This window comes from Tachypleus tridentatus, chromosome 12 (assembly GCF_004210375.1).
Source record: "Tachypleus tridentatus isolate NWPU-2018 chromosome 12, ASM421037v1, whole genome shotgun sequence".
In the NCBI taxonomy this organism is placed as follows: domain Eukaryota; kingdom Metazoa; phylum Arthropoda; class Merostomata; order Xiphosura; family Limulidae; genus Tachypleus; species Tachypleus tridentatus.
Window position 1 is genome coordinate 6,291,373 of NC_134836.1, and position 107,258 is coordinate 6,398,630.

The 107,258-nt window shown below is 33.4% G+C and overlaps 1 protein-coding gene across 3 annotated transcripts; it reads right to left on the reverse strand.

The window, feature by feature from the left end:
• Positions 1–340: 340 nt before the first annotated feature.
• On the reverse strand, positions 341–49,957 carry LOC143234137 (uncharacterized). Of its 3 annotated transcripts, none has more exons than XM_076471236.1 (2): positions 49,643–49,957; positions 341–8,679 (listed from the first exon to the last, which is right to left on the reverse strand). In XM_076471236.1, exon 2 carries the CDS (start codon positions 8,662–8,664, stop codon positions 6,199–6,201), a length of 2,466 nt encoding a protein of 821 aa, XP_076327351.1. In that variant the 5' UTR covers positions 8,665–8,679; positions 49,643–49,957; the 3' UTR covers positions 341–6,198. The 3 variants fall into 3 exon arrangements, 2 of the variants coding, with proteins under 2 accessions (XP_076327351.1, XP_076327352.1); XM_076471237.1 differs by lacking the exon at positions 49,643–49,957 and adding an exon at positions 12,727–12,946; XR_013018524.1 differs by lacking the exon at positions 341–8,679 and adding an exon at positions 16,247–17,939.
• Positions 49,958–107,258: the final 57,301 nt, after the last annotated feature.

Here is a 107,258-nt window from a genome sequence, read left to right on the forward strand (position 1 = left end):
GACAATGATTCTAAGTTCTTCACCTTGCACTCGCCAAACGGGCAATCACACAGAGAAAGGGAGAGACGTTACGCTTGAACTAGTAGTAGAATATAAATTGCATATTACCATAACTTTGAGACTTGAAGGACATTATACTCACTGTGAAAAATTGGGTTGTTTATAATACCTGCGTGTAAAGCTGCATAATTCGTTTCAATCCTAATTTTTGATAATAAATAAATTCGTTTTCTAATTTGCTTAGTAATAGTAGTTTTGTTGTCGTGGAAACTGAATTAAACAGACACGTTGATTGTTTATACTAACAAAGGTTTTACTCAGTGAAGACGAGTAGCTTTAACTTACAACAAATAAATACATTATTATACTTACACACGATGTGCTATCATTTGAAATTACATACTTTTCTGTGCATACCTGATATATTTATACTAAAATCAAACATTGTTTTCTTATTAACATCGAACTTACTTTACACATAGATTAAACGTATATTACATAGCTTTCATACTGTCAAGATAAGGTAGAAAAGGAAGCTTCTGATTTTAATAGAAACGTCAATATAAGAATTACATGATTAAACTTAGTACACGTAAAAACTATTTACGTGCAATATGCAAGCCCAAAATGATCATTTTTAAAGGTTTTTCTCGTTGGTATGGAAACATATTCTACCTCATTTTGCTACACCTTAAATAATAATTTAACCTTTAAGTTTTTGTCTTTCCACTTCTTCCTAAAATATCTAGTACGTTTTAAATTTTGATCTTAATATCACAAAAACACGAGATATGTTGTAAAGGAGCTTAATTCGTTTCAGTTTTTATAAAATAAAACGTTTTGAATTTGTTGCTGTTCTGTAAAATCATTATAAAATTGTGATACTTTTAATGGATATTTAAAGACTCGTTTTCTTCACCTACTCCAAATTTTATTACACACACACACAACACATACATATATATATATTTATGTATTTAATCAATTTAATTTTAAATTATGAGATAATTCCCCAATGGCACAACGGCATGTCTGCGAACCTACAATACTAGAAACCGGTTTTCGATACTTATAGGGGCAGAGAATAAATAGCCCATCGTGTAGCTTTGTACTTCAAAGAAACATTATGAGATAAAGAAAACAACAATTAATTAAAGATTATTACTGGCCTACAATGTTGAGTTGCAAAGAAGATTGCAACCAAACAAAGAAAGGCATATATATATATATACGCTAGCAACAGAAGTAAGATGAAATAACTGGAAGAATAACAAATTAAATAAATACTTGTTTTCGTACTAAGTATAAATTTCATTGTTTCTTAATGATCAATGGTGAGTTTCTTATTAGGCCAGAAATTCATGTTCGACCGCCTTAGAATCAGTACGAAAATAAATGAACCGTATTTCTAAAGAAAATATTAAATTCAACAAAAACTCCGATCTTCATAGACGTTTTTTGCAGAAAGTACGTCGACGTGAACTGTAACTTGTGTGAATAGGTTCTACGTTAGCGGAAATTTGGTGTGAAAGGTTGTAAAAAAGTATGTATTCTTGTTTTCATAAATGTTTAGTTTAATATAAATTATTCATTGTTCATCGAATTTCATGAGTAAACTTCTAAACTGATAAAAAAGACTAAAATTAAAACATCCAATTTTAAATTGTGTTAACTAGAGAAAAGAAATTATGTTTCTGGAATGAAGTGAAAGAACTTATACTGATGTTTCTGGGAGGCAGTGAAACAAGTTATACTAATGTTTCTGGGAAATGTAAAAAAAAAATTCATATGTTTTTGGGAGACACTGAAACCAATTATCTGAATGTTTTTATAAGACTACAATCTCATATTTCAGTCCCCAGTGGTACAGTGGTATGTCTAGGGACTCATCCCGCTAGAAACCGGGTTTCGACACCCGTAGTGGGCAGAGCACAGACAGCCCATTGTGTAATTTTGTGCTTAACAAACAAACAAACTGATATTTTAAATTAAATTCACCAGTCCTTCGAGACCTTCCTTCTTGAATAATTGTCAAGAATCAATGTGCACTGTTACATTAGATAAAAATATGTGATGCTAGGACTAGGAGAACAAAGGTGAATGTGTACACAAGAAAATATGCACTACACTGGTCATGGAACATCTGGACAAGAATTAACAGAGAATGTGAATTATTATGTTTATTATTTTGTGTTGAGGCCGCACTGTAGCGTCTTGTGAAAGCCAACATTGCTTGAGAAAAACAAATATGAAAAATGAATATAGAAGCTTTATAAATATATTTGAGTTTGGATATATTTTTAACTGAAGTGAAAGCTAAGGGCATCACTATATCCGGTGGGCCCAACATGGCCAGGTAGTTAGGACGTTCAACTTGCAATCTGAGGGTCGCTGGTTCGAATCCCCGTTATACAAAACATGCTCACCCTTTTAGCTGTGAGGGAATTATAATGTGACTGCCAATTCGACTATTCGTTAGTAAAGGAGTAGCCTAAGAGTTAGCGGTGTGTGGTGACGTCTAGCTGCCTTCCTTCTAATCTTTCACTGCTAAATTATGGTCGGCTAGCGTAGGTAACCCTAGTGTAGCTTTGCGTGAAATTCAAAACAAACAAACACTATATCCTCTTTTCTTTGAATATGACATAATAAATCACAATAAAATATTGGGTTATGATATAAAAGTTAAGCGTTAAAGAGAATAATTAACAACTATAATAACCTGAGTTTATGACTAACGCGGCTGTTGATATTATCGTGTACCGTAAGCTGAATTGATACCGTAACTCATATTATTGCAATTTATCTTCCAACGTAGGCCTTTCTGCCATAATAATAAATTGAATAAATATATTCTTTGTATAACTTCGTATGTGACACGCAGCTACTTCAGGACTGTGTTGTCGTGCAGTGTTGCGTACAGGAAGAAAAATACGTGTACACATGTATGTTATATCAATACGTAAGCTTTCCTATCATTAGACCATCAGTTCAGTAAATTACCGTGGAAACCTACAAGCGATGCATTTAGTCAATAAGGACTTGTTTTGGTGATGATTGTAAAAGAAATGTAAGATTATAAATTCTAATAATGTTTTAAGTGTATTTTCTGTATATAAATATAACAGCATATAAGCACTGTAAAAGTTATAAACCTCCACAATGGATTTCTGTTGTTCCTCTAGCAATGGAAGTGATTGACATGAGTGAGATAAACAGTTGAAGTATGGAGTGTTTGGAGACAATTAATGGTATTTAATACTCAGTGATTTTCTATTATTAGTTAGCAAGTAAGACTCTTTCTTCACAAAAGTGATTGTCCTTAGATATGTCTTTTCTGTTTGTGAAAAGATTGTCTCATAAATCAGAATATTTACCACAAAATTACATGTGTGATTTGGCTACGTTTAAATCATAACTTTAAAGACTTGCACGATAATGTAACTTGGATGTTGATCTTAATTTAATTTCAAACGTTTTATGTTTGTAATGATGCATTATGGGATATGTTTATTTGGTTTAAAGAGTAGTGAAAGTGTATATAATTCTTGAGACAAGAAATGCTTTAAACTATTTTAGTATTAAAGTTGAGTTTTACTGAGTATTTAAAAACAGAAGCCGTAACATCATCAATATATTGGAATATAAATAGTTCATTCATTTTGTTTCTAAGTGTATATATAAACATAGCTTATGGTCGACAAACAACTTTACTCGTCTTGATTAACTAAAAGATCTATCAGATGCCCTACGAAGCGCCACCTCATGTAAGTTTGGAAAACCTATAATATCGTTATAGTTTCTGCTATTCGATAAATCACGTGTATAAGATAACGAGTTGTTTTAATAGCATGTAGAAACCAGATAGTAGTTATAACAAACTAAGTATTTACTTCGCACAGAACATCTTTTGCACAGTTGTTGTCCTCTTAGATTATTGCTTATATCTGACGAATTATTTAGCTTCAAAAATTGAATGTTAATAAACGGCCAGTTCTGGATAACGTACTTTCAAGAGTAAGAAATAACCGATCCAAACTATAACTAACATGAGTTTTGTCTTTTTTTTATCAAGTTTTTAAAATTATTATAGTGCTTTCGAAGTAGTTTTTAAACTGTATTAATTAACCTTGTTATGATCTCTTTCACAGAAAAAAAGCAAAGGAAAATAACCACACGAACGTACGTTAAATGTTTTTGTTTAATCTTCTGATACTAACTTCAAGTTTATAATTAAGTTTGATTTTATTACTGGCATGCTAGAATTATTAAAAAAAGCTGTAATACGTCGGATGTAGTTTTTATAAAGATGAATTTTTTAAGTGTTTCATTCTTCGCGATTTATGAGTATGGGCAGTTGTAACAATATTGTTATTTTACGAATCATCGGTCATAAGAACATACCAAGTCTGTGCCAGATGGGCTAAGATACAATCTCACGATTCTGATGAATTTGTTCAGGCTTCACATTAGCAAATAATCGTAGTAAAAACTCCTACATCATGTATTATTATTTTTTTAAAGCGTCTAAGTTTCTAAATTTCGCATACTTTTAATATGTCTTATTATCTCCATGTTAAACATCTAATCTTCCAAATTGTTTAAACCAAAATAATAACACAACTATTATTTTTTACGACATAGGTTATGTACGTTTCTACATAAAACAGCTTATTGCAATGCTTAAACAAAATGGAGTAATTTTACATTAAACATTAAAAACAATGTTTCTCTCAGATATTCTAACATCTTTGAAACTAATTAAGTAAACTAATGAACTTAACGTCATATATATATATAAAAGGAATCAATGAATTTCAACAGGTTTGACGTATTAGCTTCAACGCGAATAAAATAATTTATCAATGCGACAACCTTGAGTACTCAAAATCGATTTGTCTTCAGCTTGCATTTGGTTGTTATGGAAACGAGTTACGTCATCTAGAATAAGGGTTTAAAAAATAATTGCATGAAAGGGCATGATGCACTAAATCTAATCCTATTATCGTAATATAAAGAGAACATGTGAACTTTACTCAAAAATTCGTCGAACGCTAAATTTGTTACTTAAAAATGTTTGAATCCCAGATAAAACAGTTTTACGAATTACAAATGTAATGACACCGAGAACAACAAGAAAATTGCAAAACCAGCACAACAGTTAATCCAAACTCAAAAAAATATTGAAGCTTGGCTCAAAAACTAAAGTAGGCTAATAACATTAACATTCATTTCAAGTCCTAAATTAATCTCAGTTTGATATAACAATCAGTACTGCACATGGAATTATACATATATATATTTATATCTGTGTAACTTACGTAAACATTCAAAACATGTTTTTTTTTTATTATTACATTTCAAATATATTAATTAAAATAATGAATTCCAGACTACTGAAATATGGGAAGAAACACCAAAAAGATACCAGCTTTCCCATGTGGGTTCGTCTGTTCAGTCTTGCGTGTGTCCTTTGAAATATTATAAAATTTAATATGATGTACTCTTGTTTGATAAACATACAAAATTACATACTGGAATTTGCAATACTAACTTTAAATCTCGTGACAAATTGAAACAACTATTAATTAAGTCATAACGAAAGACTTTGTAATTAACCTAAAAAGTCGTTAAGGTGTCTTAAATCCTTTTTTTTTTTAAATTATTTTGTGCATTTTAGTTGTTTTTCTTCAGTTTTTGTTGGTCAAACGGTAGTAACTCTATTTAATGATTTAGTGCACAAGAAGTCCATTAAGTCTTATACCGTGTTTGTCAAACATGTTTCCAATGATCAATATTCCACATTCAGTTTAGTAACACATTCCTAAATGAAAGCTAAAAATATCTATAAGTAGAATCACTTACTTAAACTTTATGGTCTCTATGTCTAAGGTTTGATTTTTATACGTACAGTTAAACATGAAAATATTATGTATAAATATATAGATATGTATATAAATTCATGTGTATTATTCAAGAAAAGAGCTAGCAAAGAGTGAAGGTTAATTTTGAAAAGTCAGTAGATTTTCAGGAGCGACTACATTATAGCAGAAGGGACGAATATAGCATCACCATCACAGAGATATCGGGCCTATCAAATGCGGTTGAGCAAGGTCACGTGATTCGCTTGAGCAGTATAAGGTGTTGAAAATTAAAAACAACTTTAAACGAATATCAGCTGGTTTTCTTTCTCATTCTACTTCAGTGTGTATTTAGGTTTTCTTTACTTTCACTTTCACTGTATGTATCCAGCGCTCTCTGTCGGAGGAGTGGGTGTCGCTTAGCTGGAGCTGTTTCCGTACGAAGTAGGTCACGTGCTTGGGTACGTCCCTGTTTAAAGTCTGTCTTCCTCTCGTTGGAAGCTGGCGCTGTTGTTTGGCGATGTATGAGTCGAGGGGAGTGAAAGATAGGTTTGTGCAGTCTGTCAGTGGAAGTAGCAGTTATTGTACTTTCAATACTAGGACATCGAGAACTCCCTGCTGAATGCGACAAAAATACTTCACCAGATGACATACAAGATTCTGGAACCTGTAAACTCTCACTAGAGACACTGTCAGAGAATCCTCTCTGGTGGACACTAGTAGTTAAAAACGTTGGACTAGTAATAGGTATTCCAAGTGATTGTCCCGTTAAGTTTCGGAAGCTCCCTGCAGATGACGCTCTCTGGTGGTGGCTTTCCATGTAAGGAGAATTCCTTACAGGGAGACGATCTCTGGAGTCCATACTGTGACTTTTAAAGCTATCTTCAAATGTGAGTTTTCTGGAAGATAATCTATTTCTTGGTTTCTGTCCTTTAGATTCATCACAAACCTTGAGCTTTACTGATTTGTTAGGCAAGTATAAATCCATGGACATGGAGTCACTTGATTCATTATGCTTTCCTTTTGGGTCAAGGACTACTGCACAAGGGGTCTCTTCAAAGGAAACAGTTTCTTTGAAACTGGGAGAATGTGCTGTGTTTTCTACTGCCCTCACATCATGAGACACATGTCTCTTTAGTATTGGTCTCGGACAGTCCATAGAAATTGCTTGACGATAAAGATGTGAAGCAGCAGTCAGGGGGCGTGGTTTAACACCTGCGACCATCATACTTCTAGAAGACATGTCTCCTGGTGAATGACCTGATTTGGGCACAGTAAGGGTGTCACGATCTTTCAGAAGGGCTTCGTGCTCTTGACCTTGGGCAGTATTTGGATGACTGTACAGCTTCGGAAAAGAAGGTTCAGAAGGACATTTGTGAATTCCAGACTTGCCTTCTCCGAGAAGCTTGGAGGAGTCAACGCTGGTTTGGAGATACTTACTGAAATTGATTAACGCTCTAGTCACGACAGAACGATCGTTGTTGTCATTATTTCTAATCGCAGTAGGTTGAGCTAAGAATCGTTCCCATGATGTCTCGCTTGAGCAGCCTGATGCTACTCGACTGTCTCCCTTGGCAGCATGTACCCTTGTCTTACGAAACCAAACAGGCACAATCTTAGCAGCTGTATCACGAGCCTCAAAAGTCATGACGCAAGCAGCAACAATGATAAAACCTCCTATTCCCATAACGATAGGACCCAGGTATGTAAGACTCGTCAAGTGGTAATTTCGACTTTTATTAGTGACTAGAATCGTCGTATTTCCCCTTTTTTCTTCCATCTTGGAAAGGTGATCAGAGTAGAAGCCTATTGTAGCCATTCCAGAACCAACTAATATAAGAACCAATCCCGAGGTTAGTGCTTTGCATGCTGCCCACAAACACCTCTCTGTCACTTTTCCTCGTACTGCTGTGATACTCCAGGTCGTCCGTGCATCTGGCCGGAGATGTTTAATTCGACTTCTTTTTTTTTCTTTTTCCGACTTTACCTGTGCACAGCTGGCATTTGAGCTCCGAATCTCTTTATCGGGCTTTTTAGAAACATCAGTTAGGTTATTTTGAAGACCCTCACTATTACTAGTTATTTTTACTTCCTCACTTTTTCTCTCGCTGTTTTGAGACTCGATATTAGCCTTCTCAGCACAGTCCACATTCACAGTTTGAGGTATGTCGTTAGGGGGATCAATAACATTTGTTACATTAGTTTCAGATAAAAGAGAATCTACTGGTTCATTAGGAGAATCAACTATATGCTCCATATCGTAATTATGTTCCTCATTTTTATCATCTATCAGACATTCAAGAAGTTTATCAGAAGAATCATGGTTGTATTTCAAATCATTATTGTCCATAAACGCCTCATTGGTCTCAGGAAGAAAACCAACCTCACATCCCAGTTTGTTGTCTGTTCTAAAGAGTTCGTTAAAGCCAACAGGAGAATCAGAATTGTTAATCTGTGGGTGAATAACAGTTTCATCGTGGGGGTGAAATATATCCTTCGTAGAACTAGTTGTTATTGAAAAGTCATTTTCTCCTTTAGATGTCGCTAAACTGTAGCTCTCTGTAATATTTGAAGTTTTGGCACTTTGATCCATAACTCGATCACTGACTTGTTGTTTATGTTGGTTATTTTCCTCAGCTGTTTTTGGATAAGTCAAATCACAGTATGATTTACCTTTACAACTAGCACCAAGGTCCGGAGATGTCTTGTCAAGTGTATTTGAAAATGTTGTATTCTTTTGTCTCTCGGTCTTGGGAGTTGTATTTGTTTCCGTTCGGAATAAATCGATATGTTCACCAGCTTCCATGATAGAGGGTGAATCCTGAAAGAAAGAGAAGACTTAATGTCACTCTATGTCCAAGACAGTTAACAAATAAAACACCAAACGTCTGCTTGTACTTCAAACCCCTTTCTTACCATTGGATACCCTGTAGAAAAAGTTCCCAATGTGATAAGAACTGTTTAAATAACAGGATGCGTCAGCGAATACGAATGATTGATTTTAAATTTGGTCGTTTAAAAGGTATTTTATTATATTCCAGGTGATTTGCATTTTTGCAACTTGATATGGGTATCTTCTAGATTACCTGATATTTCTGTCTCTTATTTCTTTGACAGATAAATATAAATAAACTTGTATACCGCTGGAGAGTAGAATTATCGTGTATGCGTTCTTACGTTTCTGATAGATAAACATAGGTAACATTGGATAGTAGGATTGTCGAGTCTGGGATGTTGTGATAAAAAAATAAGAAACGCTATTGTGGCAAACATAACTTATTGCATATATCTTTAGCGACCGTAACACAGTGGACGATCGATAGCTGAATGGCGTTTCTTTCGTTTGTTTGGCTGAACCTATTTATTTGCAAAGAAAATATGGAAGTTTTTTTATAGTGCCCATTTCATTCACGCTATTCAAGCCTCGGCTTGTATGGCTGTGAAGAATGTTTTCTGCTTTCCAACCAACCATAAAACCTATTAAAGAAAGGCAGGTATGAAATGATTTACTCTTACAAAAGTTGATTTAATTCATTAAAAAGGACTATCTATATATGTTTATAACAGTTAACGACCAATCATAACCGTGAATATTCAAATAAGAGGCATGTTACAATTCTTATGATTAACAGCGCTTAATAATACTTCAAAATATATTTTACTTTTCTTGTAATTTAACCAATAGACGGAAATAAACGAAAAGGAAAACAATTGTCTTCTGGCCAGAAAAAAAAAATGCAGGAGCGATTCAGAAAATTTTAGAAAAGCATTTATTTCCTTCAAAACATGAAATGAAGAAAAAAGGAAACACTTTGGATAGTCCTCATAAACAAATCTGCCCCAGTTCACTAAATCCACAAAAAGTGGCTGGGAAACTTATTAAAAACATTGATATAGTTTATTAATTAAACCTAGTGAAGTAAAGAACTTGACGTTCTTTTAGAATACTCATCTCTGATGAGACACCAAAATAAAAAAATGGAATCTTGAGTCAAACAATACTCTTATGTTTAATACATGAAATTCACTAAAATAAGAGCATCGGGTAGCGGGTTCGAATCCCAGTCACACCAAACATGCCCGCTCTTTCAGCCTTGGGGGTTTAATAATGTTACGGTCAATTTCACTATTCGTTGGTAAAAGAGTAGACCAAGAATTGGCGGTTGGTGGTGATGACTAGCCGCCTTCTCGCTAGTCTTACACTGCTAAATTAGGGACGGTTAGCGCAGATAGCCCTCGTGTAGTTTTGCGCGAAATTCAAAAACCAACAAACAAGCTAAAATGAGATACGAGACGACCGTCTTCTCTATTACATGAACACGGGCTAGTTTATCCTAACAAATCTGATATTGTTTAGTACACTAAAGTTAATACAGGTGATAGTCAGAAAGGTTTAGAAACCTCTCATATTCTTCAATAAACCAAAATAAAGAACTTCAACGTTATTTTTGAAAGCACTCATTTTATTTAATACAAATAGTATGCCTGCATGACTTGTGCACAATGGGCAGGTAAAGCATCATAAGAAGAAATCAAGGTATTCGTTGAGTGCATGACGTCACTGTATTGGCGTTCGTTCTCAATGCTGATACCAGAGGACAAATATTTCCAAATAGCGCCGTCCGGAGTGTATTGCTCTATAAAGAACACTATGTACGAATAGTTCCCAAAAATATGGGAGCCGATGATGAAGATATGTCCTATGATTAAATGTAATGTCTTAGTGAATAACTGTGGTATGATTTCAGTTACGACTAATTCATACACAATCATTACGATATTGTGGTCAGCTTTAAGTTGTAAATTCATATTCTAGACATGGACTGGTGGTTAGGGCGCTCGACTTGCAATATAACGGTCGCGGCTTTGAAACACCGTTCCACCAAACCTGCTTGCCCTTTCAGTCATGGGGTGTATATGCGACGATTAATTTCATTGTTCGTTGTTAAAAGAATAGCCCAAGAGTTGGTGGTAGGTTATAATAACTATTAGGTTGAGGAATAATTCGTGAGCGTTTTTAAATAATTTCATTCAAGCATTACATGCAAGACTATACAATACTTCAATGCATGAACACATTACACCCAAAACATTTATTATGATACTTTATTTCATGTAATACCTAGGTATATAGTATGCATTGTTGTAAACGAAATTGCAAGAAATTAAATGCGAAAAGCAGATGGTGTCGAAAACGCTCGATTTTGTCCACTTGACATTCCATTTAATGAGCTGAAAATGAAAGCAAAAATTAAAGACATATGAAAATCAAACACACCATCTATTAGAGCAAAAAATTATCTACCAAATGACATGAAATATTTTGCGAAAGCGTTTCATTTATGAATATATTTTTTTAACTTGAAAAAACGCTCACGAATTATTTCTCTACCCAATAGTTTTCTTCCCTCTAGTCATTCACTGCTAAATTAGGGACAGCTAGTGCAGATAGTCTTCGTGTATCTTTGCGTTAAATAAAAAAACACCAGAAAAAACAGCAACAACAATAACAAAAGGATTGTTACAACACATACATTTAGTGATGGTTACACCAAACTAATCCTTCGAGATCACTATACTTTGATTGTTAACTGTCTTATCTCGTAGTTTAACTTACAGTCTAAGTTATAGTTGAATTTATAATTCACATAATAATTTACATAAATTGTGCAAACTTTAGAGATTTATACGGTATGCATCATGATAACTAACTAGAGATAACTTCTTTTTTTATACAGATGACTTTAAATTGCGCTCAATTTGACATTACTCGTATAGTCTTCAGTTATGGCTGTTTTTCTTTCTTAAACCATATAAGTTTTACTAAGCAGATATAAAACTCCTGTACGAATCAGTTTACTCTAATTAATGGCGGTAATATGAAGGTTGTAAAAATGAGAAAAATAAAGTAAAGCTTCAAATATCCAACAAACGTTTAATGAAAGGTTCAATGTACACTAAACATAAAGTAAACCAGGATTAAACTGATTTTTTAAAATTGATTAGTATAAAGCTGTTCTTTTTTAATTGGTTAGTAAGCTGATTTTTAAATTGATCGGTATAACTAAAATCAGGGGTTCGATTCCTCTCGTTGGACTCAGAAGATAGCCCAGTGTTGCTTTGCTATAAGAAAAACGCATACACACAATTGATTAGTATAAAGCTGATTTTTTTTAAATCGAGTAGTATCAAGCTGATATTTTTTAAATTGATAAATAAGCTGATTTTTTTAAATTGATAAATAAGCTGATTTTTTTTAAATTGATTAATAAGCTGATGTTTTTAAATTGATTAATATAAAGCTGATTTTAAAAAAATGATTAGTAATCTGATTTTTTAAAATTGATTAGCATAAAACTGATTTTCTTAAATCGATTAGTATCAAGTTGATTTTTTTTTTAAATTGGTGAGTAAGCTGATCTTTTAAATTGATCAGTATAACTAAAATCATGGGTTCGATTCCTCTCGGTGGACTCAGAAGATAGCCCAGTGTGGCTTTGCTATAAGAAAAACACATACACACAATTGATTAGTTTCAAGCTGATATTTTTTAAATTGATTAATATAAAGCTGATTTTTTTATAAATTGATTAGTATAAAGCTGATTTTTTTTAATTGGTTAGTATAGCATATCTTTTTCAATCATTCTTCAGGTGTTATCTATGTTTCATTATACTTCAACACTTAAGCACATTTTAAAAAACAAATACACATACATTTAGCCATTTAAAAATTAATATATCACATGCCATATTGCGCCAGAAATGAGACGTTCACAACAGTACACAATGAAATAAACAATTTTCGGAAAACCGGATGACCCCCAGATGTCACTAAACACCCTATATATATATAAATACAGTATTACCTGTTCAATCACACTGCAACTTTCTGTTTGCTCCTGAAGAAGAAAGGTCCACCTTTCAAAAGCGCTCGGGTTACAAGGTTTCTATTTCATTTTTATCAAGCATAAATTGAATATGTTCAATATTTACACACAAAAAAGTCCCCCGCTAGTACAGCGGTAAGTCTACGGATTTACAATGCTAAAATCAGAGGTTCGATTTCCCTCGGTAGACTCAGGAGACAGCCCCATGTGGCTTTGCTATAAGAAAAACACACACACAAAAGAACCACGAAAATTATTTAATATCAGTGCATGGTGCGAAATAACTTAATGTTTTTGAATTTGTTACTAAGTTTAAGTTTAGAACATTTTAATTGCTTTATATCAAGAAACTTCTGCTAGAAAATCTCGTAGTCTTGTAAACTTTAAATACTTGATATAAGTGTTTATATCTAAATACAAAAGGGATACTAGGGGCTTCAACGATCTTTTAGAGTGAATCGAAATGATCTTCAGAAAAAAAAAATCAATATTTTGTAAACATAAAAGTTGTGATATCCAATACGATGTTAGATTGACAACACATAAAATCATAAGTTTTGCGGGTTTTTTTCTTTTGTTTATATAAGAAAGAAATCTGTTTTGAAAAGCGTTGCATATGTGAGTTGGAGAATTGTTCTATGTAAAATTAGAGTTTTGTACACATAAAATACAAGTTATTCCATATGATAGTATACAAGAAGGCAAATTTTACATCTTTTTTAATGTTTTAAAGTTTAAAAACCGTTCTGTAAACACTTTAATTTATATTTTTTACTTGAGAACGTTCGTATTATGAACATTATTTAGAGTAATATATTCCGTATAGATATACAAAATTTAATAACTGCTGGGTAAAAATTAGATGTAACAGGATTTAATAATAAAAACAGGGCTATATAGGTAATGACAATCGTTTTGCATGTTTAAATCCGTTTTCGTTTCGGTGTATTATATTTCCTTTTGTTAATATGATTTACAAGATATGTGTCCAAATAGTTAATGCTCTATGTTTAAGTATATACTCTGCTGGCCAAAATCTTAAGGCCAATGAACATAAAGAAAAATTATGCATTTTGCGTTGTTAGACTCAACTACTTATTCGAGTAGAGCTTCGAAAAATGAAAATAAGAAAAGGGAAAAACAAAATAAAAAACTTTTTTAGCATTTAATAGGGAAAATGTGAACACTATGAAATTAGTCTAAATATTAGCTGGTCAAAAGTTTAAGACCATACCAAAAAGAAATCCTAAACAGGGTAGGAAATGCCCAGCAAGAGGTCTCAGTAGTGAGTTGCACGGCCGTCATTGCGAATAACTGCAAACATTCGCTTTGGCATGGTCGATATAAGCGTTTTTAGAAGGCTGGCTGGAATGTTATTCCAAATGGTGAAGATGGCTTCACGAAGATCATGCACTGTTTGGAATTGACGTCCATTTCTATGGACTTCCCTTGCCATATACCCCCAAGCATTTTCAATGGGGTTCAGATCGGGCGAATAACGTGATTCTTTTGGACCATCCAACGTGTTCGCCCGATCTGAACCCCATTGAAAATGCTTGGGAGTATCAATGCTTGTACTTTGTCATGCGGCCATTGTGGATTCCAGCGTTGTCCTGCTGAAAGATCCAGTCATTTCCACACAAGCGAGGGCCTTCAGTCAAAAGGATGCTCTCTCCAACATGCCAATGTAACCAGCTGCTGTTTGACGCCCCTGTATAACCTGAAACTCCATTGGTTCATGGAAGGAGTAAGCACCCCAGATAATGATGGAATCTCCTCCACTGTGTCGTATAGAAAATGTCTCCAGTGGGATATCCTTATCGTGCCAGTAACGTTGGAAGCCATCTAAACCATCCAGGTTAATTTTTTTCTCATCAGAAATCAAAACCTTCGTCCACTTTTCTACGTCCCATGTTTGGTGCTTCTCAGCAAAGTTTAACCGAGCTATTTCGTGGTGTAGAAGGAGGCGAGGCCTTTGAAGACGTTTAAGGTTTTTAAAGCCTTTTTCTCGTAGATGCCGTCTTATTTTTCTTGAGTTGCATTATGCGTCCGTAAGGGCTTTAATCTGGTTCGACGATCGGTTGGTATCTTGCCGGACAACCCGTCGAATCCTCCTGCTCAACGCCGGCGAAATTTTCTTGGGCCAACCACTTGAAATTCTTGTTCCGTATCCCTCAGGGTCTTTTAAGAGATTTGCAACAGCAGTTTTACTACGCCCAATCTCACCAGCGATGGCACGTTGAGAGAGACCAAGCTTTTGCAGCTCGACAATTCTGCCACGTTCAAACTCTGTCAATTTTTTAGCCTTTGCCATGTTTTTACCCAATGTAACACAGAAGATGTTGACAACGCTAATGCTTGAAAACAAATGACTAAATTTTGTTACTTGCTTACTGATTAACGCTTCGTTTCAGCCTGGTCTTAAACTTTTGACCAGCTAGTATTTAGGCTAATTTTATAGTGTTCACATTTTCCCTATTAAATGTTAAAATGTTTTTTATTTTTATTTTCTCTTTTCTTATTTTCATCTTTCGAAGCTCTACTCAAATAAGTGGTTGAGTCTAACAACGCAAAATGCATAATTTTTCTTTATGTTCATTGGCCTTAAGATTTTGGCCAGCAATGTATATGAAAAACTGTTATTGTTACTACAAATATCATAGGCTAAACCAATACACAATTATCATACGAGTAAATTATGAAGCACGCTATATGAATAATCAAGCTGCACTGTATTACTTTCAGTTACTTTGATCAGTATGACATAGATCTATAACACGAATGGTTTACGTATCCGTTATAACGTGAAGTACAGTCACTTACGGCACTAATACGTTGTAAGTTAAATGCATGGAAAATGTCATATTCAATTCGGATATTAAAATTATATGCTTAAAAAATAAGATTTTCTAGCAAGTAAACTATAGTGTAGTGAAGCTCATATCCAAAATATATTTGGAATCGAGGTACAAAAAGTATTTTAATAAATTATGCTTTCGCAATCGCAGTTTGAGACACCCCTGCACTAGTCATTCTAACGTATTAAGAGCATTAAAAACCTCTCTGGAGACACTCGGTGGGTCTGTGTAACTTTTGTTAAAACTCTGTGGAACTATTCGCTCTCTAGTAGCAGTATATTGAATTTATGCCTACGATATCACGAGTCTTTTTATATCACATTCAGAGAATGCTCTTTAATGGCCGTAATCCTTTGATCACCAATACCAGATATCTATATATTAAAAAGGCTCTTTCAGTGAAAGTTGTCTAGGCCTTCTACTATCACGTCAGTTTGAACTGAGAATGGAGTCGAGAAATTCTTATAAAATATTTGGAAGTAATCTTGTTTAAAAAACGAAAGTCACTAATCAGGGGTTTGAGAAGCCTTACAAACACATTTACTTTGTTTAATGCACAAACATATCAAATGAATACATTCGGAAAATATTTCCAAAACAATTACTTTAATATACGAAAATCAATAAAGAAGGGACTTGCGAAAACGTTACGAAACTCTTGTTTAATACACTGCAGTCGATAATTGAAGAATTCAAAAAGTCGTTCACAAAACACACGTTTCTTAATGCCTCAAAGTTATTAAAAAAGAGAGAGCTTGTTAATTCCTATCCAACACTTATTATGTTTAAGACACGAATACATACAATAAACGTTGATTTTAAGAACTTTCAAAACCCTTTTCAGTTCAGTACATCAGAATAACTTATAAGAAGCCCTTGAAAAATACACACACATCATAATGTAACTAAATCAACTAAAAGAATAAACTCAAGAAGTTATTACAAAATATTAATCTTGTTTAATGCATCAAAATGTATTAATGATTAGTAAGCGGTTCGGTGTATTCTTATAAAACACACAAGTTGTTTAATAAATCACATCCATGAAATGTAGGACACAAGAAGTCCTTAGAAAATATACACATTTTTGGTTCCAGTGTTCTATAGCTCTCAACAATTTGCTGTAAATAAAATAGAAATAAAACAGAACTCTGAGGCCTTTGATGCATTATATGTGTGATTGCTAAATACAACTATATTCTTAGAATATCATAATAGTTTACCTGGTGGCTCAGAGCAATATTTTGAGGTTACCTTTACTGAATAAATACAAGCACTAAATTTGGAATGAACTTCCTTTGGGAAACACTTATCAAATTTTTCCTAGGAGGTCACTTGATATATCAAAATCTAACATGGCTATCGCCCGCCATTTATATGTTGTTCCAATTGTCAGAATAGCAATTAATTATGAAATTTTAAAATGACTGAGTATTCTATCAATATCTGTTTACTGTCATGGTACTATAGCCAATTATTCATGCTCCTGAAACGTATTGCGGTTACCTTACTTAAAAATTATTACGGTGCTTCCACATCCTACTGTTTTGTGCCTCTGGGAAATGTTCCGATAGTTGTTTTTTCAACCTGTTCTTGTTAATTGATTTATTAATACTAAAATTTTCCAAACGAGTTACTTATAGTGCCTGGAGTTTAGACAACTTGAAGATGAAGGTTCCATGGTCAAGAGTTTTTAGTCTAGTTCATTATCTCTATAAATACTCGACCCTCATTCACTTTGTCATTTGTGTTTTCTGGTTCCTGGTTTAATTTTCTGACAAGGCTACAATATCAATTTCTCAAATTGACCAGGCATTTGAGACGATACTTTGTTTCGGTTGCAATGATATCTCCCTCAGTAAGCTTTAAAAGAACTAAGTTTTTTACAGTTCAGTTATCATGGTATGAATATGACCATTTGCATCAAAAGTTGAAAGGTGACATAACTCGCCTTCACAAAAGAAGCACATTTCAACATCCAGTGCCTTACGCTTGTTAGATCTCATCTCTTCAAACTCTGTGCTGCTTTTTCGTTTCTTCCTTGATTTCATCAACTTAGAGTTGTTAAATTTCATATGGCAGGATTTGCGCCAAGAAGCAAAGTAAGCTGAAATATTGTCAGCACTCTCACTAGTTCTAAAGTAGAGTTTGATTTGAAACAAGTCAATTTGTCTATACTGTTGCACATTTCCTGGAAATGATTTGTAGGCGCCTGTTTTGTCTCAACTAGTGTCGGGACTCTGCAATGGATATTTAAGTGGCTCTGATGTAGCTTGCTGGCAGACAATGTATCGAGTTCAATCTATCTTCATCTTGTGTGCAGACGTATATAAGCTGCAAACGTAAGGAAATAACTTTTAGCATCTTGAAAATAAAAGCCTATTTTGCATTATCATTTCACTGTGAATATTTATCTACATAAATTATGCAGACTGCAACAAATTCTCTTAGCCTAGTTGTGAAATCGTTGTTGCATTAATACAATTTGTTGTCTAACTCGCAAAAGATTTTTATCACTATTACTATGCTTCTACATATATATATAATTTGTTACAAACAAGCCCAAACAAAATTATAGAAGATAAAAAACGCTGTCCTAATAAAAAAAGATCCCCATGGTAAAGGCTATAATGCGGGATATAAAATGTACCCTAAGTTTTGGAGGTGACTAAAAAAGTGGGACCCACATTGCAGGGGGGATACATTGTTTATCAGTCTTAAATTCCGTTCGCCAGTCTCACACAAAGACTAATTAAATAATAAAATAATCAAGAAAATAGAGATAGAAATTAGGAGACCGAGATGTGGGTGCTCAAGCTTACAACTTCCCACATATATCACCCTTCACTGCCTGCAGAAATTTGTTAAAAGGTGACTGCTTTTTAAAGTAAAGAAAAAAGAAAATAAAAAACATAATAAAGAAAAATACAATAAGGTAATACCATTTGTGGGTAAGTAAGTTAAATAAGTCTACCTCCAGAAGTTTGTGATAAGGAAATAATTAGTAGGCCAGTAGGCAAATTATGCTTGTATAAAGAGTTCCAACCAGTCACCTAAACTAACTAAGTTAAGTTCCAACCATCACTCCTTAGGTCCACTGTAACTACAAATGTTCATACTCTAAACAAGCCTATATATGCGATAAGGTGTTCATCTGCTCGTTTAAAGTGTGAAAATTGGTAGTTTGTAACAAATTATCATTAGTCAGAGGTTTGTATTTGCTGTTTTTAACGCAGCCCTTCCTTTTGATTTTGTTTTATTTCACTTGACTTTTAGTATTAATATTCTTTCCATATACCAATACGATAATAGCAAAAATACATGGCTATACTACCCTGGCGATAACAAAAGTTAACAGAATGTTGACTGATTGCAGACATGTATGAGGAATTGATATTCTAACATAATATAATTGTTGGATAGCGACAGTTTCGGATTTTGATGTATTATACAGACATTTTTAATATTACAAGAGAGCTTCTAGCCAACATTTCATTAGTGTTACATAATTTGATTTGATGCTTGTGTCTGTTGAGTAACAGTATAGTCGCTAAGCTACACGATTTTTAGTTGCTTTATCTCTGTTCTGTCAGATCATAGTTGGGGATGAGGATAGTGTATATAGCAGTGGCATTACTTGCCAATGCTGGATAGTTGTTCTTTAAAACAAGAAGTTTTTCTTTAGACATAAAAAATGCCCCATTTTTTTGCCTCTCTCATCAACAGTTGAGAATATTCAAGTCGTACAATTCTTGTTGTGAATTAGAAAACAAAACAAAATTGGGGCAGTGAAGTCCCTTCATATTTGAAAATGATTGAATAACGACACTATCCAATTATGTAATTGGCAAACTCGTGAATGACATTTAAGATATTTTGCTATTCAGAGAAAGTATGTTTCTTTGAGCGCCATAGAAGCCACTGTGAAAAAAATACATTGAGCTACCTCTTTTTGATGGGCAGTTGTAATAATAATTTTAAATTCAAGAATGATTTTGCATTGCTTTGTATTTCAGATGACTTTGTAAACTATCACAGAACAATGAACAAGAACACTCATTGTGTATAACTTGCAAATACCTTTCTTGTCCAGTTAGAAGTATCACTTTCTTGTGTGGTCTAAATTATGAAGGAACCGAGGCTATTTTGAGTTACTGTTCGGAGAAACTGAAAATGTTTACAGTGAATTTACCTCAAACTACAAACCAGTAAATGCAATTCAAGATTCCTATGATGAACTGAAAGATCCTTACACAGATATAACTGACATATCAATTGCTGCGATGGGTTTTAAAATATAGTTTGAAGTCTCATGTTTTCGGAGGAAAGCTATCAAAGAGCTACGAGGAAAGAAGGAAGAACAAACATGATGCTGAAGTGATGTAGCACACTTGGGATGGAGAATTGGTGAAGCAATATGAAACAAAGTGCATTTTGAAAACCTAGTTTAAATAAACAGAAAAATGGATGGAAAAACTATACTGTCTCACTGGCTCTGATTTTCATGTGCATTAAAAGTGATATTTCATTAGTTGAACAAATGATTTTGAGGAGTAACAGCGTCACAACATTAATGTGGCGCTTTAACTGTGAAACAATAAGCAATTCATTTCAGATTCTATTTTGTTTACTAACCATTTGTTGTGTTCTTTGTGGATATTTAAACCTAGTTTATTAATACATTATAAGCATTAAAAGTTTTTGCTTGATTGTTGTAGATTTGTTGAAGAAATGAGGCTAGACAATGACAATATATTTTAATTGTAATGTTTTTATATATTTACATCTTAAATTTCATTATTTCGTAAAAAGCCAAGTCATACAGTTGTAGCCTACACAAACAACTAGGTTTTAGCCCATATCCACTTCGGAAATTTCAGAAAAGATATTTTTTGTAGCTCTTTCATTTAGATAAATAAAATCAAGTAATTTTATCACTATATTCCTTGCACTTCAATACGGCACTGAAAGTACGGACGTATTCACATCCAAGTTCTGGCATCAAAAGCAGGGATAAATTAAAATTGCAGTAAATGATTGCCTGTATGAAATGTAGTAAGAACTGCCCATAATAACATACGCAGGTCGTCGTGTATATATATATTCATATAGCATCCACACTGATGAACATGTTCTGGTCCAAACTATAAAGTTCCAAGGTTTGAATCTTGGTCTGTAGCTCAAAATTTTGATACAATTTCTCTTTCAAAACAAAAATTGAGACTCGCTTCTTTCTCAGCTGTACACCAGTTGTATATAAGTTTAGTACTTTTTCTTTCATTTTTTACCACACTTTTGTTAGGTACAATAGGATTATATTCACAACTAATAGCAATGGTTTCTAATAATTCCCTATTGTTTGTGTAATTTATAAAAATACTTCACTCTGACTCGAAGACTTGTAAAAGGTCTTAAGCATAAAGTATATTACGGAGCAAGCTACAGGATTCTGGATTTGTAGCCTGTTAAAAAAACACGTCTCATAATATTTGAGTCTGGATGTGCTATAAATGTGACAGCCAGATTACACAATTTAGACAAGAGTAATTCAAAAATTAGTGAGAGTGCTTTAAGTAGATTCATTCTCACTAGACTATAAGCTCAAACATCAGGAATGGCTTTGCACAACCCTTTTGTAGTTTTGTGCAGAAACACCAATAAACAAGTCTGTTACAGAGATTTATTATGCTTTATTAAAACAACTTGTATGTGGTAATTCATTAGCAGGCTGCTTCAGATGTATTACTCACTCAGAATCAATCACAGCTACTCGAGGTTCGGCATAGCCAGGTGGTTTGGAAGCTCGACTCCCAAAACGATGGTTGCGGGTTTGTATCCCCTTCCCATAAAGCATGCTTGCCTTCGCAGCCATAGACGCATTATAATGTGATAGTTAATCCCACTTTTCATTGGTAAAAAAGTAGCCAATGAGTTGGAGAGTGTGGTAACAACTAGCTAAATTAGGGACGGTTAATAGCTGTCTTACAGTTTTACGAGAAATTCAAAATAAACACAACCATTCGAGAAGCAATGTTCCATCATCTATTTTTCTAGAACATAACGTTGCAGTGCTCTCAATTTTCTTACTAGGAGACTGTTAATTTGAAACACGCTTCATAGAAGTGTAAGAACTGAAACAGCAGATTATTTACGAAAACTATGGGCTACAAAACTATAAACAAACAAACTTGGAATAACTTCTTTGCAGAATTTAGGATGTTAATATTATTAAAATTTTATTATTATTAATAAAAAATACAATAGAGCTGAATATATCTCTCAGTACTCGTAACCAGATAATTAAACAAGAATCTGAACATGGCAAAGATCACGAGCTTTGAGTAACACTCCTAAACCAGCAGCTGTTTTCTTATTAGAATGATGATCGAAGGATTTGAAAGAAACCATATAATTGTCAAATAGCCCAATACAGCTACAAGGAACTTTTGTATTTGATTTGCATAAAAGTAGTTTTGTAAGTCGGATTATGTCACATCTCTGAAAGCAAGACTATTCGAGAGTTTTGTTCCTGGTCTGGTCAGTTATGAGACAGAAACTGTTATCGTTACACAGGTTTCATTTATTTTATAACAATGATTTAATAGAGTTTGCTTCCAGGTTAGGAACAATAAACGTCTCCACAAACTTCAATATCATTCCTTTATCTTGCTCTTTAGCCTTGTAGATTGTGAAATTTCATCAGCCACTTCATGATGCATGATTTGTCTATAGTGTAAACGTTGTTCCTCTAGGTAATGTTAGAAAAGATTCAGGATTCTAACAGCACTTAGTGATTCTTTTTTAAGATGTACAATACGTGATTTAATAAACTTGCAAAATTAAGCAAACACAGCTACGTTGTAATTCTGTATTTGTGATAGCATTAATTAAATTACGAAGTCATTTGAATCTGTATCTCTTATAAGTAGATCTTCAAAACTTTAATTCTTCTAGTGAGTTTTGTATAAGAGAAGAAAATACAAAGAATGATTTTTTTTACAAAGCATTGGTAAAAGGCACACAAAGCAAGAAATCCTCTTTCCTCAAATCTTTGTTGGGTCTGTAGACACTCCATCTCCACTAATTAAATGTGTCAGGAAACTCATCTGTTAATAGAACAATATATATATTTTTATGATTCAACTTAAGATTACTTTTGTACACTGATCCACTACTTTTTTCAGTTCATTATAAGTGTCACTGAAGGTCATTATGTCATATAAAATCCATTAGTATAATATTTCAGTGTAGTCCAGAGAAACACATGTAATTAATAATTCAAAATTAACAGGTTCATTACATAAACAAAATAGTGTCACAATAAATCGTTATAACATTTTTTTCTGAATTAAAGTCTGTTTCTTCTCAGCTAGCTTCTCTACCTATCCATGCTGGAATCTGCAAATTCAACATCTGAAACGACTTTAACCCAGAAAAATTACTATATATAGAGTCAATCATATAGATTCAATCCTTAGAAGTGGATACACTTCCTTTTTTGTGACTTCTATATAGATCATAAACGATCCATTCTTATTTCGGTAAAGTCAGTGACACTTATGTTCTATCCCTCGGTTTGTTACTCCTTGTTGTTTCATGACTTCTGTTTCTTTGACAACTTCAGTTGGGGTATTCATCTTTAGTATTGACCTTATAAGATATTTTACTTGTCTAACTTAGATAATTATATCCGATGGAGAGGTATTTTGGTAATCTATGAGCAAGTTAAGTAATTTATAGAGTTGATGAGTTGTGAAACAGTTACTGTTCAAGTTATACAGCTCCAGAAAATGAGGTTGTAAGCTTTTTGTCTCATGCGAATCCCTACACATTGTGTTTAAGGTAACTACTTCTTATGTTTCTTAGTGTGGTTTAATACTCGTACAACTTGTGATGTTCTGTCCAGAAATGACTCAGGTTCCAAGGCTTATTTTCTTCATGGTTTTTAGTTATAACATTCTTTAGAACCACAGTAGTTTTTTTCAACCAGTAACCCTTCAGAACAAGTTAGGGAGTTTAGTTCTATAACACAACGGTCAGGATATCTAAAATGTTGTTACTAATAAATCACGGTAAGAGTATTTCGTTTCTTCTCGGTAGAATAATTGCCTTTCTTATTTTCACTCGCAGCTAAATATCTGGTTGTGTTTTGTAAAGAGCTTTCCTAGTCATGGAAGGCGTAGCTATAAGTGTTTGTTTGTTTGTTTTTGAATTTCGCGCAAAGCTACATTAGGGATATAAACTTAATTAAGTTTATCACTTAATACTTTATACGTCAAAGCTTGTGTTTAATGTTATTTTTTTTCTTTCAGATCTTATTTGTTTTCAACAATGAGTACAAGACAGTGCAAAATGATCCAAACAGATTCTGTTACATGTGTGGGGAATTAACTTTTGCAAAAGAAAAGCGCAGTATTACAGCCATATCAAGAAAATGTACAAGGCGTACTTCGTTTGTGACTTAGGAGACCAGGACAAGTCATGGGCTTCTCATGTGTGTTGCCTTACATGTGTGAAGACATTGAGTGCCTGGTATGCAAAAAAATGTTCACATGAAGTTTGGTGTGCCAATGATTTGGCGTGAGCAGAAAGATCACTCTAATGATTGCTATTTCTGTCAGCAAGACTTTACAGGCTGTACTACAGCAAAGAAAAAGAAACACATTGTTTACCCAAATTTGCAATCAGCAATGCGCCCAGTAGAGCACTCAGAAAATTTACCTGTGCCCAAACCTCCAGATCAAGAAATGCAGAGTTCCAGCAGTGCAGATGAACATTCCAGTGGTGAATATGTGGAGCCCAATCATCCAGAAAGCGAGAATAAACCAATACCATTTTCTCAAGAGGCTCTAAATGACTTGTGCAGGGATCTCTATTTAACCAAAGACAAAAGTGAGTTTCTGGCATCAAGGCTTCAAGAACGTAATCTTCTTGAGAAAGGAGTGAAGATAACACTGTACAGGAAACGTACAGAGGATCTGCTTGCATTATTCACCATGAAGATGACTTATGCTTTTGTAATGACATCACTGAACTTTTTGAGCAACTGGAAATACCATATGATAACACCAACTGGCGACTTTGCATAGATGCATCCAAGAACAGCATCAAAGCTGTTCTGCTACACAATAGTAACACTCTGCCTTCTGTTCCCATAGCTTATAGCACAACCATGAAAGAATCATATGAAAATCTGAAAGCAATTCTAACAAGCATACAGTATGATGACCATAACTGGCATATTTGTGCAGATTTCAAGGTTGTGGCCATGCTTACTGGCCTTCAGCTTGGCTATACTAAATTTTGCTGCTTCCTGTGCTTATGGAACTCCAGAACAAGAACTAAACATTATGTACGCAAGGATTGGCCGATCCGAGATGAAATTGAGCAAGGAAAACACAACATCATGCACAAACCACTTGTGAAAGGTGATAGAATTCTTTTACCACCTTTGCATATTAAACTTGGTTTGTTTAAGCAATTTGTGAAAGCCTTGGATAAGGAATTCTCCACATTTGCATATCTTGCAGAGAAGTTCCCTTCCCTGAGTCAAGCTAAAATTAAAGAAGGTATCTTCATAGGTCCCCAAATTCGAAAAATTGTACTTGATGAAACCTTCATCACACATCTCAAGAGAAAAGAGAAACTTGTCTTTGAGTCATTCAAGAAAGTTTGTGATAACTTCCTGGGGAACCATCGTTCAGAAGACTATGTGCAAGTTGTGAATGATCTGCTGAGTCATTATCATGATATTGGATGTAACATGTCTCTAAAAGTTCATGTGCTCCACTCTCATTTGGATTTCTTTGCGGAAAATCTTGGTGATGTGAGTGATGAACATGGCGAGAGATTCCATCAGGATATTTCAGTGATGGAGCGACGATTTAAAGGAAAATGGAACCCTGGCATGTTGGCAGACTACTGCTGGGGTAAAGAAAAAGAAGATCACACTCCACACAAGAGGCTTAGAAGAACAAAAGTTGTTTAAACTGACAGGTGTGTGTTTTTAATTCATAACCAATAAATGTTTTGTTATACCAACTAAATTTTTGTTTTGTTTTTTGTAACTTTCAGTATTTGCAATGTTGTGTTCAATACGCGATATTTTGCAGTATATTATAAAACATATGGTTCATGGTACAGGAAAACGGTGCCTAATCTGGAGGAATAAAGGTCAGATTCAGAATCAGGACAATGTTTTGACCCAGAAACAAGTCTTACTTAACTTGTACTTTTTTTGAACCTGAAATTTATTGCACAGTGTAATTATTTTACATAATTAAGACTATTGTCTCATTGTACATACTTAATATTTTTTCAGTATATTTTAATCAGTCTGTTTCGTTTATTTGTTTAAAAAATGATTTGTTCCTTATTCTATACCTGTTACTGTTTATAAAATCACATTATTGTTGGTTTGGAACCAAGCATTTATTTTACCGGTGATATTCTCATGAGCAGAGGAAACAATCTGATGTTATTTCACTTGTGTTCTACAAATTAGTGTGAATCAAGGTCTAGACATTTTATCGCCTATAGTTTGTTATTCAAGTCAACGTTAATACCATCCACACTAAAATATCATATCACCAAGTTTATTATCACTATACAAATATCTGATTTTACTATTAAGATTACTTATTTTGTGGATGAAATTACCGCGTAGGCAACTTCTGACTCAACTAAATATCTAACATTGATATTTGACAATACCGTGTCCATGTATAGGCATTTTCTGACTCAACTAAATGATAAGAAAAAAATATTCGTATCATAAGCGGCAGAGTGAGTCAGGATTAACCATGTGTAATAAACTTCAAAAATATTATCTTTGTAAGAATGACTCACAAATGTCAAACAAACGATTACAACAGTAAAAAAAAAAAAATGTAAGAGAACATCGGCTTTGAACAACACTCAAGAACTGACTGAGGACAGAGTACAGAAGAGGGCAATTCCAGCTGACTTGGAATATTGACTTGGATCATTCTGACATCACTTTACCAGTTATTTTTCTATATTTATGTTTTTATATGGTTCGTAATTTTTTCGGTTTGAAATATTATATGACGAAATTATGGTAATAAGAGAGGGAAACGAATTTGATTTTCGTTTTTCATTTCAATATATCTAGAGTATTTGGAAGTTTAGTGATTTCATGAAGCATAGTTGTTTTTTAGGTAGCAAAATCTTTTGTATTATAATATAACCAAAAATATATTAGCTTAACATATATATTTATGATGCACGAGGCAGTTACTTGTGACTTAGTTGTGGTGATTAGTGTTGATCAAGCACAGACGGAGTTCACGTCTAATGTCAGCCTAATGCGTTTCATAATACAGTCAACAAAACCAAAATGTTAAAAAAAAATGAATGTTGGGTAGAGTTGAAAGGCTGGTCGACCTCAGGTAGTGTTTCTGTAGTTTTTCCTACACGGTGGTTATAAAAAGAAATGCTGCGTCGCACAGCTTATAAGCACGTTTCAATAAAGAAGCCATTAAAATTGAGCCTACAAGAAAAGTATAAGTTAAAGAGCATTTGCGACATATACTAGCGACATGTCTTATACATTGTAAAATAAACTCTTGAGTAAATTGTAAAGTACAAAACGTGCAATATGTTATAATTTCACATATAAATCATATTCTGTTGTGACACATAATTCATTATATGTTGTTTGTTTTTTGGCTTATCTGTGCCTGGCATGGCCTAGCGCGAAGGCGTGCGCTTCGTAATCTGAGGGTCGCGGGTTCGCGCCCGAGTCGCGCCAAAACATGCTCGCCCTCCCAGTAGTGGGGGCGTTATAATGTTACGATCAATCCCACTATTCGTTGGTAAAAGAGTAGCCCAAGAGTTGGCGGTGGGTGGTGATGACTAGCTGCCTTCCCTCTAGTCTTACACTGCTAAATTAGGGACGGCTAGCACAGATAGCCCTCGAGTAGCTTTGTGCGAAATTCCAAAACAAACAAACAAAAGGCTTATCTGCTGTGTCTACCGCGATGATTCATATTCTGGATATAGCGTTGTAAGTCCATAGGCCTAATGTTGTCCCACCGAAGGACTTAATTATTTAGATGTATTATTAATATTATTTATATAAAAACAACATATTTATTAATAGGTTGTGTAATTTATCGGCTGAAAAACAACAAGTGGACGTAAGCAAGCAGAAAGACTGGTTACTGTTTTTAATTTTTAGCAAGTTAGTCATTTTTTACAATTCCTTGGTTTAAAACTAAATGTCACTGAACTAAGTAGAAGAAATTACGTGCTTCCAAAATATCACCAAATGGTTTTCAAGAATTATTGAAAACGTAACCACTAACCAACAGTGTTACGTGATCTAATATATTTTCAAACCTACACTGCAGTCTTACTAGTGCAAGGTATAATGATCATAATGGATTACGTTTGCATAAATTTAAGAAACAATAAAAAAGTCTACACATTACATACTCTTACAAATCACAAGTAGGCTTAAGAATGTATAGTGTAGTAACTAACGAGTCTGTACAGTTTAGAATAAAGTTACGTCTACACTATAATATGCAATGCAAACCTGATTATCTTATTTGGACGTCGAATGAGCAAGCATTATAAACCTAAACTTATGTAATTTTGGGGAAAAAATCTGCACAAGAGCACAATGCCCCACTACACTACACTTTGATTTTTGTGGTGTAATGTCAAGTGGTGAACAAATCTTTCATATCTCGAAACTATCAACAATAGCTCTTGAATATAATATACTTACAGTTTTGAAGCATTCTTAAAGTAATCATTATAATTATTTCAATTTACAGATTTTTGTAACTTAGAAAAGAAAAAAACGACTGTTTACTATAGATAATAGGAAAACTCATTTCCTTCTGTTTTTTTGCCGTTATAACTTCACCTGGTCTAGAAAAACAGTTTCTGTACACAAATATGCAAAAGGTGATAGAAAAATATTTCTAAAATTAATATTTGATTCCACCTTTCTTTGTTAACTGCAAATAATTAAGTATTTTTTCAATCAAGAGGAACTAATTTTGATTAGCTGGACGTTGTTCAATTTTTTATTTGTTTCCTGGAAATAGATTTATTAGCAAAAGTAGTTTATCAAAATGTGTTAGAAACTCTGCTCCCAATAAAACTCGGTATACATTGTTGCCAATGTTATAGTAAATTGTTCTTTTATGTTTGTATTTTCTTTATTGTTGTTTATTTGTTTTAAGACTCGGGTTTTAATGCTATTGTTTGATGTACACGACTGTTTAAATTAATGCAAGTGTCAGGTGATTTAAATATAGTACGAGTGATAAATTTAGTTATATTCAGCAAGTGATAGTTTATCACAGGCTTGTTTACATAACCATGTACGAATCATACCTTGTGTAGTTTAGTTGTTGTGAATTGGTGATTGTCTTATTATTGCATCATGCTAATAGAAGCTTCTAAGTTTTACTCTAAATTGAGTATTGTTAAATTATAATATCTCGTAATATGTGGAATGTTCTAGGCTTTGTAGTGAGATAAGATAGATAAATTTACACTGTGTAATTGTATTACCATAAATGGAGAAAATGGCGATTTCTAAAGTGAAATTATCGCATACTGTATTGTATTAATAGAGTAGAGTTGTGTTCTAAAGTTACAGGATCAGACTGTGCAGTATATCAGAAAAGAGAGACAGTTATTTAAACCTCTGGATACAATTGTGATAACCAACAATGTAATGAACATTTGTATATATGCTTTAAATACTCTAATATATTATTCTAAGACAAATTCTGATTGTTTATTGTTTAAATTTATTACCAAAATGTGACAAACACGTACTTAAAAAAATTCATACTATGATTAAAGGAAATAGTGCAGTGTATATTTGCACTTAATGAAGAGAGTATACAGAGTAATTAATCAATAAATAGTTCATTTAGAGAAGTGTATAATTAAAAAAACGTAATGAATATATTTATATTTTATATTACAATTACAACAAATTCTGTAAAGAATCCATCCCATCCATACATAAAAAACCTGAAATTGGCCAGCCATCAAGGATCTTTAATGATGAACTGTACTTGACGTAAAACAGCAGGCAAAGGAGGCTTATACACACACACCTGAAGCGATGGCGAAATTATTGTAGAAAATACAGCCACACCATACAACTATGTCACATGACTTTTATAAGTGAGTAGAGAGAGGCGAGTGACTTAGACTCAAAGATGATGATTCTACGACAGTTTGTTTAACAACAACAAGACCTAGAGAGAGAGAAGAACGTCAATAAAGAAAGGAAGAAAAATGAAAGATAGGCAGAAGAATAGGAGTTAAAGGAGAGACTGGAAGTAGAGAGAATAAACAAAAGAAGATAAAATAGAGACTATAAACTGAGAAAGAATAATAACAAAAATTTAGAAAGAAGAAGAGGAGAGCTGAAAATGAAAGAATAAAACGCAGAATAAGATTATAAAGCTTATCCATCAGAAAGATGGAGAATCTAAGAATGAAAAAGGGACCAGGAGCCGCCTATGCAATTCTTCCAAAATTTGATGAACAGGAAACGGACATAGATGCTTTCAAGAAGAAATAAATAAAATTCCTATAACTCGAATGCTTTCGAAAGCACTTGGGTTATAGGGATTTTATTCATTTTTATCAAGATTTCTTAAATCTACGTGTTTTTCTAACATCGTAATATTTTCTCTGGAGATATGACAGATTTAGCCAAATTCAGAATTGGGACAAACTGTCTACAACTTTATGTTGGCATGATGTCAGAAGATGCTATGGACTGTAATAAGTTAAAAGTGGTCTTGCTAAAGTGCTATGATGGTACTGATGAAGGTATTTGCTGGATGTTCAAAAAATTAAACTTCACACAGGAAAAACTGTATTTCAGTTTCTGGTACGTCAACAGCAACACTTCACCAGATGGACTGACATGGCAAAGTGTAGAGATAATTTTGAAGGGCTAGCAGATCTACTAATATGTGAACAGTTCATGATTATAGGCTCCATTAACATGTCAATATTCCTAAAGAAGAGAACACTGAAGGATGTGGATGAGATGATCAAGTTGTTAGAATAGTATATGAAATCCCATGGAGAGAGTATAAGGGGTAACACCAATAATAACCAGAAAATTCAAACACAGTGGTAGCTGACCAGAAGCAGAATGCCACCAAATGTTACAAAAAGTCAAAACAGAAAAAGAAGAAGATATGTGATGCTTGTTATAAAATGTGGCATATTGCCAATGAGATCAAGTATGCCACAAACAAGCAATTGTAGAAAACACAACATAAAGCAGACTGAGCTACCTACAAAGTCACTGTCACGATGGATGCTGCTATCAGAAGAAACAGAATAGAGACAACCCGTTACATTCACCAGAACATGGAAGTGATATCACCATGATTAAACAGTACTCGACTGATGGTCTGCCCAAGTTAGCAAACTATTTAATAATGTCACAGGTGATCGTAGCATGTGACAGTCATTTAGATGCCAACAAACTACAATATGCCAGTTGGCGAAGGCTATGTTGAATAGAAGAAAGTTAAAATCCTATGAGATGGTGGATGCAGCAGTGAGAACCAGCATAGTATCTGTAAGGGCTGATTAATGAGAAAGTGAAAAAGTTTCCCATAGCAAGAATAAAGATAAACACTCCATAATATGAAGAATACCTTGAGGCAATGTCTATGAAAGCACTCATTTATGACTTCGTGATTGACAATCTACCACTAAGTGGTAGAAATTTGGAGGCTGATGAAGCATGTTCAATCACAACAAGAGCTTAAGAAAACCAAGCAAGACATTAAGCCCCTGCAACTATCGAAAGGGGATATCCCTAATGTTGGTCTACAGAAACTGTAAGAAGCATAGAAGAAGGATTCTTAACTGCAGAAACATTGGAACAGTGCCAAGGAAAAAGTCAAGTACAACTAAAAGGGAAGCGGAACGTACAGAATAGAGATCAAGAGCAAATTGTGTACTAGATTTATCAAGGCAGTTTTACTGGAAAAGTTAATTAGATCATTGTGCCAATAGAATAACGGACTCGAGTAATGAAGTTAGCTAACGATTCAATTGTGGAAGGACACCTAGGAGTAAAATAAATGTCAAATAAACTTCCATTGGCTATGTGGTCATTCGAGATGTGACCAGTTTCTGAAAATCATGTGCCATCTGTCAGAGGAAAACACCTAAAGGGAAGGTATCCAATGTGTCATTGTGGAGATGCTTCTCATAAAATCCATTAAGTATAGTAGCTGTGAACGTGAAGTATAGTAGCTGTGAACGTGATCAGACCACTGGCATCTGTATCCAAAAAGAGCAACTTGTACGTGGTAAAAGTAGTTGGCTATGTAACAGGGTAATCAGAATCCATAGCATTACTTAATATATAAATGGGAAGAGTAGCAGAAACTATTTTGGAACTGTTCTGCAGAATAGGCTTTCCAACAGAAGGCTTGAGTTACAAATTGACTCAAGTTACCCTATAACTGATGCAATAGGTGGGCTCACTCATCAGCACTAGGCAGCTTTATACCGCTTATTTAATCCCACATGTAATGGAATTTATTTTCAATAATATGCTATAGATGTATTAAGAAAGTCCACATGACTGAGACAGGTTCTTGCAGATAGTATTATTTGCATACCAATAAGCTCCATAAGCGAGCACAAGATTTTCACCCTTAAGTTATTGTAAGGAAGAAAAGTATGAGGTCCCATGCAGAAACTGATATAACTGTGGACAGGAGAAGCATCAGAAGCAGGGAACCCATACCAGTACATGTTAGACTTTAGAAACCGACTGGAGGAGACAACTCAACACATTCAAGAAAGTTTGTGTGCAGTCCAGGGTAGTCAGTAGCATTCTTTGACAAAAAGGCTAAGGATCGATGTTTCAGGGTCGGACAGAAGGTATTAGTTCTGCTATTCACAGAAACCAAACTTACCGTGCAGTGGAATGGATCTTTTGATATGCAGGATATGGTTAAAAGAATGGACTCTGACAACTAAGCTGAAGTTAGCAAGATATTATAGAAGTTGACCACAAACTACACTGACGTCACTGTACCACTGTCGGACGTGACCAAGAAAGGTTAACGCAACAAGATGAAGGGGGAACAGCCACAGAATTATGTCATTACAGAAGTTGAAGAACATATTAAGAAGCTTGCCAATCCTTAGAAAGACAGAATTAATCAAACTGCTCATCATTCAGGCCAATTAACCAGAGGTTGTATTTGGAACGTATTGTTTACGTATTTTCTGCAAGAGCATGAAGACAGAATGTTTCCTATAATGTACATCAGTAAGAGACTATTGAGTAGTGTGAAGAACAACTCTGTGATAAAATGAGAGTGATGGAGGTTACCATAAGCAATGCTGCCAATATTTTACTGATACTTTAAAACAGAAGCGTGCATTTGTTTTAAAGGAGAAAGGGTGAAAGAAGAAACTGAAGATAAGTTGAAATTCATTAAAGTTATAAATTTAACTTTATACCTGGTAACATATTTGATCACTAAGTTTACAAGATTAGACTAGACCGCCCGCCAAGACTACAATACTAATTTGGCCTTACCTTGTCGCTTAGTTCAGGCCATATATATTCTATGTAGGCTAGACCTTACCCATTAAGTAATATTTTACAGCAAGCTAGACTGTAGTAACTACAAAACAATCGAGGAAGAGGGAACAAAAAGAAGAGGAAAACTCCAGCTAGGTCTGTTTATGTTGTGAATATAATTTAAGTTCGTTAAATTATTCTCACGTTAAATTCGTGAGAAACCCGTTAAACTGGGTATTTAGGTTTCATAAATTTCCCTATGATGATTTATATGAAACTGGGTTTAAAGACTTAATTTAGAAGTAATGTACTAGTAACTTCTCCCCGTGAGTATTGTATCACTGCCCCAATCATCATGTGTGTCGTGTACTCTAGTTTCACTTTACGCTGCATATGTGATGTAGTATTTACTGCACTTGCCAGTGAACAAAAAGTACCTCAATCAACTTTCACGGCTTTCCAGTTCTATTTCCTTCAAAAATCTGAAAGATACATACATAATCAAACATTTCAAAAGTTCTAAATAGTTTTCACTATTCATCATTGACAATCAAGCGTTTTTACATGAAAGAATGATAGACAAAATGTATAGTTTGGTGCCTAATCTCACTAACTGGGAGTCACTTGTAGGGACAGTATTGTCAAAAGATCTAAACTGATAGCAGTAGTTTAAGATGTTATTAACTATCACTTTGTGGATGGAGGCACATGTTAGGGGTAGGTTAAGAATGTTTTAGGTGCCACCCATTAAAAATCCTTTGTGGAGAACACTGAGAATGAAATGACTTTTTCCTGATAAATAACGCAGATGAATTAATGAGAATCTGAGAAGGTTTGTAGGTTATATTTTTCCAAACAAAGTTAATAAAGAAATTATTTGTTTAAAAAGTGCTCATGATATCTATTCCAACTTTACTGTAGGGAAGAAGTTAGGACAGGATTAATAATTGTCTGTTGATCAACAGAGATAACACAATTAAAACATTACTCACAATAAGCAGAGGTATCTTATCCCCTCCCCTACTTTCAGATATCCTTGTTGAATTAAGGCCCTTTTCCATGCTGCTTTTTTATGGAGCATGTCATATAAGTAGTGATATTATTCAGAAAAAAAAGATGATGTAAATATTATTGGACTCACATGTGTCCCAGTTTTTCCTATACATTCAAACACTCTATACACCCTCTCCCTAATACTTTTAAAACCATACAGTAACATAAATGAGATAGTAGTAAGCAGTTTGTTATGGTGTTACAATAACCTCTCTATCATATTACATTCTGTATTGAGTTTAACACTGTATTGCGTATATACCCCACACTAACGTACAATAGGCTGTTTGCTCAAGTCGCTTAAATTATAAATGATCATATTTCATTAATATGCAACATTTGAATATGGTATCAGCCGAATATTTTCAAAGATATACTTCGCTCCCATTATGTGCGAATTTCAGGTCTTCCCTTTCCCGAGATGGATTCTAAGTGTCAAGATTTCAAACAATTTTGGCTCTATGCTTCAAAGCCTGTTGTGATTTAAATGGTTTTATTATAGGACAAGTGTTATATTCATAACTTTTAGAAAGAATAATTTATTGCAGGTTTATTTACATAAATGTATAAGAATCATACGTTGTGCTACTCAGTTGTTGTGAACTTGTGATTGTAGTATTATTGTGAAATGTTACTGGAAGCTTCTACGTTTTCTCGTTGTTTTAATTGAGCATTATTGTAGTATAATATCTCGTAGTGTATGGAATATTCTAGGTATGGTCAGGCTGTGAATATATGTCCAAAATGTCGTTCGAGTGAAGACATAGTAAGATAGATAGGTTTTTATTTAGTGATTGTGAGTATAGCCTAAATGGCATATAGTGACGTTTTCTAAAGTAAAATTATCACAGTTGTACTGTAATAACATAGTAAAGAAGAAATAATTTCTCTTGACATTTGTATTTTAAAGTAACTGAATTTTTTAAAACTCCGGCTACATCTATGATAATCAACAGTGTAACGAATATTTGTGCCTATGTTTGACTTGTTTCAATACATTATTTGAAAAAAAAAATGGACTGTGTACTGTTTTTATTGACGAAATTTAATATCAACAAGTTAAAAATATTTATTGTAAAAAATCCTCCCCATCCATACATAAAATCTAACAGTTATACTTTTAATAATTCTAACTTGTTCTAGCTTGACACTCCTCTATTTTTGAATTCACAATTGACAAATTAAAGAACATTTTTTAAAATCTGCAATTATCTTGATTTTATCACAATTATTTCAGCATATTGACTTTAATGCTTTTGGCTTTTAAACCACAACTTTGGAAAAAACAATTTTGAATTTTTTAGAGACGCAGCACCGTTAATTTTATTATTTTTTCACAAAATTCAGTTTAGAAACCTTTAAAGTAAGCTTTTATAAACAAATTAGCTGTTATTTGACAGCTTTATAAGCCTAAATACTTTTCGAAACATAAATTATAGTGTAAACTTTTTTTCTAGACTGGTAGGCCGGGCTTAGTCAGGTGGGTTAAGGCGTTCGACTCGTAATCTGAGGGTCGCGGGTTCGAATCCCCGTCACACCAAACATGCTCGCCCTTTCAGCCATGGGTGCGTTATAAAGTGACGGTCGATCCCGCTATTCGTTGGTAAGAGGGTAGCCCAAGAGTTGGCAGTGGGTGGTGATGAATAGCTACCTTCCCTCTAGTTTTACACCACAAAATTAGGGACGGTTAGCACAGATAGCCCTTTAGTAGCTTTGCGCGAAATTTTAAAACAGAAAAACAAACTTAATCTAGTAAAGCAACATTATAACGAATTATTATCGTCATAAGACATTAGCATTAGACTCATTATAACTTTTGAATACTGCATTGATTGCTCAGTGGTTTATGATCTTTCGATAAAAAGAAGAGCGCTTAGTGACAGTCAGTCTCTATATATGCCACATCTTCATGGAAAAACAACCAAGGGTGTACATAAAAAATACAGTGTTAAAAGTTGTGATAGGCTAATTGTCTTATGATATGTATAATTATTTTTCATCATAATTATTCGTAGCCACATCAACAAAGTCGGTAATTATTATTTTTCTATTTAACAAAGTGTTGGTTTTGTTTGTTTTGGAATTTCGCACAAAGATACTCGAGGGCTATCTGTGCTAGCCGTCCCTAATTTAGCAGTGTAAGACTAGAGGGAAGGCAGTCCTCTAGTCATCACCACCCACCGCCAACTCTTGGGCTACTCTTTTACCAACGAATAGTGGGATTGACCGTCACATTATACACCCCCACGGCTGGGAGGGCGAGCATATTTAGCACTACGCGGGCTCGAACCCGCGACCCTCGGATTACGAGTCGCACGCCTTACGCGCTTGGCCAAAGTGTTGGTAACTATACAGCTCGTGAGTGCATGGTTTTAACCGTTTCATGTCTCATTCATTGCATTCCCTTGTTTTCATCTGTTTGATTATTGATAATATTTTATTAGAATCTTTATTTTGACATGTTTTTTTTTATTCAACTTTTTACTCTTTTCTATTGTATTAAACCATCAGTACATTCTGCTAACTTCTTTCGTTAATCATTACATTGAAAAGTGTGTTCTCGTATTTTTATGTCCAATGTGTCAGCTGTGTAAAACGAGCTATGGATTTAATAATAACTGTTGTTGTCAATCGTTATTATGTTAAAGAACTGTCAATCGTTATTATGTTAAAGAACTGCACAGTCACTGGAATTTTGGTTTAGTTAGATCATGATAAAATTAGCTAACTAATTAGTCTTCAATGAACTTTAAATCGACCAATTATTTAGATCTAACTATTATTGAAAGCACTGCAGACCTAATTATTATATAACATATCTAAATGTTCTCCTACTTAACCTTAATAAATTATCGAAGAATACCCCTACTTAATTATCCCATATTGTAATTAAAATCACTTCTACTTGATTCTCATATATTGTGGTAAAAATCACCATTACTCAACTATTGTGCACCGTAATCAACATTACTTCTTCATCCTCATATATTGTGGTAAAATATCTATTAACGACCATATGTTGTAATTAAAATTACTTCTTTGTGAAATAAGCATCATAGTTATAATTAGTTTTGCGCGGTTTTCTTACCATAAGTACAGTAGATGCTTCTAGTAGGAATGGGCCAGATGTTCAATATGTTAAATAGAAATTAAACTCTCAAACACACTGCAAACAAAATGTAAATAAATATTAATAAGCACTTTACATACACTGTTTACAGAATAGTAAATAAACCACTACAGAGTAACAAGCCACCAAAGTACTTGGAAAAAGTCGTAAGAGTAAATAAAAAATTTCACAAAACCACAAAAGTTTCAAGTTGACTGACTGACTCTCTAACGTTATTAGAAAGATATAGCTCTCTCCTAAATGTACATGACTGAATTACGCTAACTTGGCTAAAAGCGTTTTCTTTCAGTCTGACTTTTAGATTTTGTAATAGCAATGATCATTTTACAACATTACTAACGAGTTAACAAGTAATTTTTTTAATATGCTTTTCAAGGAAACAAAACGAGATAAAAAAAACAAAATTTTATATTGAGAACCTTGAAAAGCCATTGTCCTAGCTAAGAGACCATTACTGCAAGAATAGAGATAAGGATACAAACAGTAATGGTGTTTACGCGAAACGAGCCAAAGCCATTAGTCGAACCAAAGCAAAGGTTGCCATTCTGTCTAGATGGTAGAAACATTATAACAGAGATATCAGCAAAAGCCAGAAAATTTCAAAAGATAACTTTAAGAAAATTTATGAGAAGAATAGGCCTAAATTCTCGAAACATAACACCAAGGAAAGCTATGATACAAGTGTAAAACATTTTTCAATAAAAAAAGTTTGGAAAATAGGATATATATACCATATAACAATAGTTGATGGTTTTTAATACATTTCAATCTCAAAGTGAGTGTAGCCATTGTTCTGCTACTTTGTGTTTTACTTTGAACTTTGATCCAATTAGATGTAAATTGAGTTTTACTAGTAGATAATCATTTCTAAATAGTAAGTAAATTTTGAAAAAATTCAAAAATCACTGATTTTGATACCAGTCAGATGGATATAATGTCTTACATAAGCAAAGTATGACTATTGGAGCTTCCTGTTTCACTTCCGACGTTAAGTGACCCCCTTCTGATGTCATGCAATTCGTTAGGGTCACGTTATTTATATTTCATTAGTTACAACATGTTTTTCGTTTGGAATTAAGCACAACGCTACACAAAGGACCATCTCTGCCATGCCCATCAAGAGTATTGAAATCCAGTTTTTAGGGTTGTGAGTCCGCAGACATGTCTCTGCGCCACTTGCAACATGTGTATGTACTTGTATTTTTTTTCATACCTTAATTAAATTCGGTATTACTTTATTTTAACTAAATTAATTTTAATTCTTTAAATTCTTTGGTTAAATTCTTTCTGCTTTAATTCATGTATCGTAATTAAAGCTCCCTTTTACTTTATTTTCATATATACATTGTTGTAATCGCTTTTTAGAAATTATATATATTTAAGTTAAGTTCCTCTTTTAATTTGATTCACATGTTCTGTTTAAAATTCCTTGTTTCCCAACTTGATGTGAATTGCTTAAAATCTCTAGTATCAATTTTTCTTGAATCAATTTTAGTTTAAAATCTCTTTCAAATGGCTTTTCAATGTTTCAGTTTCTTTTAGATGAGTTATTGATAGAGGTTCGATTCTATGACATTTAATTTTCTTATATTATTATAAAAAATCTCTCTTACTTGACTTTCATATATAGTGAAAATGTTTTCATTTCCTTGATTAGAAGCTGGAATTTGTTTAACATTCTTTTATTATAATAACCACTTTGTACGTGAAATGAATATGGTAGTTAAAAACCTTTTATTTTCTTGAGTATGTGTGTCTGTGTTTTTCGTATAGCAAAGCCACAAAGGGCTATCTGTTCAGCCCACCGAGGTGAATCGAACCCATGATTTTAGCGTTGTAACTCCGAAGACATACCGCTGTATTAGCGGGGGGCTTTTCTTGAGTAACAAATAAACTCCTTTTATAATTTCGTTTGATGTTTATAAAACTGTCGCTAATTTAAAACCTGCCATGGCGATCATTACAAACTGTTATCGTAAATTTCATCGAAAAGTTATAACTTGATAATTACACGTAACTATAAAAGGTAGTTGGGAATGACCAGATGAAGACTTATTATTACATGTGAAGTTGTGGTTCGTTCCAATCCAATATTTTAAACCGTAGCACATAAACTGTTCATCTGTGCAGGTGTGCCTGAGCAACGCCCTGCATTAAACTTCACTTCCGAGTCGCGTCACTTTCACGTATTTTGCTTCCAATCTCCTGGTTCGATTGAGCTTCCTTCCATTCAGGGTATTAAGACGGTAAAAATGAAATAGCTTTCAATTGATTTTTTACTTGTTTTAAACCTAATTTGTTTTAGGAAGGGGGGAGGCAACTCAGTTCCTGTATCAATAGATAGTTCATCTATTTTTTCATAACAATCTGTCACAACAAATGAATAAACGGACAACTCTGCTATGAATAGATAGATAGAGACGAAGGTTGGCAAACATCACTTCTAGTACACTTATGTACTGAGTAGGACCGGTCACAACCAATATTAGTTCACTGTAAATTCTTAGGTTCATTTTTCGCGTTTAGTTTAGTGTGGATACTTCGGTGTCATGAGTGGACTATAAAATTGACGTTCAAGTCCCACCACTCGTGCAGAGTTATCCAATATTTGGCGGTGGGTGTTGTTTACTAACTACCTTGTTTTTAGTCTGTCAGTTCCAAATCAAGGACGGCTAATGAAGTAGTCCTGACATGGATTTGTTCAAATACCCACAACAACAAACCAACCAGTTCTGAATACCACATATTCATGATTAGACACAAGAAGCACAGAAAGTTCGCTAAATTGTACGTTCTCGACCATTAAAAAGAAAGTATTTCAAAAACTTTTTAGCAATTGTCTTTAATAAATTAACAGAAGGAAACAGCTTCATACGGTCTGACTAATAGTAATAAACTACTTTTGTGCATGCGTTTCAGGTTTAATTTTTTATTTTATTTTAGGTGAAAGTAGATGCCAACTTCACTAACTATTACTAGTTCTTGGTATCGTTAGCCACCTAATGTTTTGCATTTCGTCTTGAAGTAAATCATATTTCACTTTTTTAATTCTTGGTAATCGCTGGAGAACTTAATCACATTACCAATTGACTATCACGAACATTATTTTTATTTGCTAGTTATACTGTGTCTTAAAAATATTTTATTCCCTGAAGCACTTACGTTAATTGACAACATCTTAAAGTTATCTAAAAGACATATTGTACAGATATTAGACCTCGTTGTTTCCGAGAACATTTTACAGTTCAATTTGTTTCACCTATACTGCCAAAGATTTGTATTGATTTTTTATAGCCTCTCTCTCTCAGCCAATGCTGCTGGTATCACGTTGACCTATTCCTTAAGTCCCGAAGTGAAAGACGCAATGTTTATCGTTGTTTTTAGTTCTACGATTAGTTGTCAGGTTTAAAATGTGTAAAGGAAGATAATTTTTCACTAGAGCGTGACGAGTCAGGTACCCCTGTGTCCCGGTTGTTGTTTTTTGCAAAGTGAGCATTCAGAATTACCGCTGAGCCACTGGGAAAAGTGGAGTCGGAAAGTGTTTATGTCCTCCACACACATACATATATATATATATATTCGTATTCACTAAGCGAATTGACTTATAGGCAAGATGGTTTGTTTGATTTGAATTTCGCGCAAAGCTACACAAGGGTTATCTGCGCTAGCCGTCCCTAATTTTGTAGGTAAGACTAAAGGGAAGGCAGTGTCACCAACCGCCAACTCTTGGGCTACTCTTTTACCAACGAATAGTTGGATTTGGTGTGAAGGGAATTCGATTTGTTTGTTTGTTTGTTTGTTTTATAATTTCCCGCAAAGCTACTCGAGGGCTATCTGTGCTAGCCGTCCATAATTTAGCAGTGTAAGACTAGAGGGAAGGCAGCTAGTCATCACCACCCACCGCCAACTCTTGGGCTACTATTTTAGCAATGAATAGTGGGATTGACCGTAACATTATAACGCCCCCACGGCTGAAAGGGCGAGCATGTTTGGCGCGACAGAGATGCGAACTTGCGACCCTCAGATTACGAGTCGCACGCCTTAACACGCTTGGCCATGACGGGCCAAAGAAGGGGATTCGAACCGGCGACTTTCAGATTAGGAGTCTAAAAGCCAAAACCCACCTGGCCATGACGGACCAGGTAAGACGGCAATAGAATGATGACATTTTTAATTACCTATTGTTAATGAAAGTTGGGATAAAATAGACTCATCTGGCATTATGTCTCTTATATGCATTGATAGATATTGGGACTGGAAATGTAATATTGAAGGATTTTTCTAAAATAAATTCAAATGAAAGATCAAAACCTTTATGCACATTTTAAATATGTTTGATGATATATTACGTAAATCATCTGTTGAATAACAAATGTCAAGTCTACAGCTAAAGTAGGTGGTCTTTATGAGAAAAATATAAACTGTAAGCACGTCATCGGGATATATAAAATAGTTATTTAGAGTCAAAATTACCTGTTCGGTTATAGAATATCAAATATTTCATACAATGTTAAACTATTCATTTTACAAAGAAATCTTAACATTATATTCAGTATTGAAACAGTAAGAGTATTATAATCACGTTCTTCATTAGCATAGACACTGGAAAAGTAATGTAAACACATGGACTTCCGTAAGATAAGTACAGAATACGTAATAAAAATTAATTCCAGGAATATAAAAAGAAATACCAGTGGTAAAACAATGGAACATTTATTTGCCTATTTCTAATAAAAACTGAAATGAATGGACAATAATATATAATTGTTTGTTGGCTTTGTCGTAGTTAAACTAATATGGATATACAATTTCGTGTCGTTAGCATGAATGAATGGACTTTGTAACTTAACTTACTGGCGTTTTTATATATCAGATTTTCTAATAGTAAAATAACATTGCGGAAGAACAAGTTGTATTTTGTCATTAGGTTTCGTTCATATTTCATCCCCACAAATATCGAGAAAGAGAAACAAGTAAAGTGTTCTAATTGACACACGTTTCTGAAGTGAAGCAGAATGAGATATTATTGAAACTTATGATTATTCGAACTATTACAAGAACCAGTTTCAACTGTTTGTTATCACATTAGCACGGGTGTTGCAAGTTATTGGCATTTCTGGGTTTTAAATATGAGGTTTTACGGTTCCCACTCATATGCCGGAAAACTTGCTTTACATATTACTGACAATTGAAGCTGTGAGCTAATAACAAGCCTTATAGTTTATAAGTTGAAAATTAGGGACGACTAAGTACGGAAAGCACTTGTATAGTTTCACGCAAATATTCTAAAACAAAACTCACAAATTGTTATTATAGAAGACTTAGGTTGTGATAAGTTACACTCAAATGGTCCACCTCATCAAGTAAAACTAATAAAAAATAATTCTTACAAATATGAACACAAGTTATCAACTAAGTTATATGTATAATAATGTCTAGATGGATGGCAACTAGTCATCACCATTCACCGCCAACGCTTGGGCTACTCTTTTACCAACGAATACTGGGATTGACCGTCACATTATAACGCCCCCACAGCTGAAAGGACGAGCGTGTTTGGTGTGACGGGGATTCGAATTCGAGACCTTCGAATTACGAGTCGAGTGCCCTAACCAGCTGGCCATGCCGGGCCCAGTGGCCTTTCGAAGAACAACGATGGTCTTTGATGGATCGGCGTTTTTAATATCAGCGATATTGATCAGAAGCTGCTGCTGGTCTTATGGACAGGAAACTTCACGTTTACTGAGTGCTTCACAATACAAGGATACGTCATAGGATAATCTTTATCAAGCACGTGCACAAATAGCAGATATTTGATATGCAGTGCTTTCAAACGGAATCAGCAACAAAGAAAAATCGCGAAAAACATATTTTTTAACCACAAAAACTATCTATAAAAAGAGACTTTCTCCTACATTTAAATTCAATAATTATTCCCACCTCAACAATTTCTGTCTTTGTCAGTGTGGACATAATGTCAGCCTTTTTTTAGCGATTGTTTCATTTCTCCATTTTTTTTTCAACTAAGTCTGAATCACAACCTTTATATGTGAATGATTAATTTCTAGGAAATAGCCCGGCACAGACATTAGTGTGTCGGACTGTCCATCCGAAGGTTAATGCGGTTGTTGGTATGTTATAAGTATGATGTTCGACTCCCATTATTCGTTGGTAAAAATTAGTCGTGTGTGTTTCGGACTAGCTTGTTTTTCTTTATTTGTTATTTCAAATTTAAGAACTCCGAATGCAAATATCTCTCGAGTAGCTTTGCGCGAAATTGAACAAACAGTTTAAAATATTTAAGCTTAAATATGTTTTTCGTTCATAAACGAGCATGGGTTTAATGAAGCGATGATAATTTAATGTAACCTTTTCAGTTTAGTGCTTTGAATAAGCTCCTCACGACTTAGGTCATATGATCAAGTGTTATAGAAGTAGTAATTCACCTTATGTATTTAGTTTAAGGTACAAAAGCATATTTAAGTCTGGATTATTACCAATGGTTATTATATCAGGTAGAATTCAAAACTACTGAAGATCCTAAATTTTGTAATGGATAGATTTAATGAATCCTTAGTTTGATACATGTACTTCTACCGAGATCTATAAATATTTACGGTAAACATCTTTACTGTGTGGTAATTGTATAAGTAACGACTATAAACGTTTTGTCACCTCAGTAAGTAAAGCGCGTGGTTGCCAGATTGGCATTCTTAGCCAGTGAATAGGTAGAGGAAGCACTAGTAGGTTTGCTTCTCTACTAGTGCTTTCTCTACCCATACCAACCGTTTCTAAATACATAATTTTCTCTACAAGTGGGTTTTCTTGTCATAACGGATTAAATTATTGCTAAGTTGATATTCTTAGTTATGTCAAAATGTAATATCTATAATTAATTTACACGGAGTATAAAATACAATATCAATTTGACAATGAAACGTACCAGTGAACTATCATTACTCTGTCCTCCGAGGGCATCCAAACCAGAATATTAATATTATAAGCCTCAGAACTGCTGTAAAACGTATTTTTAGAGTGCTTAACTCCAAGTAAAGTTCCATGTTTTGTGTAGTGAATGAACAGTTTTGAAAACATTGGATGACACAATAGGTTTAGCGGTATTAACGTAATTTGGGTGAATTTCATATCGAAAGTCTATCTATGTTAAAGAGCTAGCTCACTCTTAAGTTGTTTGTGGACTTGAAAATTCTGAAAAGTGAAAGAGGTCAAACATGAGAAATCTGTTAGGATTAGTTTTCCTCATTTTTAAGTGAAGCCTGTTAGGGAAGGACAAAACGATGCATAATATAAATAATTAATTATATTTTGAAACGTGATTTGTAACAAAAGTTTAGATATAGACCAATTTAACCAAAACCTTAACAATGAATTGTGGATAAATACTCAGTTGATTACAATGAAATAGCCCAGCAACTATTTTCAACAACATATTTTTCATTAACACTGAAAAGTAGTAGCTTCATTTAAAAAAAATAACCTTGAATAACTAATTACTCTGTAACTAAGAAGGTTAAAACGTCTGTAATTAATTTCGATGTCAGTACACTTGGTATAGTTTCTGTCATAGTTAATCAAATGATTCTCACACATTAGTACTTAAGCTACTTAAACAAGAGGATGATTTCCACTCATTAATTTCTTATTAACCCATAGAACTGAAACAGATATGAACTACGATATACAATATGGTTATAATTGGTAATAATAAGACAAATTTCAACATTTATTTGAAAACTGACTAATGTTTTCGTCTATAATCCTAACGAACTCGACTAGCCTAGAAGCTTTAAGATAGGCACGATTATCATTATTAAGTTAATAAAGTACGTTTTATTTCTATTTTGTCTGCGAAACAAACCTTTACATTGGTAAAAAACTGCCAATGACAATAAAAGTACGTTTAGTAAATATGCAAGTACGGTGTATTAGCATTATAAAATTTAACGCATATAACCAACAGAAATAGATAGGAATAGTTTTAGTTTTTGGAATGAACTTTGTGACAACATATTTCGGACAATTAATTTTTCTATTCTTCAGGTACGGTGTGTTTAATTTTATAAAAGTATTTCGGTCTATTTGAGATATAATAATAAAAAATATAAGTTGGTGCTGTTTTTTAATCATGCTTTCATTCTCTCAAAAGTATTTATTAACCTTGATGGAAGTTAAGAACAAAGCTACACCATGGGCCACCACGGATATCAAAACCCGGTTTATAGCTTTGTAAGTCCGCAGACATACCACTGTGCTACTAGGAAGCATACTTATTAAAAACCCTTATTAACAGTAAACTAACTATAGAAGTAAAGAAACTGAAAACGTATTTTAGGAATTAATGAAAGAAAACCTATAGAAACTGACTGAAAAGTAATGTCATAAGTCAATATTCAAAAACAGAAACTGTATAAAGATTAGATTCAATGTATACGTTATTAAATATATTTGGTGAGGAACCCAATAATACATAATGAGCTTAAGAGATGCCCTAAAATAAAAATGCATGATGATTTTAACACATTAAGAAAATTACTTGAAACATAAGATCTATGGGGTTTGGAATCCGTTTGACTTCATAATATAGTGACCAAAATTAACTTAAACAAGTGAATAATTAATATTTACTGAAAGTAAGTATAATAAAAGAAGTGAATTATGGCATGTTGTTTGCTATCTATATCGCGTTATTTATTATTCGCTGAAAACAAAAATTTGATCCTATTTGCGAATCTGTGTTACGTGTATGATTATGGAGTGTGTGTTAGAGGTTCTCACCAAACTGAAGTTTAAAATTAATTAAACCGGGTGTACAAACGGAAATACACTTTGAATATTTCATCAAAATGACGCACGAAAACACCAAAATAGTTGAGGTTAAAGCATGTAAGCCACACAAAATTATTAAACAAACGTAAAAAAAAATAACAAAAATCATTTCAAAATGTATGGTGTCTTTAAACTTGTGAACATGGACGTGGTGAGAAGAATTAACCTTTATTAAAGGTACGAAATAATTTGTTAAAGTTAGTTAACCATAAATTACCATTACCTTTTATTAAAAGATACTTTTATCTTTACCTTCAGTAAATGTAGGGGGCTACGTTGAGACTTAATTGATTCTATGTAACTCAAAGATATTCTACTTACACTATTTGAAATAGTCCTGAGTACCGGCTTCAAATCTAGTGATTGTTACTCTCACTAGAAGTGAATTAACTCTGTCAGTACCACGAGCAATTCAAAGAAGTTTTACCTTAACAAGTAATATAGTATAAAGTTGAAGCTAAATTAAGTCTTGTGAGTTGCAATTAAGGAGAAGGCGGTGGAAGATTATTTTTAAGTTTAATTGATCTTGTAATCACGAAGTACAACCAAAGATGTTTTAATTATACTTGTGATATATGCATCAGTGTTAGGCCTATTATATTCTTAAACTTTACGTTATTTATCTTTTACTTTAGGGATTTTAAAGAATAGGAAGGATGTGTAATAACAGTATTAAAACATCACCATATGTGCTATATCCATTGTCTACGACGCGTTTCGCTAAACCTAGAGCTCATCAAGCCAGCTGACATACATACAGCAAACATGGTATTGAATGGAACATTATACTGGGTGTTCGGAAAGTCACTGTGCAGTTTTGTAATCATATTTTATTCAGTATATTTCAAGCCAGCAACTGATAGCTGTGTTTAGAAACAAAATAAGAAGAATCCAAGCCTCTATTGATGCCAACGGGGGTCACTTTCAACATTGTTTATAATTGTCATTCATATTTATTTCCTGTATTCTATATTGAAACATGTCTGTTAATAAATATATAAGTGCACAGTGACTTTCCGAACACCCTGTATAAACTATTTGTTACAACACTAATAATTACCCTTGAAATGAAACCTATAATTAACAGGTATAATAGAACTCAGATTTTACCTTCACTAAGTGTAAAAATTTATCTCTGAGTTTATTTACTTTGTAATACTCGAGTACAACTCATTCACTTTACTGTATAGAGATAGATGATTAACTTTGCAATTGTTAAAAACGAATTAGCGTTTCTTAACTAGAAGCAACAAGTTATGTTTACACCTGTATAATTCTGTAATTTTGAAGTTCAACTAAAAACATCTTATCTTCACTAATACAAACTTTTGAGGTTTAAAGTTAAACTATTAGTTCTAATTAATCCTGTACTCACATTAGTTCTAATTAACCCTGTACTCACATTATATTTAATTAGTCATGTACTCACATCAGTTCTAATTTATCCTATACTTACATTCGTTTTGATTAATCCTGTACTCAATTTAATTCTAATTAATCCTGTACTCATAGTACTCACGGTGATTCTAAGTAATCCTGTACTTATAGTACTCACATTAATTCTAATTAATCGTGTACTCATAGTACTCACAGTGATTCTAAGTAATCCAGTTCTTATAGTACTCACATTAATTCTAATTAATCGTGTACTCATAGTATTCACAGTGATTATAAGTAATCCTGTATTTACGTTATTTCTAATTAATTCTGTATTCACTGTATCTCAAGATGAACAACATATTTTTACTTATGGAAATTCGTTTTGGTTGAATGTGTTTTTAAGTTCTATGATCAGTTTATGCATTGAAAACATTTTTATCATTATAAATCTCGAAAACGTAGAACTGTATTTAATTTTAAGTAACCATTTATCTAATATTTATCTTCTAAAAATATTATGTGCTCTGAAAGAGGACTTTTTCGTTAAAAGATGATGTCTTATTTTAAATATTCTGTCGTGATATCGTATGAACAATAGATGTTTTACTGAAATTGTTTCAGATGTGTTTGTTAATAGTTAAGCACAAAGCTACACAAGGGGCTATCTGTGCTCTGCCCACCATGAGTATCGAAATCCGTTTCCTAGCGCTGTAAATCAGTAGACATACCGCTATGCTACTGGAGGACCTTTTGAATGTGATCGACTTGTGAACTCGACAAATCTAATTTTAAGTTTAAATAGCGTTGTTGTTGTGTTTTATAATGATGATATTTGTTACCTGACTGTGGTGTTGAAATATATATATATACAATATTTTAATATCCAGGTGATCTGCAGTAAGTATGAGTACTTATAATACTAAAGTTCGGGGTTCGAGCCAATCTGTTAACACGCAATAACTATTCTATCCTCCAGCTTTGCTCTTATATAAAAAATAAATACAATCTATAATATAACTATGTCATTTGAAAGCACAATTTTTAGACCTGTTACATTTTACTTACGTAATTTTTACAGTTGTGGGATTCTTAGTTACTAAACACCTTTGTGATAATCTTACCTCCGTCGGAATATATCGAGTCGTAAATAATCGTATTATGTTTGTTAAGACTTATACGCAATTTGTACATTTTTACTCGTAGTTTTACATAGCGCAATGATAAACGTTAATAATTTCTCTCTTGACGCTACTAACGATCCTTCTCTTTTACACCTGGTCGGTTGCCTATCTAGTGACGATAGAACACTGCAGTGAAAGTAGTCTTACAAGGACTTTGTTTGACTAACAATGAAAAATCTGATATCCCCTTACAGAGTTGGTTTCGTTGTTACAAGTTCAAGTTTTAATACAATGTTATACGATAGGTAGGTATGTTTTAGAAATATCTGTTCCTTCAAAGCCATCTTTGTCGAACTTTGAACAACAGGTCTCTTGTTGCTATGGTAACGATTGGATTGGAGCACCCAGGTAAAATACCTTATCTTCACTACTATGGGTGTGTTCTGATACTTACAGTTTGTTTGTAATACTATGCACTTAATGACTTATTTATAAACAATTAATAATGTTTTCACAGTTATACGCATATCTTACGACTAATTACAGCGTACAACGGAATACAACTTAAACACATTGCAGACACGGAACGAAATGGATAAAGAAATTTTTTTTCATAAATAAACATATAGCGAGTATATGGTTTGAAATAATATGAAATATTGCTGAAGTAACTATAACCTAACTCATGAAAAATATTTGGAAATGCTAAGTGTAGTTAAGACATAATTAAAATACACGTTAATTAGAAAACGTACTTTTTGAATGAAGAAATGTGAAGTAACAAAAACCTCGAATCCATGATCACTGTTTGGTGTGAAAACAGTGGTTTACTTTGAACGGAATAAAAACAGTTTGGCAAAATCACTAACAACATGGAAGTGTAGGAAGATAATATAACTTGTATTTTGTTTCAACACAGAACTATTACCTGAAGCAGACACCGTCTTCTTTCTTTCTTCCTTTTCTATACCCTCCACGCAAAGTGGTTGTTGTACTCCTGGCCGTTTACCAGTTATGATTCAGAATGGTTTTTCATTTATAGGGATCAAGACATCAACTTTTTGTTACTAATTCTCAGTCTTTGGTCTTCCATCTCGCTTAGTTTTCTGAATACCCATTCCGGCTCCTAACTGATATAAACAACTATACTTTATGCTAGGTTGGCTGGGCATGGTTCTAAGGGCGAAGAAGCTTTCGGCGCGTGCGTCACTACCTGATCAATAGCCAAGGTGCCTATCTGCACTGTCTCTCAACTTCCGTTGCTCCAGGCATAGCACTGTGTGACGTAGTTCTAGTTAGTATAGCAGGTAGAAGAGAGAGAGAGCAGGCTAACTATGTTAACATGATCAGCAGGAGGCAATCCAGTTAGCTAATAAGCTTTTCGTAATGTCGGACAAATAGATATGCAGTTTTTGTTGAGAATTATTGTCAGTTAATTTAAATAGACATGCAGTTTTTGTTGAGAATTACTGTCATTTAATTTAAATAGACATGCAGTTTCTGTTGAGAATTACTGTCAGTTAATTTAAATAGACATATAGTTCTTGTCGAAAATTACTGTCAGTTAATTTAAATAGATGTGCAGTTTTTGTTGAGAATTACTGTCATTTAATTTAAATAGACATGCAGTTTCTGTTGAGAATTACTGTCAGTTAATTTAAATAGACATATAGTTCTTGTCGAAAATTACTGTCAGTTAATTTAAATAGACATGCAGTTTTTGTTGAGAATTACTGTCATTTAATTTAAATAGATATATAGTTCTTGTCGAAAATTACTGTCAGTTAATTTAAATAGATGTGCACTTTTTGTTGAGAATTACTGTCATTTAATTTAAATGAAATAAATTAAGAACAAAAAAGTGAATGGCTTAAAAGAAAAGTGTTATGAATAATAAAAAAACGAATTTATCTGTATCCATAAAATATGAGAATATATGAAAAAATTACAGTAGTATGTTGCATATTATTCTCCGAAGCAAAAACAGCCAATATCGATGTTTTGTTGGAAATCTCACTTATGGAGTCGAATCAAAAAATAGTCTTCTAATTTCATCTGTGCACAATATGATCAAACAAGTGAAATATAAATTTAAGAATATTGTTTTATTTATCCTTTTGTAGTTTCAGCGTAAATGCTACACAACGATTTATCTGTTTCTCACCGCTGGTAATCTAACCTCAGATTTTAGTGTTGAAAGAGTTTACCGTTGACCTACCGAGGGACAAATACAACGAACACGAGGAAGTAGTTCCATGCACTTGTTCAAAAAATATTCTTTAAAACCCATGTTTAGTCTAAAAAGGGACTGATCTACAACAGGTCGTGATGAAAGGTACTTCAAGTTATCACTATTCATACAGCTTCTACCGACTTCCAAATAGTTCTTATTTTGAAGAGAAATCAACCATAGTTCAAATGATTTAAGGCATGTCAAGTAATGGAAATAATAGCAATCCTAACTAGTATTTTCATTATAGTTGGTGTAGAAACAGAGTTGTCATAAATAAATTTATTCTTCAAAATTAATGAATGGCATTGCCAGTGTGAAATATTTTTATAAGTACAATAATCTGTAAGATATGGATTTCTCTCTAGATTGTTTATTTTTTATTGAGAATATCAAAGTAATATAAGAAATCTGATTTGCTCAGAATCATTGGACCTCTTCTGTTAATAATATTTATATCTTATTCGTCAACCTTATAACTATTAAACCAAAATAACGTCCACTTTTTACAGTCTTAACTGATTAATTTTGTCATCTAATGTATACATATTTGCTTTCTCTAATGAGCCCAAACATTCTTAGATACGCATCTTCTATCTCTTACCACGCCCATCTAAACGTCACTGATCTCTATTTGGTGAACCACGAACGAAAACACTTTTGTAATTAATAGTGTTCTAAAATTCACTCGCTGTAACACTGATAACATTTAGGCACATCTTAACTAAAATGTCTCTAAATAAATGACAAAGTATGTACCATATCGTTAGTCATAACACATCTACATATTGAACAATGCTTTTGTTGTCTAGAGACATGACAACATGCATAAAGAAGAAAATTAGTAAACTGACACACCATAATTTATAAACATAATACAAGTTGTTCCGTTATAGAACATGTATGTTTCAGAGCAGCAGTCTACCTTCTTTAGGTAAAATACACAGCTAAGTATATAAAGTTTATATACAAAATTAATGTATACAAAGATAAACGACGCAAAGATTTACAAGAAACAAAAATGTTTTCACATATCAGAAATGAAATATATTAAACCGGGTCATGACTTAAAGAAAACAGGTTAAACTAGTCAAGAGTGGGAATGATAGCTACATAAACAAATCTGGACACATTTTTCTGATGTTACTAGGACAACTGTCATGGTTTGGTGAAATTACCTGCATTAACTAAGTTTAATCATTTCTAAACAATCTCTTTGTTTTTTGGACGATGTGAAGAAAACTTTCATTCTGACACGAATAGATGACACGTGAAAGCTGACATCCATGCGTAAGAGTTTGGTGTTCTTGACGTACGATTTCCAAAGAATTCAAGATTTGTCATGTATATCCATTAGTGCACTCTTATGAGAAGTTATATACACCTTGACTTTTGTTTGTTCAACAAAATTTAGTTCAAGTTAGATATTAATCTAGTGTGAAGGTTTACACATTAGTTTTTTAGGTTACTAAATAAACCACTAATTTCATTGGTAATTACTGGTATAAAAAGGGAATAAAACAAATTTATACATCGTTCCTGCAGAAGCCAAATCAAAGATCTGTTGAAACATGTTGAACCAAGCACTGTTCAGAGGTGCAAGTAATCTTTGTTTAGTGGCTCAGTAAAGCACGTAAATGAATGATATAACTTGAGTGGTATGAACAGGTGCTTGTGATCTATGTTTAGTGTTTTAATTAATGATGTAATTTAGTGGTAACAGCAGGTGATTGTGATCTATGTTTAGTGTTTTAATTAGTGATGTAATTTTGTGGTAACAGCAGGTGATTGCGATCTATGTTTAGTGTTTTAATTAATGATGTAATTTAGTTGTAACAACAGGTGCTTGTGAACTATGTTTAGTGTTTTAATGAGTGGTGTGACTTAAGCGGTATCAGCAGGTGCGTGCGATTTATGTGCTTTTAATTTTCAATAAGTAATGTATCTCAAGCGACCATATATTATTGCATTTTCTGTTTCAGAACATCCAGCTATAAATAAATGTTTCATTGTAAAAATTATACATTCACAAGTTTTGGATGCTGTTACTATGCTTTAGGGACAACGTTATAATACAGACAGAGCAGTTAGTAATCTGGTTCAAATTCTGTCCACCTGTAAGTTATAACGGCTGACAACGTTCACATTTTCGTTATGAGCTTACACGAGACGTTCGTCTCCTGATTTAAAGAAGTTTAGTCTTTAGGTAAAGATGTGGAAGCTTAAGAATCATTTTTCTCTTTAAAGTATGATTTTCTGCCGACTTACAACACTATAAACCGAGTTTCGACGCTCGTAGTGAGCATAGCTCCTTGTGTTATGCTCAATTCAGACAAAAACAAAACAAAATATCATTTGTTCATAACACCTACGAATAAAGAAAGAAAAGTGAAAAACTGAAAATGAAGAAGGAAATGAAAAATTAACAAAATTTGAAAAGATTCGTAACAAAATTCAAATGTTTTTTGAATATAAAACCAGCGGATCGTCGTTGACGAAAATCATTAAAATATACAAAGAAAACTAAAAGAAACGGAAACAAGTTTATTAGTGAATATGGTGAGAAAAATAGGAAGCATTAAGTACATCTATATAAGTTAACATTAAGAGAGCAACACTTAATTAATTAATTAATTAGGCATAGTGAACACAGTTTTATGTTTATTCCTAAGAAGTTTCACCTAAGTATTCGATTAGCTAACTAAAAGTTAAGTTACCTTTAGAGAGATTCTCAGACTTAAATCAAGTGAAACATGTACATTGTCTCCAAAGTAACTTTTGTTTATATATATATATATGTGTGTGTTAGTGGCAGAACAAGATGCGCTCATGTGTATCACAACTGTACACATCCAAGTGTAGATGAAGTATGTATAGCTGCATAATTATAATACTACCTGTAATTTGAGTGTACACAAAGCGTCACAAAAAGATTGATTTCACTCTGTCTTTAGCCATACTGCTAGGTGTTACTCTGTCTTTGATACTTATGTTTGATTTTATGCATTAAGTTGTCAATAAACTGTTGTCTTATGTGGTACATGAACTAATATATATATAGATCTTCTGCGGCTAAGTGCATTGTAACTAAAACGAGCCTAAATTCACACATCAAGATGTAATAAAAGTGTGTCATAAAATAACATATTAGCCTGCATATAAGATATTTCAAATAGTTTATTCAGTTGTAAGACATGCCTTAACTGGAAAATCAATTGTAGCTAAATATTTCTTAAATTGGATATTAAGCTGTAATTAAAATGTCTTTGGTAGGATATTTAATTATAAAGAAACACGGCTTAAATGTAACATTAAATTGTAGCTAAAACATATTTAAGTGGCGCTTAAATTATAACTATTATGTGCTAAGTAGAATATTAGGTACTTAAAGATACATTTCATGGTCAAAAGTATGTGGACACCCGACCATCACACCCATGTGTGCTTGTTGAACATCTCATTCCAAAACCATAGGCATTAATATGGAGTTAGTCCCCCCTTTGGTGCGACAGCAGCCTTCACTCTTCTAGGAAGGCTTTTCACTAAATTTTAGAAAATGGCTGCGGGGTTCGCTCCTATTCAGCCACAAGAGCATTAGTGAGGTCGGGCACTGATGTCGGGCGAGAAAGCTTGGCTCGCAGTCGGCGTTCCAATTCATCCCAAAGTGTTCGATTGGGATGACGTCAGGGCTCTGTGCAGGCCAGTCAAGTTCTTCCACACCAACCTCGGCAAACTATTTCTTTATGGACCTCGCTTTGTGTACAGGAGCATCGTCATGATGAAACAAGAAAGGACCTTTCCGAAACTGTTGCCACGAAGTCGGAAACGCACAATTCTCTAGTATGTTACCGTATGCTGCAGCATTAAGATTTCCCTTCACTGGACTAAAAATCCTAGCCTAAACCATGAAAAACAGCCCCAGACCATTATTCCTCCTCCACTATACATTCAGGCAAGTAGCATTCTCCTGGCATCTGCGAAACCTAGATTCGTCTGTCAGACTACCAAATAGTTAAGCGTGATTCATCACTCCAGAGAAGGCGTTTACACTACTCCAGAGTCCAATGGCGGTGTGCCTTACATCACTCCAGCCGATGCTTGGCATTGTGTATGGTGATTTTAGACTTGTGTGCGGCTGCTCGACCATGGAAACTCATTTCATGAAGCTCCCGACGAACAGTTGTTGTGCTGATGTTGCTTACAGAGGCAGTTTGGAACTCAGTAGTGAGTGTTGCAACTGTGGGCAGACGATTTTACGCGCTACGCGTTTTAGCGCTCGGTGGTCCCGTTTTCTGAGTTTGTGTGGCCTACCGCTTCGTGGCTGAGCTGTTGTTGCTCTTAGACGTTTCCACTTCAGAATAACAGCACTTACAGTTGACCGAGGCAGCTCTAGCACGGCAGAAATTTGACGAAATGACTTGTTGGAAAGGTGGCATCCTATGACAGTGCCACGATGAAAGTCACTGAGCTCTTCAGTACGACCCCTTCTACTGCCACTTAGAACATATAAGTATGGAGATTGCATGGCTGTTTGCTTGATTTTATGCACCTGTTAGCAATGGGTGTGACTGAAATAGCCTAACACCCTAATTAGAAGGGTGTCAACATACTTTTAGCCATGTAGTGTGTGTATCAAACGATACATTAATATATGGCTCAAATGCTTCTTAATTGGTGCATAAAGTTATAAACAAAACTGGTCTTAAATGGCACATTGCATTTTAAGTCAAATATGTTTTAAGTGACATAATAAGTTAGAATTAATGTGTTTTTAAAGTCAAACACATTAAGTTGTAGTTTAAAATATGTCTTAACTAGCACATTAAGTTCCATTCACGGCATCTTGGATCGCACGTTAAGCTATTACTATCAAAATTTCTTAAATGATAAGTTAAATGGAAAAGGCTAAACGTTACACATTTATGTTGTAACAAAAATATATTTCAAGTGGCACTTTAGGTGAAACTAACCATTTGTAACTTAAGTAGTTTTATCTTGCACAATATGTTTCAATTAATATAGACTAACTTTCGTAATAAACTGTGATAAAACATGTTTTAACTAGCCCCTTACGTTGTAACTGAAGTATGTCTGAGTTCTTATATCAAGTTGTAAGTAAAAGCTGTCTTTAATGGCACAGTAGGTTGTAAATAAAATATATCTTAATAAGATGGCTCGTTAACTAGTACGTAAAGTATGTTTTAAATAAATAAGTGTGTAGTAGGCATATTATGTTATAACTAAGATATAAGTATTTGCCCATTATGTTGTAAATAAAACGTCTTAAATGGTACTTAATTAAGTTACGTCTTAAGTAGCACATGAAGCTGTAAATAAGGTGTTGAAAATGACAAATTAAATTTTAAGTAAAATATGTCTTCTGTGGCACATTAAGTTATAACTACCATGTGGCTTAAGTTGGACATTAGGCTTTAATTAACATACCTTATGTAACAATAATTTCTTACTAAAATTAGTCTTAAGAGGAACACTAAGTTGTAGCTAAAACATATACCCGACACATGCTGCTCTTCAATTGAGGTGAATGTTAATCAATGTGTGACTAAAACATGTTTTAATTGGACGTTAGTTTGTAAACTATACCTTGGACAACAAATAGTTAGAACTAAAAACATGTTTTAATTGGAATGTTAGTTTGTAAACTATACCTTGGACAACAAATAGTTAGAACTAAAAACATGTTTTAATTGGAATGTTAGTTTATAAACTATACCTTGGACAACAAATAGTTAGAACTAAAAACATGTTTTAATTGGAATGTTAGTTTATAAACTATACCTTGGACAACAAATAGTTAGAACTAAAAACATGTTTTAATTGGAATGTTAGTTTATAAACTATACCTTGGACAACAAATAGTTAGAACTAAAAACATGTTTTAATTGAAATGTTAGTTTATAAACTATACCTTGGACAACAAATAGTTAGAACTAAAAACATGTTTTAATTGTCTAATTAAATTGTAACTAAATTATGTCATAAAAGACATATGGAGTTGATATATTTAGTTATAACTGGAATATGTATTAAGTTGCCTTCTAATTGAAACTTTTCATAACTGGCTTCTTAAGCTACAATTAAAATATGTGTTAAAGACACTAAGATATATTTTATGTATTAGAATAAGACAAAACTAAAATATCTGGGTGTCCGACACTTTGAGATTCTTCTAATGTACATTTTAAGTGGCGCCATAAAATCTGAGCAGTCTACATATCTTAATTTCAAAATTCGTGTTTTATTTGGAAAATTAGAAAGTAGTTAATGTTTAGTATTAAAAATAATTATGAAATCACCGACTACTGTTGATATAAAACACTAATATTACTACGCGTCCTCTGTGTGAAAGTGGTATATAGTCATGTGTCGTTAATTTACACTGATTACCCGATCAGATAGTGTCACAGTAAATGTATATTCCCAACACTAGTGTAACGAAAGCAGCCATGGCTCTCAAGACAGAGATTTCAAATGATAAACGCCTAAAAATAAACGTTTTGACTTGTTAAAGCTACCCAGTGTGAAGAGTTGAGGTGAAATTTCATATTTCATTAGATGAGTGTGCGAAAACTATAAAGATGATATAAGAAACTGTTCGTTTTTATACTGCAAGTGATGGAGGTATAAAGTGAAAATTGCTCAAAAGTGATAAGACAACTCAGGGTACATAATAAAGGGCAAGATCGTAAAGAAACCTGCTGACCAGTAAGATTTCTCAACAACCTGTATTTGAAAGAGATAACGAAATCGAAAGGGTTAAAAAAGCTTAATCCTTAAAAATATTGTGAAAAGATTTGGAGAATATTACTAGTTATAGATAAATCACAGAAATCACTGGATAATGATTAACAATAATCGTTAGAAGACAGAGAGGCAAATGGTATTGGTGTCAACATATAAAATGAAATACGTATGTTGAAAGACTAATAAAAGTTTAGGCTGCATCTTAGCCAATATGGTTGGAGTTCTGTACAGAATTGATGGTACCTTAACAGCTGGTCGTTAAAGACAGAATCTTATCCCTAATGCTATTCCCTCAGATCGTTTGCACAGGGACTCATCTTTCATAAAACCCGTAAGCCCAAGCATGCAGGAAGTGTGGTGATATGGTACCTGGAATATAAAAAAGTCGATGGAGACTTGAAACTATGTCTTACCTTACCTAAAGTACCGATTAAACTTGCTAAAGATTGATGGATTTAATAATGTGAAACAACAAGCAAACAACTTTAATCGGAGCAATAATTGGATAAAAATAAAGTAACACAATGTCTCCGATACGTTTAAACATAATACTTGCAAGTAAGTGATTTACATTTTATGGTATTACTCGATATTTCTGACATGTTTCAGTGAATCTTGATGCAAGTAAACACCGAGAGCAAACGATTTTGATAATACTAGAGTTTAAATATACCACAAGCTGTTACTTTTGTCATAGTTCAAAGATAAGCTTAATACAACATCAAATGGCATCATGCCCTAAGTAACACTATTAACATTTCTGTTGTACATACCAAAAGTATAATTACAAATGTGCCGTATGGACACCCAGTCTAACGTAAAGGTAACTTAACAGCAGAAATGTGACTTACCATTTTGCAGTAAAATTTTATAGCTGCTTAAACATAAAGATGTATAATACAACATCTTAAACACATAATATTGATGCCTTTTCGCAGTGAAAAATTTAATCAAATATATACACGTGACAGTGAGTTCTTGTCTAAACTAACTGTAGTTTAAAATACACACATTTTATATTGATACTTAACCCAATGCAATAGTTGTTTAAAACTAAACAAATGATATTAATATTGCCTAAAATAATAATAATGTAACTATAAAAATACGAACTGAAAAGTTTCCCCAGTTTAAAGACAAACATATAGTACTTATAGTTTGCCAAATCAATTGTTTAAAGTACAGTGTAATAGTTTTAACAAAAATGTGATACTCATATCTTGTATATTATGAAAATACATTAAACAGAAGCATGATTTAAAACGATAACCTGTACAATGTAAATGTGGTTTAAATATAAGCATGTGGTATTGGTATCTTGCCCAAGGTATTTCTCGTTTAAGCACAAATATGTGGCACTTATACCTTACCCAATGTAGCAGTAGTGTGAAAAAATAACTAGTTTCTTATCGAAATGACAACGGAAACTAAACACATTGATCTTGATTTGTTTGTTTGTTTTGAATTTCGCACAAAGCTACTCGAGGGCTATCTGTGCTAGCCGTCCCTAATGTAGTAGTGTAAGACTAGAGGGAAGGCAGCTAGTCATCACCACCCACCGCCAACTCTTGGGCTACTCTTTTACCAACGAATAGTGGGATTGACCGTCACGTTATAACGCCCCCACGGCTGGGAGGGAGAGCATGTTTGGCGCGACGGGGACGTTGATCTTGAGGCTAAATTTAAATATCAACAAACTCTTCCTTATTGGAAGGCTCTGTTCACCATTGGTCGTAGCCAGGATATTAAACTAGAATGGACAGGAACGTTACATTCACCTGGGATATGTATAAGCATATTGTATTTAACCTATGGTCTTAGATTGGCATGTTCTTTTATAAGTGTTAATAATTTTCTTTTGGTAAGACCAAAGTAACTTTGTTGAAAGCAGAGACAAGTGAATTTATAACAATAAAATAATGTTATAAACATGGCATTTGGTCCTTAAATTTAAAAAAGAATTCGGTTGATTATTAGGTTAATAAATCCATCTCAGCTTAAACCACTTTACAATCGCAGGTATGTTGATGATACGTAGCATTGTCACTTACAAAAGTTCTGATAAGGTCTTTCAACTTCTGCAATATTTGAACAGAAGACAGCAGTATAAAAATTACTGTCGAAAATTTGAAAGATCACAGATTCCATTCATGAACATTTGACAAATAATAACGTTAATTTTAAATGTCAAGTTTATCATAACAAGAATTCTAGAAGATTATATTAACGTTAATTTTAAATGTCAAGTTTATCATAATAAGAATTCTAGAAGATTATATTAACGTAAATTTTAAATGTGAAGTTTATCATAACAAGACTTCTAGAGAATTATGTTAACATGAACTTTAAATGTGAAGTTTATCATAACAAGACTTCTAGAGAATTATGTCAACGTGAACTTTAAATGTGAAGTTTATCATAGCAAGACTTCTAGAGAATTATGTTAACATGAACTTTAAATGTGAAGTTTATCATAACAAGACTTCTAGAGAATTATGTTAACGTGAACTTTAAATGTGAAGTTTATCATAGCAAGACTTCTAGAGAATTATGTTAACATGAACTTTAAATGTGAAGTTTATCATAACAAGACTTCTAGAGAATTATGTTAACGTGAACTTTAAATGTTAAGTTTATCATAACAAGACTTCTAGAGGACTATATTTTGATTTTGTAAATTTATTTTCTGCCACTATTAACTAAAATGTAGTTCCAACAGTGCTCATGAGATATCTAGTACATATAATGGTTAACATAGAGAATTTATGTACATCAAAGAATATACATGTATAATCGAATTTCCAAGAGATTTCATCAATAGAATACTTGGTAGAATATTTAACTAAGCGGAATGTTGTTACATTCTGTATTAACGATGTACCCAAAAATTGTCTTTAATTATTAAGAATCAGCTAAAAATATAATCTGCGGATATATCCTGTGATATTTTTTAGATATTTAAAATCTAATTTTCGCATACTTCTTTTATTATTGTTGTTTTTAAAATTTAAGGACCATGTTCTAACCTTATTATATTCTCTTGTCATTTATAAATTCATTTGTCACTCCTGTCAGCAAGATCAAATTGGTTCTACGTAAAGAAAATTACTAATAGTTACAAAAGAACACGCATGTGTTTTCTTATAGCAAAGATAGATCGGGGTTATCTGCTGACACCACGGAAGGGAATCGAACCCCTGATTTTAGCGTTGTAAATCCGAAGACATACCGCTGCACTAGCGGGAGGTTAAAGAACACCCCCAACCTATAATTACCAGGTATTTCCTATACGTTTACACAGTCCCTTGATGAATATAACGTTCTTGCCAATTTTAATTTGTCTAAGACCTTGGTTAGGACCAATGATAAACAGAGCCTCCGAATAAAGGATAGTTTGCTGGTATATAAACTGAAGCTCGAAATAAACATTCTCAGATTCGTTAGTATTCTACTGTTAAACTCACTGATACGTAAGAATGTTATTCTATTACATTATGAAATATGATAGTAGTTTAACAGTAAATATGAAAGAAGACGTTGCCTTGTCTGATATAATAGTAGTGTAGTTTAAGCATACACATCTGACACAAACACATTGCTCATTCTAACTGTAGTTTAAACGATAAAAATGTAAATAATGTCTTGACCAATGTAATAGTAACTTAAAGAAAAATAAGTTACAATGATATTTTCCCAAATACAACAGATAATAAATAATACTGATATGATACAGATACCTTATCCAACGTAATTGTACTTTGAATATAAGCCTGCCAAAAGAAACTGTAGATAAAACATAAGTGTATCATACTGGTATCTTAACTAGTGTTAATACAACTTTAACCATCTAACATCAACATGTGATATTGATATTTTTATCCATGTAGTAATAGGTTCAGTACATACATGTCAAACTGATGATACCTTATATAATTTAACAGTTAATTAAACATATACACATAATACTGACACGCTTCCAACTTTAACAGTTAATTATACATATACAGGTGATACTGATACCTTCCCTACTTTGACAGTTAATCAAACATATACAGGTGATACTGATACCTTCCCTACTTTGACAGTTAATCAAACATATACAGGTGATACTGATACCTTCCCTACTTTGACAGTTAATCAAACATATACAGGTGATACTGATACCTTCCCTACTTTGACAGTTAATCAAACATATACAGGTGATACTGATACCTTCCCTACTTTGACAGTTAATCAAACATATACAGGTGATACTGATACCTTCCCTACTTTGACAGTTAATCAAACATATAGAGGTGATAATGATACCCTCCTAACTTTAACAGTACTTTAAGCCAACTTTAACAGTACTTTAAGCCCAAATATCTGATATGGATACCTTATTCAGTATAGTAGTAGTTTTACCATAAAAGTATGATATGAATAGTTTCCCAAATGTAATCTTCGTTTATGTGATATTCGAACCTTAATCAATGTAATAGCAGTTTAAATATAAACAACTGATACTAACACCTTACTCAAGGAAACAGTAGTTTAATTACTAACAAGATATTCAAACGTTGCACAATGTTAGACATAACAATGTGATACTGATACGTTGATCACTGTAATGCTAATATAATCTTATACAAGTGATGTTGATACCTTGCATAATATAATAATAGTTTAAACAATAATTGTGATAGTGATACCTTGTCATCTTCCAAAGACCTTTTAACAGAAATATGTGATGCTGGTTTAACATCGAAGAGTATAGTTTGAACATAAACATGTGGTACACATCCATTTATCACTGTTGTAGTAGCTTAAACATAAAAATGAAAGATTTATACGTTGCATAAATTAATAATAATTCGAAATAAACATGTGGTTCTTATAATAAACCCACTGTAATAGTAGTTTAAACAAAGTAACGAGGTACTGATACCTTGACCAATATAATATTAGTTGAAATACAATCATGTGATACTTTTTCTTGCCGTCAGTAACTGTGGTTTACGCATTTGCATGTTATATTAACTCACAAAAATGTAACAGCTGTTTAAACAATAACATATGACAGTGACACTTTCATCGATGCAACATTTAATTCAAAATAAACAAAAAAACATACACATAAACATAACTAACAGCAGATTAAACACAAATCTGTGATATTGGTTCCTAGTTCAATCTACTAAGAGTTTAAAACAAGCAAATATGTATTTATAACTTGTCAAAGTAATAGAAACTTAAACATAACTATGATACATTGATACCTTTCCCAATGGAACAGTAGCTTGAACATAAGCGCGTGATAATCTTACCATGCGTATTATAATAAACATGTGATACTGATATATTACAACACAGAAACAAATAGTGATGTAAATAAAAACATGTAATATTGATATCTAGCCCAATGTCATGGTTTTTAGTTCTTGCTAAGTATTTTCTTAATGTAAGTCTGTTCCCATTTATGCAGCAATCATGATAAAGATATTGATTTTGTTAAAAACTGCTAGTCAGTTCTTATTGGTTGAACTATCAGGTTAAACGTATTATTCTTGTTAAAAGCCTATTTGTCTCTAAATCTGTCCTATTTATCGATCTTCTAGCCTAAATTTATTATACACGTTAAAAAAAACTCTCATTTCCATAATTCTCTCCCTATTTATAGAGATACTAGCAAAAAATGTATTGCTCTTACTAAAACATTGTTTGGTTGTAAGCCTATTGCTATTGAAGTAGCTGCCACGATAAGTTTTTTAGTATTGCTAAAATCTTAATTTAAATTACTTCCGTCATTCTTGATGGAGCTGCTAGTTGAATGTAGTAGTCCTGCTACAAATTTGAGTGTAAGTCTGTCTCTATTTATGGAGATGCCATGCGAAATGTATTATTGTTGTTAAAATCTTGATTATAAGTCTCTAACTACTGATGGATCTGCAAAGCTAAATGTATTATTTTTATTATGAAAAAATTTGCTTAACTCTAAATCTATCCGTTGTACCTGATTTCCTGTTATACATTTGCTTTAATATCAATAATTGTTTCAGTTTAATATATATTTAGAAATTCGTGTAACATATATTGTTAAATGTGTAATGCGAAATACCCGCCTGTTCTCTAAATGTGTAGAAAACTCTCCAGCATAAGAATCAACAATGTAGGATATATATAAAATAATAGCGATTATTAGTATTGTTGGGCCAACTGAACTTTCGAAAACTTCGCCTAAAAATTATAAATCGACGCGCCATGAGACAGAAAACTGTTGATCTGTTGCAGTCAGTATGCTATGAATCTTGAAAGCTATAATTGTGATAAACGCTTATTAATCGGAAAAATACAGATACTTGGCCAGGAACGTTTATAGATTACGAACCGTTCAACTTTAGAGAATTAACTTCAGACGTTAGTATTTCTTCGATGACTGTGAAAAATAAGATTATAAACCGCGTTAGGCCAAAACAAGAATAGAGCTAGCTGGCATTCCCGTCAAGTGAAGCGTATCTGTGTATCAACATGAAATTGATTCACTCATCGTGGACCTGGACAGTCGGAAAAATATTCAATTCTAGATCAGGCAGAAGACTAAATGTTGTTTTTGAGTTTGTAATTTTTATATACATATATAATTATTTGTAACGATCGGTATAATAAATTGTATTATGTTTTCTGAAATTAATATATGTTTATGGTAAGAAAAAAATGTGTGTATCAATCTTGTTGGCAAATATTATACATTTGATACGTACTGACTTTCAGTTAACTTCTAAATTAAAATTAAAATTTTCGTCCGTTTGAAATCTTAATACATAGTGTACATAACGTAATAAATTGGAGACTCGTTCGAGATACATTATAGTATGTAACACCGTATTGAGAGAGCTGTCAGATTAAATTTATTTTATTTAAACTTGTTTTACTACAAGTTTATCTATATTGATGAATCTGCCAGCCTAAATGTGTTATTCTTATTAAAAATCTTTTCACTGAAAATTTTTTCCACTTTAATGAACTTTAAAGTCAAATGCATTATTCTAAATCAAAATTTGTTTGATTGTAAGTCTGTCAATGGTTGTCTGAGCTACCAAACAATACATATTTTTGTTAAAGGTGAACTTTACAGAAAAAAGAAAACTTTGCAGTCAGAAGAACTACTCATACTGATTAATTTTGCAGGTTCACATTTTTTATAAAAATATGTGTTAATAAATGAAACATAGAACTTGGTGCAGAAAGAGCCCTTTCCGAGCGGCAATCAAATGTTTTAGTGGCCTGGCATGGCCAAGCGCGTTAAGGCGTGCGACTCGTAATCCGAGGGTCGCGGGTTCGCATCCCCATCGCGCCAAACATGCTCGCCATTTCAGCCGTGGGGGCGTTATAATGTACGATCAATCCCACTATTCGTTGGTAAAAGGAGTAGGCGGTGGGTGGTGATGACTAGCTGCCTTCCCTCTAGTCTTACACAGCAAAATTAGGGACGGCTAGCACAAATAGCCCTCGAGTAGCTTTGTGCGAAATTCAAAAACAAACAAACAAAACGTTTTAGTTTTTACGTTTGGCGCTAGTGAAAGTACTGTCACGTAATAGTTGCCAAACAAACCGCCACCAGTGCGTTCAATGTAAATAAACATGGCCAGTGCATACGGAAAAACAGAGGCGGAGTCTGTTTTGACTTTGTGTTCTGAATAGCGTCGAGTAGTGTCATATCAATTCGAACCCAGAACAGTTACTTTTAACACAGATCTGACAAGTTCTGGTGATGAGGACAGTTCCACGAGTGTGAGTTGCGGAATTGTGAGTAATACTGATAGTGCCCAGGCCGGTTGCGAGTCGGTCATATCTCAAGTGGAAGAATGGTAAGCCTTAGTAATGACAACAAATATGGTCTGTAATATTTCACGTGCAGTTTTAAGCATCTCAAAACCTGTTTGGTGTTTATAAATTATTGGTATCACAGACTGGGTATTATTTGTTTATACTTTGCCGACTATGGTAACTAATATTCGGCCCTTCCACAATCATTGTACCGGGTATTTATGACTCGTAACAAAATGAATTTTAATTATACGTCGTAATTCTGTTTATAAAATCAAACTAGATGCAGCAGTTTGAATAGTTAACTTAAAATTTACCATAAATGTGTAATTTATGTGACATATTCCGTATGTTTGTGCAAGGTGTAGGTGTGGTTTATATGAACAGATGCCAACCAGAAGAGATGCGTTTGTTGTCGCTCATACGACAAGATGTCAAACCGATTAAAAGATGAAGAGTACATTACCAAGACTCGAAGCTTTGATGGAAATTGCCTGAATATCGATGTCTTGGAAGCATCATACTGTGAATTTGTTGACTTGAATGATGAGAAGCCAAGTCACGAGTGTATATTTTTCAAGATGCAGTTAAACCTAAAATAGTATATTTTAGTTCAACCTACAATTAAAGATACTGTTTATCGAGAACTATGAACCTACTTAGTCATCTCAAGTCATCCAAAACAGTGGGATCCGACATAAAACATGAGCGTTCAAAATGATCTTGACAAAGCTTTGCATGGTGTGAAGGAGTCCAGTTCTTCCTATTAACCATCCGCACCCACTGTCGCCACCTTGCCGGTTCCTTCTCCTTGCACGGAAACGAAAAGAAGCTTTTGCCCGATGCCGAACCGTTTATACAACCATAAGCAACGCAGTGAATAATATTATCATAAAACAAACATAAAGTAGCAATATCAACACAAAAAATAGTCTCACAAAGTATGTAATCCGAAAAAAAGCATCGCTAGATTTACATAAAACACCGGCACTGAAAGGAAAAAAATGGTCGGCGCGCAATGAAGCGTGTTTGGCAACTATTACGTCATAGTTGTAAAACGTCACGGAAACAGCTGAACGACCGAGAGGAACTTGAGTTCGAGAACCCGCATATTTTGTTTCATTTTTTACTCAAAAACTAAAGTGTTTAAAAATATGGCAACCACACACGAATTATACGTAACCAAAGTACAGTTTCTAAGGCAATTATTAGATTTGTTGAAATTCACCTTTAAGACTGTTTCTATTGAGATACCAGGTTAAATATATTATTATTGTTAAAACTTACTTGTTTGTAAATCAGTTCGTTATTGATTGAGCTACCAGGATAAAATAATATTTGTATTTGCAACGTATTATAATATATCTCGGACGAGTATTAGAAATATTATATTATGTATTATGTATTATGATTTCAAATAGTCAGAAATTTTAACGTAGAAGTTAATTGAACGTCAATATGTATCACATCTATAATATTTGTCACATAGTTTGTTTTCTTTCTTAACACAAATAAATTTAATATACAAACAACAATACAATTTATAATAATGGTTATTACAAATATTGGTTTATCTACAACAGTTTTACAAACTTACAAACTATACTGAGTCTTCTATCTAATCTAGAACTGAATATTTTATCGAAAGTCCAGGTTTATGACGAGCAAATTAATTCTGAGCTGATACACAGAGGACAATATCTATGTTCTCCAAGAAATACTAACGTCCGAAGTTAATTCTCTGAAATGAAAGCCCCCCGCTAGTACAGCGGTATGTCTTCGGATTTACAACGCAAAATCAGCGGTTCGATTCCCCTGGGTGGGCTCAGCAGATAGCCCAACGTGGCTTTTCTATAAGAAAACACACTGAAATGAACGGTTCGTTCGTGATGTTCAAAACCTCTAAACGTTCCTCATCGAATGTCTGTGGTTTTCCGGTTAATTAACGTTGATCACAATTATAGTTTCCGATGCTTATGGTATGCTGGCTGTAGCAAACCAACAATATTCTATTCTGTTGTCTCTTGGCGCGTCAATTTATAATATTTAAGCGAAATATTCGAAAGTTTTCTTGGTAACAATGTAAAACATATATTAATGATATTTACACTCGAGAATCTTCTAGAAATTTATAGAACGGGCGATGCCTGCGCAATACATATTTAATAATATACGTTACACTCATTAAAATTAATTCAACATAGATATTAAAATAAATGCAGAGCGCTAAATCCGTTCCATATTAAAAACTTGCTCGAATATAACTATCCCTAACAATGCCGGTATTAAGCGATGTGTATTAAACTCGTCCAGATAGACAGATTGAACGAATAGATATGATATAAAATTACAAGACCAACTAAACGAGGAGACTAGTAAAGTGTACGTAAAAGGTAATAAAGGTTATTGGTATGTACATATGTTGTGATGACGGTAAGTGAAGTGTACATACATTATGATAGAGAAAGGCTAGTAAAGTGTACATATATGTTGTGTTACAGAAAGGTTAATAAAGTATACATGAGTTGTGGCACAGAAAAGCTACTAAGACATACTCAAGTTGTGTTATATAAAAAGTTAATACCACGAGCATAGATTGTGAAGCAGAAATGTTAGTAAAGCGTAGACAATCTGTGACGCAGAAAGATTAGTAAAGTGTAAATATGTTGTGACGCAGAAAGATTAGTAAAGTGTGAATATGTTGTGACACAGAAAAATTAGTAAAGTGTGAATATGTTGTGACACAGAAAGGTTATAAAGTGTACGTAAGCTGTCACACAGAAAGATTAGTAAGTATGAATAAGTTGTGACACAGAAAAGATAGTACAGTCCACATAAGTTGTGGTAAAGAAAGGTTAATAAAGCATACATAGCTTGAGACACAGATATATCAGTAAAGCATGTAGAAGCTGGGGAAAGAAAGCCAGATAAAGCTGTGGTATTAACAGGTTAATAAAATATACTAACGTTGTGCTACAGAAATGTTAGTAAAGTGTATATAAGTTGTGGAACAGAAATGTTAGTAAAGTGTATATAAGTTGTGGTACAGAAATGTTAGTAAAGTGTATATAAGTTGTGGTACAGAAATGTTAGTAAAGTGTATATAAGTTGTGGAACAGAAATGTTAGTAAAGTGTATATAAGTTGTGGTACAGAAAGGTTAGTAAAGTGTATATAAGTTGTGGAACAGAAATGTTAGTAAAGTGTATATAAGTTGTGGAACAGAAATGTTAGTAAAGTGTATATAAGTTGTGGAACAGAAATGTTAGTAAAGTGTATATAAGTTGTGGTACAGAAATGTTAGTAAAGTGTATATAAGTTGTGGAACAGAAAGGTTAGTAAAGTGTATATAAGTTGTGGTACAGAAATGTTAGTAAAGTTAATATAAATTGTGGAACAGAAATGTTAGTAAAGTGTATATAAGTTGAAGTATAGAAATGTTGTCGGGTTTTCGCTCACATTTACTTGCTTGCTATCATGATTTTTTTTCTCTTGGATTGCATGATCTAATTCCAAGTTCAGGAGAATAGAAAGTAGTTTTCTGAGCACCCCCGGTTATCTGTGTTTCTAAGCAATGGTGACAGAGATATTCAAGCCGAAATACCTGTCAGTTTTTTGTTTTGTTATTTGTTAGTACACATGTTGTGTGTTGTTGTTGAATAGTGGTAGTTAATTAGTCATGGAGAACAGCTAAAGTTTTAATCATCTACATCGGTGATTACTGAAGAACTTGTGAATTAGCCCTTGACATTTCCAAGAAGACGCTGGAAGCAGAAGGTAATATTTTATTTTCCGTGAATTTGACGCCCATACACATACACACAGAAACACACAGTGATGAGGTTCCTGTTCCTCCGTTCGAGTTAGCTGTAAACCCACCTTAAGTTCACATTCTAACATGTCGACCAATTAAAAAAAAACACGAAAATTTGTAAACGTATACGGTTTGTGCATATACTTTATTAAAATACTTAATTTATTCAGTATTATTTATTTAAATTCAAAACACTAATTTATACACCTCCCCCCACATATTTTTTGAGTGAACAATATAAAGAAACATTTGTTGAAGTTTTAGCTCAGGAAAATGTAATTTGCATATACCAACTATTTTATAAATGTCGATTTTGTTATTTTAAACCTGAAGTCTTCTCGACTACTTGCAAATGATATAAAGGTAAGAATAAAAATGTTAAAGAACTGAACCCAATAAAAAATATGACGTATGTAAAGTGTGGAAGAGAAATTTGCTCTCCTTGTAATTAATTAGGATTCTAGGTTTTTATAAAACCTTCTCTAAACCTTGTAGTAATCCTCGGTCTAATACGAACGAAGGAAATTAATCTTTCTTGGATGATTTTTACAATTCTTGGGATACTCACTTTTCCTTCGCCGGAAATTAATATTAAACATCAATATATTTAAGCTGTTATTGAGAAAGGGAAAACCAAATACCAGATATATTAAAGTTTTATTTTAGTAGTTCAAAGCTGGAACAAACTACAAAGCTTCTCTCAAGGGCCTCGTTTTATCGTGGCTTATGTTGCTTGAACCTGGATCAGGAAATGCTGATTTAAAAACTTTACGTGACTGATACTGAAACATAGAGATTTTTACGTTACGATTCTTTATCAAAAAATTCAGAATGATATTTCTGAACTGCATTCTTTGCATACTCTAGACGAATTAACACAAAGCACCGCTAAAAGTATTGATTTTTAACCGTGTTCTATTAACTAATTATATGAAGCCTCAATATGGCTTTATCCGTATATTGTTAACTGAACACATCATTTGGATTTCTATTTACACCGATATTATGTGCTCCCCTGCAGTTGCTGAAATGTGACGTGATTTTTACCAAATGTTTAGTTATGTCAAAATATGCTATACAGGAAAAACAAATTTATGAAATGACAAAATATCTATGACAACTATTTTTGTGGATAAACAGCCTTACCACAGTCAAATATAGAAAATAATTTTTAGCTTCGTTCAATATAACTTCGAGCTGACTGTAAAAATGGTAACAAATACCTATTAGAAAACACAAATAAATATACTAGTGATTATACAATCGAATACAAAGTTCAAGGTGGAATGCGACTTTGCAATATACGTATTCAGACCTTCGTTGTTAAAAGACTCATTATAATTACATAATAATAACTGTACCACATGAGTAAGGTAACTAAACACAACACTGAAATTAACGAATAACCTAACCGTGACTACTTTTGGTGACTACTCACAGTACAAGACAAACAAATAACTCAGCCACATGAAATGGGTGACTCTTTGTTTGTTTTTGAATTTCGCGCAAAGCTACTCGAGGGCTATCTGCGCTAGTCGTCCCTAATTTAGCAGTGTAAGACTAGAGGGAAGGCAGCTAGTCATCACCACCCACCGCCAACTCTTAGGCTACGCTTTTACCAACGAATAGTGGGATTGACCGTCACATTATAACGCCCCCACGGCTGAAAGGGCGAGCATGTTTGGTGAGACGGGGATTTGAATCCGCGACCCTCGTATTACGAGTCCAGTGCCTTAACGACCTGGCCATGCCGGTCCTGTTTGAAATAATAATCTTGACATAAGAATTGAGTTAATAGCTTTAACACACGAGTGAGATAAAATATACCAAGCAAGTAAATGTGTACTTTTAACCATTTTATCACTTAAAATTATTTCCAAAATTCCTGTCCATTATTACATTTGGGAATTTTATCATGTTTTAATTTTATCTTAGTCATCGACATACTCACAAGTACTGTTTATATAAGTTAAAGATGAAACAAGTTTCTTTAAAACATATAGTAATATCTAGTAATAAACTGAAACAGTTTACAACCAAGTGTTTTACTTTGATTAAAGTGGCTTTTTAAACATGTTTTATTCTGTAACTAGTTAGTGCTCCAACTTAGGATATTTAAAATATGTTTGTTTTATACATTTTAGTTAATACATTTTATTCTGTGAATTACATTTTAAATATTCTATATTTATATTTTGTTGATTATAGAATCTACACCTTGCTTCAGAATAACTTAATAAGTATATATACGTACATTTTTTCTTGTCAACTAAACGTGACTAGAATATTCGGAAGGGTGTTCATGTGTATATAGAATGACAATAACAATTCATGTGTATATAGAATGACAATAATTAAGTAATGGTACCCTCCCTCTCCTCGTGGCACAGCGGTATGTTTACGGATTCTCACCGCAAGAAACCAGGTTTTGATACCTTTGGCGGACAAAGCACAGATTGCACATTGTGTATCTTTGCACTTAAGTCCAAACAAACAAATAGAAATGGTTTTATTCATCTAATAATAGTGCAACTATAATACATTTTGTATCGTAGATTAACGCAGTTTGTATTTATTAAGTGACATTGTAATCCATATTCACTAATGACGTAAAATTTGTAATTTTTGTGATTTTATAAACCAAATCTTTTAATCCATTTATAATCACCATTTTAATGATGTTATAATCGTATTCAGTGTTTGGCTCTGTGATTGACAAATTAAACTTGTTGTCTCTAGTCTTTAGAAGTTGAATTTTAGGTCTAATTTTATGTACAGTTTTGGTGAAATTGTTTACATATTGTTTAACAAATAATATATTTATTATTAAGATGGAATGCAAATATCCTTAGTGCTGTCAAACTGAGAAATGCATGCCATATTAAACATCTACATATGTAATTTGTATCATTAAACAGCTACAGACATCATGAACGATTTATTAGAACAAAGAAATTTATCAGGCACCATAAGAAAGATGTGTATTTCATCAGCATTTCATCTATCACAAGAAAACCTTACTAAAACATACACCATGACAAATTACGATGTCAAATTATTATAAATAACTTCTATTACCTTATATCAGTATGTATTAAATATTCAGTACTGCGCACGTTTGTGGACTTATATCGCTAAAAATCGGGTTTCGATACTCTTGATGTGAAGAGCACAGATAGCCTTTTGTGTAGTTTTGTGCTTAATAACAAACAACAGTTCTTGATTGGTCCTCCTTGTACTCTAATAACATCCACTGTTCATAAAGTTATTGATGTAATCCACCGTGATTTCATCCCACTTTGTCTTTAGAAGGCGCTGCAACTCAACTTCAGTGGCTAGTTTAGGGTCTTGGTTGGCAATTTTCTGGATCAGTTCTCAATAGAATTGCATTCTTGAGAGTGTGCTGGTTGTGGGAATCTTGTAACGTTCTCCTATTCGCGATAATCCGATACGGTGTGCGCACTGTTGAAAATGTCATCTTGAAACTCAAAGTGATTGTCAAACTTTAAACTTTGCCACAGAATATGGCAGAAGTATCATAGGCCTTTAGGAGGCGCCATTGACGTTTCCCTGGAGCATATACAGAGCACTTTTTTCACTATTATGAATAGTTGTCCAAACATCTGCTCCACCATCTCCTGGATATTCTCTGTAGGAAATATAATCTTCCTTCATCTGTTCCCCAGGCAAATGACGAACATGAATTATATCACCAACTCTTAAAAGGCTGAAAACATGACCTATCTAAAAAGATAACATGTTGCCAATGTCCTAACTATAAGATGACACGCTGTCTGGCCAAAGTAACGGAGTTGAGGTAGTGAATTCTGGTTAATACTGATTTGTACATTGGCCTTCTTGCAAAATAACCTTGTCTGATCAGTCTCCTCTTCACTGTTTTTTTTCTGAATAACCTGAAATGAATGTGTTCATGCGATTCTTGTCATAGGGTGTTCAAGACTTGACGTGTCAACTTGATGGAAACATTGGTCATTTTGGGCAGTAGGTTTTTAATATTTACCAGTAAACTTTTCTGAAACAACTTTTCCTGTAGTCCGATGACGATTCCGGACTCTGGATAGAGTATCTTAGGAATATCTTATTGTTCTGACAATGTCCTTTACATTCATTCCATTTCTGAGCAGTCAAACAACTTGACGTCCTATAATTTCTGGCACGTGACGAGACATTATTCAACACCAACTACAGAGAAATTTCCTGATCAAAGCGTTGATCTGTTTAGGAAAATATTACACCAAAAGTACACCATTCTATACAAAACATATATTTATGTATGTTTGACAAACAAATGTTCAAGACAACTATTACATACCAGAATAACTCAGCTTAGAGACAGCAAAAGCTGAACTCTTATCTAACTGATCTTACTGTTTATTACATTTTAAAGATCTTGAGAACATGTCTCTATATTGTGACCTTTAACTCTTTCCACAACGGTCCTCCGGTGGGACGACGGTAAGTCCTCTGATTTACAATGCTACAATTACGGGCTCAATTTCCATCGTGTTTTCCTTAAAGCGAAACCACACACACATCTTAACACAATGTCAAAAAAGCCTATGTTTCAACTTCTCTAATAAGTGAAAACAAGTCTAAAGTAAAAGAAAAAAATGTACAGAAAAACGAAACGTGAATTATGTATAATCGTTGTATTCTTCAATCCACTAATATTTCCTTCGAAATTTATGATTCAAGTATTTGAATTAGGTATTAATATACATTGCATATAGCTCCTAATTAGCTGTCTTTTTAATAAGAAGTTAAATTTTCTCAATTTCTTGTAACGTCACCTTACCTTTAGTTTTTGTCAAATGTGCTTGGATTGTTAAAATTAGTAAACTTAAACGATGGTATTTCCTGTCTTAACTATCAACGTTCTCCCACATGTTCGTGAAAACAAATTTTCTGTATCATTTGTGGGCCTGTTGCTTTGTTAGTTATATGTCATTAGTAACATAAGAGTTTCCCACAATGCATCATCAATATTAAAATTACTGCAACCAATTACTGCTGAAATAAGTTTTAAAAAATAAGCTAACTCAACCATTTTGTTTTTCTTCAGTTATTCACTATGGTAAAATAAGTTGCCCTAACTGTAACAAACAGATTGGTAATTTAAATACTAATTACCTTTGTTGCAAAGTCTATATTAGACGTATATTTCCTAAATCTTCAAGATCTCTCAGTAAGCGTTAGTATACTCAAATTCTCATCTTTTGTAAGAGGTCCGAGGCCACACATTGGTAGCCAAATTGGTACGACTTATGAAAAGTCAATATTACGAGACTGACTATCATACGACATCTTCGGGTTATACGAATTCAACCAATAAACAGTGTGTTCATTTTCAAAGAAAATACATTTATTTTTAAACTTATTAAACTTTTATCTTTATTAACATCTTCCTCTCTGTAAAGAGAACAAACTGTTTATGTACCTCTCGTTTTTTTGGAGAGAACCAACTCTTGGACAGCATCTTTATACGAAAAAACGCCAGCTTTGCGTTTTTTCTTTATTCCCATAAATAATCACTTGGTTGTTTTCTGTTAAAAGGTATGAAATCGTTTAGAACATGTTTCTACGAAAAATACCAACATTTTTTTTTCAAATTCTTTTTACAAAGAAAAAAGAAGATCAGATGCAAACCTCTCAATTTTTTTTTACACAAGCCATTGAAAGCATATGATAATTAGTCTTACTCTCGTAGTGGGAAAATGTTTAGAGTCTGATAAAAGAATTACAAAAATCACTTAGTGAAATATGATAACACAGATGAAAACCAGCATTGATTCACTAAAAAAAAAAAAAGATCTCACTTAACTAATATCTGAACTATTTTGAGATGATGTCTGGATGATAGATAGATTTGGTGTAGATGAATGTTTGAAAGATTTCAGATAAGGTTCCACGCAGAAAATCGCGTTGAAAGATGGTGGGGAAATACTAATTAAGCTAATTGAAAAGTGGAATGTGTGAAAAGAAAACAAGAAGTGTTGTCAATGAATTATAATTTAGCTGTACGTTATTTTTTTCTTTTATTAGTGTGGTGTTTTAGGGCTAAAAATGAGTTTTCGCACTTTCTTGTTTACATTTATGGCATTGGTAATAGAATGGCTAGTTAGTAACAGTATTTATTATTGACTTTAAAGTATTCGACATTTCTAGCTATGTTGAGAAGGTTGAGGTATTAAGAATGATAGTATCATCAACTGGCACGTTAAATAAATACTGACATATCACAGGTGATTATTATAAGTGCAACTTAATTTGATTATCATAATCTGGAACACATTTTATATAAATGAGAACCTCTTCAGCAGTGTGCAATAATAAAATGATATTGGTAAAGCAGCAAGTACGTCACTCATTATGTATTACTAGAGGTAAACAGAGTATATATACTTTTAGGATGTTTTTGAAGGCATACTGATTATAAGTCAAAAGATGTAGTTATCTTTCTATACAAATCACTAGGTATGACTTATTTGATGTCTACTGTTTTTATTTCCTTATCTAAGGAAGGATGTTGACTTATTAGAGAAAGTTTGAAGAAGGGTTACTTCAACTATTTTATGGGTGCAAATGTTATCTTATGGAAATTGTGCACTTAAGTTATCGTAACTTATTTTCTATTGAGGTCATTTTATTATTGTTTGAAATGTACGAGACCAACAGGATAAACTCATTTATTTTTTGTAGTTTTTCTTCTGATTTTTAGAGACAATACAATTAGAATACGTGAGATTAAGACATATACCTTTCGTTAATACAGTACTTATTTTTGATAATAGGAATACTAACTTATGAAAAGGGTTGGTGTAACCATTAAAGTAGGCTAACATTTAATAATTTAAAAGAAGAATAGCTAATTTCCTGTAGAAGGAAGGAGGTTTCATTTTTACTTATTCTTGGTGAATCTATTTAGAGACAGCCTTGAAGAACAAAATAATCTTTTGTTGCTCATACATTAAAGACAAAGCTGCTTTTGTTGTATGTCAATCTTACAAATTCGAATGAATTTCGTTTTTTTAAGAGACACAAACTCTTTTTCAATTTCATTTTATAAGGGGAACCAACTTTTTTGTAATTTCTTTTGTTTTTTCTTTCCTTCTATAAAAAAAGGAAATAGTTCACTTTCAGTTTCCAATATTTTCAGGATCTAATGCATTATATTCAAATAAATAAAAAGTATTAACTATTGAAACTCACCTTTATCTCTAGAATACCAAAATGTCCCTCACAGTAAAGCATTTTATTCTATAAAAAAATAGATGGCGTTAGAAGACAAGTGAAATTTACAAAATCCTTAATACGTTAATTATTTGATATTTGTAAATATTGTAATATCGGTAATAAGCATAATAGCTTTAGCAAAATTTTTGTGTTGGTTTGTCCATCTAAAGAAATGACTTAGTATACTTTGTTACAGTTTTATCGCCAGAATAATTTAAACAACTAAGCCATAATTCGATAGATGCTAGAGATCTTTAAATTTGGAATAGATATTACTGTTAAATACAAATGTGCAAGTATATCTCTGTTTTGTTGTTTAAGCTGTCAAGACTTATGATAGATAAGATATGAGTCTCTCATAAGAGAGACTCTGAAAATAAGACATTTTGTAACTTGAAAATATTTATAATGCTACAAAATATTCTATATTAGTAAAAGTTAATTTCCTCATCATCTTATCTGCTTTTAATGAGTATTGGGAAAAATATGTTCCTTTCCAAAATATTTATACATTCCTTGCTTTAATATTTTGCATACTAATATAATTCTTTCAAACAAATATTTTACAAATATGATAAACTCCTTTCTATTTCACCACTTGTCTTCTAATTCTTCGTAACTTTTCATGCAACTTGACCATGGAACCATTTTAATTGTTCTGCGTTAAATTTATATTCATTAATTGTCATTAAAAACAGTTAACTAAGTTCTAGAAACTAAATGCCTCTTCTATTTAAGAGCTCTGAGCTTGTTTAAAATAAATATAACAATCATGTTTTCTTCCATCAGGAGAATATTGATTACTTAACGGTTATAACTTCAACTACGGTCCTTACTCACTCTTAATAGCATACAAGCTGTAGTTCTGGATGTGTTTTCATTAACTGTTAACAGTCTAACGGTTTTAGTAGAAGTTGTAATTCATGTTAACTCTAAACAACTTATTGATTTTTACTTTTAGGTGAAGTTCTTACTATCTATAAATAGCGTATCGATTGATTTTCCAGTGGATTTCTTACTGACTGTTAATAGCCCAGTGGTTGCTTCTTCTAGATGCGTTCTTGCTTGCTCATTGCCTCACAGTTTTTACGTCTACAACAGACTAGCTGCTGTATTTCCAGATGAAATTCTTACTGATTGATAATAGGCTAATGAGTGTTGTTTCTGCTGAAAGTTTAACCGACTATAAATATTATACGTTTTGTTATATTTAGGTGGAGTTCTTACTGACTGTTAATAGCCTAACAATTATCACTTCTGGGGGTGTTCTCATTGATTGTTCATAGTATAGTTGTTTTTAATTTCTCATTGGAATGTTTACTAACTGTTATTAACCTAACAGTTGTTACTTTTGCTGAATTTTTACTCACTGCTACGAGTTGTTGATACCTTAACGGTTTTTTTTTTTTACTTTGATGGAGTTATTATGGTCGTAAATTCTAAGTGAAAGTTACTCTTACCAGTCTAAGGGTTGTTACTTCTAGGTGGAATTCTAGCTAACTTTTAAGAGCTTAATGGCTGATTCCTCTATTGGAGTTACTCCTCACTGTTAATAGCCTGATGGTTGTTATGTTAGATATTTTACTGTTCATAATATAACAGGTTGATACTTCTAAGTGAAATTCTCATTGAATGTTAATAGCCTAACGGTTGTTATTTCTAGGTAGAGGTTACCTTTCAATTGATTACCAAACAGTTGCTGTTTCAGCTGGAATCCTCGTTGGGGCTCTTACTTACTAAAGTTGTTACTTTTAGCTTAATTATTATTTATTGTTACTAGCTTAATAGTTGCTACTACAAGTTACAATTCTAACTGTAAGTAGTATAATGATTAGTGCTTCTAAGTAAAGTTCTCACTCAATTTACTAAGCCTGAAGAATGTTACTTCTAAGCTATGTTCCTACTAACTCTTTATAGACTAATGGTTGTTCGTTTAGTGGAGCCCTTACCGACTTTCAATAGCTTAACAACTGCCACCCTTAGTGCAACTATTAGTTACTACTCATAATGTCATGGTTTTCCTTTTAGGTGGCATTTTACTGAGCATTAAGAATCAGTAGTTAGGGCTGCACTTCAAGGCGCTACCAGAGAAAAAGGTTAGTGATGACGATGTCACCATAGACAATTCCGTCCACAAAATGTCACGAAAAAGTACATTGTTAGGTCGTCATGACTGGTGGTCATAACGACAAAGAAAAGATATTCACGTTATAGGCCATACGATTGATCTGATCAAGTATCTGTGACAGATATTTTGTGTTTTTAGGTTACCTCACTCAAGAAATTCGTAATATATTTAGTGTAAATTAAACAAGTTTTTTATTACAATGCTTGTCTACGTTTTTACTTGGACGACCTTGGAATGAGCCTTCGAGACTAGGTTTGCTAAAACGTTTTCTTTTCATCGACAGAAATAGCAGTGCATCGACAACATGTTCTACATTGTACACCATCAAAAGAATGATTTTTGCCAATGATCACATGATTACTTTAAAAGCGGACAACATTCTTTCATCCCTGAGCTTAGTTAATTGAAACTTAAGGAGAACCTGTGGTACTATCTTATCGTACTATAATGGAACTCTTGCTTATATGATACTGGAAAAACTCTTTTATTATGCGATGTGAAGCCCCCAACTTCGCAATTTTTTTTTATCTTATATGCGTGTGGATTTGTAATAGAGGTCGGCACGATTTGACAGTTTTGCCTCTGTTTTCTGTTACGGAAATTTTTTTAATTTTTTTCCATTCTCAAGATGTAAATTTACGTAGCCACGGCTAGGTAAAAATAATATTTCTACTTACGAAATAGTGAAACTAACCTTCCAAAAATAGCTTTAAACTAAATAGCTAAAACTAGAAACATCTTTACGATTACTTGAAACTCGCCGTGACAAAGAATGTGAAAATTTCGAATCCAAAACAAACGGTTTTAATTTTATTACGTAAGGAGAAACACGTGAACCTTCTTGTGACTTTAATTTATTTCTGTAAGTAAAGTGAATTTTACTAAATTTTTCGTAAATCGTATAACAACTTTGTTGACATTTAATATGTAAAACTCTAGTCTCATTATGATAAAAATGGTTTTTCAGCAATGACCTCTAGAAATAAATGTCATCACGTTGGTAAGCGTGTGATATATTTTTTATGTGAATCTTATTGGAACACGCTCTATAAATTAAACTGATCTAAAGAATAGATAAACCTTTTTGCATACGATACCTTTTGCTGTGAGATCACAAAATGTAGAAGTATATCATCATATTAAAAATCATTTACTTTAATATTCGTGGTACTTGTTCTAATGGTAGAGTGACATGAAATATTGAATACATTCTCCGTACAAAAGCTACAATCAGTGTTCCGTTATGTATACTAGGTGAAGTATTATTGCTTTATACTTCATTACAACATATAGTACTGAATGTTCTTCAAGAAGCAGTCGTGGACCAACATATGACGAATGGATAAAGCTCAGTGCATTGGTCAGAGAGTTTAACCCTTTGGCATCACTTTTCCTTTGTGGGTGGATGTGTGGGTGGATTGAACAAACTGACATGTATGAAACTCAATTTACTATCAAAGAATAAGCTAGACATATATAGTTCAGTTTTTTATTAACTAACGTGTTTTCATAGGTACTTTATTAGTGTGTTTCGTAGTTTTGTAACAATGGTTTCAATACGTATGATAGTTAAGCCTGATTTTTTTCTTTTTTTAGTTTTGTGAATAAATGTTTCAGCATGTGTGACAACTGACTTGTTTAGAGATTGTAAATTTACACTTAAACATTGATGAACAATGAATAACTCTAATAAGGAGCTTATTAATATTTTAAAAAAATATATAGACTATTCGTTGTAAACTAAACTTTTGATCAAAAATATCAACACTACCCAAAACAACTAACTCTGTTACCATCCTTTGCATAATGAAATTTAATATATTTTACAACATTATGTCTAAGTTCATATAAAGAGAAGAATGTAACCGATCTTTCATTTTGAAAATTATTAAAAGTCGGCTTAAAGAGTCTGAACTTTTGCCGCTTGCTGTAAGTCGTGCACATTATCGAAAAGAAAGTATCCAATAATTGTATGTTAACTGAAATATTCTGTCAAATATTAAGAAATTGAATACAGAGAATATACGTTTAGTGGTTTGCTTTGAATTTTGCGCAAAGCTACACGAGGGCTATATGCACTAGCCGTCCCTAATTTATCAGTGCAAGACTAGACGAAAGGCAGCTAGTCATCATCACCCACCGCCAACTCTTGGGCTATCAATTTACCAACGAATAGTGGGGATTGACCGTCACGTTATAACGCCCCCACGGCTGAATTAGAGAGCATGTTTGGCGTGACGGGGATTCGAGCCCGCGACCCTCAGATTACAAGTCGAGGGCCTTAACTGCCTGGCTATGCCAGGTTTACATTTATTGTTTTCTATCGCAATATAAAGGGAAAGAACATGTTTGGTGACTTTTTAAATTCTAGTTAAAGTATTATAAACGTTAAAATTATACAGAAAATATATGATTATGTAGAGTCTGCACCATTTATTTTTAATATTAATTGTAACGTAAATACATAAATAGCACATTGTGATATACTTGACTTATTTAACTTTTTGATTAACATCTTCATTAAGTAAAATCCTGACTCAACTAGTCTTCTATGTATTTGTTTCAGCTGACGTAAAAGGCCAAAAGCTTTTCTAACCTCAAGATTCTTCCCTATATGTTTTCTAAAACCAAAGTTTATCGAACTGTCTAGCAATCTTGAGTATCAAACACGTGTGTTTTCAGACCAATTATCAACAATGTTAACAATACGACCAAAGTGAACTTTGAAAGGTATCAGTCCATCTATTTTTAGAATAAGGTCGACATATTGTTAACTGTAAGTCTAGTTTGGTTTGTTTTGGAATTTCGCACAAAGCTACTCGAGGGCTATCTGTGCTAGCCGTCCCTAATTTAGCAGTGTAAGACTAAAGGGAAGGTAGCTAGTCATCACCACCCACCGCCAACTCTTGGGCTACTCTTTTACCAAGGAATAGTGGGATTGACTGTCACATTATAACACCCCCACAGCTGAAAGGGCAAGTATGTTTGATGCAACCGGAATTCGAACCCGCGACCCTCGGATTACGAGTTGAACGCCTTAACACGCTTGGCTATACCGGGCCTAAAGAAATAGGAAGATAATGGTTTGTTTATTAGATATTCGTATATCTAAATGAAAAAATGAACGATTTAAGATTTAACATACGATCGTTTAGACCAGTGGTTCTTAACCTGGGTTCAGTCGAACCCCAGGAGTTTGGTGAGTCAGTCTCAGGGGTTCGGCGGAGGTCAAGACACACACACTGTGTGTGTGTCCGTTCCGTTCACCCCACTCGTATGATTCGTGACGTCATGCTCCACTTGGCCATCATTGGCTGCATCTGATCACGTCACATCACTTGGCCTTAATATCTGTGCTGCAGGGAACTTCGTGCGCTCAGCAGTCGACTTGTGACTGTAGTAATCGTGCGTCATTTCTGATTTTTTTTCCTAATCTTTCAATCCCTTCATACTAACTATGTCGAGCAAAAACAGAAAGTAGTCGGACGAATATGTACAATATGGATTCACGTGTATGACGGAACATGATGGGAGTCAGCGTCCTCAATGCATGATTTGCAATGCCAAGTTGAGCAATTCTAGTCTAGCACCGACAAAACTAAGAGAACACTTCCTAAAGCTGCATGAAGATTGGAAATACAAGAACACAACGCTTGCTGAATTCAAGGTAAAGAGAGTCAGGTTCGATAAAAAGGTTACTTTGCCTGTTCTCGGCTTTGTACCCATCGACAAACCGATCCTCACAGTATCGTACGATGTTGCGTACTTGATCGCAAAGCAGAGCAAACCACACACCATCGGTGAAGCACTCGTAAAACCAGCTGCGTTGAAGATGTCGAATATCATGCTGGGAAAAGCTGCTGAAAATAAGTTATCCCAAATTCCTCTTTCAAATGACACCATCAGCAGCAGAATAGATGACATGAGCGATGACATCTTGTCTCAAGTAGTTGCAGATCTGATTTCAAGCCCAGAAAAATTCAGCCTTCAACTTGACGAGACCACCGACGTTTCTAATCTAAGCCAGCTTGTTGTATTCGTGCGCTATGTGAAGAACGACGAGATAAAAGAATATTTTTTATTTTCTAAGCCTCTTACAACAACAACTAAGGCAGCCAAGGTGAAGAAACGTGTGATGACTTCTTCAGAGACAACGATCATTCGTGGGATATGGTTTCTGCAGTTTGTTCGGACGGAGCTCCAGTCATGCTGGGACGAAACTCTGGTTTTGGTGCGCTGGTGAAAGCCGATGCACCACACATCATTGTAATGCACTGTGTTCTGCATAGGCATGCGTTGGCAACAAAATCCTTGCCTTTAAAACTGGCAGAAGTATTAAAAATTGTAGTGGAATGTGTGAACTTTGTGCGAAATAGTGCCCTGAAGCACCGCATCTTCAAAGAGCTGTGTAATGAAATGGGTTGTGAATTCGAGGTACTTCTGTACCATTCTAACGTTCCGTAGTTATCCCGGGGAAAGGTTCTGAATAGTGTTTTTGCCATGCGTGTGGAATTAGTCCTGTTTTTGCGAGACCACCAACATTGTCATGCAGATTGCTTTGAAAAATCTGAGTTCGTTCTCATTTTGGCGTGCATGGCCGATATCTTCAATGCTCTCAATCATCTCAATCAACAGATGCAAGGCGGTGGAGTCAACATCATCAAAGCGGTAGAAAACCTGAAGGCTTTTCAAAAAAAAGCTACCGTTATGGAAACGACGAACAGAGAATGATAACTACGCAAACTTTCCTCTCCTAGACGACTGTGCAAGTGAGATCGAAGATGTGTCTGAAATCGGAGACATTTCTGTACCCGGGAAACTGAAGCAAGCAATTGCCATGCACTTAGATGAGCTCGCAAAGTCTTTCGACAGATACTTCCCCACCGGAGAGTCATATCCAGCATGGGTGAGACAGCCTTTAACGTTTAATGTTGCGACAGCAGATGTCAATGATGAATACCTTGATGAAATCATTGAACTTCAGCAGAGCCAGGTTTAACAGCAACTTTTCATAACAACAACGCTCTCAACGTTTTGGTGTCACCAAATCGTAGCGTACCCTCTTATTGCTAAGAAAGCCCTTGAGATACTCATACCGTTTGTTACAATGTATCTTTGCGAGCAATCCTTTTCGAGGATGGTGGACATGAAAACGAAGAAAAGGAACAGACTTTGTTGCGAAAATGATATGAGAATGTTACTTGCCAAGGTGAAGCCGCGCATTTCTGAACTTGTCTCTGAAAGGCGACAGCAAAAATCACATTGATTTACAGTAAATATTCATTGAGTTATGTTTTGTTTTTGTGCGAAATTCATGTTTTGTTTTTGTGCGAAATTCATGTTTTGTTGGTTTTGTTCTTTGAATACAGTGATATTGTGTGCAACTGATGCATGGTTCATTTTGTGCACTAATAAAATATCTACTTATGTTTTGAATTTGAAAAAATCATATTTTATTTTTCCAGTTACGAAGGGTTCAGTGAATGCAAGTACCTCAAACAAGGTTGAGAACCATTGGTTTAGACTGAATGATTATAATGAGAAAGTATAACAGGTTCTTGAAGAAATCTAGTCACATTGTAATGATACTTCAAATAAGGACGTTACATTGAGTTATAAACTGTGTTTGGTTTTGGAATATTGTAAAAAAGTTGCGTAAATAAAGCTTGAAATATGTATGTAATATATTTAATATTTCTAATGAAAATAATGAATTACAGCCTTGGTATATACTACTTCACTTATAACCGCTGTCTTAGTAAGTAATCCTAATTTTGAAATTTTAATCTGTTCGCCATTGCATATCAGGAATTTCCTCTAAATGGTTTCCATGGAGTGTTTCCAGTTTTAGCATAAACAATGTTTATTGTTAACCTCCACTTAATGGCTCCTCTCTTGGTTATTCAATGTTCAATGCTTTTATTGATGTTTAATCTTTTTTTTATTAATTCACACGTAAAATTGTAATTATATGCTGTTTATTTATGAGACATTGTGTATAAGTATAATAAATCCTTATCGGATAATTTGTACATCCTTATATTTAGTTTCCTTTAAATTAAACGTTTAAAACAATACCATACAACAAAAGAGAATTATATAAATTACGATAGAAAGCATTATTTTTGATTAGGCTAACTTACGTCAAAGGTTTCGATAATTCATAACGAATGCCGAATATGAATACAATCTTATTCCTACATTTGTTATAAACATATAAGAACTTAAGAGAGAGATAATTACGAATGGAAATTAGAACTTCAGAACAGCCTATGGTTAAATAAAATAATGAATGATTTTAAACAGAAACACGCTGTTTGATACTTACGTCTGATGAATAAACCCTGACTCCAATCCAATTAATAAAGAGCTTCTAAGATATTTTTTTCTAATTAAGATGTTGCTGACAGAAGAAACAGAATAAAATAATACACGTCAGATTCACCACAAGAAGAAATGTTCACTCCTACGACCGCTCAATCAATGTAAGACTACTGGTCATCTGAAGTTAACAAATGGATCAACAGTGCCAGTAGTGACTTGAGCGTGTTACAAGTATCAATAAATGCCAACGAATCATAACATGAGTGTAAGTGAAGGCTATGTCAAGGATAAAGAAATGAAAGTTCTATGAGACCATGAGTGTATTAGTGCAATTGTGAGAACTAGTCTAGTATGTGATAACCAGATAACAGGAAAGGTACATCCATGTATGCTTATTAATAGGATAGTGAGGAAGTTTCCTATAGCAAAAATAAGGGAAGATACTCCATATTATGTAGGAGACTTTAAATCCATATGTGTGAGAGATCAGTATACGACTTGATGATCGGAAACATACAGATAGTTGAAATTAGAAGGAAATAGACAGATCTGGCATCTGCAGTCACAACTAGAGCTCAAAAGAGGAAGATAAAGCAAGACATGAAACCCTTGCAAGTAGCAAATAGTGATATCCCGAATGTAGGCCTGAAAGAACTGAAGAAAGTGCAGAAGAAAGACCCTTCTCTGCAAGAAAGTTGGGACAGTGTCTGACAGAAAGTAAAGCAAAATACAAGATGGAAAGAGACTTACAAAACATTATACCCTAAAAGAATATTGAACAGGACCTACTAAAGCAGTTTTACTGGTGAAGCTAAACACACCAAAGACAATAAGAAGTACTTATATAAAAAGAAGGTCAATGATCAACACTTCAAGGTCAGACAGAAGGTTTTGGTTCTGCTACTTAAATACTCACATTGTAAGATAAGACTTTTAACAATACAGTAAGTGGTCAACAGAATGCACTATAAGGTGAAAGTGGATGGGACAACTAAAGTCTACCTTGCCAATCTATTGAAGAGGTGCTTAGAGAGGGAAGAAGACCTTATAGTTGCAGCCATTGAGGTACAAATGGATTTGGCAGACGTAGCCGTCATAGAAGGAGAACCAGAAGACAGTAACTTTGTCATGGAAGATGAATATTTGCTAATATACAGATAGATGAGGGAAGACAGACCTCAGAAAACACAAGATCAAGACGAAGATAAAGGATCATGATAAGATTAAGACCAACGAGACAACTGTATGAAAAGAGAGATCGAGACGGAGGCTGCAAATGTTGGTGCAGACCATATGAAGTGTATGAACTGAGAATAGCCTTTGTACATAGTGTATGAACTGAGAATAGCCTTTGTACATAGTGTATGAACTGAGAATAGCCTTTGTACATAGTGTATGAATTGAGGATAGCCTTTGTACATAGTGTAAAAATATCGTAACTATTTTACTTGAAGATGGGCGTATTGTTAGATACACAAGACTTTTTTAGTATAAGAGATATTATTTATGTAACTCTGTAAGAGTCGTACGTTGTGCGTGTAGTTTAATTGTTATAGTATTGTTGATGTCGTCTTTCTTGAAACCTATAAATTTTTCTCCCTATATGAGTATTATTATGTCAGATCATCTCTAGTTTGTAGAAAATTTCAGGCCTCAATTGAGCGGGTATACATATCTATATGTGACTAAGTTAGTGTAAGTCAAGTTCAGTCAGAGAAAAAAATGATAACATTTGAAGTTAGCTAGCATGTGACTAACTAGCCTTAACAGATGAAATTTCAAAGTGAGTTTCACAGCTTAACAAAGAAATGGAGAATAACTTGTCTTGCAGGTTATTCTAAAGAGTGTAAGAAGAATACCAGACTTTATCCAGTGTATATTATTTCAGTCAGTAGAATATAAAAACTACCACACTGGTGGAAAGTACAGTTGGTTAGCAGATGAAGAAGGTATTGTTTCTGCCTTAAATTACACCTGGTTAATAGTTAGGGAAGGTAACGTTGCTGCTCTAATTTCTCGTTGTTTATCAATTAGGGAAGGTAATATTGTTGATGTAAGTTACTGTTTGCTAATACTTAGAGAAGGTAATGTTACTGCTGGAAATTACAGTCGGCTAGTCATTAGAGAAAGTAATGTTACTGCTATAAATTCCAGTTGATTATCAGTTTAAAAAGGTATTCTGCATCACTGTTTCTAGAGAAAGGAACTATTCACACGTTCAATACCCTCTAGATGTATGAGTTGGCTTTTTTACATTCTGAGAATTGGCTGATCAGACATCATAATATCTTATTATTCAACGTAGTTGGCCTTTATTAAAACAAATCTTCAAATAGATTTTGAGAATGGTAAATTGAGTATGAAAATACATCCCTGAGAGAAATATGCTTGTTTAAATTACATGCAAGTATTTCAACTGACAAGAAACAATTTCATTCGTTAAGTTATAGCTGATGATCTTATAGAGCAGATCTGAATAAACCTTTGTTGGTTTTTTTACTGATCTAGTCGAATGACAACAATGAAAATAGTTGGTTTATTTGAAAAGCATCTTACTAAGTATTGTATTGTTACAGGTGTAGTAATACAACAATAACAAATACAGATTTATATTAAATATTAGAAAGAACTATGTTTTCTGACATTCGAGCAAGTTTTTATCCATTGTGTTGTTATCACTGTAGTAAAAGAGCAAAATATAAGATACATACATCTACGAGGATCGAGTCATTTTTACTTGACGATACAGTAATCTAAATTAACTTAGGTATGTAAAAAATGTTATAACGTTTCATCGAATTCCTTTTTCAATATAACGCAACGGACCAACTACTTAATTATTATTACTATATATATGAAATATATCTTTCTTTTTCCGCATGGCCAGGTGGTTAAGGCACTACAATAGTAATCCGAGGGTTGCGGGTTCGAATCCTCGTCGTACCAAACATTCTCACCCTTTCAGCCATGGGGACGTTACAATGTTACGGTTAATCCCACTATTCGTAGATAAAAGAATAGCCAAAGAGTTGATGGTGGGTAGTGATGACTAGCTGCCTTCCCTATAATTTTACACTCGTAAATTAGGGACGGTTAGCGCAGATAGCCCTCGAGTAGCTTTGCTCGAAATTTGAAACTAACCAAACCAAATCTTTTTCCTCCAAAACTACTTCCAATCGAAGAAAAAATCGGGCTTGTACGTCATTGATTCTCTTTTGCATTTCACTTCTGACGGAAAAGAAAAACAACAACAACATATATGCAAAAGATAGGAAAGAGTTTTATATAGCTGCTGTTATAGAGCTTCTATTAACACAAGTGTAGTTAAAACACAATATCAAATAGTTCTTTATATTATTATTGGTGTAGTTAGAAACCAATATCAAATAGCGATTTGTATTGTTTCTGATGCAGTTAAACAACCATATGAAATAGAACTGTTAAATATAGACGACTGTCTAATGAATGTATTGTTGTTCAGTTTATTTTTATGAGTTAATATTTAATGATTGTTTGGGTTTTATAACAAAAGAGTTAACAGTTAATCGTTTTAAAGGAGATAGTTATGACACGTTTTGTTACGTAACTCGGTAAAAGTCGTATGTTGTATTTGCAGTTCATTGTTTTCGTGGATTAACTAATACTGTTGACGTCACATTCTCGAGCTTCTAGTATTTCTCATTATCTTAACGACGTATTGTTAAATCAGCACTGTACAGAAAGTTCAAGGCCTCAGTGAATAAAGTATTTATAGAAGTGGTTCAGAGAACAGCTTGAAAAGAAGAAGTGAAGTAAAGGAGAAATATAGAAAACTTGAAAACGTGAAATTAGCCGGTGTGTGGGTGATCAGTTTTAATAGCTTATATTTTTAAGAGACATTCACAGTTTCATAGAGATAAGGAGACTCATTTATCATTTCAAAGGGTATCCTAAAGTACTTGAACCCACTTGTGTGTGGTATAGTGAAATATGAATAAATAACAATATTAAACATAATTTCGTACTGTTTATAATATAGTAAAATATCAGCAAATACCAACATTAGAGATTCATATTGTTTGTGGTGTAGTTAGAAAACAACATCAGTAGTGTTTCACTTATTTGAATAAATAAGAAGACAAATAGAGAAAAATAGAGTTTTAGAGATTTAATTATTTTGAAATCTATGTTTGTATTTTATTTTTGGCGATGTTTTAAGCAAATACTTTTTTCAATCCAGAGAAAAACCTGTCGGCAAATAACAACTACAGGAACGTTTCGTTGTCATTAACTGACAGACTTACTTCACGCATAAAAAAAACAAACAGAAACGTTTTTAAGAAGCATTGAAAATAAAATAAAATATCAAGTCATCCATATGTAATGTCCGAAAATTTAATATAGAAAGTACATCACCATTTCTGTCTTTGTAGAAGGCTTTAATAACCAAAATATGTAGTAGGACGTGTGTAAAAATGTTCAGACAAATAAAAGAAACTAACCCAACTTTACTTTTTCAGATCATTAATCAAATAAACCATTATAAAGATGGATGTGTCCGAGGAACACATTAGGCATACAATACTTTATGACTTTAAAAAAGGCAATAGTGTAACAGAAACTACATAAAACATTCAAAATATTTATGGTGCGGAGTCTCTAAATGAAAGAAAATGTTGAAGGTGGTTTCAGAAGTTCAGATCACGTGACTATAGCTTAAGTGTTGTGCCACATTCAGGTCGTTCTGTTGAGTTTAATGATGACTTGCTGCTGGCTGCACTTGAATGAAGATTGTGCTGTAACAGTTGAAGAACTAGCACAAAAGCTTAATTCAACCCATTCAATAGTTCACACTTATCTGCAACAGCTCAGAAAGGTGTCAAAACTTGAAACATGCGTCTCCCATGATTTGACAGAAGTCAACCTTAGAACAAGAGTTGACATTTGCACTTCTCTACACTCTCGTGAACGTAACTCGCCTTTTTTGGACAGATTAGCGACTGGAGATGAAACGTGGATATTTTATAAAAACGTTAAACGCCACAGACAATGGCTCAGTGCAGGTAAACTGGCTAAAGCACAACCCAAAATGGACCTCTACCCTAGGAAGGTTTTGTTAAGAGTTTGGTGGGATATTGTTGGTGTGATCCACTTTGGGTTGCTGCCACTCAATGTAACGATTACATCAGACTTGTATTGTCAACAGTTTGGGCGCTTGAATGTTGCTCTGAAAGAAAAGAGGCATGCTTTAATCAATCGTAAAGGTGTTGTGTTACACCAGGATAATGCACAGCCCCATACAACAAGGATCACATCTGTAAAGATTGAAGAGCTAGACTGGAAAAACTTCCACATCCTCCTTATTTATTCTCCAGACCTTGATCCATCTGATTATCATCTACTCTGAAGTTTGCAGAACTATCTTGATGCAAAAGAGCTTAGAACACTTGAAAATGTCATGACTGCCCTCTCTACATTCTTTTCCTCCAAACTCCGAGAATTTTATAGAAATGGCATTAAGAAGCTTGTGAATCGTTGGCAGAAAGTAATTAATAATAATGGAACATACATTATTGATTAAATAACATTAAAAGTGTTTGAAATCATTTCACTTTTTTTTTACTCTAAAATCGGACATTACTTAAGGGATGGCCTAATACATAGTTTTAATATGATTTATTTCCAAAAATCTAATTTATATAGTATAGTTAATTTTTCGTTTGTTTTGAATTTCGCACAAAGTTACACGAGGGCTACCTGCGCTAGCCGTCTCTGATTTAGTATCGTAAGACTAGAGGTTAGGCAATGAGTCATCACCACCCACCCTCAATTCTTGGGCTGCCATTTTATCAATGAATAGTGGGATTGAACGAAACATTATAACGCCCACGCGGCTGATAGCATGTTGTGTGCGACAGAGGTTCGAACCCGCCACCTCAGATTACGAGTCCTGTGCCTTAATAACCTGGCCATTCCGGGCCATATAGTTAATTAACAACGTCAAACCTATATTCTTATTGTTACAGGCGTAGTTACTAAAGGTATGATTATTCGGACTGTTGTCCTCCATTCGCCGTCAGGTGTTATAACATACATTTTATTTTTTTATGCGTCATAACCGAAAAGCTTTTCACAGAATTACTAGGATTCGAATCTCCAAATTTGTTATTCCGACTAGTCTTTTTAATAGCCACGTGATTAGAGTGTCTGTATATGAGATCATAGGTTCGGGGATTCTAATTCTTTTTAATAGCCACGTGATTAGAGTGTCTGTATATGAGATCACAGGTTCGGGGATTCTAATTCTGATAATTCTCAAGAAGCTTTTTTATCGTGACGATTTACGAATAAAATAAATTACATCTGATATAACACCTGAAGGTGATCGGAATTCAGTGATCGAGACGTTGTGATTATAACAATACACATAATTTAGACAAGAATAATAGCTCGAACTGTCATACCTTTTAAAAATACCTGCAACTCATCTCAGTCGTTCCGTAAAACAGGTGTAGTTAAATAACCATACCGGATAGAGCTTTTTATTTTAATAGTTAAATAACAACATTGAACAGAAATTATTACTGTTACAGGTGTAGTTAAATAAAAACATCAAGCAGAAATTCTTATTGTTACAGGTGTAGTTAACTAACAACATTAAACAGAAATTCTTATTGTTACTGCTGTAGTTAAATAACAACATCGAACAGAAATTTTTATTGTTACAGCTGTAGTTAAATAAAAATATCGAACAGAGATTCTTATTATTACAGGTGTAGATACGAGCAACACCAAACACAGCTTTGTATTTTTGATGATATTAAATAACAGCACAAACACAGCTTCGTATTGTTTAACCATACAAAGCAAACTTATGTGGTTAAAAATGAATTGTGCTATTTCAAAACAAGGTCATTTAAAACCTACAAAATTAATAAAGTAAAATATATGAAGTAACACATACTTCACATGTATGGAAGTATATAAGTCAGGAATTTTATGCAAAGTAACGTAATGCGTAAAATTCCATATGAATGTAAATCTACAGAGCAGTATATGTTTGATAAACATTTAATATAAACTAAATAAATCATTTTACATCCTTCTATGATAATCTAATTTAAATCAAACGTTTGTTATCAGTCTGATCTCTCATGTTAAAGCCGTGGTTAAGACTGAAGCATTTATATCGTTCCAGCTATTGTGGTGTAGGCGTTTCAAAAGAATGTATAGGTGACTTGGAGAAATATGGGTCGTTATTTAATAGTCATGGTGCATAAGTTGGTAATCGCTGGAGCTTCTATGCTACGTCTGTTATTGTTCATAATTAACTATAGTCGTCAAGGTGAGTGTGCCTCTTTTTCATTAACTCCAGAATGTGGGTTTCTTATCTGATCCATATTAACAAAATAGTCATAGAAACCAAAATGACTAATTAAATGGTCCAGAATGATAGTACATACTAAAATAGATGTGTTAATCTTGGAAGAACAAGTATTCGATAATTTTAGTATTATATTTCTCGTTTTTTTTTAACTTTGCGCAAAGCTACACTAGGGTTATCTGCGCTAGCCGTCCCTAATTTAGCAGTGTAAGGCTAGAGGGAAGGCAGTTAGTCATCACCAATCTTGGGCTACTCTTTTACCAACGAATTGACCGTCACATTATAACGCCCCCAGGGCTGAAATAGCGAGTATGTTTGGTGCGAGGGGGATTCGAACCCGCGACCCTCAGATTAAAAATTTCTCGGGAATTCTTTTGATATTATTCGATTCTTAAAAATTAGTTTTTAATGTCTAGAAGATTTTGCCTCTTTTGGGTGTGGATTCAGACGTTATGAAGTTGGCATACATTTCGCTCATGAACTGAATCACAACATTAAGTATAGCAATTTCTAAAACCACATATATTTGGCTCAAACATTTCAAAATTTGAGTAAACATATCATCATAATTATATATAATAATCTGTTATACTTTGTAATAACTCAATATACCTTGTTACACAGCCAGGTAATATAGTTTCTAATTATTCAGTATATCTTGCTACACAGTCTCGTAGTACACGTTGTAATGACTCAATATTTCTTATTACACACCATCGTGATATACTTTGCAACAATTCAGCCTGTGTTTACATATAACAAAGTCGCATCAGGCGATCTGCTGTGTCCATCGAGAGGAATCGACCCTCTAATTTTTAACGTTGTATATCTGAAGGTTTATCGCTGTCCCACCGGGAGACTCAATAAGTCAATATACCTTATTACACAGTCTTGTGATATAGTTTTTAATAACTGTGTGCATCTTGTTATACAGCCTCGTGATTATAATATAACGAATTAATATATCTTGTTGCATAATTAAAGACGAAGTTACTTCGCTCTAAACTCTTACTTTCATTTGTTGAGATTATATGAAAATATCACTTTTTATGTATTTTATCATTAGTGAAATTATTCCAGTAAATGGTGTTTAGGAACGTATTTTTTTTTCATATTTTGATATTACATTAAGCTGTTTTAAACTCAGGTAGAAACTGCCTAAACAATATCCTTTTGATTCATATAATTGATAACGATCGGTACACAGTTATCTTACCAGTGGTGAAGGAAGTAATTGTGTTAAGCTTATTTTACTGTTTACAAAAAATATCTGAAAACAACAGACTTCTAGAGAACTGCAGATACACACACAACTTTCAATCAGTTTGTCTTGTTCAGGTTCTATCATACATATAGTGTGTTCCCTCTAAAATAGATCACAATATTTTACTGACAAATTTTAATTTGTGAACTAAATAAATTAAAATAATGTGCTTCCTTACTCAAAAGTCACTAAAATATGTGACAACATTATAGGAAGGTGAATAAAATTATTCGCTTTTGGTACCTTTGTGTTGTGCTAGTTATAGCATTAGAAACTTCCATTGTTTTATGCAATATATATTTTCAAGTTCCTAAACTTTGAATTTCTGAAGAATATTAAAAAGTAATTTAGTATTCGTATCAAACAATGTTCAGAAATTAAAACTGTACACGGACTTGATAATAGGCGTTGAGATTCATTAAACTATGTGAACATTAAATATCCCTTTAAGTACTAGACTGAGTCTACTTTATTCTATAACATAATGATTTTAAGTATCTAAAACCTACTTCCAGATCCTTCCATTTTCTTGTGACAGGTTTAAGAAATGTTCCATGTTAACGTCGAGTTTGTTTGTTTGCTTTTGAATATTGCGCAAAGCTACACGAGGGCTACCTGCGCTAGCCGTCCCCTATTTAACAGTGTAAGACTAGAGGGAAGGCAACTAGACATCACCACCAACCGCTACTCTTTTCCCAACGAATAGGGGGATAAACTGTCACATTATAACGACCCCACGGCTGAAAGGGCGAACATTTTTGGTGTGACGGGGATTTGAACCTCCGACCATCAGATTACGAGTCGAGTGCCTTAACCACCAGGCCTGATACATTATCAATCTAAACCTTACATACATACTATGACAAAATGAAATTGACATCTTAGCGTCTTGAGTAAGAAAACATTTCGTCAATAAACAATTTCGTGAGTAAACAATGATTATGAGCATAAAAATCTTATTTATTTGTGGTGGATTATTTCAATTTAAACACAATGAGTTATCTGTGCTCTTCTTACCAAGGCTATCGAAACACGCATTCTGGCGTTATAAATCCGCAGGCATACCACTCTACCAGTGGGAAGCTATTATGATGGAACAGACCATAAAACGTTGATCTGAAGAAGAAAGTACAACGTTCTGTCGAAATACTTAGTGTATTTAATCATAAATCAATCATTTCACTATGATTACAAATCTTTGTTTGTAATCTTATTATTATCTTCGTATCTTCCTCTTGGTTGTCAAAATCTTTTAAGTTATTTGTTGCACACATTTCAACTTTCACTTACACATAGTTAACAAAAATATATTATAATAAACGTGGCCAACTCAGTACTGACCTTTGTCATATAAGTGGCAACGACCTCTACTCAGTATATTGCTATGTAGTATTTAATCTTATATGTATACTATCATTGATTTTGGTTGTTAGTTTACCATTATTTTGTATCCATTAATAATATTTTCTGAGTCTATGGAAATTACAACATTAGATAATTTAACTGTTTTTAAACTGTATAAAAATCTTACATACTGAGTTGAAATTAATATAATTTGTATAAAAGCGAATCCAATAACATTATAGACTGTGATGGTTATAGTACCTGAAGTTTTGCTAAGTGCATATGATAACATATTGTGATATGATGAAATGTGACTTTTATGTAGGAACACTGAATTGTATAATTTATGTTAACAAAACATTATTTCAAAACCTTTGGGATACTAAATTTATAATTAAAGGTATTTTTACGATTATGATATTTTGAGCATTTGGAAAACTAATAAGTTTATATAAGATTTTGAAAGATTCTGAAATAAGAGTTCTATTTTGTAGAAACGAAAGCATCACATGTTTTAGGCGAACAAAAGTTTAAATTTCTAATACTGTCATGAGCAATTCGTGACCACATTGCGGTCTTTGTATATCCTAACAAACAGCGGTCTTTTATGTATGGAACATCAAGAGAATGGTAAGTGTTGCTATCTTAAATATTATTAAACTTAAACAGTGAATTGTTCGTTTATTATAGTTAGTTGTTACAAAGTGAAATCATGCCTAGAGAGTTAAATAAAAATCCTTTTCGGGATGATAAAAATATCTGAAGTAACTCATTGATTATAATAGCTGCTTCGTTTAAACAATCCCCCAGCTAGTACAGCGGTATGTCTCCGGATTTACAACGCTAAAATCAGGGGTTCGATTCCCGTCGGTGGGCTGAGCAGATAGCCCTTTGTGGCTTTGTTATACGAAAAACGCACACACACACACACACACACACACTCGTTTAAATAATGAAAAATAAAAATTAATGTATGTTGCAATAATTGTCTCGTTAATTCGTGAAAGTGAAACAACAGTTATTGTAATGAACAATGATTGCCTAAAGTAACATTATTATTAGTAATGATAAGATATTCGACACAGAGAAGCACTGTAATAAGAATGTCAGTGAAATGACACATTTTTCAAGAACAATAAATATAATACTTTTATGGATAGACTAAAGAAAGTGCGTGATATTTAAATAAGCGTCTTTTTCAGGGCATTAGTTGTATAAAAAATAATGATTAAATATAGAAACTAAAACTATAATCAGTATGTTTAAACAAATTCGGCTGTTTTGTTCAATATCAATAACAAAAGTTAGGTATGATAGAAATTTCCAACAGTACGTTAAATAGGTTAGTAACACTATCGTCCTATAGAAACACAAGTAAATGAAAAATAAGATGAGTCATATTAAAACCTGCATGCTCTACCACGGATTATAAAAATACATTAGTATAACACACAAAATGCGTCTAGATACAAACACTATTTTTTGCAACATTTTCCTCCTATGTAAAACATGTATTTATAAAGTAAAGTTGAAAAGTGAACATTATGTTCAGTAAGACCATTGTCTATGAAACATTAATAGCACTATCCGCCTATAGCAACACTACCCACCTACAGAAAAGTTTTTGTAAAACTTGCGTGTGTTAAAACTATAAAGTATAAAAAAGAAATATTTTCTCAAGAACAATAAAAATAATAATTATATGGAGAGCTCAATCTGAAACAGTTACATTGTCTTTAACGTAATGGTTTAAATTTTAACAATTAAATATAGGCGTTGATGACGTAATCACATGTTGAAACAATGAGCTTATCAACATCCGCCTCTACGAATACCATTGTTAGTATCATTCCTCGCCCTTGTAAAACACATGTAATACAAATAAGTACAAACAGTAACATATACAAGATTTGTAATTAAACTGTCAGCCTTGTAATTCCAGTTGATGATTTACTTGTCAAATAAAACTAATGTTATTCATAAACAACTGGCTTTTATAAAGCATACCACGTTTCCATTCACACACAAAACATTTAAACTGCCAATGCATTGAAAATTGAATCTCTAAGTTTTATCAAACCTATTAATAAATAAACACAGACTATACACAATAAGACTGATTACTGTTAATTTGTAGCCATAGACTTCCTCCTAGTTAGAACCTCAGTAGGATCTTAGTTACCTGCATATACAAGTAATTGTGATAAAATGAAAAAAAAAAAAAACATGTTTATTGCACGATGCTCGAATCTATAATCAGTAAACACGTAATCATAATCCACATAATTAGCATTAATAATCACTATCATTACGATAAGCAATCACATAATTAATAACCACGTAATGCTAATCTGCATCCACATAATAATCAACTATGGTCAGCCTCCTTATAATCCACATCCATAATCATCAACATTGTCAGCATACGTAATCTGGAATCAGTATCCACTTAAACCGGGTACTAGTTAAGTACTTCGTGTATAATCAATATTCACATAAACAGCTTTTGTGATCAGTATCCACATAAACAGCTTTTGTAATCAGTATCCACATAAACAGCTTTTGTAATCAGTATCCACATAAACAGCACATATAATCAGCATACATAACTAACAGTCATAATTCAAATAGTGTTGCAAGAAGCTAATAACTTATACGAGATTTTCCAAAAATGACTTTCAATATACGGAAATGATACACGTAATATTACTTACCTGATTTCATTCAAATTAGGCCACGTATGGCCAGGAGGTTAAGACGCTCCACTAGCAATCTGCGGGTCGTGGGTTTGAATCTTCGTCCCACTAAATATGCTTGCCCTTTAAGCCATGAGGGAGTTATAAAGTGAAAGTCAGTCCAATTATTTGTTTATAAAATAGTAGCCCAACAGTTGGCAGTGAGTGATGAACAGTTCGTTCTCATGTACAATGTAAAAAAAACAAAAAAAAAAGAAGGAATGAAATCAACTGGCACAAAGACTTTACTAGACTCCAGCCAGGTGTGTTTCCAACATTTATACTTTACTAGACTCCAGCCAGGTGTGTTTCCAACATTTATACTTTACTAGACTCCAGCCAGGTGTGTTTCCAACATTTATACTTTACTAGACTCCAGCCAGGTGTGTTTCCAACATTTGTACTTTACTAGACTCCAGCCAGGTGTGTTTCCAACATTTTTACTTTACTAGACTCCAGCCAAGTGTGTTTCCAACATTTATACTTTACTAGACTCCAGCCAAGTGTGTTTCCAACATTTGTACTTTACTAGACTCCAGCCAGGTGTGTTTCCAACATTTGTACTTTACTAGACTCCAGCCAGGTGTGTTTCCAACATTTGTACTTTACTAGACTCCAGCCAGGTGTGTTTCCAACATTTGTACTTTACTAGACTCCAGCCAGGTGTGTTTCCAACATTTTTACTTTACTAGACTCCAGCCAAGTGTGTTTCCAACATTTATACTTTACTAGACTCCAGCCAGGTGTGTTTCCAACATTTGTACTTTACTAGACTCCAGCCAGGTGTGTTTCCAACATTTGTACTTTACTAGACTCCAGCCAGGTGTGTTTCCAACATTTGTACTTTACTAGACTCCAGCCAGGTGTGTTTCCAACATTTTTACTTTACTAGACTCCAGCCAAGTGTGTTTCCAACATTTATACTTTACTAGACTCCAGCCAAGTGTGTTTCCAACATTTGTACTTTACTAGACTCCAGCCAGGTGTGTTTCCAACATTTGTACTTTACTAGACTCCAGCCAGGTGTGTTTCCAGTATTTATACTTTACTAGACTCCAGCCAGGTGCATTTACTAGACTCCAACATTTATATTAATTATTTTATTATGGGCACTTCAACTAAGAGTATGTAGCAACAGAATTTCAGACCTATATTTCATATATCCTTACCAGATATCGACAGTTGGACTCAACCATGATGGCAGCTACATGTTAATCTGAAGTGGAATACGATTTTCCAAGGTTTAATTAATTGGGATGACAAGTTTCAAGTTCTCATGTTTTTAACATTTAGCAGAATCTTAGTTAATGTTAAGTCGTTTTCTAATTCTTGTAGCTACTTTTGACATCATCTGACATATCAGACATATCGAATTAGTCTGGTAGAATAGAATTAAGTCAGTTTTACCGAAGTACTACCACAAATGAAAATTGTCAACAACTTATCTCTGAAAATACCTAATTTGGATTAAAGAAAGCGTGGGTAAGTTTACTTTTGTAAAGTACTTGTATAGTTCCTTAAATTTATTCCGGTTATAAATAATTTTGTTTTATTATATAACTTAGTAGGAGGTTTCAAGTTATCTAATTATTTAATCCAAACGAATAGTGTAATCTCCAATTAGGTAAACATGCAATTTCATTTACTGTCTACCTTTTATTTCTTTGAGAATGTTTGGATATGAAACCTTGAAGATAATTTTAAAATGTTTTTCCTATAATTATAATATGTATCACTAATTACACTTTTATCCTCAACAAATATTCGTCGATGTTTGTGTTGTATGAGGTGTAGACTTATGGATGCATGACATAATCGACGAAATATTATAGATTTTAAAATGTTTGTATTTAAGATAAAATGAGTCAGTATTTTTGCAACAGAAAGAAACGTCTAATTGTTAAAGGATGATATATAAAACAAACATGCTTTTGCACTTGCATAATTTTTAGTTATCTTAAACACATAAAAGTAAAGGAACTACGTTTCCAAATAACTGAAGAATTTCTTTCCTCATATGAGAAACAAAAATCAATCACCGTCTTTTTCTTTCTCTTTTGTCATAAAATATATAAATTTGTTGAAACGTTTTCTGAGAAATATGTGGTTTTAAGGAAAGTAATAATCAATACACTCTGACGTAAGTCGTGATAAGAACAGAGAAGTACTGGAGAAAAATATATTTATTATGCAAGGTTATTTAACTTTTAAAAGAAAAGATAATGCTTAATGCTTAGGTACTTTCTTATACATTATGAGGCAAAATTTCAAGATAGCATGGCCAGATTCAGATAATTCAGAATTGATATCCGTTATACATTACGAGTTTTCACTGAACTTTAAGAAATGACTGTATTAGAACTGTAACTTTTCGGTGGGCTTATTTTACAGAAATCTTCATCAGACTTGCTGAAGTTTCACTATGGGTTACTAGAAATATATGATCTGAGCTTGGCTTAAAATTAAGCTTGCAGTTGAGAATCTATGTCTCAACTTTGTGAGTGTGAGGGCAATATAAGAGTAACTGTCAAATATCACTATTTTATTAGATTAACCTAACAGTTGGAAGTAGGTGCTGTTGAATAGCTTGCCTCAAGTGTAAATTAGAGCGGACTAGCGCAGATTTATTTCTGTAGAATTTCAGAAGCAAATAAATACTGAAAACGTTTGCGCAGTTAATATCTTTACGTGTACAAGTGTACACTACTTGGTTGAAATATTTATTCAGCTATCTCTGCTGTCTATTTCTTGGCTTTTTATGTATATAGTTGTGATATTCACTGGTAAAAAAAAACTGTGTTTGTTTTTTGAAGTTCCTTAGCCGTCCCTAATTTAGTAGTGTAAGACTAGAGGGAAGGCAACTAGTCATCACCATTCACCGCCAACTCTTGAGGTACTCTTTTACCAAAAAACAGTAGTATTAGCTATCACATTATAACGCCCCCATTGCTGAAAGGGCAAGTATGATTGGTGAGACGGGAATTCGAACACACGACCCTCAGCTTACGAGTCGAGTGACTTAACCACCTGGCCATACCGAACCTAGAAATAAATGAAACCAAATTACTGTCAAACTAAAGACTAGGTGCTGTTTGAAGAGATTTACAAGTATTATATTGTATAATTAATGCATTAAACCTTCGGTAGATGGTGAAACTTCATAAATACAGAAATGACGAAAATAAAGACAATTACAAGTTTCACAAAATTTTTCATAATAAGTGAATTGTGCAATTATCTTTGTTTTTCTCAATTGTGTATTGCATTATCTTTCAGTTAATTGTAAAAACTGTTTTTTAATGTTTCAGATAGAGTAAAAGCTTGGTAAATAAACAACTTCAAATATCTTAGTAATGTAAAAAGAGTAAGTAAACTTGTACTTAAAATATATCACCAGTATGCAAATTTATAGAACATCTTAAAGAAAAATAACCCACGTTATTAAGATAAATAACAAAAGATAACAGTGGAGTTAACGTACATTATATAATTAAAGCATGGAAAGTTTGTTTGTTTTGAATTTCGCGTAAAGCTACTCGAGGGCTATCTGTGCTAGCCGTCCCTAATTTAGCAGTGTAAGACTAGAGGGAAGGCAGCTAGTCATCACCACCCACCGCCGACTCTTGGGCTACTCTTTTACCAAGGAATAGTGGGATTGACCGTCACATTATAACGCCCCCACGTCTGAAAGGGCGAGCATGTTTGGTGCGTCGGGGATTCGAACCCGCGACCCTCAGATTACGAGTCAAACGCCTTAACCCATCTGGCCATGCCGAGCCCAAGTGAATATTAATTTGTTTGTCATAGACTTGGACCATCAATAAAATATTCTGTTCTAGACCATAGTGTGTAAGTTTGTAAAACTCTCATATATAAGACATAATTTGTAATAACTATTAGTAATAACCGTTATTATAAACCGTATTATTTTTCTTTGTGTATTAAAATATAACTGTGTTAAAAAAGAAAAGTGTGTTTATCAATCTTGTTGATAAATTTAAATTTCCGGTTATTTAAAATCTTCATACGTAACATAATAAATCGAAGACTCATCCGTGATAACTTGTAATGCGTAACAACTTTTAAAATAACTTATAAAATTACAACAATGACACAACGTTAAATGCCATTTAGAATCTTGGATAATTGAAGAAAAAGAGAGATAACTTTTCCGTTACGCTAACAGAGTGAATACTCTTGTCAACTGTGCTTTTAAAAATGGGAACAACATAGAAAGTAAACGTTATTGCTGATGACGTTCTCCTTGCAATGCTGTATTTTGTTTTACTGTGACGAACAATAGATTTTCCAAGAAAAAAACAAACGACAGCACTCCTTTTGTACGAAATGAATTGAAAGAGCATGACAGTAACTTATCTTCCTTGACCAGCACAGTTATCTAATCTCCATTGAACTGTGCTATCATTACAAAACAAAGTGTTAGAACTCCATGTTAGTCGGAGTTCTAATCAAATTTCCAGAAAGTGTGACACCCTTATCTCTTATTTGAATTTCCAGAAAGTGTGACACCTTTATCTCTCATTTGAAAATGAATGTTGATATTTTCATCACGTTGTGTGTTAAAAAGTCAAATATTTTATATAGTGATATCAACTCCCGATCGTAATCGTATGTTTGTTCGTAAGTAGTGTTACTAAATAATAACATAAAAATAACTAAAAAAATGAAATCAAATCGTTAGTTTGATGACTGTAGGAACGTTCCCCCGATAAGTTAACAGAAAGTTTTCAACTTAAAACCTTAATATCCGGCGTTTCAGTTCTCCGCAGCAACATAGTAAATGTAGCCTAGTATGTAGCTTTGTATTTAAAAAATATATATATAACTACTGAGGAAATATAAAACATGATTTATCAATAAAAAATTATTGTTCTAGAAAGACAATTAAGCGAAATGATAGTTAAACTTTTCTAAAGGTATTAAGACCAGAAATTACCTTAAATAAGCTCCTCAGTACTTTTATTATGTTATAGTTATGATATAGTTGTTCCAGTTAACCAACGATTGCACTAAACTGCTAGATCATTCATATTACCTGAACAATAACGGAATTATTTTGTAAATTTGAAGCAGGTGCTCAAATATTTGTAAAAATAGCTAAGGCTGGCTGAGAAATGATCAATAACTTCTGATCAATAAATTTAGTTACAAAGTTTGGGACTAACGTTCATGTTATGAATAAAAAACATAGCTAATTTAACTCACCAGTCTAACTGGAAGTATGCATATCAAATTGATCCGATTTTGCATGAAGTAACATATAGGATCAGTAAGATAACAAGAGTATTGGAGAAATATATACTAGGAAGCAGCGCTTGACTTTCTTTGCCTTTTACTGAATCTGATTCATAGTCAAGGGTATGTTTGTTTGTTTTAAATTTCGCGCAGAGCTACACGAGGATCGCCTGCACTCGCCGTCCCTAATTTAACAGTTTAAGACTAGAGGGAAGGCAGTAAGTCATCACCACCAACCGCTAACTCTTGGACTACTCATTCATCAACGAATAGTGGAATTGGCCGTGACATTATAACGCCCCCATGGTTTTGGTGTGACGGGAATTCGATCCCGCAACCTTCAGATTATGAGTCGAGCTCCCTAATCACGTGGCCATGCCGTACAGTAAAGAGAGTTGAAACTACTTCCAAATTCTCGCAACTTTTATTTAAACAAAATGCAAACACTTTAATGCTACGTTTCTAGCTTCAAAATGTGAGAGAAAGGTCTTTCTTTGTGCTGTCACGACAATCTATTTTTAGCTCACAAATTCTGAAGTTGTATAAAAAATTAGAAGCTGTCTAATCAAGACTTAGTTCAGAAAGATGTCTCAAACAAAATCTAAGTGTGGATTAATATTTCTGTGAATTAGCTTTGAATAAAATTACATCAGTTAATACCTATCTGAAACCATTAGGACATGATAATATTTTAATTTATCTCAGGAAGAACTTACTAAATAACCCGTCTATGATGATGGGAAAGACTGTCGGACTGGTCGTCAATGGTGGTCCTTGTACAAAAGGACTTCTGAAACTCAGAAGCACCAAGAAAACATATGTGACAAACTGTTTATCCCTGTGGCTTCATGTGCATTTATATAATAGTAGCCTTAGGCTGCCCACCTCTAATCTGGAATTTCTGTTTAGTAAAGTTTTTATTGTATTGATCTTTCTTAGATATACACAACTTGTCATATTAAGTTTAATTTAGTTATAATGCGTAAGTGTTAGAGTAAGTAATTTAAGTTATTCTCTGAAGCGATAGATATGGCTAGGTTTAGTGAAAGTAGAGTGATAAAAGTGCTTAGATTGTGTGGTTGCAGGCTTAGCCATAAAAGAAGTACAGTGACGATTTTTGAGTTTCACAGCCTCTGTCGTAATAACAGACCTAAAGAAGAAGAATTCGTGTTTTCAAAGGGTATTTTAAAGTAATTGAATCCTCCCGTGTGGACTTCGATAAAAAAAAAAAGAGACAATTATTTAAAGCTCTGGATACAACTATGATAACCAATAGTATAATGAAATTTTGGTACATATGTTTAAGTTCTTCTTAATATATCATTTTAAAACAAGTGGATTGTGTGCTGTTTCTTTATTGTTGAAATTTATCACCAGCTAGTTACAGACTCATAACGTAAAGAATTTGGTCCTATAAAAACCTGGCAATATAAAAAGATTTTTCAATTTCTCTTATCTTTCAAAATTTCTCAGTCTATATGATTCTAATCTCAGCAGACATTTTTATGAAAGATTTTAAATAAAAAGTCCTCTCATCCATACATATAAAACCAAGTTTCTATAAATGTTACATTAATGATACTTTTGTTATTTGGCTTTATGATCATGAAAACTCAACACTCTTCCTAGAATATGTAAATTCTATAGACTAAAAAATCTAATTCACTATGAAAATAGGGGAACAGCTTACCGTTTCTTGGTATATTCACTAGTAGGCAAGAAGAAAGAAAACTTATAACAACTGTGTATAGAAAACCTACCCACATTGAAAAATACCTACACTTCCAGTTCTAATCACCCAACCTCGGCAAAACAAGGTATAATCCAATGCCTGTACAAAAGATAAAAAAAATAGAATGTCAGAATATCATAGTGTTTTGAACAGATTTATTAATCCTCTATCTTACTCCATGAATAAGACCATCATATAAAAACGAAAACACCACTATTACTACTTAACTCTTTTACATGCAAAATTTCATCGAAAAACTCAAATGCATAGCCAAAAAAAATTAAATTAAAAGTCCAGTGGAAATCGTGAAAAAAAACAAACAAAATTAAGCATTTGCAGACACACCATGTCAACTGCACACAAAATAGCCTGAGATAAAATTAGAATAACCACCACAGACAAATTTTGGAAGGCAAGAAAAATCAAAGAAACTTTCAAATAAAAATAAATCTTTTATTAGATAGAAGTTTGGGATTATAGACGAGTAATCTATGGCTATCAATTTGAAGTCACATGTAGCCATTCCACCATTCAGAAGAAGGGACAAACAACCATTCATAAGATGTCATAAAGATGCAGAAAAAATAAACAGCTCCAAGCCCACTTATTATCAACTGCTTTCCCACCACATTTCGCTGAAGGACACATGTGTCTTCGCTACAAAGCACAAACCTCTGACGGAAGTTATCAGACAAAATATTCAACAACTTCACCGCAGTTGGATCTTTATTCATTTACAGACTACCTCAGTGCTCCTTAGGGCTCGGAACCAGTCGTCTAATGTCATTCAACTGCTGGCAACAATCCTTTCACATGTGTTTTCTTGAGTAGTGTAAGCTTGTTTATTACTACTCAAGAAATACATAATTCCCTCAACAACGACTATTATCCCTCTACTATCCATGGTGCTCAGAGAACTATTTGTAGGTCAACTAGAAGAGCCTAGTGTTAACCCTTTGTTAACACTAACTAGAGATTTTTTTCAATGGTGTCTTCCCTTTTAGGGCGAAATCACTACGACATAGATAGTAAAACAGTTTTACTCGAAATGCCACCACTACTACAACATTATACCAACTGCTACCTTCACCCAAATCTACATACAAGAACACCAACAAGAATATCAACGCTGACAGCGTAGTCTCTTCTTCCGATACACCCGCCAGGTATAATCTCTGGCGACACTCTACATTTCCCCAGATTAACCTTTTCTGTATGCCCATTTAGATGGGCTCATCCCACAAACCCAGCTTTCAAGCCTTCGAAATTTCAAGCAAACAACTATTACTTCTCAAAAAATGGATGACGAAGCCACTACAGGTACTTCATCTAACCCTAAAAAGGAATAATGACTAGAACCTCCAAACCAGGTAAACTCCAAATCTCCTTGAAGACTTATCTATCAGCTGAAGAACAACTAGTTAACGTCATAGAATACCTTCATACAACAATATTTATTCCAAACGATAACATTAAACTTTCTCATTGTTCTGTTTTTTTTTATATCTTTTTCGGGTCTCTCAAACACAGGATCCCACTCAGCAAATATTCTAAAATTAACATGTTGAGCACTAGTTGGGTATTAATCAGGCCCCCAACTAGTGAAAGTGTGTTTTCTCTGGGTACCCCAATTCATTCCGTCCATCAAAATTAAATCGGACTTGCGATCTACATATTTTCGCCCTTCTGAAAAGGGTCAGTTTATGGAGTACTGTGTTGAAATATATCACTGTCTTGATTTCTTCGACTTTGCATCCCTTGCTTCTTCTGACACTGTTCTTACAGTTCTTAGATATAATTTTTTTTATTTCATCAGGTTGCCTTTAATTAATGTTCGCGAAAGAGGCGATGAGGGATTTAATAATCTTTGAGCTCCTCGTATTCCAAATAGTGTGGTTGCTCTGCAATTTAAACAATTTTTCATCCAAACATCTGTCAAAATTTATGGATTATAGATTAACCTGAAGACCGCAGACCGAAACAACGTCCTCTACAATTGTATTGTTTTTTCTACAACAGGCAGTTATTGCCCATTTCAGTGTACTTGTCATGAAAACTCTGCCTAAAATCTATCAAAAAAGAGTAAGGAGATATTGAAAAGTAAAACAAAGCTGAAACGTGTGAAATCTTTCTGAAACTTTTCTTCTCATTATCTGGAAGTTGTAACACATTTTGTAACACCACGTGAGAACTAATAGGTGAAAATTAAAACAACTATTCAATTAATAATACTCAGTAGAAAGTAAATAAACAAAAGAATTAGTAAGCATTACGATGTTTTATAAAACAAATGTAGAAGGATATGAAATGTGAGGTTGGCATATGTTAAAGAAATTCAAAGATCTTTGATCAATTTACATGAAATTTTGGTATTACATCTTTAAAAATCACATGTGTGTTTGAATTGAAAACATTTGGACAATGTTTCATAGATAAAAATATAATACATGAAATAAACTACAGACATTCGAAGAAATGTTGGACTATGAAGGTTTTATAAAAATATGTTGAATATTATATAAAGGAATCT

What these genes read in the sequence shown, in the direction of transcription:
- LOC143234137 (XM_076471236.1), bottom strand. Translation starts at nt 8,664, where the DNA reads ATGGAAGCTGGTGAACATATCGATTTATTCCGAACGGAAACAAATACA.